Source organism: Alosa sapidissima, chromosome 24 (assembly GCF_018492685.1).
Source record: "Alosa sapidissima isolate fAloSap1 chromosome 24, fAloSap1.pri, whole genome shotgun sequence".
Taxonomy (NCBI): Eukaryota; Metazoa; Chordata; class Actinopteri; order Clupeiformes; family Clupeidae; genus Alosa; species Alosa sapidissima.
Window position 1 is genome coordinate 14,674,669 of NC_055980.1, and position 144,179 is coordinate 14,818,847.

Consider the following 144,179-nt stretch of genomic DNA (forward strand, 5'->3'; position numbering starts at 1 on the left):
TCATTTTCCAGTAATTTGATCCAAATGAAAATAATTACACAATTAGAATCAATTGTGACCAGGACAAAAGTTTCTTTATGTTAACAAACTCAAGAATAAAAAGACATCAAAGACCTGATTAGTCACAATTTGACAATCTCATGGTCTGGCTCTGAGAATGATAATTATAATCTCCAGCCATGGAAGAACATAGGCTACTTATTTCATCGCTTCCTGTGATTGCAGTATATAATTAGTATTTGATTGTACATGTGATAAGATTTAAGTTTATTTATATAGCGTGTTTTATGTGCACAGAGTGCAATCCAAAGCGATTGGTGGGTAATATCATGAAGGGGAAAAAATATTGGAAAGGTACCTGTGCACAATCTAGATCCTAAAAAAATATTTTAAAAAGGCAATAAATGTGAATTTTACTGAAACAAAACAAAAATCCCAATCGCTTCCTTATATGATGAGCTACTGGTGTCATTACAGCAAGTATCAGGGGCCAGTATTGATCAAAATGAATCCTATGCCAACAACACATCTTTCAGGGTGACTAGCCCTCATCATGTGACTGCTTCAATTTGGTAGACGTCATCAGACACTCTATTGTTGCATGGGCTTTGGAGGTTGGAACAAAAGACCAAAAGACCATTAACATCAGTCATTTGCGTCATCTTCAAATTGCAACAGTGATGACCTATAATATCTTTCCAACATCAGGAGAATAAATCCTAGCTGACATTTACAAAGGGATTGACTTTGGCATTCCAGTGCCTAGGTGTAAGAACACAGGCTGTGCTTCATACAGGACAGGGCTAATTATAATCACTCTCTAAAGATCACTGGGGGATTCACTCCATCCTGAATGGGTTTTGGATCTTGGATTGTATCTCTGGCATATCCACATGGATGAAGGAACCTCCTCTCCAACTAAACCTGACACTTGACAGCATTGTCTCATCCCGTTAAATCAGCAGAGCAAAAAACATAATCAAAAACTCACTCACTCTTCTCACCCAGGACATGAACACAGGACATTTCAGTTACTCCCAACAAGGCGCTACAAGTCTGTCAGAACCTGCACATCCAGATTCAGAGACAGATTTTCACCCACAGCCATCTCAACTCTAAACACTCACTTACAGAAATAGGACTTTATCATGATGAATGATTATCTTGTCTGTTTTGCACTGCATTTGCACTTTCCAGCAATTTGGATATTTTTTTAAATATCTATTTTTATACCCCCTTCATGCGACCTGTCCCATTATGTGTATGTGTCGTTATAGTTCTCTGTGAGACTATGACATGAGTGAGTGTATGAATGTATTCTATGCACCAGGAGTAGCATTTAAAATTTCGCCGTGACAATGTTTTCCAATGACAAAATTAAAGGATTCTGATTCTGATTCTTCTAAATAGTCTCATTAAAGCTTATGTTACCGCTCAACCACTGCATTCCTCCAAGGGTCGTTGCCCCTACACATTTTCTACCATTTTTATTTGTTGTCCCCTGTTGGTGGACGACGTACCACATGCCACCAGAGCAGGGGCATCCTAACCTAGAAATCTAGATGCACCCTAGCGGCAGCAAATTTAATTTGCAGGCAGGGTAGTCTAGCAACTCTCTGTTGGCTTGCGAGCTGGAAAAAAGATTACTCCAGAGAGAGTGCTTCTGGATTTTTACATTGAAAACGGTCCATCCTTTGGGGATGAATGAAGAACTGGCTCTTTCTTGCTTTCTATAACCTCTTAATGTATAATCATTCAAATGCTTTATAATAATTTTCATGTTATTTCTCATATGTATATCTGCACATTGTGATCTCTAGAAATGTATCTGTTTATTTATTTATTCATTAGGTAATGGGAACTACCCAGGTCCTCTTAATGGTGTTCCACCTTATGGTGAACGGGGAGCTCCTGAACTGACACGTCACCCTATATAACACCGGAAAACCTGCCACGCGCTTCCTACTGGAGACATTGAAAATGGACTAGGTCCGAAACGTCTGTTGCTCCAGTTTTAGCCTCTGACTTCTTTTGTAACTTTTCGGCTATAATACACATTTTTCCACACAAGCCTTGTGTGCGCCTCCTTGTTCCATTACCCTAAGCGAGCTGGAAAAAAGAAATTTCAATCAGGCCAATCACATTGTGTAAGAGTCGGCGACGGTTCCGCGTGAATTCCCTGCTACTTGAAAACAAAGAAGATGGATGCTGCTGCTGACGAACAGCGGTTGTTGAAATGCGACTCGAGTTAAGCTTTTTTTAAATTGGCAAAAGTTTGATCCACTAGACAACTAGCTTTGCTGGTGGGAAAATGCATGGGACTCATGAGTTGTATCGCGATCCTATTGCGTGCAGAGGAAATTTGACAGACAACCGTTTATCCCGTCTCTCGGATTGAGCAGTGCCAATGGACAGTTCCCAGACCCTACATCTTGATGTGGGTATGGCTCGTCAGGCTAAGGGTATCCCTCTCTATCTTCAAGAAGCTCATGGAGACCCAACTCTTCAGAGACTCCTTTGCAATGTAGCTTGAATGTTATTCCTCTTTTTGTAAGTTGCTTTGGATAAAAGCGTCTGCTAAATGAATCCATGTAAATGTTTTCAAAGGGCTTTAACATCATATGACCCCCTAACCAAAACTGTAAAGTTATATATTTTAGTACATACAGTCTTTCAAAAATAAAAACAGTCCTGATTATTGAATAAGACACCATATCTGCTACACTACCACTAGATATTGTCATTACAGACTATATGTCAGCACTGCTGAGGTTTAGCTTCAGTGAGGGAGGGCTCTGTGGCAGCACATTCCGCTGTGTGGATCTGCAGGACTTCAGCCTCTCCGATCCTCTCTGAAAGAAACACAATAAGCTCAGACTGAGCTGAATGACAAGACAAATACCGGTACGCTTTGTCTTATCGCAAAAACGAGGATGAACATTTTCAAACAACTAACTTTCTATAATTATGCCATTGGTACACATCCACACATGGAGCTTCAGGCTATTTATTACTGGTCTTAGTTGATTGTTTGTTATTCTAATTGCCATGAACTCTGAGACTATTAACATGCAGCACATGTTTAGGCTTCATGCTAAATCATAATAGCTTGTTGACTGAGGGAATAGCTATGGGATTTGTAAGCCGAGTTTGATTACACCTGCTGCTCATTAACGTAGTAATTACTGAACAACATGGTGCTCCTAAACAGGCATTTGTGAATGTATTCATTTGCAAGTAGGGAGAAAGCACATCCTTTTATGCATGTGAGTAGTAAGACCCAGTAATTACCTGGTGTGTCTTCTGCCAACTCCAGAGTCTTACACAAACTATCATAAACACAAATACACACACACACACACACACACACACACACACACACACACACACACACACACACAAAACAACATATCAAAAAACATCCTAATTAAACAATGAAATGTTCCTCGTTCCATCACATGTTTCTAGCTCGTCACAGCACATATTTCCAGTTATAACGATAATGGCAAAAAACAACTGTTTTAAGTATCACTCTAGCTAATATGAATGATGAGGCAGAAATTGCTTCAGCACTCAGTGTGAACATACTGGCTAAGCACCCCCTCTCCATCACTTCGTTTATTTCCCTTCTAAGTTCAAAGAATATATTCCCACAATGCCTCGTGCCCTTACTGCGCCCTTCTGCGCTGTGTTGGTTGGCGGCTCAGAGAAGGTGGACGTTGGGGAGGTAGAGACGATCTTGGCACGACGGCTCCACTCTGGCCTGGTATGTACGGTCGGCTAGGAAACGAGGCGTCGGCCATCGCCTGCTGCAGCAGACCCATCACCAGGTCTTTCTCTAAGAAGCACGAGAGATTAGTGTGATTTCATACATACACACATGCATGCACATCATTGTGCATAGACATATGCAAAGACACAGACATACATCTAAACATTAACATTAACACAGTGGATTAATTAAGTGGATAAATGCCAAAACAACTATTACAGATAGAAAGAGGTCAAATTAAGCTTAATAAACAAAATCAAGTCAAAATCAAATCAAAATCAAGTCTATATGTTCAGTAATAAGAAAATACTTGAATTTTGCAAAAAGTCCTCTTATTTTGTCAAAACTGAAAAAAAGCTATGCTACAGGACAGGTACAAGACAGCTAATTTTCTCCACCCTCTCCAAACTATAAACCTAGAATTATTTCAATGTGGTGCAGAGGTCCTGGGCAGTCAAAAGCTGGTGACAGTGATGGCCATATAACAGAGTGACTGATGGTACCGTTCGCACGTCCCTGTCACCTCACCTTGCTGTCTGGCGAACAGGAGCCACTGCTGCAGCAGGTGAAGGGAGTCCGTCTGCAGGATCTGACAGAGCAGCTCCAGGACCTGTCAGAGGGAAGAAGACATAAAGTGACACGTGTCATCCTCTACAGAACCCTCAACCCCCCCCCCCCCCCCTCTCTCACACACACACACACACACAAACACAGTAATCAGTACATCAGAGAAATTCACATCTGTCCGTAAAACCATACTCGGTGTATTCTGACACTGACACAGACACATGCACACACACACACACACACACTACAAAATTTGCCATCAGATGACATCTGCATCCCCTTGCAGCACGCATGTTGTTGTACCCACACCATCCGATCCCTTATGAAGCTCCTTTGGTCTATTTAAACCATGGTGGAAATGCTACCGCACACTCCAACCACTACTCTCTCTGCAGGAGTGCTATGACACCAGATTCAGAAAATCAATGGCCACCCGTGTCTCGACAATAGGCCTTTATCACGGCAGCCGAAGTAGGAAGTGAACAGCCCTGTTCCTGTGTGAGCACAGGTGTTTCTAATTAAGTGTCAGATTCGGCCACAGTTACTTCAACCAGAGGCCTCGTTAATGTTTTTAGGAACACCTGTGGTTTGCCTGCCAACAGGAAATTGAACAGCCCTGCTTCAGCTGCCCGTGGGCTGCCGTGATAAAGGCCTATTGGTGCGTTTTGCAAAATAACAGTGCCCGATCTATCTATGTCTTTCAAGAAGCTTGGAAAAAATTATATACTGGATGTCTTAACAAAAAGAAACAATTTCAACAACATCCCAATGAAGGAAGGTATCTGCTTGATTACCTTCAATGAAATGCTCAAGAAGGTTACTCTGTTGGTGGTGTTGTGTTTCTTTCTATTCTGGTTCTTTGGTTAGCCATTCAGGCTACTCGTAGTAATTTCCTGTGTATTAGCTGCATTGTGTATAAGCCGCAGGACAGTGTTTTATGCGAGTTAAAAGGCACAAAACCATATTTATACCATATTAACTGCCCCTGTGTATTAACCTCATAGCTGAAGAAATTTTGTAAAATCAATGTATAAACATCGCCTAATAGTTGGGAAATTATGGTAATGCATGTTGTGCCGTGAAGGAGAGCCTTTGCAGCTCCCAGGTCCAACATGAGGCACATTTTTAACGGCCACCAGATAAGTAGGTATTGTTATATTTCGCATCCTGTTGTTGTTGATAGGTTTTCGATTGGTCATTGTGGGAAATACCCTACCTTCAGGAATTTAACATATTTCTGTCTAAAAAATAAAGAAAAATCCGCACACTCAAGTCTTTGCAAACAAGTTTTTTTACTCTATGTGCAAGCTTTCGGTCAGATGACCTTCTTCAGGCAGAGTAAAACACATTTTGTCTGAAAATGTATTGAATACAAAATGTTCATGATGGTCGAACTATGCAAAGTACTGTGTGTCTATTAAAGATAAGTCTAGCCTCTGCTCAGTTCAACTTCACCTTGACTCCCATGCATCTCTGAGTCAGTACCCATATTTATGCAGACCTTTAACACTCTCCACAGTAAGGTTTAATATAATGTATCAGCATTTTACATTATCTTGATTATACGCTCACAGCCAGCATAATAGAGATCACAAACACAGTTTGCAGTTCCGGTCTTTGATTATAATTGTCTGAATCACGTTCGATGTCATCGTGAAACCAAATGCTACCCTTCACAGTGACTGCATTTAATTCTATATTACTGCGCCACAAATTGCTGCATCTCACTGCATTTCTTGGTGGAAGAATAATTATTTATGAATAAATCATAACATTTGTCATTGCTGTGCCTTTACTTGCGATAGGCGATGTCAAAAGGCATGGGATACATAGACTTCAGTACATATTCAATACTTCTGATTGCCACTTGTACACTCCACAATTATGCAAGATCCGATGCAAGTGAATTCAAACTCTGGTTCACTGACATATTATCAAACCCAAATGAGAGGGCCTAACCCAGCCTGCATTGCATTGCACCATCAGTACTGATTTACACGTTGGGCAACCGCCAGAACAGGTATCTAAAAATACACATTCTAAAACTGATAGTTCCGGTCCTTGATCGTGATTGGCCGAATCGCGTTCGATGCCGTTGTAAAATCCAGCACAAACATACACCTTGTCCGAATTCCGTAATATATTACTGCGATACCATAACTTGATACATAAGTTAAAGTAGCTGCGTCTCCACATTGCTTGGCAACCATTCAGATAGAGGAAATATATTTCTTGGCGGAAGAATGATTATCTATGAATAAATCGTTACATTTCTCGTTGCTTTGCCTTTACTTTATGAAACTTTGCCAGGAATTTATAGTTTTAGAAAAGCAATAAGTCACGAGTCCGTAGGTTACGCTGATTCTACAACACTGCTAGCAACACTGCTCCGCTAGCGCATTGTGCCTAACAACACCCCTTAGCTGTTGTAGAATCAGCGTCACCAACGACCTCTTGGGGCTTATTGCTTAATTATGATTGCCTGTTACCCACTGCAACCTCATCAGAAATGACAATTATGTAAGGGATAATGTATAGAACATTATTGGGAAAATAAGTCCCGACAGGGCGAACCGGACCCCGACATGCAGCGGAGGGGTCTTGTTCCGCCCCGAAGGGACTTATTTTCCCAATAATGACCGGCGTTCTATACATTATCCCGCTTATTACACGGTTACTTGCCAAACCGAAACAATAAACTCCCCACAATATGACTCTTTAGCCTACATAGCCTAGGCTATAGCCTATTTGTTACCGTTTCATCGTGGCTTGTGCAGAGAAACAAATAGTTTGCAACAGCACACGCTGAACTTGAATCAAACATTCTTTAGAACACAGCTGATCAACCGTCCACTTTCACTTTTGAATGAAGTTCCAGTCTTTGCGTAGTGATATGAAAGATGTGAAATAGAAGCACAAAACCCATTTTCCTTGACAGCGGTCTGTTATTGAGAATTAGCAGAATACCGAACGTTGGGAAAGCCCATTCAAGTGAATGGAGCATTCTTCAGCATTATGAAGAGCCGTGTAATAAATTTCATTACTGTGCAGATTTGTAAATGTATTAGAAGCTCACCACTGTTGTTTGGTACACTCTCTCCATGTGTATATGTGTGTGTGTGTGTGTGTGTGTGTGTGTGTGTGTTACCATGAGCTCCTGGTCCTGGAAAGGCTGCATAGGTGCAGGAGCACAAGTGGAGGTCCTCCGGTGGAGGGAAGTGGTGGTGCTGTAGCGGCCCATGGACCGGGTGGGAGGGGGGAGGATGCGGCCCGTCTGGGCTGAGTACTGGGTCTTTCTCCCGCTCGCTGTCCTGTCTGCCCGCTGCTGCTGTGGGACACACACACACACACACACACACACACACAAAGGTGGGCTACACTGGGCATGCAACTGGTGTCATTTTTTCAAACGTGCGTGCTGCTATCACGTCTTGTGTGCAGCCAGTTCCAACGATTTTAGTGGAAGGTAAATGTTGCTCTATGAATGGAGCACGTAAAGTGTAGCCTGGCTGTGAGAGTGGTGTAACTGTCTGGCCCCTGATGGCTGCTGCTGTGGGGATACTTCAAAGAACCCCAACACAACTAACATGCACTTACCATGCACTTACCATGCACTTACCTTTCTACCCTCCTCTACCTCCTTCTTCTTCTACCGATATCTCCTTCAACTACACTTTCACTAAAAGTACACTTTGCAGCTATTGTTAGTGACTGTAGAGCGACCCCTAGAGTCCTGATATACTTATATTTCACTCTTGGCTTGTTGGCTTGGCTTGTTCCCCCTGTACACAATGAATTGCTTTCGTTGTGGAGGCAAAGGATTAACAGGCAAAAACTATTTCCAAAGTGCTATATCTACTGACAAGGTACTGTTTCACAATTTTCGTGAGTTGTCTTCGGGTCGACTATTCTTGAAGTTGCGTGGCTGGTTCTCTCGTTAGCGACTCGCTATGGCTATGCTGTATGGCTATGCAAGGTGAACGATTCCCCTATTACAAGTTTGTTTACCATCAAATTGGCTTCATAAAGGTTAAATGTAAATTGATACAAAGACACATGCCGCACACACACGGGCAGAGGCATGCGTGGAAACCTATATACTATATGCAGATGCACTCAGGCAAACACACATTTATAAATTAAGACATTATTATATCAAGACCACACTAAGGCACACACAGACACACATATTTCATGTAGCAAAAAAGTGCACATTTGTGTATGCCAGCACTTATGGACACACACACTGACACACAAACACACACACACACACACACACGCACACACACACGCAAAGTATCACCCACTCTGAGCATCACACACACACAACTCTATCCACCTACTTCTCTTCTGTCCTGGGCCTGGGTGGACATGCTGACTTTGGCTGTGATATCCTTCAGCTCCTCCTTCCAGGCGTCCGATAGAAGCGCTTTAAGAGAAACAACAGCATCTCCTGGGTTATGTTAGGGCTGCACGATTTGTGGAAAATATCTAATTGTGATTTTTCTGACAGATATTGCGATTGCTATTTGTGATATATCAATGAATTGATTCAGTTCAATATTCCATATGTCTCTTTAATTTGTGCCATCCCTGATTGGTGAGCATGCCCGGTGCACAAGAAGCACAGCACCCCTGACCAACTGTAAAGCTCACCAATCAGAATTTCTGTGCCCCTCACGCACTACACACACCCACCAACCATTCGTTCATATTGTGATTACAATTACGATTGTGATTGGGATAATTGTGCAGCCCTAGGTTACATTAGGTGGTCACACTCCTCTTCCTCTCCATACTAAAAACAAATGACGTTACTTTAAACACCTCAGCAGAGGAGCACATATCTTGCTTTTTTGTGGTTATAAACACACCACACACACACACCACTTCCATCACACACACACACACACACACACACACACACATACACCACTGTTACATAACATGTATACACAAACACACATCACACATCAAAAAGCCACCACTTCACCTGCTCCTGCCTTTGAGCCAAGCTGCTGGAGGTGGAAACCAAAGTGGTGCATTGGCAGGGGCCCCCTGTGCGACGTTTTTACCCGGCCAGCGATGAGGGGATGGGGGCAGAGAGGACTGTTAACGTACCAGTCATCATTCACCATGCACACTGGGTTGCCATTCAGGCCTGTATGGACATTGCAACAGAAAAAAGGTAAGGGGGAAAGAAGCACAGAAGGGTTTACCTTTCCACCTTTATACCAGTGCAATTCTGTCCCAGCCAGCTATGAAACCCCTGGTGGGTACAGTCTGTGAATTCGCTGATCAAAAGCTTACCCTCTTTCGCTCGGTGGACACACTGGCATCCTGCTGGTACCAGGAAGCAATGCCTCTCATTTTTGTGGGAAAAAAACAGGGAAAATAAGTAGCTAGGGGCATTTTAAACACAGCGGGGAAGTTCTGATCACCGAGGACATACTCGCTAAAGAGATTTTTTAAAGACATTTTTTTTAATGCAACGATTTAAAATGAATGCGCTGGAATATGATGGGAGTGTGAGGAAATAATGTATTTCATGCACCAGCTGCTAAAGCAATAATGTGCCACTGATACTTTAGAACGCTCTTGACTAAATTACACTCTTTCTAAATGTCAAACTTTTATAACTGTGATATGTGTTCGTGTAGTAAGGCCTTGAGTCTGTTTAGCTGGAAAGATAATTGTATTGCCAGTGTTGGCAGCCTTACAAAGACTAAAGCATTTTATGAACGTCAAAAAAGTGATTAATGCAATTAATTATTCTTGGTAATATGTAAACCTGTTTTTTTTTCTGGTGAGGATTTTGCTATTCACAAGGATTTCATATTTGAATACAATAGGAGGGGTAAGGAGGGGAAATCGTGGCCTACTGGTTAGGGCTTCGGGCTTGGAACCGGAGGGTTGCCAGTTCAATCCCCGACCAGTGGGAACAGCTGAAGTGCCCTTGAGCAAGGCACATAACCCCTCACTGCTCCCCGAGTGCCACTGTAGCAAGGCAGCTCACTGCTCCGGGTTACTGTGTGTTTTCTTTGTGTGTTCACTAATTCACGGATGGGATAAATGCAGAGACCAAATTCCTTGTATACGCAAGTATACTTGGCCTAGAAATCTGATTTACATTTACATGGATCCTCAAAAGACTGGGGAAGACTTGAGATCTTCAAAAAGCTTCTCAACAAAACTCATCTATTTACCTTGTATCTAACAAAGTCTTACAGAGAGTTTTGTTTATGTTATTATTCTGTTACATTTTATTTACTCTCTTACTAATATTTCTATTTTATTTCTAGGCTATAGGTAATGTCCCAGAGCAGTAAGCCTTTTATTGTCAGTATGCATTTTGGGTAACCAAAAGTCCTATGGGGAGTTTCCATAGGGCATTTTACAAAATGCATGAGCATACAGTACCTTGACAAATAATGGTCTAAAGTACTCATATTTCATTCTATATTGATTTGGTAGTGGGTCTCAGTTGTGTTTCCAAGACAAAATAAATGACCATGAGGGCAGAATGTGGTCATTTCCAGGGATTTACAAAACAGGCTAAAAACTATCATTATACCCTTTGCCACTCTCTGACAGTTCATCACACAGTCAATCTATTGGTACCAAAATAATCTACAAGGCCTCTGCTTTCAAAAGAGGTTAAGCACAAGTCAAAGTATGTGGAAATAGGGCCATTGTTAGTAGGCAGTGTGCAATTTCAAGCAAAAACTCAAAATAGGGGGGTAAGTGTAAATATTTATTGTCATTGTAAGTGCACACAAACTTTAAAAACGCAATTATGTACAACACCAAAGCACTCATGTGACAGGCTTACTGGAAATGGCAATCACAGCCCTCTGGGCAGATTATATATGCACTCGGGAGTGTAGTGGAGGGTGCTCCGGCTGCACCATCGGTAGCCTACTTACGCAACTGCCTAACTGGGGGGGCCCCTGTCATTGCCGGGCCCTTAGAATCCTAATCCATCCCCCCACACCCCCGCGCGAGTGTGCGCGCAGACACACACACACACACTGCCCAATTATTTATCATTTGTAGGATTTGTAAGTGTAGCCAGAGACTTTCTAATGAGGAGAAGCACTGAAAAAATCCTCCATAGAAATGCATGGCCGTTGTCTACACATATCCCACCCCTTCCTCGGCTAAACGTCAACACCAAGGACTTTGGTGTAGCATTTAGCACTGGTGTTCAGTGTTTCCCTCTTTATTTCTTTTGGTGAGTTTTTATGGCTTTATTTGTACCGACTGAAATGCATAGCGGTGGCACCTCTCACCTGAAATGTGTGTGACTCGCTGTGGATGGGGGTTGTGGCGTGAGAAGAACGAGTGATGGCTCAGCGCACCAAACCGAGCACTGCTTCTGCCGTCCGTCTTACAGATGTTCCTGCATGTCTGAAGTGGGTTCTGATCCGACAGGTCCTCAGCTTTCCTCTTATTTAAGATGGCCTCCTGGGTTTTCAGAGCAGATAGGTCCGGGCATGTTGAAGCTGGAGTGCCACTCTCTCCTGAGTCCATCTGTTAAACGGACAATAAAGGCAAACTTTTAAACGATGTGACCTTAAATTATAGCTTCACACTCACTCTCGCCATATGGTGTTTCTGCGTCAAGACAGATTAACCTCTGTATTTAGATGGACTATGACAGATTTAAAATACAAGATAAAGCCTTTACAAATACTTAAACATGGCTGATGAGCAATGGAGTCAGAATTAATTGTGATTCCTCACCTCTGTTGAAAGCTTGAAGCTTGCACCACAAGAATTCTGCTACTGTAAGTCGCCTATAAGCACCTGAAAGCCCAGTGTTTCTCCATGTTGCTAGGCTGCATGTTCTCAACCTAGGGGGGATGTGCTAATGCATTCAGTCCGCAAAATAATTCAGCCCTTACTAGAAACTACAATTCTCTTCCTTGGGTCCTGTCCCTGACAGGGTTTCCTGAGGCTAATATGTGTTACTGGACCCGTTTTACTATTTCCCTATTTCTCTACATTTAAAGCTGTGGGACTCAATTTCCGAGAATCCTCTAATTTAGTTTTCTAGCAGTTAATTGCACTATATATATTTTCTTTCTATGATTAAACCAATCTCTAATTCATGTTGTTCATGGTGGTTGGCTGTAGATCAATAGGACATTAGATTATTTTTTTAGGTAAAAATAATAGTTTTCGCTGGAGGGAGGAAGCTCGAATGTGGGAGGAAGTGAAGCAGCAGCCACGTTTCTACTCGGTAGGAGAACTAATGTTTGGAGACTGGAAACTGTGATGTTCGGCCCAAATATTGTATACAGTTAATACCTCTAAAAGCAAGTTTGCTGTTTATGCATGGTAGTCCAACAAGTTCGGTTTTATATCGAAGTTAAGACTGTTTCTCTTCGACCAACGGCAACAGCGTGGTCTCCATCAGTTCTGAGGCTAACTTGAAGCTGGGGCTAGCTTCTAGTTAAGTAGCTGACTTGCTGTGTGCCTGGACTGTGGTTCGCCAGAGACTACCGTTCCCGTGTGTGTGTGTGTGTGTGTGTGTGTGTGTGAGGGAAGCAACGGACAGAGGACAAGTGAAGCTGAGGTAGCCTGCTCAACCAGCTATACCAAACGCTTGCCGGTGAAGCACCCGATTTGGTTCCCCATGTTTCCCCTCTAGGTCTTTACACGGAAGCTCTATCGTAACTGCCCCTATTTCCACCGGTCCCGTATTTCCACCGTCTTGCGTGTATGTGTCACTTAATATCCATTTCTATACAAACCAAGACAGCGGACTCCTATAGAAACGCAACCAACCACAGCATAGGTGTATCTAAATTAGCTATGTACCAAAAATGACATTTTACCGTGACTCGAGGAGCTGTAAACAGTGTTGTAAGGCTGCGTGTACACAACCGCTTGGAGCTCCAGTGGAATTTTAATTTCACGACGAGAATTTTCGGTCTAACCGTCCATGTGCCGTTGAAACGGTGTAAATAGGCGACCCATCAGGCCAGCACTATAACTCCGAGCGTGGTAAACAAAATCGGATATTTCAGGCAGTAAATGCTCCCGTTAAGAACCAAACCAGATTTTGTTCAAATCTACACAACTATGGCTACTGAAAAATGTAAGGTTCATTTAGTAAATGTTATTTTGAAGTGTTAAAAAACATCGTTGTTTTAGAATTTCTGAACAAAAGTGGTGATAATTGGGGGTGTTACGATAGTCGGTTACCGTAGCTGAAAACACGGAAAACGCAATACAGAACTGTGAATACGCACGGTAACCTAGCAACAACGCAAGAACTTCAAAACAGTGGCGTAAAAGAAACAGGAATTCCGGGGGAACCAAATCGGGTGCTTCACCGGGACATCGTTCTACTCATAGACATAATATACATGTATACATGTATATTATGTCTATGGTTCTACTGGCCAGCGTGTGAGGTCACGCCATTTTGCAGCAGTTCGAGGTTGCGTGAGTACCAAAGTGAAGCCAAGGAAAGATAGCGACATGGGACTGTGTAAAAGCAGCCTGCGTTAATCGTTTCTTTACTAACATGGATTACTGACATTCCTTGGATTACATTATGTGCACCAACGTGACGACTGGGCCCCAACGTTAGTTTCAAATCCAAGCGCTTGGTTCAGTTTCATATGGTACCATTTTAACTAATAGGCCCACTTGAACTTTCATATGGTCACTTGTTGTGTAACAGACACATATTGGGAAACACGAATTGTCAGTGATAGTATTATGGTGTATTTCATGTAGCCATTGTTCAGAGTAAAAGTTGAATTAGTGTAAACTAACTGGTATTGCATTGAGGGCAAATTAATATTGAATTGAATTACCATTATACATTAAGCTTACTATTTAGAAGTGTACTGTAGGAAAGGCTACAATATAATTCATTAAAGGTGCCATGTGTAAGAATTGAGGTAAACATATCCCAAAAAATGAGCTACACACATCAAAAGAATGAGAAGAAATAAGGGCGATGATGTAATTAAACAAATGACAAGGTATAGTGCTGCAGAGATATCAACCTGAATTAGCATGCTAAATTACTAGCCACAGCCCGACAGGTGCATACTCTTTGGTTCAAGTATGCCCACAAGCCGTGCGAGTTATTCGTGTATTGCAGTTTGGCTGGCGATTATGTTGCCCGCATACCGCCTCCCATGGCAGAAACTGGTATTATGACACCTGTCGGGCTGTGGCTAAATTTGGCATGCTAATACCTCAATTCTTACACATGGCACCTTTTAAAACTTAATTGAAAGTTAGTGATTGAACTTTTAAAAAGGGTTTACACTTCTTGCCATATTGAAGGAATATATTTTGTGTTTCTTTATTTTCTTATTTCATATTAAACTGAATTCAAAAAGTTAAAAGATAAAGGGTACAATAAATGTTTTATGTTTCAAGTCTCCTTACATGGTTGCATAGTATTTAATTTAGGATAAGCCATACAGGTAGAAGTAACTTTAATCACTTTACATTTCTGAGGATTTACACATTTATACCAGGGCACTGGTAAAGTAATTCTTCAGTGGAGGCACCGCAACAGTTAATTATTCTATTGACACTAACAGATTACCTTGCTATTACTCAGGTATAATACTTACCTTTTCTACTAGTGTTACTATTCCCTAACTTAAATGGTAGACGGTAAGTCCAGCAAATTGTGAACCTAGGATCCTGTTTTATGTTTAGTCTGTTTATGAATGTGACTCCAGTGTATGTTGAGACCTAGGGGAGAAAAAGGGGTTACATAATGAATGACTGTTAAACAGGGAGGTGAAGAATCAAACACATTCACTAGATGGCCTAAAATGACTTTATTATTATTCTCTACAATCAACAATTATATGTGCTAACCAACCCCAATCCATGCCTTGAATTAATATAACAGAGTGAACATGCTGGTAAAGAACATGTGGCATGTAAAAACGGGTGCAATTTAGTAGGATAGCCTGAAACATTTTAAAATTGATTGATCAATTAAAGCAACAGCATATTTTTTGCACTTTTGGACACCAGACTCCAGGAGCGTCAAGACCTACAGTAGAGCAGCACTGGTGCACAAGCCCCATGGGTCCAGGGCATGCTCCCCAAGAAGAAAATGTTGTATATTTTAATGTTTAAATACATCAATCTGGTGTACTTTGAAAAGAAATACAGAGGTCAGACTGACAGAATTTCAGAATTTTAACCCTTAGAACCCTACCTTTTTACTCTTTCTACCGATTTATTCTGGTCATTGTAAGTGCCACACACACATATTATATATTGTTTTTTTCAGCAGAGTCTAGGCTATTCAGATCTGCCATAATTTCATGTATTAGTAATAGCATTGATTTTATTTTGATTTTTAAAGAATTAAAATACAAAAAGCGTATTATAAAAAGTCTTATATTTTGACATGTATCTCACCACAGCAAGCTCATAGCTCTACGTGCATTTCCTGTGTGTGTAGGGCAGACTGTCCTGAATCAGGCAATATAATTGCCATGTTGGAGGGATACTCTGGGGCTGAGCAATTTACAGAAATGTGTGGTGTGTGATTTACAGAAATATGTGCCATTTTTTATTTAGTGATGAAAAATTACCTTCCTGCGCTCCATATCTGTGACACGAACTGATCTGACCTGACTTGACCCGAGTTTGCGTGTTAGCCTGTGTGTGGCTATGGTGTAGGCACTCATAATGATTCTCAACTTATTACTGCATTGCCATGAACAAGGTAAAGGCAAAAAGGTGTTTCTTTGTTGAACAAATTGGGATGCAATGTGATCCTTGAATTGGATGCCATGCAGGAATTTGCTAGGATCTCAAAACCGGATTATGAACATGCTTTGCCATAGAGAAACACACGATAGCGTTGGATTATAAACATGCTTTGCCACAAAAACAGACAAAAATGTAGTCCAGCTATATGAAGTTATTATTTTGCCGTCACTTCGTTTGTTTTATAACCCAGAAGGATGTAATATCCTTGGTACCAATGTCCTTGGTACCATCTTTCATTTGATATGCTTGCCATATCTATGCGATCACGGGTTCGCGAGTAATTCAAACAAGAGTAATGGGTGCGCAGGTGAATGCAGAGAAATATAGACTGTTAATATGATGCAATTTGATTTAATTTCATGATTTTTTTTTTGTTGTCATACTTGATCGTACAGACAAGTGTGTAGTCTCGCTGGAAAGCCCCACTTCTGCTCTGTCACGCAATAAAGGTTTCATCTCGCTGCGATGAACGGTTCCGGAGCAATGTAACAGAGAAGAGAGGGTGTGTATTTTGACGCACTTTGCGTCAATCGGGTTCTAAGGGTTAACCATGCACACACAGGTGGAATATAGTCATGAATATGATGATACTGCAATAAGTTCACAACCAAAAAGCATATTTGCTGAGTTTCACAAGAAATGGTAAAACATTGAGTTATATTGAGTTATATCTTCCTTTTTCAGGACAGTCTGGGCTACCCATTTCTGGGAAAGTATGATGGGATAAATATTTGTCTTATGTAATATAGATAGATAGATGACATAAGACATTTGGTCACAGGAGACGTTTGGTCACAGGAAATTCATGTGTCTTATGTCATTATGTCATATATGTCAGTGTGTGTGTGTAAGTGAGATTGTCTGGAATCTGGCAATATAGGTCCATGATGGTGGGATACTCTGAGAGTAATGAGTGTGTAGAGATGTGTGGGCAGAATGGTTCTCGTGAACCATTAAGCGCACGTTTTATTAAATTGCCCGCTCAATTTACAACAATTAAAAGAGCACAATTTAGTAAAATGAGCGCACTATTTAGAAATTGATATTCTAAGTGGACGTGGCCAGGCTACATATGAAGGTGTTTAGATGTCGTATAAACAACCCATTCCTCCCACTGCCCAACCAATTAGTTTTGTGCTCAGGGCGGATCTTCAGATTCATCCTGGCTCAGGACTTTTCAAGCGCAATGACGGTAAAATAGACTTGCACCAATCACAGGCAGAAATGCGTCAAAAGGGATATTTAACACTTTATGTCATTTGCCGTTTAAGAGCATGTCGGCAACTCGGGTCTCACTCACTGGAGGCATTCACTGGTATCCTCTAGTACTCACGGTGTGGTGCGGTCACTAAGTTCTAACGTGCACGAACTGATGTGGCTTTTTTCAGGACGGCTGAATGCGCACTGGAGATTTGTCAACTAACTCAGAGTCGCACGGTGTTTATATTCGGACACTCGCTACAGTCCCCTTGTCAAAATGTAAGCTGCTGTGTTTTTTCCCCTTGATATATACACATTTGCTGGTTGCAGGCAAGGATGCCATCGTCTACTGTAATGCCAACTATTACCCCAGAGGCACTGAAAGAGCTACTAAAGTACTACAATCTATCTCGACAGGAGTTTATAGAGACGTACAACATAAAGCCTCTTGTTTACATCCCCGAGTTACCCTCAGGAGCGAAGACGACATTTGTCATCATGTATGCTGTGATTTTTGTGTTAGCACTCATCGGAAATAGTTTGGTCGTTTACATTGTTGTTCGAAAACGCACGATGTTAACAGCAACAAACATTTTTATTTGCTCCCTGGCGGTGAGCGACCTCCTCATCACTTTCTTTTGCATCCCTTTTACCTTATTACAAAACATATCCTCAGAGTGGCTTGGAGGTGAGTAGCCTATTATTTAATGCACTTCCTATGTGACAAACTGGTGACTGAATGCCGTCTGTATGAAAGAAATGTTCTGATGTCAATAAATGACAACAAATGAAATGTTTTTTAAACGAATTGATGACATCTGGTGCGTAATAGTGATTTGGAGATGCACTTTGTGGTGGGTTACACGTGGTAAACCAAGAAACACCTGGCCGCTTGGTTAGGTCTCAAATGCATATTTTACGCAACAACATTTCTGCTACAAAGTTAGTCATAGGATATTGCTATTTCAGATGCTAGTCTATTTCGTAACAGCGCTGTAATAACAAACTCTTAATTGCTGCTTGGAAGTCCCACGCCAATTTGTCTTCGGGACAGTAAACAAATCACCGAGGATGTGAGCTAATGGGTAATGAATAACGGAGATAAGTGTTAAGGAGATAAATGATTACGTTTGCATATTCCCCCTCCCCACAATAGGTGTTTTAGTGTGCAAGACTGTCCCATTTGTCCAGACAACAGCAATCGTAACAGGCATCTTGACAATGACTTGTATTGCCTTGGAGAGATATCAGGGAATAGTCTACCCATTGAAAATGAGGAGACAGTACACTCTGAAAAGAGCCTACAAAATGCTAGGTAGGTTGGTTTTTCTGGTGTAATCTTTGCCACTTAATCTAAAATAAATTGTTATGTATGTCATGTGAAATGAATTGTCATGACATGATCACAATCTACTGTCTGCATTTACTATTTCCATTGACTGTAACTATAGCTGCAAGCTACTGTTTGTGTTGCTCCTAATAAATGGCAATCAGACTCCAATCAGCTAGCTTGCATAATATTCTCAGAGCCAAAGCTGATACATTACTTGGCTCTTCACAAGTAACATTTGCCAGTGGCAGAACCTGACTATCTATTCTCTGCTGTTGTTTTGCAGGGCTGGTTTGGATAGCCTCTGTGATCGTGGGTTCCCCCATGCTGTTTGTGCAACAGCTTGAGGTGACAGCATCTCATCTGAATAGAATATGAAATGGTGTGGAAAAATATTTAGGTGCAGAGTTTGGTATTGGATTAAGGCAAAAACTCTTGATCTGTCAACAATGTGTTTAATTGGTTTTATGTAAAATGCAGACACCAATAGGTATGTTGCCTTTGTTTAATGACAAACTCTTTGCCACTCTCTCCACCAATGCATAAAAGTTATTTTCAGACTTTTCTTTTAAAAGTACTCAATAGCATATATTTTTCTGGATACCATTAATAAACACACAAGCAAACAAACAAACAAAAACATGGGCAAACATGAAATAAACATTATAAATAATGCTAAGATAAGATGAGGACAAAATTACTAGTCTAAATTCTCTCTGAATTGTAACAATGCTTTAGGTTGGTTGCTTTTGAAAGGCTCAAAATTGTGTGCACTCCTGTTATGCTCTTGTGAAAGATAACAGAATAGTCACTTGTCCCTGCAAGAGCTTGTCAGCTATTGTATTGTAGTTATTGCATATTGTAGCTCTTTTATTGGAAATACTGTCCACTGGCTTTAGAAAATGCGTCATGCGTGAAAGAGCTATTCATCATACCGACAACACAAGGTCCTGTGTAATTATGTCCATATTTCACTATACCAAAGCCTTCACCTTTGGCCTAAAAGACCACCACATCCTCACAATTAATTTAAAATTTAAAAAAGGCAGCCTGAAGACCCCTCAGCGGCAGGAATTTCTATGAATACAGAATTAGGTCTTTCTGAGATGCTAAATCGTCTTCATTGGTGCCAATTCTATCTTCTGCTTCGGTCATTCGGCCTGTCAGTGCCTTGAGTTCACCCTGCACTCCCTGGATAGCGCTCATTAATCCATCAAACCTTGACGTGAAATTCTCCTTCATTGAGTGAATAGCATCAAGAATTTGATCAGAACTAGCAGCATCGTCATCTGACTTTGCTAGCAGCCTTTGGTTTCGACGTCATATTAGTAGTTTCTGTACTTTAAGTGACAAATAGTAACTGTTGCTTAATTTAAAGAAGCTGACTGATAGCTGTTACATTAAATCCATATGGGAACTCTCTGCCACACGTGTGCCTAGCAGTGCGCCATAACCGGAAGTCAGAATTAGGTCTTTCATTCTACTCACATGTCACATGACAGATTGTGAAATGAAGATAAACACATCAATCACAGAGGATCAGCTTTGAAAATGTCATTACATGTCATTAGTCTCACAAGACAAGAGAAGGACTTGTGTTTTTCCCACCTGTATGGCTAATGAAAAACATCCTGCTCTCAGACTAGTACAAAGTTATTTGAAATAAATCTTCTTTGGCCCACCGGCTGCTATCACAGTAACAAAGCCAAAACAGTATGCTTACACTGTTCCATATTCAGACATGACATGCACCTGCATTGTACCACATCAGGTCAGCCCAATCAGTCTAATGCTAGTCAATCCAGACTACATAACAGACAAACAAAAAAGGAAAAAATAAACAAATGTAAATCAGAGTGATAAATATTCAGCTGTATTGAACAACTGAACAACCTCGTTGGTGGAACACACTGCCAGTTCCTACAAGGGCAGGGACATCCTTTTCCACTTTCAAAAAACTCCTGAAGACCCAGCTCTTTTGAGAACATCTACTCTCATAGCAACACTTACAACAAGTCTTACTGATCCTAGCACTCACCAGCCGTTTTAAACTGACAAGTAACTGTTAAAAACAGCACTCACCGACGCACTTATTCTTGCTGTATTCTAATGTTTTTTTTTAAACTGTCCTAAAATTGTGAGAATTGTTCTAAAACTTACTGTTTACCATGTTGTTAGTCGCTTTGGTTAAAAAGCGTCAGCCAAATGTAATGTAATGTAATGTAATGTAATGTAACTGGTTTGGTCCCCCTCTCATGCAAGGTGAAGTACGACTTTCTGTACGACCAGCATCACGTGTGCTGCCAGGAGCAGTGGCGATCCCTGAGGCACCGGCAGGTCTACTCCACCTTCATCATGGTGGCGCTGTTCCTGCTGCCCCTGGCGGCCATGCTGTTCCTCTACACGCGCATCAGCATCGAGCTGTGGGTCCGCAAACGCGTGGGCGACTCATCGGTCCTCAGCACCATGAACCACCGAGAGGTGAACAAGATCTCAAGGTGAGTCAGGTGCCATTTGAAAGGTAGAACTTACAGTGAAAACACAGGCAGACATTTATTAATCATTTTCCTTGTCTCTATGTGACCAGATTGTAACATCATCATAATAATGAGACATTCACCGACTTTCTCGAGTATACAGTTTTCTATGTGAATTCCCATTAAAATTTACTTAATACCCTGTGCACTGACACTGGCGCTAAAGGGGAATCCAGTCCATTGAAAATTGATGGGAAGGAGTCTTAACCAAGTATACATTTGTGAAGAATTGGGACAGACAAAAAAAAACCTTTATGTGCAATTTACATTACACAACTTGCAGCAACAACTCAAAACTGAGATTAATGGGACCAAATGGGAGACTGGCTTTTGTTCCAAACCATGGATGGTTTTTGGGCAGGAAGGCTGCACCTGTCATTTGGATACACTTCCACAAGTTATTAGTGACCAGACAAGATGTTTATTCTTAGTCATACATCCTAACTGCTCTAACTTACCCTATGAGGTGGCTTTGTACTGTCTACGCAGTACTCGTTATTGGACCACAGAGTGTCGAGTAGCATTACCCTATGACAGGGGTCCCCAAATAGTTTGGCCTAAGGGCCAAATTATGTCAAGCATGCCAAACCAAAGGCCAACCACTCATTTGGTTCTTGCGGGCCGGATGTGGCTTGCGGGCCGCCATTTGGGGAACCCTGTCGTATGAGATGGCATTCTACTGTCTAGGAAGTGCTCCCCGTTGTACCACAGAGTGTCAACTAGCATACTGGCTAGGGATGTAACGGTATGAAAATGTAACCTCAGGGTTATAGTGACCAAAATTATCACGGTTTTCGGTATTATCACAGTATTTCTAAAAGTGTGTTCAATATGTTCAAAAAGCACTGATAGGCCTACACAAGCTGAAATAGTTTCAAAAAGTGTCCTGTTCACTTTTTTCTTCATGTTTAATTGGCTATGTGCTTATAGCTTAACTTACCCTACCATAACTTGGAGTTTGATATTTCTGTTATTTGGATGCAATGAGTGAGACCAAAGTAAGCGTTCAAAATAAAACTTTAGGCTACTGTATTCTCCTGATAACGTGAGTGGAATGGATTTAATGTGGACGTGAACATAAAAAGAAGCAGAGTAGCTACATGATACAGTTCACATTTTGCGGTGAAAATGTTCCGCCTTTTAGAATCAGGTGTAGCCTAATCCGAATTGTAGTTAAAACCATCAATTAGACAACAGAATCAGTAGGGTACCAGTTTTGTTCCATTGTACCAGGCCTACTGTATGTCAAAAGCAAGCTCGGATGAAGCTGGGAAGGATACACACAGTTTCCACACCACGGTAATCAACAGTGATAATCATGATGTTTGAAATGAAAACGGTCACAACCCGTCGACATTGCATTACACTGAACTGACAGCAAAAGGATATGTGTGCCTCCAGTAAACTAAACTAATAAGCCTGACATTGTTATGCATAGCCTACACTTGAAAGGTGACCTCTAGAGAGATGTTTTTTTTCGCCCACCTATCTAGGGTTATGTCATGCTTTTTGAAATCTTGCCTCAAAACTACAAGCCACACACACAACTATATAATAATAATAATAATAATGATAATAATAATGATAATAATAATAATAATAATAATAATAATGAAACCTTTCCAGTGGCTGTTTTTTGTGTGAAACAATCTGAGCCTTCATATTTATGTTATGCATTAAAAATTGTTTTTCTCCCTTTTGTTTTGTTCAGAAAGAAGAAGAGGGCTGTCAAAATGATGATCACCATTGTGCTGCTTTTTACAATCTGTTGGGCTCCTTTTCACACAGTGCACATGCTCTTTGAATACAGTAAGTGCGACCCAGTCTCTGGAACGAGGCTCTTCTTTTTAGCTAATGGAGATTATGATTATGATTAATTTACAAAGTACAAAAATGCATCATCATTATTATAAGACCGCCCCGTCCTAAAATTTAGCATTTAAATTCAACCATGAAATTACCTTACTTTTCCTTTCACACTACAGTGCAGGCCTTTTGTAGTCTTTCAAATAATTTTACCAGTCTCACAGTTAGTCATACCAAAAACTGCAGGTTTAATTGAACCACAACCCAGCAAATGCATTTTACTGGTAGACTACACTTGTTAATATAACCACGTTGAGGTACATCCACTAAACTAGGTGTTGCTTACCATACCCCGTGTTTGCTTGTGCAGTCTAATGAAATAACTGTTCAGACAGAGATCAGTCATGGTGCATTTGAAAGAGTGTCTGTGATAGCTGGTGATTTACTCTGATACAAACTGCTCTCAAATGATGGTAGATGGTAGAAGGAGCCTTTGTAGACAGCCCAGGCTCCGCAAACGGCAACAAGAACAAACTCGTGAAACCTGCACCATGAAACATAACAAAGAGTGTTCCAGCCAAAAAACAGCGAGATGCGCTTTTAGGAGAGTTTCAATTGCACAGGAGGGAGGGGGAGGGAGTTGCGAGCTAGCTTTCTGTTTTTTTGAACGTTAACAGAAGTGACGTTACCCAACATCGCTTATAACGCCTTTAAGGCATGAGAAGAAAGACTAAGTTAGGACCTAATGACTTGCCCAGGCTATGTAGCTTATTCAGGACATAAAATGAACAGTTTTCTCACAGATGCTGAAGGCATGAGAAGAAAGACTAAGGAAGGACCTAATGTATGCAATTTTTCATCACTCATGCGTTTTCATCCTACCTCTAGATGACCTGGAGAAACACTACGATGAGGTCACTGTCAACATGATCATCGCGGTGGTGCAAGCCATCGGCTTCTTCAACTCCTTCAACAACCCCATCATCTACGCCTTCATGAACGAGAACTTCAAGAAGAGCTGCCTATCCACACTCTCCACGTGTCTTCTCAAGCCAAACCACCACCAGGGCGGTGCCATTGACCGACCCATCCACAGTGTGCAGTTCAGCAAGCCCCTCAGATGGGGGCCGTTCCAGAGCAACAGCGTGGGCAACGCCAACTCTCAGCAGCACCTGGCCGACAACGGGGGCACGTCGTCGTCCAACCCCGACGCGTTCTCTGCCTTCCCCGAGGTCAAGATCTCTGGCATCACCTCGCAGTTACCCGCCAACAGCTCTCATACAAAATGAAACACAGGCGTGCAGTTGTCTCAAGCTTGGCAATGAAGAGCCTTGGTGTTAAGGCTGGGGGACACGTTTATGAATCTAACTCTAGCTTGGCTGAAACTCCAAGGGAACTCCAAACAGAAGTGTTTACTGCATCGTATTAATGAGACAGGTTACATCGTGAGGAACCTGAACATGAGTTTGTCTTGCTTCACTGTTGCGGAAATGTGTGAAGATCAAGGTCATGTAGTCAGTCCCAAAGGAGCACTTGTGTTTATTGTCGGTCACTATGAAGATAAGTGTCTGCTGTAGGCTACTAGTAAATGCAGCTGCAGCCAAGTACAGATCTCTTGAGACTAGATGGTGTTTTCTTGGACATAAGGGTTGGTATAATTGTGGGGGCATGGTAACATATCCTCCTGAGAACCAATCCATAGACCTATGTCCTCTGTAGTGGACATAAGTTCTAGAAGCATACCCCTTCACCCCTTTGAGCTATTCTATCAATTCCTGTGGTCTTTTAAAGAGGACATCCTGGGCTTTCTAATGATATATCATGTGATTGGCTGGGTTGCTGGAAACCTCCTCTTCCTGGTTCTCAAAAATGGTTGACATCAAAACAAGCACATTTTATGAAAGGAGAGATAAGTCAAATAGTGTCTTCTTATTAAGCATTCATTATGATGGCAATATATGGTCTTGTTAATGAAAATGTCAGGAATCATATGATTCATTTTGAAAGAAGTTAAGTTATTTACATTTTTAAATAATAGTGACTTTATGAATGTCCATTATAATGGACACCAGGACCAAAATATTTTTATTTTTTGGGAAATTTAGAAGATCATTTGTATAGGATGAATGAGGGAGGGGGGGGGGGGGGGGGGGGGGGTCAGATTTGGAGCTCTCAGGTGATGAGTGAGTGAAACAGAGATGAGGACTATGAACCTGTGCCTCAAGAAGATAGCGAGGAAGAGTAAGACTAAAAAATGAATTATCGCAGATGAAAGAAAAACATGAAAATGAAATGAACAATCCAGAAAAAAGAAATACAACTGTCCAAAAAGGCAAATAAAGTAGTCTAGAAGGATAAATAACATTTTCCCTTATATTACCCTTAATTTAATACCACTAAAATTGGTCCTTGTCAATTTTAATTTGTCAATTTTTGTCTATTTTCATGGCTACCTTTTCATAGTAAAACGGTCCTTTTGTCCACCATAGAGGACATGCTATAAAATTTCAAATACAAATAAATTAAAAAAAATAAAAATTGTAAGATGTTTTTTTAATCCTAAATAGAAAGGAAATCACAACAAAAAAAAAGAAATTGTTGGACACTTTTTTTTCTTGGTTCCCAGGAGGCTATGGAACTGTGAGGTGAGTTCTTGTTCTTTGTGTTCAAGAACTGTGTAAAACAAGTCTCAGCCCTTAATTTTAGCTCCAAGAGTGACTGAAGATTTGGATAATCCTGCCGGTTGCTTCAAGAATGTCAACATGCCATTTTGGACAAAAGTGGTATCAGCTACAGAACAAAATGGTCAAAGGGCACTACAGAAAAATAGAATGTAAACAAATCTCCAGATTCTCTCATTGGTCTGAGGTAATGTCGAGTGAACATCTGAACTCCTCTTAAAGGTTGTGGAGGCCTGTCTATACAACCACAGTTTGTTTTAAGCTGCCATTGTGAAACACAAGTGTAATGACCTTCTTGTGTGGCCTCAAGCTGTGAAATACAACTGCTCAGGTTGCCAAAAACTCTTAGAGATCACCATGCCATCTCCGCTTTAGAGCATTCTTTGAGTGATGTTGGATTTTCAGAGATAAAGCAGTTCCCAGTTGGAACTAATCCTGTTTTTGCCTCATTAAAAATGTTATGTTTTGTTGTTATGTGATGCTCTATGGTTGCATACTCATTTTGCTCTAATTGCAAATAGATCTAAAAATTATGTCTACCCAGAGGGTTTATTTTTGTATAGCTGAAAGTACCCAAGTAGATATTTGTTCATGTGTTGTTTGTTTTGATGTGCATGGTGACATTTGTATTTGCTCTCCTTTTGACCTCTTTGGTAGCAAGGTCACAAGTTCTGTAAACAATAGCAAATTATACAAGAACGACAAGCAATTAAGATCGTATCAGTTCTTTAACATGCCATGTCTTCTGCATTGTATTTGCAGACATTACAGCACTAGAATGCAAATGTGACTAGCACTGATGTTTATTGTTGTGTTGCTTAACTCCTGGGGGGTATTCCAGAAAGCAGGTTTACTGGCTTAACTGGGTATGTTAACCCAGAGTTAGCGGTAAACCTGGGATTTCAGTTCCAGAAAGCTCAAAAATGATCAGGCTATGTAAGTAACTATGGTAACACAGGCTCTGAACTGAACTGGGTATGTAAACCCAGAGTAAACGGTAAACCTGGGATTTCAGTTCCAGAAAGCTCAAAAATGATCAGGCTATATAAGTAACTATGGTAACATAGGCTCTGAACTTAACCTGGTAGGGGGTAGGTTTTGTTCAGGTTATGTTCAATTATGTTCGGTTATTTCAGTGCATGTTCAATCAGGCCGCTTTTTTTCCACTTGTCACACAATGGCGTTTCATTTTGACGAAGGTCCGATTGACAAAGAAGCACAAAATCATGTAATATTCATCCGTGCAATTTACCGTGAGAGGGCGATAAGACCACGACATCACATGAAAGCCTATCCATTCTTTTCCAAACGACTGTTTCAAGAGCGCTAGAGTTTTTCAGCTGAATCCTAAATATAGGCTACTTGAAAAGCATTCTCCATCCCTACATTACGCATGGTGGATTAGAATAAAATACATCTTTAATGTAGCCTACACCAGTGGACATTTGTGTTTGGCTTATCAGACAGATCGACAACATCTCAGACACATTAGATATAATTAATTTGGTTAAGAATGCTGATGGCATTTGGCAAGGGCGTAGGTTTGGTCTGAGCTTTCGTACCCACTGACACCCCCCCCCCCCCCCCAAAAAAAAAACAAACAAAAACAAAACTCTTTAACTCTTTCACCAGCCACTATAGATGTATAAAATGATTAAAATGTGCTACTGTCCAACTTGATCTAACTATACTGTGTAGCCTACATAATCTGTTTTTTTTTTTTTAATATACAGATATGTAGGCTATATTTAACATTCAACATTTATTTTCTATTTGATCTGTTATGAAATCATGCATTGACCCATTTAAGCATAGCTCAGTTTTAAGAAACTTAAATACATGCATGCTTAGCATTTTGTGAAAAGAAATCATTAAGGCTACATTGACAGTGACTCTTAACCGTGAGCTGCCTGTATATTCTCTGATTCTAATATTTACAGATATCTAGGCGATGTAAGCACAGCTCAGTTTTAAGAAATGCTTAAAGCCGAAAGACCATGTTGAATTTTGCTACAATTTATTTCAAAACCGGATTACTCTGGAACAGCTAACTATACACGGGAATGCATTACACCTTTGTGTTCGGTAAGGTCTGCTGTTTATTCTGATATATGGTTTGTCATGTGTTGCGTGAAGAGTGTAGGCTATTCCACCGAGACGAATGGATGTAGAGATGGGCGCAGAGAATAATTATTCAATCTCTTGAAGTTATTTTTCTCGCGAACTGTTTATCACAGCAAATAGTGGCTAGCTAGCACCGTTTAAAAGCTAAGAAAAGGCACCGTGGTAAAGTTGTTTTTATATTGGACGTTGGATATTCGACACATTCGAAAAATCTATTAGCACTGACTATGAGGGTCGAGTGTGTGACAAACCAACTTTAATGTGTTTGAACAAGGCCTGCCTATATTACACAAAGCTTCTTTTGTCCAAAAACCCATGTTTTGATTTTATGAAAATTTTATGCTGATAAAAGATTTCAATCGGCTTCACCTTTTGACTTATCCATACTAAAACACATCTCCTGAACTCGGCTTTCTGCCCTTTCTAGTACACAAAGCTCCTTTTTCCCTAAAACCTACTCTTTGATTTTATACAGTTTTTAATGTTAAATGTTTCAAATCTATTATGCGGCTTGCCCTTTTGACCTACCCATGTCAAAACTCATCTGGTGAACTCGGATTACTGCTCTATATAGTACACAAAGCTTCTTTTTCTCAAAAACCCATTCTTTGATTTTTATTATTATTATTTTTTTAAAATGCTTTAAATGCTTTAAATCTATTATGCGGCTTGACCTTTTCACCTACCCATGTCAAAACACATCTGTTGCACTCAGCTAACTGCCCTTCATAGTGCACAAAGCTTCTTTTTTCTAAAAACTCACTCTTTGATTTTATATTAATATTTTACTATTCAAAAATGCTATAAATCTATTATGCAGCTTGACCTTTTGACCTACCCAAGTCAAAACGCATCTATTGCACTCAGGTACCTGCCCTACATAGTACACAAAGCTTATTTTTTTCAAAAAAAAAAAATTCTTTGATTTTATATACATTTTTTACTATTCAAAAATGCTATAAATCTATTATGCGACTTCCACTTTCGACCTACCCATGTTAAAACGCATCTGTTGTACTCAGCTAATTTCCCTTCATAGTACACAAAGCTTCTTTCTTCCAAAAACTCACTCTTTGATTTTATATGAATATTTTACTATTCAAAAATGCTATAAATCTGTTATGCGGCTTGACCTTTTGACCTACCCATGTCAAAACACATCTATTGCACTCAGGTAACTGCCCTACATATTACACAAAGCTTTTTTTTTTTTTAAAACTCATTCTTTGATTTTATATTATTTTTTTACTATTCAAAACTTCTATAAATCTACTATGCGGCTTGACCTTTTGACCTACCCATGTCAAAACACATCTGTTGTACTCAGCTAATTTCCCTTCATAGTACACAAAGCTTCTTTCTTCCAAAAACTCACTCTTTGATTTTATATTAATATTTTACTATTCAAAAATTCTATAAATCTATTATGCGGCTTGACCTTTTGGCCTACCCAAGTCAAAATGCATCTATTGCACTCAGGTAACTGCCCTACATAGTACACAAAGCTTTTTTTTTTTTTTTCAAAAACTCATTCTTTGATTTTATATTAATTTTTTACTATTTAAAAATGCTATAAATCTATTTTGCGACTTTCACTTTCAACCTACCCATGTTAAAACACATCTGTTACACTCAGCTAACTGCTCTTCATAATACACAAAGCTTCTTTTTTCCAAAAACTCCTTCTTTGATTTTATATCATCTTTTTACTGTAAAAAATGCTATACATTTATTATGTGCCTTCCCCTTTTGACCCACCCATCTCAAAACACATCTGCTGCACTCAGGTAACTGCCCTTCATAGTGCACAAAGCATCTTTTTTCCAAAAACTCACTCTTTGATTTTACATTAATTTTTTTATTATTAAAAATGCTATAAATCTATTATGCGACTTCCCCTTTCGACCTACTCGTTAAAAAACATCTATTGCACTCAGGTAACTGCTCTACATAGTACAGAAAGCTTATTTTTTTAAAAACTCATTCTTTGATCTTATATACATTTTTTAATATTCAAAAATGCTATAAATCTATTATGCGACTTCCACTTTCGACCTAGCCATGTTAAAACACATCTCTTGCACTCAGCTAACTGTCCTTCATAGAACACAAAGCTTCTTAGTTGTGCTTAGTTGTGTTTTTATATTATATACTTTAATTACTCTTCTGCTGTTAAAGAATGTGTTTGTCTTGTATGTATGCTGCTGAGACCTTGAATTTCCCCTGGGGATCAATAAAGTATCTATCTACCTATCTATCTTTTTTCCAAAAACTCCCTCTTTGATTTTATATAATTGTTTTACTGTAAAAAAATGTATATAAAATCAAAGAGGGAGTTTTTGAAAAAAAGAAGCTTTGTGTACTATGTAGGGCAGTTAGATGAGTGCAGCAGATGTGTTTTGAGATGGGTGGGTCAAAAGGGGAAGGCACATAATAAATGTATAACATTTTTTATAGTAAAAAATGTATATAAAATCAAAGAGGGAGTTTTGGAAAAAATAAGCTTTGTGTACTATGAAGGGCAGTTAGTTGAGTGTAACAGATGTGTTTTAACATGGGTAGGTCGAAAGTGGAAGTCGCATAATAGATTTATAGCATTTTTGAATAGTAAAATATTAATATAAAATCAAAGAATGAGTTTTTGAAAAACAGAAGCTTTGTGTACTATGTAGGGCAGTTAGCTGAGTGCAACAGATGTGTTTTAACAAGGGTAGGTCAAAAGGTCAAGCCGCATTATAGATTTAAAGCATTTAAAGCATTTTTTTACATTAAAAAATATTTATAAAATCAAAGAATGGGTTTTGGGGAAAAATAAGCTTTGTGTACTATATAGAGCAGTAATCCAAGTTCACCAGATGTGTTTTGACATGGGTAGGTCAAAAAGGTAAGCCGCATAATAGATTTGAAATATTTAACATTAAAAATTGTATAAAATCAAAGAGCAGGTTTTAAGGAAAAAGAAGCTTTGTGTCCTAGAAAGGGCAGTATGCCGAGTTCAGAAGATGTGTTTTAGTATGGGTAAGTCAAAAGGTGAAGCCGCATAATAGATTGAAATCTTTTATCAGCATAAAAAATTCATAAAATCAAAACATGGGTTTTTGGACAAAAGAAGCTTTGTGTAATATAGGCAGACCTTGTTTAAACACATTAAAGTTGGTTTGACACAAACTCGACCATCGTAGTCAGTGCTAAATAGATTTTTCGAATGTGTCGAATATCCAACGTCCAATATAAAACCAACTTTACCACGGTAGAAAAGGCTCTTTCATGTGGCACGTGTGATGAGTAGCCTACTTCTCGAGGAGTTCAACAGAGAAGAATGGGTGAATTTGGACGCACTTCATATGCCGAAGTGAAGCTGAAGCGCTGCGCAGGAGACTGCGGCTCACTGGTAGTTATTATAGGTAACTTCCAATCAGCGCGATTTACCCTTACAGGCTACTGCACATTACAAGATCTGTACGAGATGATCCGCAGCACTGAAGTGAGAAATGATTTAACTCTGTGTAGGGCATGTGAGCGCTTTCCCCCCCATTTCAACCTGAATATTGGTGGGGACATTGCAGTCGTAATTTGACATTGGTGTGGACACGTCCTTCGGTCCCCATGCAAATCTACGCCCATGGCATTTGGGATAAAATATTTTTTTAATAGGCTACACACGCTCTCCGACTGGGAGTTTTTATAGTGTTGGAGACGCAGAGCATATCGGCAAGCTGTCAGTCAGTGCGTAAAGTTTGCCTTGCGCTAAAGCAGTTCCTGCGCAACTTCATTCGTTTTCCTGGACACAAACCCACGAGGATCATTAAAGTGTAGTTTCACCAACTGGCAGGTCAGCATCACTTATAACATTTTCCAAATGTGCACCGAAATGTGTCCAATAGGCATGCCTTCTGACATTCACCCTTCCGATGATGGAGCGCAAAAGTTTAACGTGGCCCACAGCTGCAGAACCCGTGTTAAAATAGAAAATTACATTTGGGATTCTCAAAGAATTCTATGGCCCGCTCAATCTGTGACAAGGTAGGCTAGTTTAAGAAACCATCATTCAAAGCAGTCAATAGGGCTACACCTGATGTCCAGTGAATTATTTAATTGTGCTTTTGACATTAAATAGGCTATCTTAAACATACGCATTTACACGGTCAGTTAGGCCAGGGGTTCCCAAACTTTTCCACGACAAGGCCCCCCAAATACCACTAGGTTCTGGCCAAGGACCCCCTTGATGTTTTATTAATTAAACCCATTGACAATACTACGCAAATGTAAAAATACATTAAGCTAATCCTAATAATTATTTTAGCCACAACCACATTGCGATGGAGCATACAGTGTGTAAAAATGTTATTTGGGGCTTTCTGCTATATGAGAGCCATCACTCTACTATTATTCCCAGTCATTATCATGGGAAATATGTTCAGATATGCGTCACATTATTATAATGGCATTGTATAACAACCCTCATAGTGTATTTTAAATGTTTCAAATGTATTTATTTCTTGCTTTTATTTTTCCCTCCAACTTGCTGAGGCCCTCCTGGCATCCCCTCGCGGCCCCCGAGGGGGCCCCGGCCCCCACTTTGAAAAGCACTGAGTTAGGCTATTCTCTGCCAAGCAAGGTCTCGGACGCAGGCGCTTAAGTGTTACTCTTTTTTTTTGTTATTACAGTTCTCTCCTCCTCGTAAGCCTCGACTAAAATACGGTGCTCTTCCTTTCGCCGGTTTCACTCATGGTTTCGACTCTCAATAGATGATGCCTTTATAAGTTCGCCGTGAACGCGCACAACTCTAGGTTATCTAACACAGGGTTGATTGAACTAACTGGTAACCGGTGTTTTGGAACCGACAGCTCGGGTTTAGTCGCCACAGGTTCAGACAACCCAGAGGTTAAGTTTTATCTCAGTGTTTGTTAAACCTCCTTTCTGGAATACCCCTCTGATGCAGAAGACAACTTATATTGCATAATGAATATTGTGGTTAAAGTGTTAAATAATTTGTTGCCTCATTTTGTAACCGTGGTTAAAAACAAATAAAATAAGTTTGATGTTTTACCTCTTGTATCAGTTAGTATAACTAGATGTACCGCATAGTGGTACAAAATATGACCGCCGCTCAGTCCCGTACATCCGTTCCGCGAAAATAAATCACACTTCAATTTGTCTCCATATTTTACTCCATCCCCCACTCTTGAAACTTTTGTGTATGCTTGTTTGGCTGAGTGTGTGTGTGCGGCTGCACAGAAAGTAGCCTACAGGGGTCCGTTGCACAAAAGCAGAATTAAGACATCCGGGATAAGTTACTGAGCTGCGCTCAATGAATCCAAAACAAGAGCGTACAGGCTTAATTGGTTGCACAACGAGCAAGCCAGGATGAGCAGACACGGATTCACCAAGCCAGGTGAAACCTATCCTGGATAAGTGCGCGCTCATGGCTCCCTCAAATAGACCCCGCCACCGATTCACTGATTCACCATGGCAACTAGAGGGGCTTCATTGCTTCTTCTACGGTGTGAAGTAGGTAGCGATAGCCTTTTCACCACAGCAACAAACAGCAACACCTCTGTTTAGGAGAATATTGCAACTAGTGCCACGACCACCACGCGCAAAATGGTTAGGCACTCCCGTGACGTCACATTGTCGCATGACAGGTCGGGAATGGTGAGTATGTAAAAGTTATTTAATGATCACAAACGTTTAAATAATGACAGTGGGTCTAGGTATATGTGATAACAATGTGTAGTGGGCAGTGGAATAACTATTGGTTTCCGTTTGTGGTGACTGCTGACTGAGATAAGGGATGAGATTAAATAGATCCTGGAACTTAGCCTGGTCTGGAGCAGGCTAGCTCCACAGAATAAATCACCATGGTAACTTATACCATAACATATCCTGCTGCCCCCATCCCGCTTTTGTGCAACTGGATCACGGATAAATTGAGCCAGGATAACCAAGATATCCCGGCTTAATCCCTTATCCTAGTTTTGTGCAATAGGCCCCTGGTGCTGAAAAGGTGAATAGATTGTAGAATAGCCAAAGAAGATGTAGCATTGTTATAAAACCTTTAAAATCTCTAAACAATCACAAGTAGGGCAGTTCATCACAGTTCATCCATTGCAACTGGATTGATGAAAGGTCACTTACACCTGTAGGCTACATTGTATTTGGGAAAAGCAAAAGGTATCAGCATAATGTTATTTATTTATTTATTTATTTATTTATAAACAAAAACATATCCGTCAGTTCCATGCCGTTTTCAACAGCTATCAAAAACAAAGGTCATTTTTGGATGGATTTTTTGTGAATGTTTCTTCTTCTACATAAGATTTTAGTCATCTTTAGTTGTAATAATGTAATACATGTAATACTTTATTGTCAATGCACAAATTAAGTAACAGTAGTCTGAAACGTTATTGTTAATGCACAAAAAGTAACAGTAGTCTGAAATGAAATGCTGTTTTACATCTAACCAGTGGTGCAAATGACTGACATGTCCAAATGGGCCTTGATGAAATGCGTCGCTAGACTGTTCACATTTTAACGGGCCAAAGTTGAAGAGCTGTTGTCCGTTATTGTTTGTGCAAATATAAGCTGATTCATGTTCCCTTACATTGTGTAACTGAGGTCCATGGCTAGTCTGGCTTACACCAGACCAAGCTCAATCTTTTAAGAAATCAAAAAATAAATAGCGGGCAGATCAGGCTGGGTTCACCCAGCCTAGTCCATAGGCACCCGATATTGTTAAATTTTTCGATTGAGATTTCCACGCTCTGGCTATTCTAAATGCAAAAATGCATCAGGGAGTTATGACAAAACTGTAACTAACAAACTAGATCCTAATAGAAAGCTGTTAGCTTTCCTAAGCTACAGGTAGGCTTATAAGGTAGGCCTATTTACAACATAAATTGTCAATAGGCTATGCTGGCGACACAAATAAAATCTCCTTTGGAAACCAATGGCTTACGCCTTACAGTAGCCTATCAAGCGGACTTAAACTGCCATATCGTGGCGAAAACTTGTAATAAAATTCACGCAGCTCCATGAGTCAAGGAAAGCGCGAATGAAGTAGCCACTTCTAAATGGGACCCACTACACAGTAGCTTAAGGTGTGTTGCTAAAGCAGCCATAATGAAATGAAGGTGTCCTTGTTTGGATACTTAACAAACACGTGCTTTTTCATTTTACAGACTACAACTTCCAAGCTGGAATCAAAGCACATCGATTCCCCTCTCACACCCTGCACGCACTTAAAACAAAATAAACAGGCATCTCAGTCTCACGCATGTACAGGCAAAACTGTATCAGACCAGTGTAATGTTGGTAAATCTTCCATTGCACAGAATGATTTTTGTAGCACGTGCAACAAATGACAGTCGAAAGATACAATTACAGTGCTGCTATCAATTTGCTTGGTAGGCTATAACCGCATTTATAGTTTTCTACAAATGCAATCAATCAAATTGGCCTCCATCACTCAACCAACGCTAACGGTAACATTACCTAGGTCCTTATTGATATTATAAGATTAACTTACTTGCAGTAAAAACCAAGCATGTCCGATAAACATCCTCAGATTTATTTCGGCTTCAAGAAGAAATGGGAATTACACTTCATGTGAACATCATCCTATTCTTATTAGACGTTCTCTGCGGTAAACTACAGTCCTTGTAGGAAGCGTCCATTGTTTTTCCAACCCACTTTTAACTTCCAACAAAATTACATCTCACTGCAACGATGCGCCATCTAGTGGACAAACGACTACTTATCGCCAATACTGGAAATGCAGCCATGATGATGAATATTTATTTTGGCTTTCTTTTAATCCTACTAAATTTGTAATTATGTATCGGTTGTTCTAATACCGATAGTATGTGGGTGCCTGTGTGTGTGTGCATGTGTATTTGTGTGCACCGCCATCTACAGGCCAATGAGTGTACAGTCACTAAATGTACACATAACCTAATTTTTTTTAGACCCCCCATGGATGAAATTCTACGAAACTTGGCATACCCCCAGAAAATGCCAGGTCAATCATATACATAAAATTTGGTGCAGTTCTGAACATCTTAACTGAAGATAGGGGCGATTAAAGCAGAATAATATTGCATTTTCATTTTTTTACCAGGGGGGTGCAAATCACAAATGAGTGATTATGGGCCAGATTGATGTGGGCCCTTGAGACCAACATACCATAAAATATTCTTCATCCTCAGTGCCACGGTTCAGGTAGTTATTTAGGAAAAACTGTTTTTTTTGCGGTTCGGGGGGCCCAGCACGGGGGGGGGGGGGGGGAGTGGCCCCCGGGGACGAAACAAAAATTTTCTGTAAAAGTCTAGTGGGGCTACATACCCACCAAATTTCATGTGCCCCGGTGGTTCGGTGTCCCGGGGATCGTTGACCAAAAATTCAGGAAGTAGATGACGGGGGGGAAAAAAAAAAAAAAAAAAAAACTTTGACAATCCCTATATGACCGCTTCGCTAGCGGCGGTCATAATAATGGACACACAGCCAAGGCTCTTTGGATTTTATATCACATGTAAGCCAGCATGTGCAAAGTAGTGGTGGCCACCGTGCACCACACGTGCTATGGCTCAGTGCAGCTGCCAACCTTTATTGCGCCACCCAATCCTTTAAAAAATTATGGGTTCTAAGAGCACAGCCGTGCCTATGCTGTATTTTGTGTATTATTCATTGCACTGCTCAACTGAAAAGGCACTTGGTTAATGTGTTTTGAAGACTTCTGAGCACAAAGCACTAGTTTGTTTAGCTCAAAGCAGTAGCCACTGGGCAAGCCAGGTCCCATAATGTAAGCCAAAAACAAAGCTGTTTGAAGCAATGAGGTATGGGCTGATATTGTGACATTGCTATATTATTAAAACACTCCATTCGAATTAAGCCTGAGAAAATAATTAACGTTTGCCAAGGGGAAGGTAAACAGTGGTAAAATGGGGGGGATTTGTGGTGAATATTTATTTTTAATATATGGGGAAAGGATTATAGGTTTGTGAGCTGCGCCAATTGACTCTTTCAGTTTCATTATTCATTAGCTCCTTCTGTCTGAAGAAAATCAAGACACCTGGTTGTTTTTTCTTTCTTGGTTTGCTTGATAAATATTTAATCATATTCATAGCATATTCCATCAGTGGATTTGTTGAGTGGATGTATTCGCTATGATCAAATATATGATTATATATTTACAGCGTAAATTTTACGCACTGTGTTCAAATTCTAATCTAAATATACTAAGCTTGTGTTCAGCCTGCAATGGTATTGAAGTCAATAGGTGCACTATTAAGTTTGAAAGACACATTCCAAAGGAGATTGCTACATTCTGAACATGCACTGGTGACATGGAGCACTGCCCGTATTTTGAAATATACAGCTCAAAAAAATTAAGGGAACACTTCAATCATACACTGGATCGATACTCTGTTTGGTTCTGAACACAAGTAAAACTTTTAAGGGGAGTGTTTTATTTTGCAAGAACCGTCAGACATTCTATGAATGTAGTTTGAGAATGGAGAAAAGGGTGGAAAGTTTCAAAAAATGTGTTTTAACAATTGTGGAAAACTGTAAGTGTTCCCTTATTTTTTTAGCAGTGTAGATTAAATTAAAATGGCAAATTAAACATTCTGGCAGTAAACAAGGCTTGACTATTCTCAAATGTAAAATGTTGCTCCAGATAGACCTTCCTTTATTTACACTTCATTCACAAACATATATAGGCTATATAAATCAAGCTTTATACAGATGAAAAACAGAAAATAAAAAAAATAATTGACAAAAACTCAGGCTTTAGTCTTACATCTCTGCACATCAATATGAGATTGGCAGAGAAAGTAAGGCAAACTAACTCCAAAACCAGAGCTATTAACATGACTGCTTCATCCATTTTGCCTGGACGCAAACACCAATAGGAATATAAAAGACATTTAACTCATTTACCTGTTTTTTGCACTACTTAATAATCTATCTTAATAACTGAAAATGCTAACTCAACAAGCAGACACAGCAAGCTAGTTACTTTAAAAATAAAAGAAAAATGACACCAACCCAAAACATACTGCACAAGATTGTACAATAACTCAGGAAAGAAGGCACACTGAAAACAAACAAACAAATGAAATGTGTCAATGAAACAACTGCCAGCAAACAAAAAAGAGCAACTTAAGTCACTCGGTTTTGAGGTAAAATTCAGAAGAATCCAAGGTCTCCACTGAAAAAAAAGATGTTTGTAATGACAGCCTCCCACTTGAAGGAGAACTTCACAACAGTGAGTAAATCAAAGGCTGTCCAGATTCCTTCCCTGTGGAAAAGTCTTCTCATCAGTCAACATCTGGGATTGACAAGGGCAGCAAAAAAATAAAAAGAATCCCGGCAGCCCTGGTGGACTTGCTGCTTATATGTTCAATGACTGAACCCGTTAGATAGACCCATGTTAAGACTGGGGCCAGGTGTACTCCTCAGTCAGTGCCTTCCCTTTGAACGACTGCAAAATCAAACATATCCCTTCACATAGAGTCATACTTACAGTAACGCTGTTATTTCTTCAAGCCCAAACAGTATTCCGTCTCCCCCCAAACTCAATAGGCACAGACCATTTCTATAAATGGAAGATTGTCTCTTTATTGGCAAGGTCCCTCCAATAATACCCTAGAGTAAGAGTTAGGGTTAGGATTAGCGTTAGCCCTAGGTAATCAGGGGGATGTGGAACTCGGGGTTGTCGAAGAGCAGCGGTCTGCGAGGCGGATTGGGGTCTTTATCCGCTCGGTGGAGCAGCTTGAACAAGCCGGTTCCGATGTTCATCGGAATGCCCATGATGATGCACTCGGATACACCTACCGGAAACAACGGCAAATAACCAATGGATACCGTTTCTTAGTCTTAAATGGCCGTTATCATTTAACGTGGGCTTCTATAAATGGGCTTTTTACCGTATGTTTAAGCGTTATCCTTGCACCCACAACTATCAAATGGTTTGATTTGAAAAGATCTAGAAGAGGGGAGGTTGAATGGATTCTCACCACAAACAGAGTCCTTCTGGCCAAAGTAGGCAGCGTCGAACAGGTGATCGGCAGTCTTCTCAAAGGACGCCAGCATCAGAACGCTCTCCTTCATTTTAGCCAGACCGAAGCGGGTGATTCCCAAGATCTCTCCCTTAAATGGATAATAACAAAAATGGAAACACAGACACAGACACACACACAAAGACACACACACACACACACAAAGACACACACACACACAGACACTCAGCATGAACACTGAATCCAAGCCTGAAAATAATCTAAAAATGTAAATGCAAGCATTATTCTAATGAAAAAAAGCGTTAAGGTAAGGATTATGTTATATGTGGTTACAGATTAATTTCGTAAAAATAAAATGATTTTGGGGTAACAGCATTTCAATTTAGTCATATTTTATCGAGGTTAAAGCTACAAAGACAAAACAACTACCCAACACCCACACCCTAGGGCTGGGATAAACGATTATTTTTTAAACGGTTAATCTAGCGATTATTTTTTCGATGCATCGATTAATCTAACGATTCATTTTTTCAGTCCGATTCGATTTCGATTCGATTATCGATTATCTCCTCATTAACTGACTAATAGCAACTTATACATGTTTATTTACATATCTGAATGAATTAAACATGAATTCTTTAACATTGCAATATACGTTTATTGCTCTTAAGATTCCAAAATAAAAGACTATACAAGTGCAAAGTGATGCATTCTTAGTCAGAGGTAGCATTCAATAAAGTTCAGTAGTGTATAGGTCTAATTGAGTGCCTGTCACTTTAAAACGTTCGTGAGGAAATCCTTGCAATTAACATTAACACAGTTAAAAGGCTGCTGATGTGTGGATGCAATTCATAGTTAGTTCAAATAACGGTTCGTACTTCTCCTTGGGACAAGCACTTTTGAGTCTTGGAAAACACCTTTCCGTTTACATCGGGATTTTGCAAACATTCAGAGTCAATAAAATGAGCCCTGCATGAGTAACGAAATACAAGCAGCTGTAAGTAAGCATGCTAAACTTGACATCCAAACAGTATTCTAACGTTAGCTTTAAGATACTGCTTGATTGCATACTGTAACTTAACTTAGTTTAGTCTCCTCAATGTAGGCCCTACTATGTTGTGATAAGACCTTAGCAGAGTTTACTTTAACTTTAATGCAGTAGTTTTGAACAAATTTGCGCAGCATGGTCACGATGCTAAGCGGATTTAATAGCAATTTAGCCCACTGTGTTCTATGCAGTGCTTCTATGTGGCAACAACAATCCTTCAACAATCGTGAATATTTTGTTAAATGCACATGCAGCGGAGCTCGTTACGAGAGAGAGCGGGCGGGGCGAGGAAAGGCTGCGTGAGTAAAAATAAGTGCAGCTCAATGAAATTATTTTATCTTATCTTTAATTTAACATCAATGTGTGCTGGCCGGTTTTGATTTTGTGGCGCCCAGCCACAGATTAGTCAACGTATGGAAAACACTGAAGGTGTAAAATTAAAAATATTAAGCAGCACACGTTATGCTTGACGAATCGACGCGTCGACATATTTTTTTTGCGTCGACGTCATCGATTACATCAACGCTTTGTCCCAGCCCTACCACATACACACCCACACACACACACACCTTATATGACATGAGGTCAGCAAGCAGCATGACGTGCCGGCGGTCGATGCTCATGCCGTGGTTGGTCATAGTATACTGGATCTCGTTGATGATGGTGGTGCGGGCAGCTTCTATACCAAGTGTCTTCTCAACCTGTAGCAAAAGACAGACAAGGCGAGATCAAACATGACCTTCCTTACTCAGGAAGCACCACCCTTTTGAAATCAATCTGTTGCGTAAGCACTATACAGTCTTCTGAGGTCCACACTTGAGACTGGACACAACAAGCTGGGGGTCACTCACTTCGTAAGTGTTGTTGGAGGTCGTCCGACTGCCGTTGACGCCGTGGGTTGCCATGACACTGCGGAGGTTGTCTCCCTCCACAAGCAGCTTGAATTTCTGCTTGCCGCTCTGATCGTCGATGTGGATGACTGCACGGGCCACCTCAGGGATGCCCTGCACCACCACCTAACACAGCAGGAGGCCGCAGAAGGGGTGGACACACACACACACGCACACACACACACACACACTAATGAAGACCCTCCCTGTGGGGACTAACCTACTATGAATATTACCACAGGTAGCTCAAATACAGACTCATAGAATACATGAAACACAGAGTCACACTCTAAATTAGGGCTGCATAATTAATCAATTTCTAATTGAAATCGCAATTAATTAATCATACAACTCACAACTCTGTCCCAATGGTTAATCTTGTCACAGATATGGCTCAACTTAAAGCAAAATTTGGAATATTGAATTGAAGCTTGACTTTCAAAAATTATATTGCAAATCAAATCGCGCATGCAATCTGACAGAAAAATCACAATTAGATATTTTTCCCAATCCAATTCATGAATTTCACACAATCATAATTTTAAACTTTTTCTGAAATAGCATAAACACACACATCTCTGACTGCTGTGCCTTTATTCTGACAATCAACTGATATCAGCAGGATTGGTGGCGTTTCCCTGAGATTTGATGTCGACCTTATTGGCCGCTGAGCTTGGGACCCACACAGACTAACCCACCGCTGAGTAGATACTCACATCACAGCCCTCTTTTCCTAACTCTCACAAAAAAACAAAAACAAATTTGCCTCTCTCTTGGAGGTTCAAAAAATGTAAAGTTCAAGTGCACATTTGCATCCGTGCTTAATCCTTCAGGCAGCTTTTTAAAGTCCAGCCAAACGCCTGATCACCACACACACACACACACCAAGAGGTTTATTTTCCCTTTGATCGTCGCTTTGCATTCCCACACCCCTGAGGTGACTAGATAGTGCAGCGACTACCTCCTGAAGACAAACACATGCACAAAATGGGTGTCATCCCCCCTTGAGTGGTTTTAATCAGTCGAGCTCTGTGGTGTCGTACCTTGGGCAAGTCCTCCTTGAGCGACTGCAGCACGTAGTACATGGAGCTCTTGCTGTTCTCACGTGGCGACACACACACCACCGCCTCGCCGTGCACCGCGATATCGCCGGGCTTCACGCGCAGCTTGGACATGCAGATGGAGTAGCGCACTGTCTCGGCGTTGACCTTGGGGTGGGGCGGGGCAGAAGAGGACAGGAAGAGATGGAGTGTGTGTGTGTGTGTGTGTGTGTGTGTGTGTGTGTGTGTGTGTGTGTGTGTGTGTGTGTGATTTTACACCCAGAGAGAAAAAGAGATAAGGAAGAAAAAAGAGAGAGAGACAGAGGGAGGGATGGAGAGAAGGAGGGAGAGAGAGGGGGGTGGGGGGGATGTAGAAGCAAGTTGGGGAATAAAGGAATAAAGGCAGGAAGAGACAGAATGTCAATGATTCAGAAGGAGAGAAAATATGATACACATAGAACTGCACTGGAATGAGAAGAGTCACCCAACAGAGTAGAGCTGGATTTACAAATGCAATTCTACAAAGTCAACAAAATCAAAGAAGCCAAGAGAGAGACAGAAGGAGAGGGAAAAGGGCTCACCTCCAGGCGCAGAAGTCGAATCCTCTCTAGTGAGAGCTTCACCAAGATGAAAGTGTCATCTGGAAGAAACACCTCCTCGATGTACTCCGAGATCTGACACAGGTGGGAACACAGGTGTTAGGGGAACGGCAAAACTGGCATAGCGAAATGGATGCAGACATCTCGGGGCCTGCCAAGAATGGGAAATCTCTGCTTCGCTCAAAACAACTCTAGCTATGCAGGAATAAACTGTCAATATCTTAAATAGTTGTGAAGGTAGTTTAACTAGGGGTCTAGTTTACTCTAGTCTACTTTATTTAATACACGGTACTGAAGGTAGGCTTATTTTATGTTTAGCCTTCGCCTGTGATTACTTGATTTGTGATTTCTTGGAGGATAACATGGCTGTTGCTGTGTTACTGAATTTGATGCTCCAGGATTTGCTGTCACTTAATTTGATTCACTGGACTGGAGAAGAGTCCAGTGTGGGCCGGACTAACGCATTTTGAGCCTTTTGCCGAGTGACCTCAGACCTAAGAGCTCCCTTCCACTATTTTGGCATGTAACTTAATTAAGTCAACTGATTCAGGTTATTCCAAGCTTCTCTATCCGCAGTCAGGGATTTTGTCAGGAAGTAGCGTTTGTATTTATGCGACCTTCTCAGAGTAAACGGTAACACTAAAACAAGGGGCTACATTGAGATTTTTGGAGGAAAAGATCTGCCCCAATAGGCAGCATTGGACCATTAAAGCACACAATGATCCAAAACATACAGCCAAATAAGGCAAGAAATGGTTAACCGAGAATAATATCAACATTTTAGAGTGGCAGAGCCAGAGTCCAGACCTCAATCTATCAAAGAAGTGAGCACAAGGCCAAAGTGATGGCAAATAATCGTTCCTGACTCAAAACCCGGATTGCTGTTAAAAAGGTGCAGTCTAGAATCATTGTGGAGACATGATGAGGCTTGGTAGGTATTATAAGACCCATTTTGAGAGCCGTGAATGCAAATCAATATGTTTCCATTGATTATTTAAAAAGGGTATTAATCATATTGGACATGCCATTTCATAAAAATGTAAAAAAAAAAAGATTCATTTTTTTTTTTTTTTATTCCATGTTTGTCGCACATTATCTTGCAACCTTTTGGCATGTGACTGTCATTTTTAGTCAGAACAAACATATTGATAAAGAGAAAAATCAACATTAAATCAATGTGTGGTTTGATAGTCTCTTGAACAATGTGTTTGCTCGACCGTTTTATTGTGAGCCCTGTATGTGTTTAGCTTGGTTTCTTGATGGCTAGCTCGCTAGCTAGAGGGGGTTTAGCGTAGCAGTCACTTGCTACCGAAGCTGCAGGGGGAGCCATGTCGGGAAAAATGCGAGCCCAAATCAGGCGAAAACCCAGAAACAGCGAAGGAATAACCAGACTTGCATAGGGCTTCTTTAACTAATAGTTTCCATGGGAACCCTGCTTTTTGTTGAAACTTTGCTGTTGTATTTTGTGGTATTATAACCAGTTTACACTTCAACAACGAAAAAATAATAATGAAGACTGAATGCTGTGCAGTGGTCACAATAAAAAAAATGACCACTGATGATACACCAGACTTTGAACTATGTATGCACCAGATCTAGGCACCTCAGCCTTTGTCGGACTAAACAAAAACATAGTGGACAATGTGAGGTGAAATAAGTAGGCCGCTTCATGCTCCATATGTATTACTTTACCTCGCCCAGCAGCGTTTTCTCGATGCGGCCTTTAACCAGTCGAGCGAAGTCTGCGTCATCCTCCACATCTAAGTGAGCGGTGATAATCGGTGTGCTGTTGTTGGATGAATGGGGTGGAGCAGGGAAGGGGTCAACAGAAAACACACACACGCACACATCAGAGGTGTCCATGTAAACATGGCTGATCTAGTTCACGTGGGCTTCAGTTTGACGTCAGCAGGCACCAGGCGGTAGCTAATTCTGGTCCTCGAGGGGGTTGATCACAGGAGACCAAATGAATGGTGTGTGGACAGGGTCAGACTGGATCATTAGGTCATCTGACTGGGCCAGGTCGATAGCCTGACGAGCCAGACCCACATTAAAATGTAGGGTCTGGGCACTCACCGTTCGCAGTGCTCAGTCCGAGGGGCGGGATAATCAGTTGTCTTTCAAATTCCCTCTGCACGCAATAGGACAGCGGCAGCGCTATGAGTCCCATGCGTTTCCCACCAGCGGAGCTAGTTGGCTAGTTCAAACGTTTGCCAACTTAATAAAAGCTTAACTCGTGTCACACTGTTCGCCAACAGCAACATCCATCTTATTTGTTTTCAAGTAGCAGGGAATTCAAGCCAAACCGTTGCAACTCTGCCATCAATCATTATGTTAAGCCCACCTAACGACTCTATACACGATTTCATTGGCCTGATTGAGTTTCGATTTCTGGAGCTCACAAGCCAACGGAGAGTTGCTAGACTAGCCCTGGCAGCAAATGTAATTTGCTGCCGCTATGGGGTGCGTCTAGATTTCTAGGCTACCAGGTCGATGGAGTGGGGGGGTAAGCAGCTCAACACACCGCAATGTCCCTGTAATACTTGAATGCAGCCAATCAGCTACTGTGTTGAGACAGGAAAGACCTATACAGTATGCAAAGTAGGCCATTTTGTGTGTGTGTTTTTGTTTGTGTGTGCAAGTTTGGCCTACAAGACACTCAGGTACAGTACACAAACACTGCCATAAATATTGCAATATCCAATACTGAAACGATACCACAGCAAAGACCTGAAACATCAGGAGAAGTGATGGAATAAGGGACCTTCTGTCACCTGACCAGTCTGTTTCTGCCCTGCTTTTCAGCACTGACCCAATTATAATATTATTATTATTATTATTATTATTATTATTGGCCTAATAGATATTTATTAACAAGGAATGCTGTTCTCACCTACATTGAATACACTGATCATGCACAGCCTGATGCGAGTTTCTTTGTAGTGAGCAGCACCCACCTGATATTCTTGGAGGCGTTGATGATCTCTTTGTAGTGAGCAGCACCCACCTGATATTCTTGGAGGCGTTGATGATCTCTTTGATGCGCGGTACACCCAGCGTGATGTTCATGGAGGCCACACCGGCGAAATGGAAGGTCTTGAGGGTCATCTGTGTGCCCGGCTCCCCGATGCTCTGTGCACAGAGGGCGCCCACGGCCGAGCCCGGCTCCATCTGAGCCCTGTCGAGGGCACGGACCACCACGGGTTACCGAGAGGTCAGAGAGGTCATAGAGGTTGGGTTTTTGACCCCCCCCCCCCCCCCTCCACACACACGCAAATACAAATACACAAAAGGCCAGGCAAAGACACTCACAAACAAACATATACATGTGCACAAAAAAAAAAAAAAAAAAAAAAAAACACCACACACAAATGTAGCCCAAAGTTCACAGAGAGAGTGATGGCTAATTCTCTAGGTCAACTGATGCAGTGACAGCCCAAGCTACATAAGGGAAGATCACTGGTTTGTTATTCATGTCACACACATACAGTACGAGCAAAAATCGCTCATCTGTATGCAAACCTGCAAGTCTCTTCAGATAAAACTGTCTGCCACGTGGCCAAATCTAAATGTCTACAGCCAAGGTTGGAAACCTATGGTAAGTGAGCCAGATATGGCTCTTTTGTTGACTGCCAGCGGCAGAGATTTCTTATTGCTATTGGCAAAAATAGGCAATACTATTGGGTCAATCCGAAGTAAAATGGCAACGGCTGTTTCTGAATGATAACCCCATTCAGATAATTGAATGAGTTTAACCCCAGTCAAGACCAAAATTAATTAAGCAATAAGACCCGAGGCCGTAGGTTACACTGATTCACTGAATGGTTGCCAAGCAACGTCGAGACGCAGCTACTTTAACTTTTGTATCAAGTTATGGGAGCGCAGTAATATAGAACGAAATGCGGTCTGGGTGTATGTTTATGCTGGATTTTGCAACGGCATCAAACGGGATTCAGCCAATCACAATCAAGGACCGGAACTATCAGTTTTAGAAATAGACAATAGTCAGCTCACAGCTAAATAGGTTCCTTACTACAGGAAAGTAGGCTACAGGTGAGACACACAAAAACGTGACTCAAAAGACAAAATAAATGACGGCGACATTCGATGCTCGCACGCACGCACGCATGCACACACACACACACAGAAATAAATCTGCATGACTTGCCTCATATACTTGTCCCTGCATGTCTCCAGAAACTTCTCCAGCTGAGTGGGAGTGATCCTGTCTAGCTGATAGAGGACCTTTGGCTGGAGATCCACAAAACACACACAAACACCCACACACACCCAGAGACACATACACATACACACACAGAGACAGACACATACACACCCACACACACACAGAGAGACACACACACACATTAATTGGCCTGCCTTAAGGATGAAGCTTAATGTTGCATGGCTCGGGCCGTTTGGCATTCAATTACCTCAGTGGTGCCGTTGTCATTGATGCCATATTTGTCACGGGTCTTCTTGATTTTCTCAGAGACACTCTTAATAAATTTCTTTATTTCCTGGTAAAGGGAAAAGAAGTGTCTTGTTAGCCGCTTCAGCTAGACAGTGACCACAACGACTTCATTAATGATTTTCCACTTAAAGTATGCATTCCGTTTAGCATCCAAGCTCTTAATCATGACAGTTTCAAAAACACCAGCATGTTTAAAACTGTGAGTAAGGCAGACACAGATAGAGAGTGACACATTTCAGCACACAAGAAATGTCTGACACCTTAAGAGAAAACTCTGTTTGTGTGGCTTTTCCACAGGCCATTCAAAATCATCCATCGACTTTGCCAGCAAACTGATTCAACACAGCACTTGCACTAAAACTGATGGGTGTAAGACATGATTAAGACCAAAGACTTGACATGTGTTAAAAAATAATGCATTTCACTTCTGTAGACAGGGAGATAAAAAATACATCGCAAAGACATGTGAACTACTCCAAAAGATGCATTTCCCTGAAGAATTTTAAGCGCCACCTCAACAAGAAACTTGTGTCAGTACCATCCACTCACTTGGAACAGCCAATGTAAACGGACAGAAAAGTCAGCTTTATTTGTTGCTTATTTATCATCGTTATTTTTTCACAGGCAAACAGTTCCCACAAACAGGCAAAATGTCTCCCTTATTTATTGCTTATTTATCATCGTTATTTATTCACAGGCAAACAGTTCCCACAAACAGGCAAAAAGTCTCCCTTATTTATTGCTTATTTATCATCGTTATTTATTCACAGGCAAACAGGCAAAATGTCTCCCAAAATGTTCCAACCAGTATCACACTCACACAAACACAAATCCACATACATACAAACACACACATGCTTGAAGTACTGTACCTCAAGGTACTTTCGACTTCCAGTATCAGTTAATGCCTTCAAACAGGAGAGATGCAATAAACTCAGTAATGACTTATTATATAGCTTTCCCCTTAAGGGACATCAGGAAAATTGAAGGGCAAAAGTCAACAGTGCCTGTAGCTCAGAGGAAAATCTTTTTCTCTTCAATAAATGTTATTCATTTTCTTTTTTTACTCCAATAAATCTTCTAAATCTGTCCTTGCAGGTGGGGACAGACTAAGGAAGTGCATAAGGACTTCATTCACCACTTGAATACAAGTTTTTCTCTTTTCTTTTTCTCTTCAATAAATGTTTCTCCCTTTTCTTTTTCTTTCTTCATCTCAAAATTTAAAACCAAAATAAAAATCTCACTGCCTTACAGCAATGCAGGTGCTGTTCAGAAATGGTGCGCCAATGTATGTTCAGATAAAGTGATATGTGAAAAATAGAACCAACATGACCTCAATTTCACTACAGTGACCTCAAGTAATGGCAAGTCAAGACAGACAGAAGGTGAGGTTGCACTCAGATGACCCTAGATGGAAGAAAGAGGATGAACACTTAAGGAAGTCCATCAAAATCTTGTGCTTGAGGAAGAAAAGATCTTTTTTTTATAGTATACACGTCACAATAGTTAATTACATCTTTTATAAAATGGACATAGAATTATCTGACTGCACTGCTAGAAGATGTCAACCCTCACTGTGGCAAAGAGAGCAGTGGTGTGTGTACTGTAAGTGTAATGTGTGTGTAATGTGTGTTGTCTGTCTGTGTGTGTGTGTGTGTGTGTGTGTGTGTGTGTGTGTGTGGCTTGTGTGTGTGTACTCACATCGAGGAAGGTATCCCGGCAGCACATGAAATCGCTCTTCTTCATGATGGACTCGGCGGTTAGCACCAGCTCGTTTCTGCTCAAGGCTGGCTCGCTTGGGCAGGTGTACACACACTGGACAGACCAGAGAGCAGGACAAACTCAATATGGGCTCAACAGTAGCAACAACCACAACAACCCACCACAACAACAACAACAACAACCAAACAAATCAACAGGCAAATATCCTTCCACTACTGCTTGTGTATATTATCTGCATTGTGTATAAGCCGCAGGACCGTGTTTAATGAAAAAACTATTATGTATTAACTGCAGACGTGTATTAACCAAAGTGCAACCGCAATAGCCCAATAAATCAGAATCAGATTGTGCTTTAATCATAAAGAAGGATGAAGAGCAGAAGTGCATCCCCATATAAGTAGATCCCGCACCGTGCATTAACCTCATAACTGAAGACATTTTGCAAAATCAATGTATAAACCTTTGTTAATAATCGCTAAATGGCAGATCTGCAAACATGGAGCTCTTTACCTATTTCTCTGCAGGCTAGAATTACTATACTGAAAATGAACCTTCTACCTCGTTTTAATTTCTTATTTTTTATGCTGCCCATTCAACCGCCTCCTAAATACTTTGATAATGCACACTCACAACTCTCTAAGTTTATCTGGGCAGGCAAACGGGCTAGGATCCGTCTGACCACTCTACAACGGCCCAAAGAGGAGGGTGGTTTGGCTGTCCCCAATTTAAAACTTTACTTCCTTGCTTTTCAGATCAGATCAGTACAGGTCTGGATGGACCAAGAGTCTCAGGTCCCATGGCGATCAATAGAAGCTGGCTTAATATATCCCCACCTACTCACCGATATACCTTTTATGCAGACAGGATGGAAAACTGCACTGAGATTTGGTACGATCATTTCCACTACTTTGAGAGCTTAGCACAATGCTGAAAGGATATTAGGAGGCCCATACAAATTTACTTTGTCCTTTCCTTTAAGGAACAACCCTTGTTTGTTGTCAGGTGGCCAACCTTTTACTTCCTCCACCTGGGCATCAAAAGGCATTCATAAACTTAGTGATATTTGCAACAATGGCACGCTGCGCACATTCCAAGGCATTCAAGCTCTTTATGAATTACCAGGCTTTTCCTATTTTCTATATCTCCAGCTGAGGTCAGCGATGCGGGTGTATGGAGTACCCTGCCATTCATTAAGTCCTCATCCCCTGTCCACTCATGTTGACATAACTCGGTGAAAACAAAGGTATGGACAACCGAAGTGAATTAAAAAGTGACACTTAATATTCGTCCATTTAGCTGGGTCATTTTTAGTTGTATCATAGTTGTATGTTGACGATGGGGACTGACAGTTACACTACACAACAGTAGGAATGGTTCATTATGACCTGAGTGAAGTGATTAGTGCTGCAAATGCAATAGTCTGGAAACAATTTCTCCATACCCTTGTTTCTTTTTTCCATACTTATCCAGACCTGGAAATTACTAAAATCAAATTCCATACTTTTCCAGGTTTTCCATACTGCGTAGAAACCCTGTATATAACCTTCTATGTCAATATGGGAAAGGGAGCTGAGATTGATGGGTGTCCAGCCCGACTGGGAAAATGTATGGACTAACCTACCACTGACATCAAAATGTTTAGCACATCATTTAATCCACTATAAGGTAATCCACAGAGCCTATGCAACACCTTACAGATGTTTTAAAATGAATCTCTCTCAGAGCCCACACTGCACTCTATGCCAAAATTCCACAGGCACCTTTCTTCACATGTTTTGGGATTGTCCCACCATAGCTAAATTCTGGAAGAATGTTATTCATATGCTGTCTAAATTCCTTGATACTAATCTTGTACTAGATCCTTGTCTCTGTTTATTGAATGATGATTCTTGACTTGAGCTCCCTTTACAGGAAAAGTGTATGGCATTTGCAGGTTTTACTGCTGCCAAAAAAAATCAATCCTTCAGTTGTGGTTTAAACCAGATACAAACCTCAAATGCTACTGGACTAATTCTTTGCTTAATATTGCAGCATTAGAAGAGACTACTGCTAGACTGAATAAAGCTAGCTTATCCACAGTAAATGCATGGAAGGGACTCTACCTATCTATTAAAAACACTCGGTGCAATTGAAAATATTGCTTTATTAATATGATGTATTTGCTTGCTTTTTGTCTATTGCTTGATCTGCCCTTTTGGTTATTTTATGTATTTTTTTTCCTCCTTTTTGTTATTTTATGTATGTTGTGTTTACTGTTCGTACCATTTTTGCAGAAAATGTGAATAAAAAAACATAGTCACAAAATAGTCGCTAAATGGCGGTAGCTGATGGCTGAGTGCTTTGAAGTGGTCCACTTGCAGACACGGGGGGTTGGGGAGGTTCCTATTGTATGTGCCTGAGCGTTTTCCTAGTGAAAGGCTAGGTAATGAGTGCCTGACCAATACCACAATAAAAGCCCATTTGGATTTCTTTTCTTGGAAAACAGTCAGAAGAACTGTGTGATGTACTGACACAGAGTTACAGGGGCTAGAATATTGTTTTTTTTCTTTCTGCCGGGTAACAAGCATCTCTGAACTCACCACATTTCAGCTCTCTAGGTCACTTGATATGACTTAGAAACACAACTGAGACCTAGCACAAGCTGTGTCCAAAAGTAGATAAATATATGAAAATAATGAAATAATGAAAATATGAGTACTTTAGACCAGAATTTGCCAAGGTATGCTCATGCAAATACCTTATGGAAACTCCCCATAGGACTTTTGGTTATCCAAAATGCATACTGACAATCAAATGCTTACTGTCTATGAACCCCTTTGTGTAGAAGCATAATCTTGGTCTCAAATGAAAGGTAACACTTTGAAGTTTCATGCTTGCATTTACATTGTACTTCAGGGGTTCTGATATGGAATGACTACACTAAATATAGAATAATTACACAAAAATATAAATCTTTGGAATTTCTATTTCAATTCAATTGGTGTATATAAGATGGACTATACATCTGCACAACTAATATTGGATAACATAACATGATTATTAAATTTCTATGGATTCCTGTGAATATTTCAAGACCCAATATGCTATATCTAGCATATTGCTAAGGATATACACTGCAGCTAGAAGGTAGCACCAAAGGCACAGGAGGGCATTTTTGATTAAATTTAAGTGAGACAGTTAGATTAATCTGACAATGTAAAGCACTACACATATTTTACATGAAAAAGATTGTCATATATTGACTCCCAAGAGTCCAAGCTTTCAAATTATGTATAATATGACTATGCTACATAACATTCTGATGTATAAAAATGATTTAGAATGTTGGGGGGTGTTGGGGTGTTGTAACATAACAACACAGCTTAATATTCCCTCTGATTGATTTAAGTTTCTAAAAGAAGGTTAATGTCTACTGCATACCTGTCAACATTTAACTTTCCAAAAACGGGAGATTTTTTTTCGTTGGGGGGGGGGGGGGGGTGTGTGGACACTGCATTTCGGTCATTGCTTTTACCTTACGCATGCCAGTTATGTATAAGTATAAGTATAGTATCTATACTTATTTGATCCCGTGAGGGAAATTTGGTCTCTGCATTTAACCCATTCGGTGAATTAGTGAAACACAAACAGCACACAGTGTACACACAGTGAGGTGAAGCACACACTAATCCCAGCGCAGTGAGCTGCCTGCTACAACGGCGGCGCTCGGGGAGCAGTGAGGGGTTAGGTGCCTTGCTCAAGGGCACTTCAGCTGCAGCCCACTGGTCGGGGCTCGAACCGGCAACCCTCCGGTTACAAGTCCAGAGTGCTAACCAGTGGGCCACGGCTGGTGTATCCACCAGCTGCCTGCCTGCAGCCTACTTCCAAAATTCCAAAGCTGCTTGCCGTCAGATTTGGTTCCGAGGGCACAAGTTCAGTGTATCAACAACACTCAATAACAGTTTATGTGATGTGTTAATCAATTAAATTCCCAACAATTTCACAACAGCTAGTTCTGGAGTAGGCCATTCAACTAGCCCGCTTGCTTACGACGAGACTCCGGCTGCGCAGTCGGCACCCGCTTCCTTATTTGGGTTGCCAGGTTTTAGCCTATGACAAAACGGTTGAAATTGAAACTAAGTGATCGTGTATGTGTAGGGTGTATTTCATACACAATCTGGCAACCTGAATGGATCAATGATTTTAAAATGAAGTTTGATGGCCATGTAAATTAGGGGAGTTTTCCAGGAGAAATAACAAAACGGGAGGGTGCTGGGAGTAGAGTTGCAAAAGGGGCGGAAAATTTCCGGTAAATTTCCGGAAACTTTCCATGGGAAGTTAAGCTGGGGAATTTTGGAAATATTCCAAATTGGAAACTTTCATGGAATTAAAGGAAATTAATGGGAATTTACGGGAATTAACTGGGAATTTTTGGTAATTCCTACTGTTTCATATACAGACATTAACATTTTGTTTCGTAATAAGCAATATGATTTGTTTGCTCATATTTTCGCTTAGCTTAGCATACAAAGCTAGCTACCATGCTAGCGGGAATCCCATTCTCTGCCTATGGTTTACTAGCGTGCTAAGCTAGCAACACTGAAACCACTAAACTTAGTATAATTAATCTTAGTAACTACCAGTCTTTGCTGTCATCCTTTTCATCCACTGTTACACTTGCAAAAAAGGCATTCTATCAAAGCAAGATTGAGAGCGCCACTGACAGTAGAAAACTTTTTTCTACTTTCAAATCTCTTCTCAATCCTCCACCACCACCATCAACTACTTCACTGTCAGCAAATGACTTTGCAACATTTTTCACTGAAAAAGTTGCTAAAATAAGTGCTCAGTTTGATGCTCCTATAAGGAGGGCTTTGCCTTGTGTTAGTATGACCGCATCATTTGACTCTTTCTCTCCTCTTGATGAGGAAGCAGTCTCTCAATTGCTTCAGCGATGTCGTCCAACAACATGCCCATTAGATCCTGTCCCGTCCACTCTTCTACAGTCTCTCTCACCCGCTGTTCTACCAGCAGTCACACATGTATTTAATGCTTCACTCAGTTCTAGAATAGTTCCTTATTCTTTTAAACAGGCTAGGGTTACACCTCTGCTAAAGAAAAGTACACTTAATCCAACTGAGGTGAAGAACTACAGACCTGTCTCCCTTCTTCCTTTCTTGTCAAAGGTTTTGGAGAAAGTGGTCTTCAAGCAAGTTTGTGACTTTCTTCATCAGAATAATCTACTAGACCCTATGCAGTCTGGTTTCAAGAGTGGTCATTCTACTGAAACTGCTCTTCTGTCTGTGACTGAAGCATTGAGAGTAGCTAAGTCCTCTGCTCAGTCATCAGTATTAATTCTACTAGATTTATCTGCAGCCTTTGATACTGTTAACCATGACATTCTCCTATCTATACTATCTGAACTGGGAATTTCTGGAAAAGCTCTTGACTGGTTTGAATCTTACCTTAAAGGGCGTTCTTTCAACGTGTCTTGGCAGGGACAGGTATCTAAGTCTCATGACCTCACCACAGGTGTGCCTCAGGGATCAGTATTAGGACCCTTGCTTTTCTCTATTTACACCACTTCCTTAGGTGATACCATTCGCTCCCATGGATTTGACTATCACTGTTATGCAGACGACACTCAACTTTACCTGTCTTTCCCACCTGATGACTCTAGTGTTTCCCACCGGATTTCTGCATGCCTTAAGGATATTTCAGCCTGGATGAAAGATCGGCACCTTCAGCTTAATCTCTCAAAAACAGAGTTTTTGGTGTTTCCAGCTAAAACAGCTATTCCCCAACAGATTAACATCCAGCTTGACTCAACTTCACTGACCCCAACTAGATCGGCACGAAACTTGGCCGTTGTAATTGATGGCCGACTTAACTTCTCTGAGCATATAGCTTCTATTGCAAAATCATGTCGGTTTATGCTTTACAACATTAGGAAGATCAGACCTTATCTGACACAAGATTCCACACAACTTCTTGTTCAGACCATGGTCATCTCTAAGCTGGACTATTGTAATTCACTATTAGCTGGCTTACCCGCTTGTGTAACAAGATCATTACAGCTGATTCAAAATGCTGGAGCACGCCTGGTCTTCAATCAGCCAAAGAGGACACATGTAACTCCTCTCCTAGTTACTCTCCATTGGCTCCCTATAGTAGCCAGAATTAAATTTAAATCTCTCACTTTGGCCTATAGGACACTAACTAGATCTGCTCCTAGTTATTTTAATTCAATAATCAAGCCTTACATCCCCAACCGCCCACTGCGGTCTTCTGGTGAGCGTATGTTGTGTCGACCAGTCATGAAAACTGGGTCTAATTCCAGACTCTTTTCTTCAGTGGTTCCATGTTGGTGGAATGACCTGCCCAGTGCTCTCCGTTCCTGTGGTAGTTTTGGGTCGTTTAAGAGGGGTCTAAAGACATTCCTATTCAACATATACTTAGTTGTTTAAGCGCTTATGTGTTATGGTTTATATAATGTTGTTTTATTTTAATTGGGCTGTTAATTAATTTGACATTATTGTTTATTATTGATATTCTCCTTAATGTAGTCTTAGCATGTCATTGTTTTTATATTATTGATTGAATTTACATTATTGTTTTATTATTGCCTTTCCCCTTTTTTACATTGCTTTTTATTAGGCTATTGCTTGAATTGATATTATTGTGTACTACAACTATTCTCCTTACTATATTTGACCTACATTTTAATCTGTTCCCTGTTCATTTTTAAATATTATTATGTTGTTTTGTATTTATGTGTCGCTTTGGACAAAGGCGTCTGCAAGAGATATGCTTTGGGAAACCACAGTAGTGAGCAAGTTGTGACATACAGGTGTATGCATAGAGCTCCTCCCATGTAATTTCCATGTCATTAGAAAGTAAATGAAAATAGTCTTCAAAACCCTATTAGCAGTAGAAACAGCAATAATGTCATAACTACTAGAACTGCAGAGGCATTTTGACCCTTAAAGTTTAAATTCTATATCTAGCCAGCAGGACTATTTTCGTGTTTTTTTTTTTTAATAATCAAAATGACCTGTTATGGCAGTTCTAATGTTAGAGAGCGGATGTGCAAAAGAAAGACTATGAAACAAGCAATGCTTGGTACAACACTGACTGCTAAAAGCACATTTGGGAACAAAGCAGGCAAAGACAAACAGTGACCTAATAAAATTGGCCACAACCTTTGGGATATAATGGGACTGACTGTCAAATCTAATTCTTCAGTGGCCAATTTTGAGCATTTCATCTGAGCCCTGGAGGAAGATCGCGGTGTCCTTCCTGTGTTCATCCCACAACAGTAGAAGTTGTAAACAATTCTGTCTTTGTCTTGTTCGGTAATGTAGTTGATGATGTGATGAAAACATGATGTATGTAACTTGACGTGACGTACCCTGATGTTGTCCAGGACTCTCTTAAACTCCAGTGGCTCGTCCTTGCCCTCCATGGCAGCAGGATCGAGGCCGTCGCCACCGTAGATGAACTGGATGATGTCACCCGTGGAGCTTCGCACCGTCAGGTCGTACTGGGAACAGAGGTCCTCCAGGGACTTCACCAGACGCCTCTTAAGATGCCATATCCAGGTATAACATGATTAGATACGCTCAAACAATCTCACGACAAAACAGACAATACTAATGTATAACAGGGTTGATTTATTTAATCAGTTCAGTGTTGTGATGTGATAACAAGAACTGATGTTTTACTGTTGATTTGACTATTGATGTTGCTTGTTACTTTAGGAGGGTTTCCTTTTTTTTAAGACAGCAAAACATCAAATGTAAAACACAGCACTAACTTATCAGACCATCATCATGATGTTAGTCACGCTCGTCAAGATTCTTAATCAATTAGAAAGTTTGAGGGCCCAAGTAATCCTTTTGAAACATTGCTCATCATTTCATCATAAGATGGTCATTGAATTACAGTGCAGTTTAATACTGACAGGGAGACTACACCGGGCATGTAACTGAAGTGTTCTGTTCGCGGATGTACTGCAACAATTAGCTTCCACTATAATCAATGGAACTGGCTACACCAGACATGATAGTATCGCGTACGTTCAAAAAAATCGTCTAATCAGTCGTCTAATATTATTTTTACGCTACATGAATGGAGCGCCTCATCTGCGGACCCGGTGTACCCCGGGTGTGAGGCCCAAGCATGACTGACACTGATGGTCAGCAAACTGATTGTCAGCACATGTCAGCCTGATCAGATGGCTAAATCCACTTTTGTTATGAAATAGCCAACATGTCAAACATCAATTACGTATCACGGTCCTTCATATCTCTTTTCAAGCCTTCATGATTCATTAAAATCTGGGATATTTTTTACTCTTGCCATATTCCCCTATTCCCCTGACATTCCCCCTCAGCATTCTAGCTGGTAACTCAGTTCTATTTAAAAACATTCAAACAGTCTACTCACAAAAACATTCTTATTGATGTCTTGCATCACTTGCCATACTTTCACAAGTTCAGTCCATACTTAATTAAAGTTAGTCAGCTTGACAGAATATGCAAGATGCCATACAGCACTCACACACCAAATCTTTGTATCTAGACTTACAGATTCACCTCACAAACATTTCCACCTGTCCCCACAGGATGATCACACAGACTGGGAATTTCAATGGCATTGTAATGTTATGAAACATCAAAGCTTAGGCCCTTCCCTATCCCTGTAAGGCCTGTAATAATAACTGGAGGTACAGCACAGCAAGGTAAGAGCACAGGAGCCTTTGAAAGTAGACAGTGAAATGACACTAAACTCTTGGGACATTTCAATCTCCTTGTGTGACTGTACACAAAGCCAAAACCAAACCCATAGAGACTGATTAGGAATCTTTGTGTGGTCGGGTAGAGGGGCTTAACAGCATTAATAATAAAAGAAAAAAACTCTGCTCCTGCCTGTTTTTTTTTTTCCGTTGTTACACAACTCAACTGAGAAGTGACATGAGCTCAATTTTCCCTTGTTGCAGTGTCAAAAAAGTCATCTCTATTATTGCAGTGAGTTCGATTTAATTGCCTCCCATGATAACATCACCATGCTGGCAGCTAAATGTTCGGAGCAGAAAGTGGCGTGAAGTCTCTCTTCCAGTTAGATCTGCAGTTTTTCTTTCTTTCTTTCTTTCTTTCTTTCTTTTTTTTAATTTTTGCTCAACGGATTCACTTTGGGCCTCCGACCAGGACACTTGGGCCTGGAAAATTGTGTGTGCAGATAAAAACACAGAGATTAGCCCCCCCCCCCCCCCCCCCCCGCAAACTCAGATCCTGCAGTTATGTCGCATAACTGCAAACAGAACCCAACAGCTACGTGCGTCTGTGGATAACGGCATAATCAGAGTTGAACGGTTAGATAGATGGAATTGAGACTGAGGGTCTGTTTGAGTCGGGTCTGTTTGAGACGTGTGAAAGTGTGTGTGTGTGTGTGTGTGTGTGTGTGTGTGTGTGTGTTGCACCTGCATGTATCCAGTCTCGGCCGTCTTCACAGCGGTGTCCACCAGACCCTCTCTGCCGGCCATTGTGTGGAAGAAGAACTCGGTGGGGGTAAGCCCGGAGTAGAAACTGTCCTCAACAAAGCCCTTGGCAGCAGGGAGCTGCAAAGGAGCACACACTGATCAAGCTCTCCTGTCCAGCCATCTCCAGCTGATACACTAATACACTCAAGTACCGTAAATAGACAACCAGCATGGTTCTCCACCAAATTATTTCATATTTTCTTCTGCTCAGTTTGACTTCCGGCACCCTTGGCGAATGTCTTTGGAGATACTGGATGTGTGAATGTCCCTCGGAATAATTAAGCATCTACCTTTTCTTTCTTTCTTTCTTTCTTTCTTCCTTTCTTTCAAAAGGGCCTTGCAAAATTATACGAAATAAGAAGGACATTGTTGTGTTTCTAGGGATAACCCACAACTAAATACGACTTCTTTATTATGTGTTTGTATGAGTGTGTATGTTCATAAATGTGTGTGTCTGTGTGTGTCTTTAGGCAGAAAGGCAGGCAGATAATCAACACGTCAACGAGTTAATCCTGGAACGTGAGAGGTTAGCTACAGGTGGTGAATGAGGAACAAACCAATTACATCAGCCAGAATCTCAGTGACCTACATTTACAAACACACACGACCTTAGTTGAACTTACACTTGGAAAGATATCCAGTTAATACAAATTAGACCTTGCTGTGACCGATTCATGGCTCAGTGCTGTAATGACATTATTTGTTCTGAAGGGAAGTCCGAGTAGCTGGATAGGAGTCGATTCTTGCTCCATTCACATCCAAGTATCATCCATGACCTGGTCATTAGCCACAACCAGCCCACTTATTGACTGAGGAGTCAGTGAGAAGAGCATAATCAGAGAGCCTTGTGGAACCCATTAACCTCCACTGAAGTGGTCTCACTCACTGACGTGACCAGAGAAATGGGTCAGTATTTCACTGCCCTACTTCCTGCATGGAATTAGGTCACATCCCAAACTCTATGCTCTCAATGCTAAGGTCTAAATCTGCGTCAAGGAAATGAATGAACATGCAATGATCCTCTTTGACAGTGATAATATGACTAGAAGACTAGAAGAAAATAGACAAGGGAACTGGTACGTTGTCGCTTTTGCCCAATTACAGAGGCATTACGTCATCTTCCTGGTGAAGACATAATGTGGCATTCGAGCCATATTTCAAGCAATAGTAATAAACATAACAAGCCACTGGTTCACCTATTAATCTATTTAGAGTATACAGCATCAACACTGAATATGCCAGTGGCAGTGACATATTTTTGTGTTTTGTGTAAAATCACACAAAGTTGCTTTTGAAAGATCACAAAGATATTCACCAATTCACAAATATCCAATAGCAGGCAGTGCTTCCTTTGGGTGTTCACTACGCACTGATGACGTCTTAGGCTGAAACGTGTGTGTTAACGGACATGGTCCAATAAAAAGCATTATGAGAAAAAGTCTCGCACCCAAAGTCGTTGTGTTTTTGAGAGTTGAGTGCACCTGCTTTGAGAGTTGAGTGCAATAGCAGTGAGTGGCCATAAAATGATGATTGTGTGTGTGTGTGTGTGTGTGTGTGTGTGTGTGTGTGTATGTATGTATGTGTGTATGTGTGTGTTTGGTGTTTACCTTTGAGTGCTTGTCAAAGTGAGGCAACGAGCGGTTCTCGAAGCCATCAGGCACACGGGAGCCACTGATGGCTTGCTGACCGACACAGGCGATCATCTGAGAGATATTGATGAAAGACCCTGACCAGACAGAAAAAAAAAAAGTTAGAAAGAAAAGGTCAGCTACCTCTCCAATACACAGCATAGACTCTAATATTCTGTTTAATACATGCAAAGGCACGATCACCAACCCTCTGAGTCAGGAAAGACTGCTGACCTACCTACTTACTCATATAATGTTGTCAGGACCCTGTCAGACCTGCACCAAACCCCGCCCCTGTTCTGTAAATATTTCCATCTTCCAGCACACCTGGCTGTAGCCGTGCAGGTGTGCACAGGTGTGCTGTCGATTGGTCCTAATGAGCCAGACGTTAAAACGGCCCGCTCTCAGGATGCAGACGGGCTCCCTCTCCTCTCGGCCGTCGTTATAGTGCTTATGTTATGTTGTCGAACACTTGTACTCATACCCCTAGACACTATGCACTACATTTTAGTTTTTAGCTTCCACATACTGACTTCTCTATAATTATTTAATAAATATACTTTATTGTTACTCTTGCGTGGACCTCCCTTTATGTTTCACATGCTTGAGCCAGCATGTGTGACAATATATGAAGGTCCCTGTGATATTTCAGTGGGCTTTGGTGGCATATGACTTGTCATGGAGATGGCAAAACGGCAAACAGAACAAGACTTTTTTTAAATGAGGTTTAAAAAAAAAAAAAAAAGCCTGTGTGCCAAGGTTCTCACTTCACGCTTGTATGCCACAGGAGTGGATATACTTCACAACAACTGGGTGAATTGGGGTGCTTGTGATCATTACAGGGTATGTGTCTTGGTGTGTTTAACCGCCATGCAGGTTGCGGATCACAAGAGAAAGACAGAGAGAGAGAGGGAGAGGGAGAGGGAGAGAGAGAGCACCACAGGTGTATGTGTGCATGCATGCATGTGTGTAGATTTGTGTGTGTGTGTGTCTGTGTATTTACCTTTGGAGCCGCACAGGGCCATGATGAGAGGACTGTTGCTTTTGTCCAGCTCTCTGAGACAGGCGCTACCAGCGTGATCTCTGATGACGGACAGCTCTCTCAGAATCAGGGCCTGCCATAAACACAAACAACAACAAGGTCACGCACACACAAACATACATACAGTACATATGTCACAAATATCAATAAACACTTACTCAGCAAAAACTTTAGACATGATTTTGACACCTGGTTTTCACCATCATAGCCAAAGCCAGACCCTGACTCGCTACATTGTCTTTGACACAAAGACTCAGTGGAGCTTTGCAGTCTCCTCACTTGAGGCACAAGTCACAATATCAAAGCTTTCATCTGAACTTCTATAAGGTGCTCAAAGAGAGACTTCATCTCAACTTGATCAGCAGTTACCGTATTTTCCGGACTATAAGTCACACTTTTTTTCATAGTTTGGCTGGTCCTGCGACTCAGGTGCAACATATATACATATATATACACACACACATATATATATATATATATATATATATATATATATTTTTTTTATATATATATTTTTTCCCCCCTCTTCATGACACATTTTTTGACTGGTGCGACTTATACTCCTCTTCATGACACATTTTTTGACTGGTGCGACTTATACTCCGGTGCGATTTATAGTCCGGAAAATACGGGTATATGGATAAAATGACAGAATAAGGAAAAAACATCACATGCCCTCATTTGAACCATTAACTGTCTATTAGTAACCACCCTTGATCTCCTGTTAGTGGCGCCAGCTCCAGTTATTTTTCTGCAGAATTTGGAGTGCAGCTCATTGGCCCTCTCCCTCAAATATGATTCCACTGGAACAACTCCATTTCCATAAAAATGATTGCAGTGACTGTGGAGATGAGGTGGGACAAAACTTTGTGTGATAAGCTATCGACACACTGCCAACAAATATGATTTTTTACAAAAATATTCAATAACACAATTAATATTCTAAATGGACTCATCCACCAATGTACCCTACCAGAGTCACTACTTCATTCCTAACAATAAGATATGAATTTCAAAAAGTAACTGCCATGTTATTTCTTGAGTGACATATGTAAGGGATAATGGACGACACGCCGTTATACTATACAAAGTTAATACACGTTCTAGATGGTCAAGCGGCCCGATGCGAAGCGGAGGAAAAAGAAAAGTGTATTAACTTTGTATAGTCGAACGGCGTGAAGTCCATTATCCCGCTAATTCCACTGTTGCTCTCTAAAACTGTCTTGTTTTTTTCTATTTTTTTCTATTTTCCATACTATTTTCTATATTTCCGCCACATATCAACTAATTTCTCAACTTGCAGGACAAACTGCCGTTACTAGTTCTATGGTCAAAGGCCAGTCGTTAGTTCCATCTCTCCCGTTGTCAAACAGGCATATCTCAGGATTCTGATTAACCTTAGCTTTGAAACATCTCTATTTTACTTAGCCTACATGTCATCCAACTAGCTAAAATCAACCTCCGTCATATGCTATAATGTTGCTATGTTCTGAACGTCTATTGTACAGCTTGGATGCAACGTGACAGTTTATTTAAACTTAACAAGTTCGGCAAATTAATATAAAAGTGTGATACGGCCAACAAATTGGATCTACTTCATAGGTGTGCAAATAACATACGGTTAATACACGCTCTAAATTACGCAGGACAATGGGAAATTCAACCAAGCAGTGGAATAAAAGGCACTAAGCTCTATACTCTCTACCCTTTACACTCTATACCCTTTGTACACGGTTTCAAATCCCTTGTAAAATGTAGTGACTAAATACATAATTCCAACTTTTTTCTTCTTTCTCACCCTCCTTCATTAAACACAGATATCACACTGTATCTAGCATTGCATAATTGCTGAATCGTGATACTTTGCACATGGTAATGATAGGATCATGACAGTTTTGATTTGTGAGTTACTCTGCAATTCCCACCCCTACTGTGGACTCGGCAGATAATACATCCAAGCAGCCAAAACAGAAAGTATTTTTAGTAAGTGTATTACGACACTAAGATGGAGAACCCAGTCAGCAGTATAAAACCTATAATAAGCTAGTCTTGCTAATCAAGCTAATGTATGTAACATATGCCCTTGTCTGCAATTACTTTCTCACAAAACATGATTGTAGACAACATTTCAGCTCTTTTTGCTTTGCTGTGATTGCATCAATTAAGCTGCTTGTAGTGTGGTGTGGTGTAGTGTGGGTGTAGTGTGGTGTAGTGTGGTGTGGTGGGGTGGGGTGGTGTGGGTGTGGTGTAGTGTGGTTGTGGGTGTTGTGTAGTGTGGGTGGGGTATGGTGTGGTGTGGGTGGGGTATGGTGTGGTGTGGGTGGGGTAGGGTGGGGTATGGTGTGGTGTGGGTGGGGTATGGTGTGTGGGTATGTTTTGGTGTGGTGGTGTGGATGTGGTGGTGTGTGTGGGTGTGGTGTGGTGTGGTGTGGTGGTGTAGTGTAAAGTAGTGTGGTGTGGGTGTGGGTGAGGTGCAGTGTGGTGTGGATGTGTAATAGAGTGATGTCGCCACTGTACCTCCAGCGTTTCCTCAGGTGTGCACCCTGGCTGTGGCTGGAGCTTGCCGGTGTTCAGGGCCTCGATATACTCCTTACAGTTCTTGTAGCCGGCGTCCAGTAGTTCCTGCTTGGCATTCAGCAGCCCCTGACCTGGAGTCACATCACCTATGCCGATGGAGAAGCCCCTGTTGGCTGGGGAGAAAAAGGTACGAACACAAAGTTATTATTAATAATTAATTAACTGTTAGTTCAACAAATGTTCCTCTCTGTGCCCTGAATTAAGTCCATAATTGTTTTTATGTGGCAACAAACAGGAGAAAAACATTCAGTGTTTTCTTTTTTTGTTTAAGTTTTAAAGTATTAACATAGTCATCTATGTCCAGTCTTAGTAGATATGTCTTTATGTCTTAGCATCCATAGTAAGGCTGAATGATTCAGGGAAAATATCTAATTGCGATATTTCTGACAGTTATTGCTATTTGGCTTAAAATATAATTTTTTAAAAATCAAGCTTCTGTTCAGTATTCACTACATAATACATTTAAAATTGACTCAGAAATATTACTGAATGACATTTTGCTGTACACTCATTGCATTGCTGCCTACGGGGCTTTTAAAAAAAGATACAAGTTTACAAGTTTTGTGTTGCTTCAGGAAGTAGCAAAATACTCCCAACTGATCAGAATCGTGACCAGCACAACTAACTGCAGCCTTTGCCATTAGCCCTCAACTTGAAATTTCGATTGAAAAAAATCGATTCGTCTTCCAGCCCTAATCCACACACCAGCCCATCGCCTCAAACCCTGAGACTGTCCACCAACACCACCTCCACTCCGCTGCTCCCCCCCCCCCCCCCCCCGCTGACACTCACACAGGTAGACGGGGGCGAGGCGGGCCAGTCGGGACATGGCGTTGGCCGCCTCCATCTGGCCCCAGTCGCGTAGCAGGATGTAGAAGATGTTGTTCTTGGAGCCGGAGCCCAGCGTGCCTTTGTCCAAGCTGCCACACATCAGCTCACTGTTCTGGATCACCACAACTGATGGAGGGATAGGGAAGGAGGGAAGGAGGGAGGGAGGGAGAGGGAGAGAGAGAGAGGGAGAGAGAGAGGGAGAGAGATTGAAAGACAGAAGACAGAGGGAAGAGAGAGACAGAGGACACAAGAGATGGAGAAAGATGCAGAGAGACAGAAATAGTGAGAGAACGTACAGAAATTAGGCACCAAAGGAAGACATAGTCAATAACTCTTCACTCCACTAAGGTGTTCTGTTAGCTAGCAGAAGTGGACTCATATGAACCCATTTAATATCAAACAGTCGTAAAAAATGTATGACCCCCCACATATACTGTATCCCTCACAGCGGTTTACATTATGAGAGCTCATTCTTGACTTATATGTTTGGATGGTGCATTGGAGTTGTGTTCAGTGGTGTGTTCTGCGGTACGTGGCTTACAAGAGTCATTGGAGCACAGGTCTTCTCCTTTGCCGCTGTACTGTTTGCCTTTGGTGCGCAGGTTGGCCTTGACTGGACAGGTTGCACTTGGTTTCAGGATCAAGCTGAAGATCTGCTTCCCCGTCCACAGATTGATCGGCTGGAGACATCACATGGCAATTTAGAGGGTATTATGGGATGTGAAAACAAATGTAAACAAACATGGATCAAATCCATGTGATGTAATGTAGTCCGAAATTTAACACTGATCAAGACCAAACTTATCAAATACGACAATCAATACTCTACAACAAATTTAAATGTAATTATCCAACAGTTATCAACATTAAAACTAATTAAATGCCATCACAACCAATTACATTGATCAGTCCTGATCAAACGCTAACACATTAAGATCAGAAAAAAACAGATCAACTCATGTTCTGTTCTAATTGAGTCATTATAATTTAATAGTGTATGCAATTGAATAGCCAAGTACAGAATAACACTCATTGTGTATAGAATAATGGAACAGTATTAAACTGACAGAGAAAAAATTGTCCTAAATCAATGCCCAATCCTGAGTGGCTACCTTCATGATGGCAGGGCGAGGCAGGGATATTTTGACCTTCTCATCTTTGCCAACGAGGATGGAGGCCACGATCTGGCAGGCTTTGGACCGGTCAAAGAAGGTGTCCTTCAGAGTCAGCAAGTAAGCTCCTGTGGGGACAAACAAACACGGACATGCTATTTAAACAAAGACACGCTACTTTAAACATGTTTAAATGTCTTTACTTACAAACAAACACTGGTTACACTTGCAGTCTTTACATAGTTCAAACAAAAAAAAACAAACGACTGATGTTTCAACACTTCTGTGTCTTCATCAGAGTCGAAGAAGTTTGGGACTGACACAGACACAGAAGAGTTGAAGTAAAGGCCGAAAGTTTAATCGATGTGCTGCAATCTGTTTTCTTTATTTTAACAGCCAGCCATCCCACAGCTGTGAAGCACCTGATATTGCAGTTTCAACTGGATGATGCATGGAGTATCCTATTTCAACAACATGGATCTACATCAGGGTAGTTATTCCTGACTTTAACCATTATCTGTCTTTCTGTCAGTCTGTCTGTGTATATGCCAACTGTGTGTATGTCTATCTGTGTTTGTGATGCTGGCTTTAAACCCTATTTGATTTTGTCTGAAATAGGTGTTATTGATAAAAAGAGTGCCATGTCTGCTAAGGACATTAGTCTCCTATATTTGAAAAAAGGCCTGAGTCAGACCTTATACTCAATATTCACAGAAAAATGAATCAGCGTTTTAAGCCACTAGCATCTGCTCCATAATGGGTTGAATAGTTGAATTCGGGGTTGGATCTTGAGGTATACTTCAAATTATTTAGGTGGTTCTGCATAATATCTGAGGTCTTGGACTTATTCCCAGGACATGAATGCGAGAGACCACCTCATAAATACCCACAGAACTGGGGGATGGATTCTTCAGGAAAAACATCTGAGAGGACAAACTCTCCTGGGAATACCAACCACGACAAGCTGAAAAAGCCTAACAAAGCTCCAGTGCTCCCCTTTCTGGTGGACAAAGTAAACACATGCTCAATAGGAAGGCAGTGAAGTTGGGTTGGAATAGCACAGTATTTCTCTGATACAGACTGGGTAAAGTTTAAAGCAAGGACCCCTATTATTCAAGTTTCAAAACCCTGTAGTGCTGCTTAGCAATACAATTATTTATAATACTTTAAAACATTGTATTTATGTATTATTATGCAATATGTTGTTTGTGTCAGATTTCAAGCATTGGCTATTTCAGTTTGGAACAATGTCTGTTTGAGTTTGTGTATGAAGTACTTGGAACAAGAAAAATAGGAAACAACTCAGTCACACTGTCTGACAGGCCTCATATGACACCAAATCAAAGGGCTTGTCAAAGTCGTACTGATGCAGTTTCATGAATCGTCTTCATCACTGCTCAGAAGCAGGAACAAAACCGAAGAACAGAAACTTTGACAAAAGCTTGAATTTCACAAATGATCATGTAAGAAAAACAGGCAATGCTGTTATATATAGTACATGCTAAGTGAAAAGATAAGCCCATGGTCAGTCTATCTATATATATATATATATATATATATATATATATATATATATATATATATAGATCAGCTTGTTATTGATGGATATCCAGTGACACTAATATATAAAGGCATTAGTGAACATAAAGAACAAGTTGATTTAATATTGGTGTTTCATTACAGACAATAGTTCCCCCACTCAGTATAAAGAAGGTCTACTTTAGCAAAGCAAGCTTTAGTGGAATCCTGCTGTTGCATAGATGGTCAAGCAAGCAAGCGAGATGCGTTTAGTCGTCCTTGTGGTAGCATAACGCCATGGTACATACACTACTGGCTTTTAACAGGAATGAGAGATGGCTCTCTTATTGGTTTAATGCAGTGTTTCTCAAACTTTTTCAGACCAAGGACTACTTAACAAATAAAAAAAAGCCTCAAGGACCACCTATCTTAAAAAAAAAGTAGACCTACAACAGTATATTACACAATAGACCTACTCACTGAATAACCTTGCTTATTTGCACTGGTGTCTTTGCACCTAGCTTATTGTGTCAGAGAATGCATATGATTTAAACTGGCATAGCTTACATAGGCAGTGTTGCAGAACTGTTTGGATACAAGTTGATTTCAAGTTGGTTCAATATTGCAAACAACTCATCTAGCCTATATTTTACCACGTCTGCTCGCGGACCACCAGTGGTCTCCGGACCACACTTTGAGAAACACTGGTTTAATGGATGTTACGCCCAAAACACAGCCATGCTTAAAGAACTGTAAGAACAGCCCTTTTGAAACATGGCGTCTGATCACTTCTTCAGCCCTCAAACTAGCAAAAGAGCACTGGACACGCCCTAAAATTATATATATATATATATATATATATATACCAACCAGCATGAAGATGAAATCATTGACCAACGTTAAGACATTCAAGGATTCAACAAAAACCCTGTTCTATATTCGGAGCAGAAATGTACACAAGTTGGAATTTATATTCAGATCTGTGTCAAAAAAAACTCAGATAATTCAAGGATAATATATAAAAAAGCGAGGTGCTCTCGCCACTGAACATAATCACTGGCTCCGGGTGAATAAATTGCAGTCACCTCATCTGTATTCAAATCTCTTTCAATAATGTCTGAGATTTCGAGGCTAAATATAAAAAATGCGTGCTGCTCTCGACACTGAACATAATAACCGGCTTGTCCTCTTGTCTCCTCTGAATTAATCTCATTTCCACATGGATACACCTCCGCTTACCAATCAAAGTCCAGAATACTTTTTATAAAGAATATTTAACTGTGGTGAGGATATGCTATGACCGTTGTGTAAACTGTAGACAGAGTGTGAAACTGAAACAGTTTTCTCTGCTCCTCTGCTCCAGCTCTCATTCATTCAGTGTTGGATAATGTGTTGATAGGGCAAATATGAATTTGCTTTCAATATTACGATTTAAAGGGACAGCTCAGTTCATAGTAACTGCACCTGAGTAAGTTTAAGCTAATAGACTTATTGCATTGAAAACTACTGCAATAATTGATAGATAGATAGATAGATAGATAGATAGATAGATAGATACTTTATTGATCCCCAAGGGGAAATTCAAGATGGGACTTCCACCACACACAGGCTCACTCTAGTCTCTAGTGCACAAAATTAAGAAAAGCACTGACTGTGTTTCACCCACGCCTCTGCTGAGATCAAGAATTACTGCATGTGGCGAGTGTTCATTTTTGTCTGTGCTGGCGCTCGAACCCCAGGACAAAAAGCAGGTCTGTCTGATTGGCTGTCATGACCCGCTGGCCGGAAACAAAGTTTACCTGTTAGAAAGTCCTGAATGGCTGCAATCAACGGCTCCCCGTTTCTTGGTGTGACCAGATTGGCTTTTGTCTGCGAGAGCAAAGGGAAAGTAGGGGGGATAGACTGTTGAATGTGAGGTCTGACTGTGGCTCTAATTGGCTGTGACTACTACATACTACTGTGAACAAAACCAGTCATTTTATAAGTGGTTTTCCTTTCAAATTTGTTGGACAAAAATGTTTTATTCATTATGTGCTACTGAAGAAATATATGCAATTTTAGGTGTATTAATAGTCATCATATGATTTGTGATACATCAATGGGATAAGGCATTCATTTTGATTTTGTCAGCAAGGCCTGTTTAGGCCAATCAAAGTTGGATGTCAAAGTTGGTGCAGAAACTTAGTCTGCTTAAATACTAGCATAAGTCCTCATACGCATCAGACTGTCACAGGAGAGGCAATTAGATGAGTAAACAGACACTGGCACGACACCGCAGTTCTGAAACTCACCCCCATGAGCACCAGGGCCTCAGCCTTGGCCTCCTCCGTCTGGGGAAGATGGAGGTTCATCTCATCGCCGTCAAAGTCGGCGTTGTAGGGGGTGCACACACACTCATTAAAGCGGAACGTCCTGTGAGGCTTCACGCACGCCTGGGGTACAAGTTCAGACAGAAAGTGAGAGACAAAACATGACCGAGGCGGCTATACGGGAAATACATTTTCGGTATATGTTTCTAAGAAAGGGGAGTCTACTAGCGGACAGAGAACAGACAACTAAGGCCAGACACGTAGGCAACGGGTCTTTTGAAAAGGCTCAAGGGGGACCGGTTTCAAAGCATGGCTCAGTAATTATAGTTAGAGCAACAATGTCCTTGACGAATAGCATTGACATTCAGTGCCGAGATAGGACTCATAGCCGGGTTCACTCACGATGTGAGCCATGATGCTGAGCTTGTGCAGAGAGGGCTGTCGGTTGAAGAGCACAATGTCACCGTCGATCATGTGCCTCTCGACCACGTCGCCAAACTTCAGCTCCTGGGCCATCTTCTCACGGTTACCGTATCTCAAGAACCTGGCGAGGGGAGAGCATAGCAAAAGAATATCGTGTTAATATTGAAGCAACCCTTAAAAAGAAACCAAAAAGATTCTCCAAAACGGAAACCCAACCAACCATCAAGTTGAATTCCAGACACCAGAACTTTACCTCACAATGGAAAAGTGTCTTAAAGTGGTTGTTTATAGGTTCTATGGCTAGAGATAGAGATAGAGATAGATACTTTTTTCAGCCCAAGGGAAATTTTAGAACTAAGATTTTGTTAACATGTACTTGCTAGGCATTGTTAAGAAGCTACTAGAGTTGATGTCCTATGTATAGCTTATCTGTGGGCATCTCAGGTTTGTTCCAAACAATGTTGCGTTGTATCTGTGTAAAATGACTATCAAATAGACTATCTGTGATAAAATATCTATCAAAGGATATTACAACGCCTAATGGAACCAGAAGGCTTAAGCCTGATGAACAGCCTTGGGATCGTTTTCAGCAGGGAAAGGCCAATGGACTCAAGAGCCCAAGGTCCATACTGAAAGTGACACTGACAGCATGGCCTGTTCATCTACCTCTTCATCTGGTTGTGTCTCTGTTGGATGAAGTTGGCCCCAGGGTGCACTTCTGGTCCATTCTTCACCAGCTTTCTCATCAGCTCAATGTTGGCTTTGTTCACCTAGGATGGACAATGTTGAGAATGATGAGAGTGCAAGCATTAAAGGTTCAATGGAAGGTTAGAGGATTGAAGCAAACAGCCCTGCAGGGCATGTGTTCTTCTAATCATCACTAATGCCTTAACATTACAGGCTCAACTAAAGAGCAGAGTAATACAACCATGTCTGATTAATGCATCTGTCCTGCTGTAAAGTGTCTGTGCATAGCTTGCAGACAGGAAAAAACACATAAATGTACTGCATAAAGGTCTCAAAGGACTTCCATACAGTACCCTCCAGAATTATTGGCACCTCTGCTAAAGTTGACTAAAAACTGGTATAAAAAATAATCTGTTTGTGATTTATTGTAATCTCACAATGAAAAAAAATTGGAAAAATCTGACCTTGAAGGGAAGCCAATTTATTTTGAGAAAAAGGAATCTCTCATAAATAAATACATATTTTTAATGAAAACACATTGCTCACAATTATTGGTACCAAGAAATATATTCATTATATATATATATATATATATATATTATTTCTTCTATCAGAATGGTTGCCAAGTAACATCAAGTTGTGGTAGCGCAGTAATATAGAATGAAATGCGCTCAAGGTGTATGTTTGCAACGTTTCCTTTACGTTGATTTTGGGATAGCAGCCCGCCACGGCAAAATTAATGCTGCCACGGAATCAGGGCCGTAGCACAATGTTGTTGCGGTTGCGTTTTAAATGATCCTGCCGACGTATCCTCCCCCACTGTGAGCCGCTCACATTGCAATTTAACAATAAGTAGAACTTGTTAGGTTATTAGGGCCCGTCCAGTTTCACTCTACAGTACATGTGTTGATGTAGCGTAGTTTATTGTAAAAACATTAACTTTCTTACAAGTGCCCACCACTGGCTGGTGCTCATAGCATCACAGTTTAACAAAACAGCAATGCTAATCAGAGGTACCTGTCTAGTTTTATTCCATAAATATATTGTTTTTATAGACGTTAGTGGCATGCGGTATCAAGAGCTTCCATTTACTGTGCCATAGGCTACTGCAGTGAAGTAGTCTATGTCTGTCAACATCGCAAAAACTATCGGTACAATATTCACACAACTTGGTGGAAAGGTATAGCACAGGCTAAGGAAAACCGATTATTTTTGGAGCTGATCCGACTCAAAGGTACTGTAACTTCAAAGTATTTCTCATATAGTAGCATATTAGCTCGCAATGACAGCGAAAGTGAAACTTGGAGGAGTGGAAGTCCGCCGAGAGACATTAGATGCGCACTCAATCGCGATTTGATGCAGGTAATTACTTTTTAAAAAATATCGACTGGTAGGTTAGTAACGAAAGTAAATGGGATAATAGTAATTTTGCATATGTGGCGACGGTACAAAAAAGTTTAATATGAAGTTGTGAACTTGAGCCTACATTTATTGTGAATGAATTACAGACTATAACCAAAGAAAGTAATAGAGATGATTTACACCAAATAAAGGCTGTGGTTGTGTTTGGACCTGCCTGCCCCCACTGCTAAAAAAAATCTAGAGGAAACACTGGTTTGTGCTGGATTTTATAACGGCATCGAACGCAATTCAGAGAGAAAAAATGTATTTCAGAGAAACATTATAAGAACCTCTTTTTTCTGTTAAGGATACCATCAAATTTGGCTATTTGGCCAGTGTACATGGTTATACAGTATTACTGGATGCTGGATGCATTGATAAATAATTATACTGTTGGGTGTTAAATGCTTTAGGCATTGAAAATTGTGTGACATGGTCTTTGTGGCAGGTAGATTTTTCACCTTCTCTGGGTAGGTCAAAATCTTGGCGACATGGATGGGAACAGCCACTTCATCAATCCGCAGGTTGGGGTCAGGAGAGATGACTGTTCTGCCGGAGAAATCCACTCGCTTTCCTGACAAGTTTCCACGGAAACGCCCTAATACACGCATGAACACACACACACACACACACACACACACACACACAGGTACAAACAGTCTTTAGCGTTTCAAGAGCACACATCACTTCACATTTACAACAGGATGAGGAGACTTGTCTATCCATGAACCAACTGGATGGATCTTGAATCCCTGTCACTGGCAATATTAGAACCATAAACATCACATGATTCAGTACTCCAATAGACACTTAGCTGTTGTGCCTCTACTGCCACTGTAATAATCCATTGTAGCCTCATTGACCCAATGATGATCACACTTCAATCATGTTTTTCCCCAAACAACTTCAAGGAGCTCTGTGGAATTCTGCAAACTCTGAGTTGTCTTGAACGCCGACACATGGCCTTCTTTTACCGATTTGCATGGTATTTAATGCCGCAGCTCATATGGTATGGTTTGCATGCTAAGTTGCATGGTAAGTTTGTATTCAAAGGGACCTACTGTATGGGCAGCACAGAGCGCAGGCACTTTTGGCATTATGTCAACTCAAAACGGTTGTCACATCTTGTTGCCATTTTATTTTTTTCATGTTTTAAACTTTAAACTCCACATTGCACCTTTAATGACAGTCAGCGTGTTGAAGTACATTTATTCATGAAGTTAACATTTTCATTGTGCTCATCTGTATTTGACGATGTGCTGTCACTGACCTTGTTTGCCCTTGAGTCTCTGCACGAAGCCCCTGGTCCACTTCTTGGGTGCCATGTTGAGGGGGATGCCCGAGAGCTCACTGTTGATGTACAGGGCACACTGCAGCTGGAGGAAGTCCCAATCCTCCATGATCATCTGGGTCTTCGCACCAGTCATGCGATGCTGCAAAAAATAACACAGAACTTTTAGATGTCCTCTTCTCCATCTGTTCTATATTCACTACCGTAATTTCCCAACTATTAGTTGCAGTTTATACATTGATTTTGCCAAATTCCTTCAGCTATGAGGTTAATAAACGGGGGCAGTTAATATATATATTTTTTTTTTACTTGCATAAAACATTTTCCTGCAGTTTATACACAGTGTGGCTAATACATAGGAAATTACTGTAGCCATTTACAGTTACATAACAATGGTTGACTTTTCATCTAAGGCCATGGGAATGAAAGCTGTAGATTTGCGTCAGACATTCTTCAAAAGACATGCTGCGTTTCATTAGTCATCATCCATTATTATATTCATCCGACTCCAAGCCATAACAGAGAAAAATCAGGACAGCAGCAGCATAAAGACAGATAGTGTTGGCTGATTCATGACAGCTTATTATGTTGCAAAAACGGTAGGACACATTAAGCAAAGGCTGTTTGATGATTAAAACTTTGCATTGTTTTGTGACTAAAAGTACGTAAATAATGACATTTCTCCATATAATTAAATGTGAGGGATTTGGGGGGTATGCGGGCGGTGTACACAAATCTACAACGCACACTACCATGGCTTAAAGCAATGCACACCAAGAATGCACCAAGTACCTGCACATTATACACCAAGTAACAGTAGGTTACAGAGAAGTCACGGAAAGTAAGTTTGACAATCCTCACCTTCATTTTTTCACCAAATGCAAAAGCTACAGTACATACCGTAATTTCCCAACTATTAGCTGTGGCTTCTACATTGATTTTGCAAAATTTCTTCAGCTATGAAGTTAATACACGGGGCAGTTAATATGGTATTAATATGGTTTCGTTTTTTTAACTTGCATAAAACACTGTCCTGCGGCTTATACACAATGCAGCTAATACACCGGAAATTACTGTAGCAGTACATAGAGCAAAATATTTCTTTGCTGTCTACTTATCACAACTAGGCCTTATAGCCCAAAACATCAATAAGAGGTAAATACTGTAAGTTAAGGTAAAGGTTTAAACTGTGGTCATTCAGGCACAGTCGAAATGATTCTCCCTTTTGAAGGGGACACAAAGTGGGCAAAACTCACACTTGCAATCTACAACAGACCCTTAGGTCAGAAGGAAAGTGGGTACCTTCTTGATGACGTCGTTGAGGAAGATAATCTCTGTGAGCTTCATGGTGAGGTCGTCCTCGTTGGTGCCAGACTTGAGGTCGCTGACCACCGAGGGCCGGATGCAGAGCGGCGGCACCAGCAGCCGGGTCAGTATGAGGTCGGCCGGCTTCCCCGACTCTGGGTTCATTAGCAGCAGCGGCACGTCCTCTGCCGGAATCCTCCGGAACAGATTCTGGACCACCAGTGGGTTCAGGTTCTCCTGCAACCCAAAACAAATAGACACACCGGAATGGCAACACGTCAAACATATGCTGGACATGTAGGCCAAGAGAAAAATGTGGCATAAGTCATTCTTTACTACAAAAATCTCATGACCAGTTATTTAGGCTAAATGCATACAGTAGTTCCCCCGAGAATGCTCATACTTGAACACATTATGCCAAGTTGCCAACACACTGAATGCCACGCTAGCCAGCACAAGTCTGAGATCATGCCTATCTGGCAACTTCATGGGCCAAGAAAGGAAAAGGTTATCAACCTGTCATCAGCCATTTGTGTTTATACTCTTTAATCTAGCCAGTTCACTATTCTAATGCATTGCAGGTTAAACAAAAATGTTCCCCAATCTGCTTAAAAAGAAACAAGAGATCAAAATGCATTACTCAGAATACTCACTTGAGCACGTGTTAGTAGAGCCTCCACTTCCTTGTTATGCTCGATGGCAATGTCGAAGGACTGCAGAAATTCTGATACTATGGGGTCCACCACCTTCTTAGTGGTCTTGTATTTCTCATGAAGAATCTTCAGCAGACCACACTTCTTCACCGAACCTACCACAAATAAAAGGGAGTTAAGCATTGATAACAGAACAGAAGAGAGGCCAACAACAATGGTCATTGCTGATTTTAAGACAGTGCTATTTATTTCATTCCAAACACAAGATGTCTATGCTTACGCTGGGCTGGCAGGACAGACGTCAGGGCTCCAGAATAACTTTTTGCACTGGTGCGCCTGACGTTTTTATTTAGGTGCACAAGCACAAAATGTAGGTGCACCCAAATTTTTTCATCGCAAAACCCTTTAACGCCACAATTTCAAGGTCACCCTTTTTTTTCGCTCTCCATATACTTTCCGTATCTGAGCTGTTGTTAGAGCATGTACCGGGAATGACCGTACTGATTTGATTTGGGGGCCCCCACCACCTTGACCCCATCAGTAATATTGAATATTGTGTGATCATTCATCATCAGTGGCGATCCTAGACTCTGCTCAACCCTCACTGAATCACTTAAACTAGCAGCCATGTCTCGCTACTCATCACATGACAGCTGCAGGTTAAAATCTGTGTGTGTGTGTGAGGAGAAAAGACACATAGGCTACGGGGAGCACCGACTGTGATTCTTAAAAGTATCGATACTATTAAAAATATTGTGACGTTCTCTAATTTCATGGTATTGCGATACTTTTGTAGTATTAGTGCACCATGCAGCACTAGTCAAAGGAGAACAAACACTTAGTTTGTGGAGAGACAGCAGATTTGGTCCAAATTGGTCGCACTCTCGAGACCTGGATGTTCAAGAAAAGTTTCATTTATCTAACATGTTACATGGCTGTATGAGTAAATTTGTACAGATTCCACTAAATTAAATAAGTCAGAGCAAATGCCACTGTGATGTCAAATTGGTGAGCCAAGGTTAAGGGAAAGGCATCTTCACCATATGGAGGATAAAAATGTGTCTTAATTCCCTCTTGACTATGAGCTGCACTTGATGAAAACCAAACCACATAGTTGTATATGTTCACTGAAGATGTCATACAACTATTCTGATGAGCTAGATAAAACGGCAAAAGCGTTATAGTCTGAAGTTGATGACAGCTGGATTGAGTGAGTGTCCCTACAAAATACCGGCTTGTGGACTAATGAGCTAACTATGGCAAGAGTATTCTGTGCCATTTTTGAATTCATATCAATTGTCCATGCGTTTGTTTTCACCGAGTTGTCCCAAACGGGAAGTCTCCACAATCCCCCATTAATTGTTCTGCACAGGTGTGTTTAGAACTATAGCAGTACCATTGAATGCATTGCAGTTCAGACAGACCGTCCTCTTCCTGCACTTGTCCGAGATTTTCTTCTTCAGGCCGCGTTTCTGAAGGTAGACCAGACCAGGCCTTCTGAGGTTGTCCATGAACTGGAGCTTTTCCTCTTTGGACAGCATGATATGGGAACACGTTTTACAGATCATCTGTGAACAAAAGACCAGTTTGGATCTTAAATTGTGACAAAACCCTTGCTAAAGTTGTGCAGAATATTCATACAGTTTAATATTCACAAATAACTTTGTGAAGCCCAGCTTATTGATTTATTGTTTTGATTTTATGCCATGAAGACAAAACAATTTGTATTGTGAAAAACTAGTGACTACGGTATACAACAAATCCCTAAATATTAATGCAATCGTGCTAATTTGGATGTTTGGATAGTGCCAAATCAATGCATTCTTAGTACTGCCTTTGTCTTTGCCAACTTGCCATGACAGCTTTCAAATAATCAATACGGATTCCCAGAGTGAACATTAAAAAGCAAAACAACTGACCTGCAAGATTCCTATGATGGCTTTGAAGTATCCAACATGAAAGCAGGGTAGCTCCAGGTCTAAGTATCCGTAGTGACCCAGACAGTCTGCCAAGTTCTTTCCACACGTTTCACATGGTCGGTCCTTTTCACTCGTGCCCTGGAATAGATGAAGACAAGACAAATATTCCGTAATTGCCAATCAATCAATTGTAATATGTGCACACGCAAGCAAAGATTCACCAACAAATGCTTATGTGGCAAGAGGGTTTGGCAGTTACCATGCGATGATCCAGGACTCCATAGGCGAGTGGTGTGTGACTGGTGTCCTGACTGTACAAGTTCTTGCTGACCACTTGAATATGAGCCTGCTGCCGCATCTGTTCCGCAGATTTCATCCCAAAACAGATGTGGCTTCTGTATACAGTGGGAAAGAAGACTTGTTAACGTCCAACATAGATCAACAGCACAGCACTTCAGTTCAGACAGAAATGGACCAGCAGGACATCTCTAATCACCCGAGATGTGCCTAGTTGGGCTGTCACATTTCAAATGAGCGATTAACAATAACATGATGCTTTAAACACGGTTTCATGTTTTACAGGACAATTTAACAGAACGTTTTATTAGATGTATGGATTAACTGTGGATCACATAACGTTTACAGTCCAACGTGCTAGCTTGAGAGTTAGCCAGGGTGGTAAATGCTTTGAGTAGTGATAAATGCTTTAAGCAAACAAAAAATAATCCTTGAAATGGGTCTGGGAATACGTCACGTTTAATGCTGCCAAGAATGTAAAAGATTCTGACTTTTGGATGATCAGAAGCTGAAAGCTAAGTTAGTTCCAGTAAGACAGGCAACAACACTGGCCGGCTAATCTTTCAGCTAGGCTAACCTGGATACTTACATTTTTTTGGCCACATCCGTCTCTCTAAATTGTTCCTTCACCATGATGCCTCCTAATTCCCTACCCAAAGACAGTGAATATAAATTATATTACGTTAAATATCTATTTTTCACAACAGTCACTCCTCATAGCTGAACTTCAACACGTTGAAGTTACAGTGAACATGCAAGCAGTGTGCAACCATTTATATTCACACTCTGCAATGCATGCCGAAAACACACTCATGCGCCACATGACCTGACAGATGAAAACCAAGACAACACGTTGGAAGAAATATTTTGAGCGAGGTAAGTTCGCTGCCATCTCTTGGTTGGGAGTTTAGCTTCAGATGACATTGTATCCTTTTTTGCCAGTAGAGGACGCTGTCTGCCTTGTAGTTGCGTGGAAAATGAGCCTCTGATCATATGGTAGTGGTTAGGCTACAGAACATGGTGATTGACAGCGGCTGAAACTGAGATAATTTTCTATATTTAAATGAACAGTGCATTTTCTTGGGTAGGCTAATATGGATTCATATGTAAAGATATACAAAGGATGCATAGCATAGGTAAATAACAATTACAACAGTCAATAATAATAGGGACTAAATATGTGCACAAATTATTTCTGGATATGTGGAGTTATAGACATGCTCCTGTAAAATTACAATAAACGAATCATTGTATGGCTTCATTATCTAACTGGCCTGTGGAAGGTCTCACTTGAGATATTGTAACTTTCAGTGGACCTGTAGAAATTCACAGAACCCTGGGAGTTTATTTTTAAATGATGAAATATATAGGCCTACTTTGTCATGAAAATCAATCAAAATAGCATCTACTCACAAAGGTGTAAAATTCTCTCTCAAACAACATAGCCCAACATACTATATGAAAGACCCGTGTCCTTTACCTATTTGGCCTGTGGTGAACATTTCCACCCTCATGATGACATTGCAACTTAACCAATCCACCAGCTAGTGGCGCTGTCTGCTCATATTACCCTTGTTATCCCTGCAGTGACAGAGCTCATGAGGTTGCTACAATGTCAACCTTCTCTGTTACTGCCACCACATCACCACTGCTTTTCGAGAGGGGAATTTATACTGATGCAATTTGCTGAAAAAACTGGAAAGGATGGAGCAGAAGGGGGGAGGAGGAGTGGGAAAAACAGACGAAAGGGTCTGTGGTCAAAATAATTATCCATGGTGTCTCTGTAGCAACACTCTGTGAGAGAGGCTGTCAATAAAATATTGAACCACATGCCGCATTTCTATTGGGCTTCTGAGAAAGAGAGGGATGTGTGTGTGTGTGTGTGTGTGTGTGTGTGTGTATGTGTGTGTGTGTGTGTGTGTGTGACAGAGAGTGTGTGTGAGGGGGAGTGGTCTGGAATGATTTAGGAAGAATATTGTGTGTGTTATGTGTATACTGGCACATAAATACATGCATGCATATAAACATAAACACATGAACACACACACACACACACATACACACACACACACACACACACACACTCTGTACATACATACACATCTTGAGACCACCCATACCCACGTGGACACACCCACATCCCCACATATACCAACACAAACACAACCATTCAGAGAGTTGTGCATGTAAATGTGTGTGTGTGTGTGTGTGTGTGTGTGTGTGTTCAGCGAGTGTGCCGCCTGAGGACTGGGAGGCCCATCATTGCCCGCAGTCATTTAACTTGTCAAAACAGCGGGGCAGGCTGTCTCCTCACATTTGGAGCCGCTTTGCATTATTACTGGAAACGAGGGAGAGAGGGGATCAAATCAAACGACGAGACGAAGAGCCAAGTCCAGCGGGAGGCATTTGGACTGATGGATTATGATTCTCTCTCTCTCTCTCTCTCTCTCTCTCTCTCTCTCTCTCTCTCTCTCTCTCTCTCTCTCTCTCTCTTTCTCTCTCTCTCTCTCTCTCTCTGTCTCTCTCCAAACTGGCAGGCTTGCAATAAGATATGTGTGTGTGTGTGTGTTTCTGTATCTCTGTGAGTGTGTGTGTATGCATGCATGTGTTTTTGCACATGTGAGTGTGTATCGCTGTCAATGTGTGTGTGTGTCTGTGTGTGCATGCATGCATATGTGTGTGTGTGTGTGTGTGTGTGTGTGTGTGTGTGTGTGTGTGTGTGTGTGCATGTGTATGTGTGCATGTGTTTGTTTGCCATCCATATTTGTGCAGCACCCTACTGTGCCACAGAGCGTTTGGCTGGCTTTGTTAGCGCTCTCTCTTATTAAGGGCTGCATCTCCACAAGCATCTCAAGGCACCAATCCTCAGATGCATCACTGAACCTGAGGAGGAGATAAGGACAATCTATCTCCCCCCACATATCCTGTGTTAGTGGTGGTGGGGGCCCTCGTGGCTTCCTGTAGCCTGACATCTCTCCACCTGCTACTGTGCAGCTGGATGGAGACTAGCGCTTAGCGCCGCACTCAAGGACACTCAAGTTTGACCACTTTCGGGACTTCCTGTAGGCCATTTTCAGTGCTCACGGCTCGAGAGGGAGATTGCCGTGCCATTAACGGCAGAGTAGGGTTTCCTGTGCCGTGCCTGTTATTTTGTGTGGTTAGCCATTTTTTCCTCAGGGTCCTCTATTTTTCAACCCCTTTTTGTAGTTTATATACCCATAGAGAGAGCGGCAATCTGAGTTCCTCAAAGTTCAACAAATTTAATTTGTGTTTACTTACAGTCGCAATGTACTGTGAAAAATTGCGGCGTAGTAAACACAAACCACGGGTCATTAAAAACAATGACTTCCTAATCCTTCCGAGAGGAACCAGTGTGGTGAACACACAAAGGAGGGGGAAAAAGGGAGGGAGAATACTGGCTTTCTTCCTCCACTGACTGTCTTCGGCGAAAAAGCAAAATAAATCATTGAAGCTCCGGCGAAGACTAATGGTGGCGTCCAGGCTCTTCGGTCGCGTCCGACTCCGCGCTTCATTATCATCGCCGGTGCTTTTCGCGCCAGAGCAGCACACACACATACACACACACACACACACACACACACACACACACACACACACGCCAAGGTCCTCGGTAGAGGAGTCCACTGGCAGAAATTTGCATAGACACACCACTGAATCAACCCCCCCCCCCTCACACACACACACCCACACACACACACACACACACACACACACACATACACACACGCCACCACTACGCTCCCTCCCAACCACCCTGCCCTCCAACGAAAGACTGTGAAAATGGAGCAATTAAAATGCATGGCTTTGCCTCCCCCTCTGGATGCCTGGGCGCCAGCCGCTGCCTTAGAAGCATCTGCAGCCTGACTGAAGCTGCCGAGCCTTATTGAAATGGAGAAGGGGATGCCTTGTTCATCTAAAACCTTTTGTCTGTTCCCCCACACTCTGCCCAACTCCCTTTCTCTCACACACTCTTTCTCCCTCTCCATCCCTTTCTTTCTCTCTCTCTCTCTGTCTCTCTCTCTGTCTCTCTGTCTATCTCCTTCTCTCCCTCCCTATCTCCCTTTCTCCCTCTACATTCACTCTCTTCCTTTTCCTCTTTCTCTCTCTCTCTCTCTCTCTCTCTCTCTCTCCTTCTCCCTCTTTCTCTCTGTCTCCCTTTTTCAGCTTGTCTGAGAGGAGGCGGGCGGCACGGTGGAACACACCTGCTGGTCCACTCGGCGCTGCACTGTAAATCCTGACCTGTTGTTCTTTTTGAAACAGGTTTGTGTTTTAATGAGCTATTGGTTTCTCAGCTCGATTCACAGCAGGGCGAGGCAGTGAATCCACTTTTGATGTGTGTGTGTGTGTGTCTCTCTCTCTCTCTCTCTCTCTCTTTCTCTCTGTGTATGTGTGTGTTTTTCTGTGGCTGTTTTGTGTGTGTTTTGTTCAAGAGGAAAAGAAAAACCTCCTCTTTACTGATGTGCAGAGAAGTCTACCCAAGACAACCACTATTACAAAAAGGAAAAGGAAAAATAGGGAGGAGGTGTTTCACAGCAGAACAACAAAATAAAACCTTGGCTGGGCATCTGTTACCAAAAGGTTCGGGCAAAACTTAATTTATCTCTTTGTTCCTTTCTTCAGCTGGGCTGTTCTGTTAAACGGAGAACCTCTGAGGAAGCATCAGCCTCATCCAGGGTTGATGAGCTGCGACGCCTCCTCGAGGAGCAGGTGAGGCAGCCCATGGATTGCCCTTCAGTGTCTCTCGCTCCCTCTGTCTCTCTGGTCGTGGTGGGAGGTGGCTGACACACCGAGATGAGCTTCCAAATCATGAACTCGGTAACAGATGGCGCTCAAAAATGAGCCCCAACTCAACAGCATGGATGTCTTCTCCCAGGAGCCTCTCTCTCTTTCCTCTCTCTCTTTCTCTCTCTCTCTCTCTCTCTCTCTCTTTCCTCTCTATTTCTCTCTCTCTCTCACTCTATCTTTTTCTCTCTCTTCTCTCTCCCTTTATCTCTATCTCTCTCCCTCTCTTTTTCTCTCCCTATCTCTTTCTTTCTCTCTCTCTCTCTCTTTCTCACTCAGTCTCTCTTGCTCAGTCTCTCTACCTCTCTCTGTTTATGTATGTCATTCACATTCATTGGTACATAATTCACAATCCTCATCTGAAATAATTAGCCCCACTGGAGTGCTGCTGAGGCCAAGCATCTGTATTTGACTGTAAGGCCAGCAGACAGGCATGGACACCGATCTGGGGAAGGGGTGGGATGATCATGGATAGAGGAGAGGGGTGGGCGGGCTGCTTTCACCAGTCACCAGGGTCCCTCAGCAGGCAACCAGGCAGCACACAGCCAGCGGACAGTCCAGATGGCAGATCCAGCCCCCCCAGTAGACACACACACACACACACACAGACACACACACACAGACACACACACACACACACACACTCCAGGGGCAGGGAAAAGCATCCTGGTGATCTGGAAATGAAGAGGAATTCATTAGACCCATCAACATTATTTATGTCATTGCTCACTTACATACAGTACATACTCTCCTTGCGTATTGCTTGTGTTTGGTGCCACACAGGGGCCAGTGGTTGAAATGTGGAGGTGGGCAAGATTCCCCAAAGAATATGGAGGGAAAAGCTCTGTAGAGTAATTAATGACGTCTTTAAGTATGTTTGTGTTTGTGTTTCTAAGCGTATGTGTATGTGTATGCTTGCTTGCGTAGATGTGTGCATGTGTATTTGTGTGTCTACTGTATGTGTTTGTGCGTATATAAGTATAAGTATAAGTATATATACTCTTTTGATCCCGTGAGGGAAATTTGGTCTCTGCATTTATCCCAATCCGTGAATTAGTGAAACACACACAGCACACAGTGTACACACAGTGAGGTGAAGCACACACTAATCCCGGCGCAGTGAGCTGCCTGCATCAACAGCGGCGCTCGGGGAGCAGTGAGGGGTTAGATGCCTTGCTCAAGGGAACTTCAGCCGTGCCTACTGGTCGGGGTTCAAACCGGCAACCCTCCGGGTTACAGGTCCGAAGTGCTAACCAGTAGGCCACGGCTGCCCCCATATAGAGGTGTGTGAGTTTGTGCGTAAGTGCAGAGATGTGTGACGTGTGTGCGTGCGTGCGTGCGTGCGTGCGTGCGTGCATGCGTGTGTGTGTGTGTGTGTGTGTGTGTGTGTGTGTGTCGGGCCTCCCTGGGAAGTGGCCCCCCTGGGGACCGGTCTGCGTCACGTCACACAAGGGAGCTACTGTGAGCCTGTCACACAGCTCTGCCCTGCTGGTGCCACTGCCACTACCGCTGCTGCCACACATCGGGGGGAACCGGATAAACATGGTGAGTGTGTGTGTGTGTGTGTGTGTGTGTGTGTAGGTGTGCATGGGTGTGTGCACACGTGTATTTGTGTGCAACATGTGTGTGTGTGTCTGTTTGTGTGAGCAGTGTGGGGTCTGTTGAAAATGTGTGAAAGGAGGAATCGTAAAGGGGGCTTTGATTTCACACACCAAATGAATGGGGATGCTCTCTGCTTCTTGAGGTTAATGGGTGATTCATTTCACGATGATATTACGCGCTGTAATTTGATCAGGGCAAGCTGCTCTCACTTTGCACACTTCCCTCCATCAGCAGGTCAGCTGGACATTTTATAGGCTGGAAAGCTGAACACAAACTGTGGTGGCAACCGCTGTCCAAGATTTGTCATGGTGACGAAATTCCACTGAATTCTGAATTCTGAATTCTGAATTCTGAATAGACTCATCTGTAACTTTCACATACACAGGATGTCACATAGAACCTCCTACAGCTTGCATTTATTTCAAAATAACAGCTTCATCCATACTGTAGCATCCACACACAGGATTTACGTAATAACCTTCAACACCTTTACCTGAATTCACAGCAACAGCCTCATCCGTACCATCCACACACACACACAGAATATTACATAGGACCTCCTGGAAATCTCATTTATTTCACAATAACGACTTCATCCATGACATCCACACACAGGATTTACGTAAGCTATCACCTCCAACACCTACTGAATTCAACAGTAACGGCCTCATCCATAACGTCCACACAAAAGGATGTTACATGGACCAGCTCCCATTTATTTCACAGTAACAGATTCATCCATAACATCCACAAAACAGAATGTCAAACGAAACCTCCGATTCCTCTCATTTCCCAGCGCTCCTTCGTGTTAGCGCCCTTCCATGTGAAAGGCTATAGACCAACACAACCGTCTGATTGAAGATGGATCAGCTTGTATGCAGTGGAAGGCTGTTAGATTGTGCACCTCCCTTGGTGGAGTTATTTTCTGTGACACGGTCAATACCACCCAAAGCTATTGACCTGACATATCGACATGCCGGGGCCACTAGCTGCTATGAAGCATCTGGCCGCGGAGTATCGAGCCGAGTGCAGAGACTGAGGTGAGGGAATAAATGAACACGAGGAGGGGAAATGGATAACGCGCCAAAGGCTAAAAAACATACACTGCAGCAAAGCAAACCTGAGGTGGTTAAGTGGTGTGTGTGTGTGTGTGTGTGTGTGTGTGTGTGTGTGTGTGTGTGTGTGTGTGTGTGTGTGTGTGTGTGTGTGTGTGTTTGTGTATTTGTGCAAAAAGGAGTGTGTATCTGTGTCTACAAATCACAACGTGAGCATCAACCTCTAATGCCATTAATTAGAATGAGTGGAGCGTAACACAATAACTGATGCTCAGACATTAACTCTTTAACAAGTAAATTAAGCTTTATTTTCCACATGTCATTTCTAAGCTGCAGTCTGGGGAAGCACAACTGGTGACCCCCCCTCGCTAAAATCTCATCATCTCAGTGGAATTCAACATCCAGTGTTCCTCCCCAGCCTCTTTTTTTTTTTTTTTGTTATTTCAGTCCTCTAGAGACACTCTGTGGCAGATTGAGGGCGATCTGGGATTCCAGAATGCAGCCGGATGCGTACCGTCACTGGTCAGGATGTGGGCCATCACAGGAGGGGATGAGGGCTGCCTATGGGCTGGATGTGTGCCGGATGTGGGCCATCACAAGGCCGGATGAGGGCTGCCTCTGGGCTTGATGTGTGCCGGATGTGGGCAATCACAAGGCCGGATGAGGGCCATCACAGGAGTGCAGGTGGGCCATCACAAGGCCGGATGAGGGCCATCACAGGGCCAGATGAGGTTCTCCTGCCCTTATCCGGCCCAGAGGCAGCTCTCCTTATCTGAGATATGTTAAATGGGGTTCTCCGTGACTCCCAGTGTGCACGACACTCACGCCCCCCACCCAGCCCCTAAGATTCCCCAGGGAAGGAGAACGGGCAGACTGTGTGTCAAAACAATTCAGCCTGACTGAAGGCAGCCAGAGGAACAGACCATTTCTGGTGTCTCAGTGGTGTTCAGGTAAATTGAATACTGTCTCTTTTTAGAGGGGGATGTGTTGTGGTATATATAGGCTATTGGCAAATGACTGAAGTGGCAATTTTCACAGCCTTTCTCTCTATTTACAGAGATGCAGTATACAGTCCTGTTGTATACCACCCTATAACAATAAAAATAAATAGGAAAATGAAATAAAAACATGTATTGAAATGGTATAGGAATGCCAATCTATATTTTAAATTATTGATATGGTTTTATATGGTTGAAAATCTCTGCCATGAAATGATCTCAATACTCCACACTCCTTGGAACAATCAACCTCAGCACAACAGAAATTTACACAACGTGATATGTGATGTGTCCTTCGTGTGTGGACATATTCTAATTTTGTGCAAGGCAAAAACCTTGGCTTTGTAAAAAAAACATCCTAAAATAAGAATCGAATAACAAATCTGACAATACAAAATTGCATCCACTGAAATTCTTCAGTAGAACCCATGTGTTTGTTGTGTTTTTTTTTTTTTCTATATCTAATCTATTTCTAATCTATATCCAGCCATCTTGATACGTCTATGGCGATGCGATAGCGTGAACAAGGCCCCTGGCTGCCCTGCAGGCTGGTGCCGTTACAGCCGTTGGTTAGGGAGGTGAGCGCCGATGAGAGGAGACAGCCTGAACCGCCACTGCCACTCTTCTCATCGCCAGCTATCACCCTGCAGGAAAAGATGGGACTAAATGGATATTCAACCGCCTGCATATCTTATACGTGTCTGTGCGTAATATGCTTGTAATTTTGTGTGTTTGGTGGGTATTCCTGTATACGTGTGTGTGTGTGTGTGTGTGTGTGTGTGTGTGTGTGTGTGTGTGTGTGTGTGTGTTGTGTGTGTGTGTGTGTGTGTACGTGCATATGCATGTGTGTTTATCTTATTAAGACACACATTAGGATTTCAGTGGTTGTAGTGCATACGTGTGTGTGTGTGTGTGTGTGTGTGTGTGTGCTCATGTCTATCTCTCTGTTTGATTCAGGGTGTGTGGATTTTTAATCACCACAATCTGAGCATGTGCAAGTGTAAGACATTGTGAATATGTTTACTGATTTGAATTTTACTGTCAAAAACAATACACTTACTGACACAACGACAGGAGAATGCTAACAAATGAAGCGCCATCGGGACACTTCTCACAAGCCAGCCTCCACCAGAACAGACAAGACAAAGGCACCTGAACGGCTTTAATTTACCCCACAGAACAGCTCAAATCACCCAGCTCTCTCAGGCAGCCTTTATAACCAGACACTCCAGTCACATGGTATTCCTGGCACTTTCACGGAAAGAAATATCAAGCCTGCCATTATTTATCCAAATCTCTTCCCATCTCACTGTAGGGTTGCTGTGTTGTTTTCCTCTTGTAGGGGGAGTGCACAGCAGAGGGTGTTGGAGGAGATCTTCACAGTTTCTGGATGTCGGAGCCCACTGTTCAAGTTGTCAAGCTGAATGATTAACTGTCAGGGGAGTGCTTTGGTTTTTCTACATTTTAGCAAGAAAACAGGGAAAGAAGGAAGGTGTTGTTTTTTTTCCGGCTAAGGTAGTAAACAAACAAACAAACAAATAAATACAGCAAAGATGTGTGTGCTCTGCAGATTTGGTGTTTGTTTAAACAGAAACACTGATATTTGGAAATTTCAACACATTTTTTTTCCATCAATTTCTGTCTAATTGTCACTCTTTTGTTGCTGATGCACAGAATATTTCCTTGTTTAGATTTGTTAGAAACCACAGAATAAGCATTAATTGGAGACCATGAATATTTCAAACCATCTAAATTCCTTCACTGGACGTCAAAATGTCTCTGTGTGTGTGTATATGTGTGTGTCATGGCAAAGCACTTTCCAAGTCTTTCCAGTGTCATGTAAGATGTTCTCTGAGACGTACTGTGGTTTTATGAAAAGGCGTAAGTGGTCGTATTTCTCCAACACGCGTGACAGGATGTGTTGATTGGCTGACAGCTTGCTGACACCACGGTACTGATAGTGTCATTCACAGGCCCTCTGAGAATGTAGTGCCTCGGCAGGTGTAGGCAGAAAAGCACCTTGGCTTAAAAAGAAGCATTTCCTTTTTTCTTTCCCTCCTTTTTTATTCCTTTCTTTTTTGGCTCATTGACCTTGAAAATGTCTGTCTGACTCTGCCAATGACCATTTCAAAGAACTCGAGGGCGTGTTGGTATTTTAAGTATTTTGAGTGCTCGGCTGAAGGACCTCTAATGACCACAGAAGAGTCTCCCCTACTGCTGTGGCAATACAATAAAGGATAACCTCCTTTAAATGAAATAATAAATAATACAGAGTGTATTGAGAGTGGCTTAAGGATGAGTGATGTAAGTGGTTCTGGAGCTGATGCTTGATCCCTGTATGGATCAATTGACCATGGGAGATGCACAGTGTCTCAGGTGCTGTTTATACCTGGGGAGGCCCTTGTGACAGGGCCAATGTCATCTGATCGCCATCTGTTGTGTAAGGGATTCAAGGATAACAAGGCATTTGACCATGACAAGATCATGTCCCATTCAGAGATACACTTAATTTCTGCATTTTTGTTTTGGTTTGATACAATGGGATTTATGAAATCAGACGACATGTGTACAATGTAAAACTAAAATAAAATTATAATTAAAATTAGGACGGAATAAAATGTCTTTACTATTAACTGAATTGTAATTAGTATTAAATCATATCTATAGGCATACATATATATAAAATTCATCAATTTCATTTTTTCAATTACATTTTATTTTCCTGTTTTCCATAGCTTATGTCAGTGGATAACTCTGGTTAACATCAGACATAAAGACCTCTTCCTCCTCCTCTCTACCCCTGCAATGAATAACATTTGCATGCACATGACACTACCGACCCCCCTGCAAATGGACAGCCTTTCCCTGGAGAATGTCACCACGGCCATCTGTTTTGATGCCTGTGTGGCATCGCAGTGGTGGTCGTCAGCCGTCTGACGCTGATGCTGGAGAGTGTGTGTGATGACAAACACCGCTGCTGTGTCGCGGGATGACCCGAGAGAGTTTCCCCCGACGGCGAGGTGAGAGAGTGTCATCCGCTGTTTGATATCGTGAAAACACAACTCGTATTCCTATCACAATTCCAGTCATGTGTGGATGTTATGACAACAGGCAGTAATGAGACCTTTGAATAGCAACTCTAACACCACATGTGTTTACTGTGGCATGGAAAGAAAGAGTTAACTGCTTTATAAAGACTATATGCTATGGAGACTGCTGGGAGGAAAAACAACCCAGCTGTCTGTGATTGTTTTCTTGCTCTGGTGAGGGTCAACAGTTGGACTTAATATAATCAACTGTTTGTTTGATGTGTTTGCTTTGTGTGTTTAAAATATGTTCCATAATTTCCTTTATGCTGAGGAATTGGATCACGGTAATAGCTAATTATTATAACTAATAATTACGTGGAAGGTCATGGGCATGTTATTACATGTGTAATTACCATATTATATTGTTCCCAAATAGTGCTGCTTATCTGATCTTACTGGGTTTGTTTTGAGGCCAGCTGTTATGCAATCCAATCTGGTCCAATCTGGTTGCAGTGTGTTAGAAAGTATTTGTACAAAAAAGGCCTATTACATCCAAATACACCCAAATGATGGATATAATCTAAAAGCATTTTGCTGTGGTACTACATTTAACATTCTGGACAAATGAGATGTTCTGGCTCTTTCGAGATAGCTGTCAAGAAGACCTGAAACATGAGTTTTCTATGCAACTTCAGTATATAACTGGAGGTAACAGACAAAAAATATGGATGGGATACGGATGGGATATATTTGTGTCTGTGTTGCTAGATGGCTTTGTCCCTCTAACTGCTTTTATAGTTGCTTTTCCGGGAGGTTCGTGTATTCTTCCTCTTTTTTGGGGTTACATGTGTCGCCACAGGAGATTTTTTATTGGAGGTCAGGGCACAGCACAAAATGCATTTGAAGCATTCCAGCCGAACACCAACAACATGGTTCGCTCACCACTGACCTCGTCATCTTCCTCGCTGCCTCATTAATAAATTATCTCCGATCAGTGAAGACATAGCCTGAGCTCATAAATACTACAATGGCTGGATATTCCACTCAAGTCTAGTGGTTTCTTGCCAAATTAAATTCTTTGGACCTCTGTCAGCTCTTGTGGTTTTTATGTGATCCTACCCTCCGAATCAACAAATCAAGACAAGGTAACCTACACTACAAGAAGAAAGTGACTCCACATCCAACATCATTCTTACACTAATAGTATATAAACCTAATATTATTTATTAACTTGTAATGAAATTAGCAAAATGCCTAATTAACATAGTGAGGTATGGCTTTGAATAAACACAAACACATGTCCATACATATTTAGCATTTCTATGAGTTTATAACATGGAAATTCAAATATTTAATTGAATTAATTAGCATCAATTAAGAGACAATTACTCCTTCATGAATATATGGCCTGGACTATCTGTTTCCTTATAGACCACACCAGCATATCCTATAGCAGAATACTCTTGAGCATCAATCTGCAAACAGATGCACACTGGAGGCAATTCAAAAAACATATTTATGTATACAAATATAGAGAGATTTCCTGTTTGCATCGAACTCACACAAGCATGACAATGGTTTTCAGCCTGTCATAAATAATTCATGTGTCTCAGGACTGAACCCATTAAAGAGCTACACACGCACACGCGCGGGCACACACGCACGCACACATACACACCTACACACACACTCATGCATACACACACATGCCTTCTCTTTTCTTTCTTTTTTCTCTCTCTCTTTCTCACATGTTCTCTCTCTCTCTCTCTCTCTCACACACACACACACACACACACACACACACACACACACACACACACACACACACACACAAACTGCCAGAGCCACAAACTTTCCCCTCCATGCAAGGACTTGAAAAGGACAACATGCACACTTAATGGATTTTGCAATTCCTACAACTCATCCCCACCAACCCCCACCCCCACCCACCCTGCCTGTGGGAGTTTGCTTATTTCAGCAGAGCATCCGCCATTTGCATTTTGATGGCAAACAACTGGGATATTTGTCAAGTACATCAGGAGCCGGTGCCTGAATAAATAAATAAAAACAAGAGGCCTCTGAATGCGTCTCACCCCTCACCTCATCATCGCTACCCAATTAAAACTCCATTTGAATTCCTTGCACAGTAGCCAAGCTGAGCTATATGGTCAAAAAGAACAAACCAATATGCTTGCAGGCTGACCTCACCTCACACAGTTCAGGTAAATGACCCATAATCATATCAGAGACAAGAATGTCAAGGTTAGCCAGATCTGTGCAAGCCAAGGCTAACGGATTAGCATTTATCATCTCACTGCACAAACTGGAAAAAAACAGTAAGGAAAATACTGTAATTACAAAAAAAAATCTCTTATTTAATTCCATTCGTGTCACAAAAAATAGAACATTTGTGATGTGATCTGGAAAAATCCTTCACATGGTACAATTTTACCAACTTATGATTTTGATACCATCCTAGCAACATCCAAGATTTTGGAAGGGTGATGTCCAGGATTTTGCTAGGGGACAGTGTCCAGAATGTTGCTAGGATGGTATCAGGATCTTAAGTTGGTAAAAAAAGATTTTTGAGTGCACCATGTGAAGGGTTTTCCTAAATCATTTAGTCCTATTTGTGTCAACCACCCTTGGAATAGATCCGCAGTTTGTGTCAATGGATTTTGTCAGCGGGTCACTTGTCCACACAGTGAAGGTTGTTGTGACCTTCATCTAAGAATTGACAAGTTCTGGTGGAGAAAAAGCTGTCGCTGTCACTGTTGACATGGCCTCTGCTTTCCTGATGCTCTGCAGGAGCCCCACATGGATAGCCCCTCAATATCTACCCCACCACACACACACACACACACACACACATATACACACACACACACACATGCACACACAGATACACACATGTCACACACACACACACACACACACACACACGCACACACACACGCACACACACACGCACACACATTTCTCCTTATCGGAGCTGTGGTAAGTCAGTTGTTGAGAATGCAGGGAGCATTGTCTGCTTAGATGTTGGATGGGCTGGCAGCAAAAGGTGACATGTGGTGACTAATGTGGTCGGATGTGAGTGCTGCTCCCACAGTCCTCTGGGCAGCAGCTGTGCGCCTAACGCACAAATGAGACGAGCGAGGGAGAAGGGGAGGGAGGGAGAGAGAGAGAGAGAGGAGATAGGGAGAGGGAGGGAGGGAGAGAGGAGAAGATGGGGAGAGGGAGAGGGAGGGAGAGAGGAGAAGATGGGGAAAGGGAGAGGGAGGGAGGGAGAGAGAAGGAGATAGGGAGAGGGAGGGAGAAGGGGAGAGGAGATGGGGAGAGGGAGGGAGGAGATGGGGAAAAGGGAGAGGGAGGGAGAGAGAAGGAGATAGGGAGAGGGAGGGAGGGAGGGAGGGAGAGAGGAGAAGATGGGGAAAGGGAGAGAAAAGGAGAGAGAATGAGATGGGGAAAGGGAGAGGGAGGGAGAGAGAGAGAAGGAGATAGGGAGAGGGAGAGAGAGGGAGAGAGGAGATGGGGAGAGGGAGGGAGGAGATGGGGAAAAGGGAGAGGGAGGGAGGGAGAGAGGGAGAGAGAAGGAGATGGGGAGAGGGAGGGAGGGAGAGAGAGGGATAAGGGGATGGACAGGGGGTGGGAGGGAAGGAAGGAGAGAGACAGAGTGAGGGTGAGAGAGGGAGAGAGAAGAAGAGGAAGGGAGAAAGAGAGAGAGCGGTGAAGAGAGAGAGAGGTAGCTGGAGAGAAAGAAGAGGATGGGCAAGGAGGGACAGAGGGAGGGTGAGTGAGGGAGAGGATGGGGGAGAGAGGGAAGAAGGGATAGAGGGATTGAAAGAAGGAGATGAAGAGGGAGAAAAAAGGGGTAGGGGAGAATGGGAGAGATGGAAGGAAAGAGAGAGGGGTATAGCCAGGGAGGGAGGGGGAGAGAGGGAGTGTATCAAAAAGAAGAAAAAGGAACAGAGGACAAGGAGGGAGGGACAGTAAAGGAGAGAGAGAGGAAAGAAGGAGAAGGTGAAAGAAGGGAGAGAAAAAAGAGGGGGCAGGCAAGACACGTGGGGGGAAAGGCAGTGCATGTATGTGTATGGATGTATGTATGTACTGTATGTTTGAATGTGAGTTTGTATGTGTGCAAGCAATGAAGAGATGTGTTTCTAACTGTAATAGACTATTATTACAGTATACAGACTACCAGTACAAGTACTGTGTGTATGTAGTGTGGGTAATTTGAGCAAGAGTGTTTGCATTTGCATTTGTCTGTGTGCTAGTGTGTGTGTGTGTGTGTGTGTGTGTTTGTATCTGTGTGTTTATGGTAGTGTTGTGTTTGTGCTTCCACTGAGAGAGAATAGAGGAAGAGGGATAGAGAGAAAGGGAGTGAACAAGAGAGAGAGAGAGATTGAGAAAGATATTAAAAAAGAGAGAGAGAGAGAGAGGGAGAGAGAGAGAGATCGAGAGAGAGAGAGGGAGAGAGAGAGAGATCGAGAGAGAGAGAGGGAGAGAGAGAGAGCAAGTGCTGTCTGGCCGTGGCGGGGGGCAGCTGGAGGGGAGTGGGAGGCTCCTGGCAGGCCGGCCGGCTGGTCAGGAGAAAATCAATGACTTTCTGTCTGATTTGGGAGGAGGTGGAACACGGCCCCGGCAACCCTGATCTCCAAGCCGCCACCGCTAACAGCCAACAAAGAGACCACACAGACCTCAGAGCAGCCAATTACACACTCTCACATCCACAGGGAGGTGCGAGCGTGCGTGTGTGTGTGGGGGGGGGGGGGGGGGGGGGGTGTAACGTGTGCACAGCAACGGACTGATCCCAAAGCCCCATGGAGGTTACTTTAGTTCTTATTGGGGACTGTATATAGAGGGCCTCATAAAACCACCAAGGCAGAGCATGAGAACTCCTTCAGCCTCTGGCATTGCATCTGTGTGTGTGCTTGTGTGTAGGTGTGTGTGTGTGTGTGTGTGTGTTTGTATGTCAATGACAGAGGGGGAAGGAGGAAGACAGGGCATTGGTGTTTTTGTGTGTGTGTGTGTGTGTGTGTGTGTGTGTGTGTCTGTTTGTGTGTGTGTATCCCTGTATGCATGTGTGTGTGTGTGTATCCCTGTATGCATGTGTGTCTGTGTGCATCCCTATGTGCATGTGTGTGTGTGTGTGTGTGTGTTTGAACAGGAGTGTGTGTGTGTGTGTTTGTGTGTGAAGGAATGTTAATGAAACACATTCCTCAAAGCCTCTCATGGAGACTGGTTCAGACTTTGGGAAAGGAAGGGGGAGGAGAGCCTTTCACGTTCCTCCCCCTACAAGACCCCTTGACACGAGTTTGCCCACATCCACTGACTGGTCTGCCCCTCCAGAGTCTTTGCAGAAAGGATGAACAAATTGGGTCACATGCAATAAGCACGCATGTCTATAAAAGATCAGGGCTATATACTGCTCCCGTTACCACAATATGCTGCATTCAGTGTTTGCACTAAGCACTTTTGGGATAACCTTTCTTGTCAGCTTGGTTTAAGCAATGGGATGCACTATCCTAAATTGTTTTCTTTTTTTTTGTGCCGTGTATCACACACAGGCCCCTAAGGTTTGTGTCATGACGAAATGCTGAAGCTGCAGGAACCAGAAAAAAATTCTGTGTGCTCCTCTGCCCCTGGAAGGACCTTTCTAGAACTTTCCAGATGCTTCAGATCAAAAGGCATTCGGGGAGGAGGAGGGGGGATTGGGGGGGTGGGTGGAGAAACCGTGTGTTCGACTGAGACGAGCCTCTCGCTGTCCTCCGTCACCCCTCTGTGCTCTTCACTGGTCGCGGCCCTTTTTGAAGACCGATCCGAGTTGACAGGACCGGAGCCCATTCACTTTAACACACACAGCTCCACACTGCTGCAAGGCCACTGAACTTCCTCCTCCTCTTCCTCTTCCACAGTGGCTCTAGTGCTTCGCCTGACATTCGAGGGGGTAGGTAAAAATGGAGCTATCCACCGGCATCAGCTCAGTACAGACCCTTGGCTGCATTAAGCAGAACTATACTCAGCAGATTCACCCTTTAGCCAAGAGGAAGGTTTTAAAAATAGGAAACAGTATGTCTTAGCAGTTAGACAAAACCATTTGTCACAAATAAAGTGATGGTGTTCTGCTGACTGCTCCACAATATAACCTGCTGTACAGTTTCCCACTCTTAACACAGAGGGCCAGATGTACTAACGCTTTTGCGCCCATTTCAGGCGTATTTGTTTCGCAATGTGCGTTTAAAATCGCAATGATGTAAAAGCGCAAACTGCCTGTCGCGGGAGCTGAAAGTGGCAGATTGCGATTGTCATGTCATGCATATGCATTCATGGGAGGATCCAGGGGAAAGTGGGAGTTTAGCGTAAAAAGATAGGAGGGGAAGAGTGAAGAGCGCCTAGTTATGTATTCCATGGTATGTACAAAGACTGCTCCTGAAAGCGCATGTCTATTCTGCGCGTAAATACTTCCGCCTTGTAAAAGCAGGTGGTAATCCAAATTGCAGTTCAATGCGTCAATAAGAGAACCTTTCAAAGACAACAGAATCGCTATTTAGAGCACCAGTTTTTGTGGTGAAAGTATTTGTACTACCAAAAGCAACCTTAACTTTCGTTGGCCTTTCGAATGTCTTACTTTCACTTTCACGTCATTCACTTAAACTTTCCTACTTGCTAGATTTGACCAATCTTCCATAGCCTACGTGCACAAGTAGTTTGAGTAGAACTACTGATCTTCATTATCTCCCTGCTTGTTTACATCTTATCATGTATGGTATTATTTCATGATCGCTAAACGTTTGATTCTTTTTAATGTTGTCATCAGTTAACTTCATTCAACTGCGCTTGTATGTAGGCGCTGCCATTCGGTTGTGGACGTTCGTAAATTGCGTTTATGGGTGGAGAAAGGCAGAGAAAGGCGCAGTTTACACTAAGGATTAGGAACGATTGATAAATACGACGGAAACTTGGGTCTGACAGTGTTCGCAATCTGCGGTGTGTCCATGGCACTGATAACGCTACATTCACAAATGTACGTACATCTGGCCCAGAGTATATAGTAGAAATGAGAACATTAAGTGACTAATTAGCTTATTCGTTTGGCATGTATACAGCACCGACAGCATTTCGTTTCTGTTACAGTTTTTCTCGATTGCTTTTACCTGCTTAAGTAAACTAGAACCCACTTGGTCTTCATGACTACTTTCTTTGCACAGCAGAAGTCATCTCTTGCGAATGTGTTCACACATTTTCATTGGGTTCACACATTTCTTACACTCTTTTGCAAAACAGTTAACACAGGTGTCATTCAAAAGCCCCAAACTCTATTGGTTTTCCCATGCTAAACAAAAGGAAAACATCTTTTCACAGGTGGTATAGATTCCTTGCATAAGTCTGAATCTCTGATACACCTGTGTGAAAGTCCTTTGCACAATTCTTCAATCAGCAATCATTCATTATACATAAGAGATGTCTGTTCTGTGTTGCTATTTGCAAGTATGGATCTAATGCACATTTAGACAAAGTACTATTTGGTGGAGAAAACAGTACAAAAGGGGGTTAACTGTAGGTCTATTTCGATGAAAAATGACAAGTTGTAGTTCAATGAAATTTACTGTATCTTGCTAGGTATTTACTGTATGTCTTACATGTCAATGGCAGTTACATCTTGGGAGAAATTAATATTTTTTTTTTTATTTAGTACATTTTGTCTTTTCAGTTTTTTTCTGATAGGCCTACCAGAAAAGTGAGAAAGTAATGGAACAGACATAGCAAAAATGCTCATTTTGAGAACTAGATTTTGCATTTTGTTGTCCAGTGTGTAATGATTGATTAAAGAGTGTTTTTTAATTGGCAACAAGTTGTAGTGTTTGAAGGCAAGATTTGCTTTTGCTGCATGTTTTAAGTGTTTTGAGAGAGTAACAGCCTTTTGCAAGCAAAATGTGTCATTTTGTCCAGAGTGCTTTTGTTCAGACACGGGTGTTAACTGTTTTGAGAGTGTGATTTCAGAGTTGACACAGGTATCAAAACGATTGAGAAAAACTGTAAATGTAAAACATAAACATTTACACTTGTTGATCATTATGATTGTACGGAGATGTCATCATAAAAATAGTTTTTATATCAAGATTAAGGTTGATATTTAATTAAATCAATTAAATAAAAATGAGAGCACAATTTCATATAACAAGCGCACAAATTAGTAAAACGAGCATATACATACATTCTCTCAATATAAAAAAAATCTTTCATTGACACCTCCTGGGCTTTGTAAGATTGTGATTACAAAGATAATAACTGTAACTCTAATGCTAATTAGGTTTAGCACTTTCTCATGCTTTGCCATTAGAAAGAATGTAGAGGCTGAAAAAAACATATTGAATCATGTACATGATAATATTATACAATGTAATGTAAGGTAACTTGGATATCAGCTTTGAATGGGCTACTTGCTCTGATTTCCAATACAACACACAACCAGCCCTTGGAGTAAATTAGTTGTGGCTTAATTGATTGTAGTCATAACTTTAACTAGATGTTTAGTGGGTATCGTGTGTGAAATTGGATATAGCTCTATAAAACACAACAGAATAACTCAGAGGCATGATGCAACTAAGGATATTTAAAAGCAGAAAGGCGCAAGTACCCCATGGTTGTCTCTTACAGTGGCTATAAGCAGAAGTGTGCAAAAAATATAGAGATGTTCTGAGTTAAGAGCCTCACAGCCGCCTCTGTAGAGGAGCTCCTCTCTCACAGGCAGTTGTCTCCCAGCTCAAAGGGGGCCACAACGAGTGCCTCCTGGGGCAACTCGACCCTGCTTTTGCCTTTCCCTCCACCCGCTCTGGTCCTCCAGAGGCCATGGTACTCTCCCCGCAACCCATCCATGATTTAAGGCCGGCAGTGGGGGTGTGATCCTGACCCGGCGTAGCTGTGTATACGCACTGGCTCCCGTCCGTGGTTAACATACTCCAGACGCTAGCTACCCTGGGCACACGATGGGGTTCTGAAGGAGTCTGTTTGTGTTTTTATGTGCGGACATGAATAGCGAGCTTGTTCGGCACCTTTGTGTGTGTGTTTTTGAAACGCCCGTGTTTTGGTGATGGTATTGCATGCTGTGCACGCAATCTGCCTGGGTCGTTAAGGGATGTGGGAGCGCTGTGTGATGTTTATGTTGCCATGTTTTCACCTTCCTTCCTTCTCAAAAACCTTTCTCTGATGTTCCGACATGTCTGGGAAAACTGGGATATTTGGCTAGAAAATAAATGGAAGCCTACAGGCTTAGTCTTGTTTTCTATGTTTTCTTTCTTCTTCATCTGCACACTGTTGTGAGTGTCTACATTAAAACATTGAAATCATGATGACGGGAACTCTGTTTCCATCATTAGTCATGAATCACTGAGGAGATGTTCTGTCGAGAGTGCTGAGACATTTGCTGAAAAAAAGAAGCCCTCTTCCCAATTAGAAACGAATTCATTATGTCTGCGAAAAGAAAAGCTAAATTATCTTTTTTACTCATTAGATATTATTAGTCATGCAGTTAAAGTCTTGCCCGTGAGCAAATGTCTGATTGGTACGGTTTGCTGGGATTTGTGGAGTCAGTCGGCTGTAAAATAACAAAGACAACTTTACTGAATTTAATGTGATAAGGAATGTTCTCAGAAACAGCACAAGAGATTTAGGGGTCACAGATTTGCTCAGTAAAAGAACTTAACACCCAGGCTATTTGCATTAATTAGCTGTATTTCCAAGATTTTCATCCCAGGAAAAGATGTTTTATGTGAAAAATGTTCACAGTTTGGTATATGCGCAGTCAGGCAGTTGCTTAGATCGTTAACAGCCTAGTGTAGTCATGCAGGAACAAGAAAGGAATTGAAAAAATATTAAAACACAGCAGTTGTGGAGGAAGTGCACCCTGTGGTTTTCACTGTCCACGAAAGCCCATCTGATTTAAATGTTAATTTTTGCTGTCTAATTAAAAGAGCGGAGAGCTTCTTTCCCCTTCCTTTTCCTCACCTTCATGCGCATGTGTCTGTTTGACCCTGAGGCAAAGCATCACACATAGACTGACAATTGACACCCGACTCACAGTAAGCGCCGGCGAAACCTTTGCCATTTGCACAGCCCAGGATCTAATCAGCTCATTTCCTCACCAAATGCTATTGCGACCGGCAGGTTCATATCCTGCCTTAGCGAGTGACCCTACATTTCTGCAGTCTTATATAACCCCCTGACACATTCCCTCAAGAAACACGTAAAAGATGGGTTTTAGCACACCACGTTGATTGAACGGCTTTCTAAACAGGATGTCAAAACATGGGTCTCTCTCTAATGACCGCACAAGGGTAGGCAGTGTATGTAAGCTATCAGAAGTGAACGTGTCTTAAGTGTACTTGAATGAAGGGAAACCCATTAGCATCTGCCTATTCTGCATTAATTCTGCTGATCTCAGAGGAAAGAGACCTCCATTACTGTCAAAGTGAACTAATCTATGCAAATTAGGCCCTCCAATTAATGCATAATGCTGTTGATTAACACATGCTTGACATTTCCGCAGTCATCCACAACGACAGGCTTGTGTGGCTGAACTATCGACTTGCCTTAAGTGTGATTATTTTGCAGGCCTATTCTAGTTTATGGAGTGCTGTGTGTTGTATGTTGCTGTTGATGATGCTTTTGAGAGGTGGGGCAACACAGACTCACCTAATGATACATTGACCATTATTCAATCATCCACAAAATTTGTGGTGCACTGGTTTGGCATTGCCAAGCACTGCTGTTTTGGCATTAAATAGCAAAGATTCTTTGATGTACAGTATGTTAGCACTAGTCAACCTTAGTCAACTATTGTGACCTTCATCCACATGTAAACCAGCATATTGAGCTGTTTCATTCATGGTCAAGTGGTCCTTCTCATAGCACTTGTATAAACGTGATGTTATAAACAACAGTTTGATGCATCAGTGGGTGATGTCATGAATTCAGCATACAACACACATTCATATTCAGGAGAGACCTTTAAATTTAATCAAGGGCGTCGGAATCATTTATGATATGGATGGGCTGAATTGTTAGCATAGCAAAAACATCATGCTTTGATTTGAGGCAAAGCATTTTAGACAGTGGATTATAAAAAAATAAAAAAATATGGATTGGATAAATATGTAGAAGCAAGAAATTCAACTTTAAAATAGCAAAAAAGTACACTGAATCTGTAAAACGTGGAAGATTTCTAACTCGATTTTTTTTCTAGCATATACATTTCCTATAAAGAATGGAATGCTGGAGTAGGTTGAAGTCTTATATAAATGAACACTTCCCTCAGATGATGTCGGACTACACCCTCTTTCCAAGATGCCCTGAAGTTAAGAACTCATAATTACAAAGATCCATGGGCTTGGTTGAACTCCATTTCAGAGGACCTATGAAAATATAATGAGAGGTAATAGGATCAGACTAAATGCAGAGCAATATCATAATATCATACTAATTGCTAACATCAGTGCTACTGAACCTGCAAGTTTGCGGTGCCAGAAATGTCAAGGTCTTGGCCATAATTCCTTGGAAGTGCTGATAAAGAAATTCAAACCTTCATTTTGCTGTGAAGTAGTTTGGGATAAAAGCACCTGAGGAATTATTAAATCTAATGGTCATTTAGAATATCTGACACGATCTAAACGCGATCAGGTAAATATAAAATATTTACAGATGTTGATAGGTGTCTGTTTCACAAGGAAAGGCTCAATAGATGTTACTCCTTTGTACAGCATAATTGATAGCAGTTATACTTTGATTTATTTGTCCGGGAATTGCACCGCCATCGAAATATGCATCCACGTGTCTTCACTTATCATAGAATATGTGTTGTTTTCTGATCCTGTAACCACAGACATGACATGTGTGACTTCTGTGTGTGTGTGTGTGTGTGTGCGCGTGTGTATGAAATAGAGGAGCCTGCTGAGCCCCAGGTGCTGTGCTGAGTTACTGACCACACACATGATGTGCCCACAGGGAAGCCATGCCCCCACTCTCTCTCTCTCTCTCTCTCTCTCTCACACACACACACACACACACACACACACACACACACACACACACACACCACCCTCCGCTACCCCCCACACCGCCAGCAGAACATCCAACCCTCGCAGAATTAATCACCTCTCTCTCTCTCTCTGTCTTTCTCTCTCTCTTTCTCCTTTTACCTCTCTCTTTTTTCTCTCTCTCTTTCGTCCTTTCTCCTCTCTTGATCTCTTTTTCCCTGTGCATTACTCTCTCTCTCTCTTTCTTCCCCTCATTCTCTGACAATCGACCTTTCTCTCCTCTCAATCCATCTCTTTCTCAAACCTGCTCTCCCTCCTTCTCCCCTCCCCTAACCCACCCCCTCTCATTCTCTCTCTTTCTCTTTCCCTCCTTTTCTCACTCAGTCTCTACCCCTCTCTCTCTCTCTTTCTTTCCCTCTCACACTCTCTCTTTCAATCCCTCTCTCTCTCCCCATTACACTCTCTCTTCCTATCCCTCTCTCTCTTTCCATCCCTCTCTCTCTCCCTCCCTCGCTCTCTTTTTCTTGCAAGCCCCATTTCACAGATAAGTCCCCATTTGCATGAGGTGGCGTGTGAAAAGAGTGGGGGGTGGGGGGGACGCTATGCTGTGGTGGTGGTGGTGTGGTGGGGGTGTAGAGTGGGGGTGGTGTGGCGGTGCAGAGCGAGCCGTATGGAAATGCCTTGGCACAGGCCAGGCCGCGTGCCGTGGGTGCCGTGCAACAGATCTGTGTAAACACAGAGGGACTGGGCAGCACTGAGGGCCAACACTCGTACTCGTACTCGTACACACACACACACACACACACACACACACACAGCTTACAGTGTACATACACAGAACACTTACACACAAGTGTGTGTACACTGTACAATGTGTGACTGAACACTTACACTTACACACAAGTGTGGACACACAGACGCACACACGCATGCATGCACACTCACTCACGTACACACACACATACACTCACAAACACACATTTTAAACATTTATTTATGCCCACATGAAGAAAATGGTACAGGGACACAAATATTAAGGATACACACACACACGCACACATGCACATGCACATGCACACACACACACACACACACACACACATGCACATGCACATGCACACACACACACACACACATGCACATGCACATGCACATGCACATGCACACACACACACACACACACACACACACACACACACACACACACACACACATATTTATACTCAATCATACTCACACTCACATACTCGCATGTACCTTTCGCAGTGTCAACACAGGAACGGAAGGGGGTGGGTGGGTGGGGGGGGTGCCCGTGTATCCGCGCGCTGTGCAAACGGTTCCTGATGTAATATGACTTGAACACGTGTTAATATGAATTATTTGTCTGCACAAGCGTAATGAAGGAGGTCGCCATGGCAGCCCCTCCACGCAGGCATCAGGCTGTGAGCGCGTCGATCGGAGGTTAGCTGTCCACTGAGGGGTGGTGAGGGCTGATAAATTGATACGTGATGCCACTTGGCTTGAGTGATGGTGGACGGTAATGCCAAAGGGTTGGATCCATTTGCACTGAAATGGAGAGGAGGGGCGTGTGTGAGATTTTCTTTGCTTGTGTGAAGTAGCTTGTGTTTGTGTGTGGTTTTTGTGTTCTGTATTTGTGCTTGTGTGTGTGTGTGTGTGTGTGTGTGTGTGTGTGTGTGTGTGTGTGTACATGTGAGAGCAAAAGAGAGGGAATGCGAGAAAATGAAAACATGAGCAATGGAGAGAGGAAATGAAAAAGTATGTGAGACAGAGTGAGAAAGAGAAAGAGAGAGAGAGAAAAGACAAGAATACAGAGAGAGAACATGAGAGAAAGACAGAGAGAAATAGACAGAGAGAGAGAAACAGAGTGTGCGAGAGAGAGAGTAAAGGGAGATAGACAGAGAGCATGCGAGAGAGAGAGATAGAGAAAGAGAGAGAGTGTGTGTGTGTGTGTGTGTGTAAGAGATCGTGGTGTGAGACCTGCTGCCAGGAATTCGGCGAGGACAGCTCAGTTTCCTGAGGCCACTCCGGCGCAGCTGGACAGCATTTCCCGGCGAAATCAGAGAGTCCTGGAGGTGTTTCCGCCAACACTGCGGCCCGCTCGGCCTATCCAAACACAGCATGGAATTCACTTAATCCTGTTGACTCACCAGTGTTTCAGGTTACCTTATATAACAAACTCACTCAGTGACCACGGCCCAACACAATGCGTGCATGTCAGTCAATCAAACCCCGGAAAACGTCAAGTTAACACAATAAGACAACAATGACCAACATAGATTTTGGGGGGTTACTGGAAAAGAAGTTTTAGCGTGCTTGCACTCAGATGTAATAAAAGTGATTTATGCTTTTGAGACATTTTGAATTGTGGCAGTGTTTTTGTGGTTTTGCAGAATTGTGGTAATGAATGATGACTTCAATAAAACAAGTAAAATGCTCTGTATTTTCTAAAAGTAAAATTTTTATAATGCAATTTTATTGACATGTGTGTTTGAAGCCAGTGTTGCCACAGTTACCTTGAAAAAGTAATCTGATTACTGATTACTCCTTTAAAAAGTAACTTAGTTACTTTACTGATTACTTGATTTTAAAAGTAACTAAGTTAGATTACAAGTTAATTTCAGCAGCTGCCGACAACATCCCCACCGCCTCAACATAAAAATGATAACCGGTTTTGCCAATACTCACTATAAGTGCATTTTAACAGTAATGCCAACAATGTATAGCAGACATCCCAACCTAACCTACTTAGATACTGAAATGCAGATGTTTGTTCAATAATGTCTAGTCAGTACACCAAATAAGGAAGGCCTATTGACAAGCCTATTGATAGACATTGTGATAGTAAAATATGTAGATTTTGGTAGTTTGGCCTTTTCATGTAGCCTTGGCAACTAGCTATCTAGTATAGGCCTGAGTAATATGCAAATGAAATTACACTTGTTAAACTCACCTCAAAGCCTTTTGCAATCATTTAACCCATCGTGAGCAATGCTAAAGTCACTGTTACAAACAGTGCAGTGTGCAAGACTATTATGTTTTACTTTTATGAGACAATTGGGTACACTTTTGTGTAGTCTGATGTGAAATGGGTCTTAAATGTTCCTTTTTGAGGGGCAAAAAATGACTCTGCCATGACACTCCTGTTCCTAGATACACTAACTGAACTGATTAATTAAGTTCGGGAGAAAAGAGATATAAGCCCACGTACACTGAAAACTGATTGGTTGATTTAGCAAAACATACCAGGATGCTCTCTGTCTTGGATACACTTGCAGGCACACACGCATCACTCCTCTCTCTCTCCCTCTCCGTTGTATGCACGTTAAACTCAGATGCACACGCGATTTGAAGTCCGGTCTGGCTTGCATGCTCTTGTTCGCTTTAGGTTCCGGGAGATTTTATGTAGGCATAAACAGAATAACTGAAATACACCTTTTAATGCATCTCTGCGTCTCCAAAGTAACATACCTTTAATCATTTCATCTTTAACATATTTCTGAGCAACAACAGCCTTCTTGTGTTTCGACTTGACAAACATGAAGACTTAAAAACCAAATGCCACCGTGTCTCACTACGCCCACCAGAAACAACCACTGGCACTGCGGCAGATTAATCCCACCACTCGAGTTCTCTCTCTCTCTCTCTCTCTCACCCTCTCTCTCTCTCTGTTTCTATCTCGTTTCCTTTCTCTCCTTTGGCCGACTCTGCACATTTCTCGGGTTATGGAGGAAGGCTTCCTCCTTATCTATTACAAGCAGGTGTCTAGGAGGAAAGGGGAGGGACACTGGGGTGGGTGATGGGGGCGGGGGGGGGGGGGGGGGGGGTGCTGCAGGGATGACCAGTGGAGCAGGGGCTGATAAGGACGGTACCGGGCTCCAGGAGGACCACAGACAGATGCACGCATGGAAACGTGTTAAACCTCTGTCCCCTCACCCCTGGTGTGAGTGTGTCTTTCTCGCTCTGTCTCTCTGTGTGTGTGTGTGTGTGTGTGTATGTGTGTGTCTTTTGGAGGGATGAAGGAATGGAGATGTCATTTGGAGATAAGACAGGACGTCCAAGTCTCGCCCCCAGATTGACGCGTTATCTGTAGAGTGAGAATGCACATGGTGTGCCAGAATGGACTCCTCTGTATGTGCATCCCACATGGCCTTCCGTGCTATCGGGGGTTTAGCTCTACTGCGTGTCAGTGAAGCTGAATGAAGCAGCCACCCCCCCCACCACCATCACCCCCCCCCCCCCCCACACACACACACACCTCCCAAGTCAGATTCCGATCTCTGGCTGCCCAGATTCTGTGCCCATGCGTTATACCACATGGACAGTCACTCAGACTATCACTACCATCTACCATCTCACAGCTATAGCTATAGTGTCTCATGGAAGGCAGTGCGCTGTGCAAAGCACATCTAAACAAACAGACAACACTATGCTCTGCAAACATGATACAGAAAAGTGTCCTTGATAATAAAGAGTTCCACGGGAACAGTAAACTTATATAAAAGAAACATGGTCTGACAGGATAGGAATGGAAAAAGTTCAAAATCTTCCTCTCTGTGAATTTATCTTGACTTCCAACCAAATAAAGCACACTGACTGATAGCCATTATTGACTATTGAAGAAGATTTTTCACCACAAAGAAGATACATTGAGGTTTCATTAGTAAGTTTTAGATTTTAAAAAGTGTGCTAACTCCCTCAGCCAACAGATGGCAATGGTTGATTCGTTTCAAAATTCACTATGTCGATTTTTGGGGTCACAGTCTGGTCTCTGAGCATACCCGGGCTGATGATTCTGTTTAATTAGGTTCTATGGCACTGCCAGGCCATGGACTTCTCCCCGTTTGTCCTCTTGTCGTATGATAATCGCTGTACCAGTGTTTAACACAATAATTCACAAGTGGGACTGCATTGTAACATTATGGTAAACAAGGCAGACACGCACAGAATCCTTTTGTTTCCTTGTTGTTGTATTTTCTTTCCCTCTATTTTTGGAATCAAGAAGGCTTGGGCTTTCCTCCAGTGTGATTGCTAAATTCTGTGGTTAAGATGTATTTATGAGTTGCAATTTATGAGCATTTATAGTTCTGATTCCGTGCAATGGGGTATAAACATACACTGTGAGTGTCAAAATGACATCCCTCACAAGACCAGAGGTTATCTTTGGGTTCTTGTGGTTTTGTCATTTATACAGAGACATAAGCTGGCTATAAGAGAATGTAATCAGTTGGCTGCAATGCTTTTATACATGCTTGTCAGCGACATCCTGTTGTAACCGATTGTGCCTGATAAAGCTAAACGACAAAACCTTTTGACAAAAGGCAAACATCCCAAGCCAAGACTGCAGTACATAGCCTGCCCTTCATTACATGAGTAATGTCACTTGGCATACCTGTCTTGGGACGGGTTAGCTATTATAATATTGTAACATTATTACACCGGCGGGTCATTCTTCTGACATTGCTCTCTGCTGGTATTACTGTCCTGGGGTCCAGTTCAGAACGAGTGCATCAGAGAGAGAGAGAGAGAGAGAGAGAATGAGAGCTAGGAGGCCTGAAAGGAGTGATTTATTAAAGTGTGAGGCAGTCTCGTGTGTGGGAAGAGACCCAAGTGCTATCTTTACCTCCACCTCTCCCCTCTTTTTTCTCTCGCTCCACCTCTCCTACTCTCCCTCTCTCTCTTTCTGTCTTTTCACCACACTCTCTCCCCCTCCCTCTGTTTGTCCCCACTCTCTCTCTCTCTCTCTCTCTTGCTATTTCTCTATAGCTTTTTCTTCCTCTCCACCTCTACCTTCTCTCTCTTTCAGTCTCCACTCTCCACTCTCTCTCATTCCTTCTCTCCTTTGCTCTCTCTCTCTCTCTCTCTCTCTCTCTCTCTCTCTCTCTCTCTCTCTCTTTCTCTCTTTCCCTCTCTTCTCTATTTCTGGAAACACTGCGGATGTGGCAGCAGCCGAGCTCCAGTGAGAAGCCAGTGGGATTTCTCCTGAATCAGACAGGCATGTGCCAAGACGGCCCAAAGCACCAACGCCAGCCTGTGCTGGACTGGGCTGGACTCTCAGAGTGGAGGGGGGTCAGAGGGTTGGTGTGTGGACGGGGGCTGTATAGCTCAAGGTGTCTGCAGTGCAAGAGGCAACCGAGGCAGTCTGTGTGTGTTTGTGTGTGTGTCTCACCTTGTGGCATAGTAGCAGGCCTTGTGTTGGGGCCCCATTCTGCCTTTGTCATGGTTGTGTGTGTGTGTGTGTGTGTGTATGTGTGTGTGTGTGTGTTTGTGTGTGTGTGTGTGTGTGTGTGTGCGCGCGCAAGCCTGTGTCTGTCTGTTTTCCTCCCTGCTCCGGGAAAGTACGGGACTTGTGAGACAAATTGCCAGGTGGCATTAGCACAACAGTGAAGGATGGGAGAGCACACAGGCAGGCAAACAGGCAGCCCATTACAACCGCCACTTAGCAACAGACACATCTATTACATCAGGAGCTCAGCGCTCCAGGTGAGAGTCACACAGCTACACCCCCCCCCCCCCCACCCACCCACCCACCCCCGCCACTCCAAGTGCTCCAAGGAAGGTGAAGTACACAACGAAATACACAGCATTAACAATGCAACTCTTCCAAAAGAAAGCACTTCAAAATGGAAAAGAAAGAAGAAAACACACAACAAGGCTTTGGTCCACCAGGACTGTTGTCTGCGAATTGCCCAGGGTTTTGTTGCTAAGTGACTCCTGGCAGGAACAAAAAAGAAAAAAAAAAGCAGAGCATAAATAAATGGCTCCCTTTGGAAGCAAACCCGCGGACCTCGAAGGCGACGCAAGGTTCGTTATTAATCGAATTAGCATGTTGTTAGCACTGAGACTAATTTCGCCCCCCTCTTCATTGTTAGTCACTGCATCACCCTCACTGCCGACTGTGTACCTGCCAGGGAAGAGTCGCTAAGCGCCGGCCCGGTTGGGCTGATTGATGATGCGGTTTATGCAGGAGGCCATCTGATACAGTGCGGCTCCGATTCCTATAGGATTCTTTGTCCGACTCGACTGCTGCAGCTGCTATTTCTTTCCTGCTGTTTTTTTCATCTCTCCATTCCTCCTCTCCTCCTCCTCCTCCCTCCTACCCACCTACAGGTCTATCCCCGGGGTCGAACGGGACACAGCGATGACTGACACGTCAGCCCTGAGACAATAGGGCGCCGAGGCATAATTCTCACACTTTCAAATCACACTAATTACTTCGGTTCAGAATCCTTCTTGTTGTCATGGCAATTGCCTTTTGGGGGTTTGATGCTATTAATGCACAAATGACTGTATGCCAGTGTGTGTGTGTGACAAACGTGTGATTCTGACTGCTCGCTATATAAGCATTTGAACAATGCCTCCCTCTGTCAGGGGGGAAATTAGCGTTTTATTGAAGCAGTCATATCTAAATACACATCAGCAATGTTTAGACATACAGTAGGCCAACGTGACAGGACCACGGTGTTGAAAAGGTGATTGGACATTTGTGGAAGACCAAATGGGGTCCCCTGCACAGTATGTGGACACAATATAGTAGTGATGTGCTGATTCCTGCAATAGACCCTATTCTATAAATAGTCCAACTATTTGCATTGTTTTTACCTTGAGATGCAGTCACCACCAGTAAGAATGTGTGAACTTAGAGTGAGCATTAAATCTTTAATATACTCAGAACTCCACTGTAAATGCTGAGTGTTTGAAGGCAGCTGGATTGTGTTTGATTGTGTGCATACAGCTATGATATGGACTACTGTAAGACCTACAGTCACTGTGCTCCCAACACTTTATTTCTAATTGAGCATGGACGATGCATGGATGATAATATATTATAGATAATAATGTGATGATGGTAATGAAAGATGAGCAGCCTTGGTGTCCTTGATTATTCTTCTTTCTTGCCAAAGTGTTAGACCATACAGTCCCCCAGCCATCATCAGGTATGTGTGTGTGTGTGTGTGTGTGTGTGTGTGTGTGTGTATTAGTGAGAGAGAGAGAGAGAGCGAGAGAGAGAGAGAGAGAGAGAGAGAGAGAGTTAAGAGGTCGAGTGCATGTGCTCCCATATCACAGAAGAGGTCTTTAAGAGGAGACCACTCTGGTCCATCCGCCCTGGCCTAGAGGACGTAATGGATGTCCTCCTCAGGTTCAAGGAGAGGTCAGGGAAATATGAGGGACAGCATATGTCAAACAACACATAAAGGAGCAGAGAAGTGGGCTCATAAAACCGCCCCTCATGGCCCCCGTCTGACACCGCGCTCCTGGAAATGACCCTCCGGTGGAGCGCTTGATCATTCTTATGGAACATCCACATAACACCTTCACCACAACGACGGCCCTGATACCCTGGCTCACCCAATGCCTTTCAACTCATTAGATCCACAGTGTATACGTGTGTGTGTATGTGTGTGTGTGTGTGTGTGTGTGTGTGTATGTGTGTATGTGTGTATGTGTGTGTGTGTGTGTGTGTGTGTGTTTGGTGGGGGTGGGTCGGGTTGTGTTTATGTGTGTGTGCGTTTATGTGTTTAAGTTATACACGTGGGCCCTGTACTGTATGTGTGCATGTGTGTGTACATTAGTGTCTGTGTGTGTAGGTTAGACTATGTGGAGATGCATATGCATCATGTTTATGCACCATGTTTACACATTATGGTCATGTATGTGCAGCATGTGTGTATGATTGTATGTCCACGTCCTGTGCATGCATGTGCGGACATACAGTGCCCTTAGGTTGTCCTTTTCCGCCACTGCGTGACCGAGTCCGTTCGTGCGCGCTGTTCTAAAACCGTGACCCCTTTTTCCCGCCGCAGGCTCGTCTGCTCCCTCTCATAACCCAGCGCTGGTAATTGTTTCTGACGTTAATTTACAGACTAGCTCAGCCTCTCCATTAAAGTTTGCCCTATCCCTGAGTCTCTCTCTAAACCGCTGCAGAGGCTTTATTATTCTGCTCTGCTGTCGCAACGGCCATTAGACGCCCGGCAGCCTTCGCCCATTCGCCTTAGCGCCACCATAAAGACAAAGCCCATCGAGATAAGTCACCGGTGCTCGACACGCGGTTTCATTTTCAAACCTGTAAATCGATGTCAATAGTCTTATTATCACCGCAAGACGTGTAACTCCGCCGCCACCCCCTCCACCCTTTTTTTTTCCCCTTCACCCGCTAACCCATGATTACACACCAAAGGGCAACATGTCTTTGGGACGGCTGAACAGCCAGAACAACAAGCCAAGGCTGGAGCTCTAACAGGCCTAACGGCCCCAGAGAATGGATCACGCGTCGGAAAGGGAATCAATCCTGGTTCATTTGTTCAAGGATAGTCTGGAGTGTGTTTGACTTGCTATAAGACTTGTCTGCTTCAGTGGTAGGAAGCTGGGGCTTTTACATGGTGTGACATGGTGGATGTTCGTAGAAGTCATTTGAAGTGATTGGAGAAGACTTACCGGTCTTCTATTCTTAAATTTACTGGATACTAATCATCTTTTGTATTTAAAGGTGAATCCACAATGATAAGATTGTCAGTTGTCAAATTCAATAGTCGAAGTTGCTCCTCACAGCTCTCAGAAGCTGAGGGTGAATATAGAATATGAAATTTCCCATTTTCCCATGGGCATTTCCCATTCTGCATCAACATTAGACCACTTCTAAGTTCACTCATTGTGAAGGGTTCATTTAAACTAGATTTTGCTTAGGGGTAAATGGAAGGAATATCTAAACCTGAAAAAGTGATTGGACTGTCTTCTCATTATTTGAGCTCCAAGAGAAATATAATGAAACATTAAAGTCCCTAAATTGATTGTTGATTATTTTAGGGTTAATAGTTTCTCCATCCGTGTATTGATGTGCAGTGATGTATATGCAGTGATGAAGAAGATTGTCGAATTTGGTGAGCGAGCTGTTTACTTGGTTTATTTCCAAACTCATAATAACCATGTTCTTAACAGGGAATGTACCTCCTCAGAGGCCCTGAAAAGATCTGCGTCAGGCAAGTCTACGTCCTTTATTTCTTTTTATTTTTAATTATATATGTTTATTCTATTCTATTCTATTGAAGGAATCATTTATATAGAGGTTATACAGGATAACAGTACAAGAGTTTTCCCTCAGGGTTTTCTGAAAAATTTTAGCAACACTGTGTTCTGATAGATCCCTGGAGAGAGAGAGATACTCTCTTCAGCTGTAAATCTTTTTCTGGTCGGGAGAATAAGATATTACTTCTCCTCACAGGTAGGCTTTGCATATCTCCTAGATTGTTGCCGCAGATACATCTGATTTAAAAATGGTGGATCTGAAAAGATCAATACGGCTGCTAAATGTACTGATAAAGTTAGGATCAGAAAGTAGGAACGAATTAAAGTGCCATGGGGGATCGGGGCAGGGATCTACTAGGAAGGGAGATGTCAATAACTACAAATGTCATCTTCAAGGATGACAAGCAATATTGTGTATTGTGTATTGTGTGTGTGTTGTGTATTGTGTAAATATTGACATCGTAATTCTAGTTAAAATGTGATATCACAATACAAACTCATGTGTGGTATTTTACTTTATTTTTTGTTCACAATAGTCTCATATTTCATGCCACAGAAGAACAGATCTTGTGCTCTGTCAAAGAAAGATTACAAACCTCTGGTATATTTCATTTCCACACAGCTCTTTTCCTCTCTTGCAACATAAATAATAATAAAAAAAGATACTTTCACTTTCCAAAATATATTACTGGCATGGATGAGTGTTGGCACTTTTATGATAACCATGATTGAATTGAACCCTGTGTCTTGGGCAGTTATGTGTATGCCTGTGTGGAGAGGATCTTCCCATCAAACTGAGGGCAGAAAGTAACTTCTCAGTCTGCCATTTGGACACCAACCTCAGTCACTGCTTCCTCATCCTTAAATACTTAGCTTTGAATGTAAATCTAGTATGTAGCAGCTGAAGCAATGCGTTGAATGCTAGAATTGTTTATGGCTTGGTCCAAGCTACTGTACTGTTTCCCCCTGACTGTGCAAACATCAGGATGTTTTGACTGCACACATTCAATGGACAGCTTGGGGCCCATGAGGAGAAATTTGCTGAAATTGACAAAATATACATATTTTTATACATACAAATATACATATAATATAACTGCAGATTATACCTTTAAGGTTTATCACTTTAACAGGTCCCTCTCTCCAAGGATGCTTCCCTGGGCGTTCCTACTCCGACACCTGTCAGCATGCTCACCGTGCACATGGAGTAAGCGATGACGTATATTTCACACACTCACACACACACACACACACACCTATCACGTCTGTTCCCCCTCATTGGCATCAATGACATGCTGATCTCTGTTACCAGTTTTAGCCGCAGCAGAGGTTAAATGATCAGCGGTGCAGAGAAAGGCGCATGACTGTGTGCCCTATGTTACCACATAAAGATATTTGGACTGATCCACACAGGCGTACTGCTGGGGATGCACTGGCTGTAGTTTTATTGAAGTATTGATAGATTGGAAAAGTTCAAATGCAATTCCTATTATGCAATGCTTATTAGTGTTTGCAATGTCAGAGAAATCATTCTCCATATTATAAGTCTGTTTGAGAATGAGTTTGAAGTCATTATTCTAGGATAAAAGAACTGTTACTGCATTCTGTTGCTTCAAACTATAGGGTTCGACGGTTCACACAGGCTATCCAACAATCGTGTAATAATGATAAAAAGGTGTTTAGGAAGACCCATGAAGAGATATGAAATAACGTTTTTACATTTAACATTATTACACTCAAAAGGTTATCTAGCAGATATTTACAGATTGTTCTGAACAATGTTGCCTGAGGCAACCCTTCATTTGGTGGATGAGTGAGTGCAGGATATCTTTCCATAACATAGATCTTTAAGATATGGCCTAAACATTTGAATAACATTTGAATGCATTGTAAAAATAGAAGGTCAATGAGCTTTTCCATGACATGGGACTTTGAATGTGAATGATTTAAACAGGAAAGCTTGTGCAACATTAAAACAGTTTACTTAATTTGTAGATAGCGTGTTTAACTTTATGGGGTGTGCAGGTAAGTGTGGGCCATGTGTCATCTCAGTTAACCACTTGTTGGTTAAATAATCTAACACAAGTATTTATGGCCTTGCTCTACCATTAACTCTCTACAAACAGATGTAGGCTATGAGATGGAATAGACTAAAGCCATTGTGGAACACTATTTACTTGGTGTATGTGTAGGTCTACATCACAGCTTGCAACTGACCTGTAAACAAACAGGATAAACTGATGTAAACAGATGGCTATGAGAGAAAATATTTATGCCTCTCCTTTGCAGAAATTCTGAGCTAATGTGGAACACTGTGGAGTGGACGGACTGGCAATAAGGGAACGATTAATTGTGATGCTGGCGGCAATTGACTCCCTTGTTAAATGCACCTGCTGTGAAACCAGGGGCTCGATAGCAATTTCCACAAATAAACCAAACTACACAGTGAGACACATTCACTGAGAGATAGAGAGGGGTGGTAAGGCTCCAACTTCTGTGTTTGTAGCATGAGATGTGTTTAACAAGGGAAGGCAAGGTTACAGCTTGACAGGGTTATATTTCAGTTCAAAGACACACATGAGATTAATACAGAAAAAGGCTTCTTGCTCAGAAATGACAGCGGAAGGGGGGAAAGCGCCTGGAGATAGACTTTGATGGACACAGCAGTCAATCTGTGCAGTTCTTAGGAGTGAGCATAACCCCTGGTCTTTTGTAGCCTGGCACAGACAGATTCCTCCAGAAGCAGAGGGGGGAGAGTGTAAGATCTTAATGGAAGCACTAAATCTTCTGGAAATTGCCACAGCTGCCGGTTCCTTTCTGCACAAAAATGTGACATTTCCTTGGGTCCACTTGGAATTAGTGTGCTCATTTATTTGTTTTTCAATGATCAATTGCAAAACAAATAAATAAATAAGCAAACACAGCATGCATAAGGTGTTTATTGACATGGGATATTTAAAAAACAAACAAAAAACTTGAATGAAAAGTGGTGTACACTCCAGTTATCCCACCTTTTATTATTATTTTTTTGTTGTTGTTGTTAAAAATATTAGGCTTCATTTATTCATGAACGCATTAAAGTACTCTTTATGTTGAGTAATTTCCCCTTGCTGTTGCTCAAAGTGTCACCTATTGCCACAGAAAAGAGCAGCTCCAGGCACCAGGCCTGTAACCCCCCCCCCCCCCCCCCCTGCCCTCAACCCCTACCCCATCCCCTGCTCCTGACCTGGGTAGCCTTCAAATGGCAGGAAATCCATATCCGGTGCAGAGGAAGAGGCTCCATTAGATAATATGAAATCTATCTTTATTTCCAAACTCTGTCTATTGGTGGTAGCGGATCAATGCTGAGGCATCTGTTGAACTGCTTACAATAACAATAAATTGATGGGCTGCAAACGGAGCAGTGAGGGTAATGCACTAACAACACGACACAACAGGCTCCTCTTGAGGAGTATCGACATGGCATGGCGCATTCATTTATTACACTGCCAGCTAATTGGCTTCAAATCAGATGAGGTTGAAGTGTATCAGTAAACACACCGTCACCATGTTGTTGTTAAGTTTTTTTTCTCGCAATAGGGTTGCTACACCCATAATGCAATGCAAAGTCCAGTGGCACTGGCCCACAGGATTGACAGAATGTGCCTGGAGGAAGTTTATGTGTCGTTTGCATTTTATCGGTAGGGCTACTGCTTCCTGTCTTTGTGTGTCACACTGGGATATACAATCTAATCAGATTTCTTTTTAAAGATTCGAGTTTGACCTCCTTTTTTGTTTTATGTAAGCTCTGTTTTTGAGGATAGGAACATGCTGTGAGCAAAACAAACCGTGGACTTGAAATGAAATATAAACTACTGCAAGTTAATATAGATTGTGACAGGATACGAGTGCACAATTACAGTGGCTCCATTACAAAGCATCACTGTTGAAAATAATCACAAATGAGTGCTTAACTCCTTGTTGACCTTTATCCCTAACTGAAGATGTCTTGTGTGTTTTTGCACATCAGTATCATATTGCACAAGTCTGATTAGAGAGTCTTAGTGTGACATTTGCTGCCTTGCTGTTTAAGTACTGATCTATTTGGCAGTGTTTGTGCCAGGCGTTTTTGTCTGGTGTTTAATGCTGGGACTTCATGCCAGACAAGAAGCTTGTTTGTTGTTGGCTAATAGAAGTAGACTATAGGCCTTTATCATGGCAGCTGAAGTAGGAAGTGAACAGCCCTGTTCCAGTGTGAGCACAGGTGTTTCTAATTAAGTGTCAGATTTGGCCACAGTTACTTCAACCAGAGGCCTCGTTAATGTTTTTAGGAACACCTGTGGTTTGCCTGCCAACAGGAAAGTGAACAGCCCTGCTTCAGCTGCCCGTGGGCTGCCGTGATAAAGGCCTATAGGTGCCCTCCATGGGGCTCCCATGCTGTTGCGCTGCATAGAAACTTCCCCAAGACCTGCTCACATAGGACACCCACCCACCACACACAATCTGGTGCGTGTAATCAGTTGAAGTCTAATTTATGTTGATGATATGTCATGTAAAGAACAGATAAGCACACCTGTTGATCCCACCTGCCACTCAGGATGTGGACAATGTGTTCTGAGTTCCAGCATGGAACACCCTGTAGAATATGAGAATAGTTCTACAACACAACATGGCCTATGACTATAGAGCAAATGATATCAGTTCCAACTGGACTGTTGGTGGAATTTGTATGCCTTTAAGTTTTAGGTAGCTAGCTCGCTAAATCTATCTCCTTGCTGCTTTAACAACTGACTGTTGGCAGTCGATAATTTATCATAGTGGAGTAGTTGAGACAAGTTTGAGTCAATTAAGTCAAGTGGTTTGACCTTAATCTGTGATAATCAAGAAACATATGTGTCGGACATTTAATCCACCGCGTCTAATTCTGAGTGTCTACTGCTTATTTTATCCACCACTACCACCACTTATGTAATTTCCTACTTGTGGAGTTAATCACCGACATTAAAATAAAGACGTTCTAAACTAAACAATAACAAAAGAATTAATAGGGGTTTTACACCAGCACTGCAGGGTCTCATAATAGTTGTAAAATGCAGGAATAGCATAATGCCACGCAACACTCATACTAAGCTGTTCTCCCTGTTGATGAGATAGAGGAACTCAAGTGGATGGGGGAGAGAGAGAGAGACACTTACTGTTGTTTGAAATTGACTGATACAGTAAGCCACTCTGGTCTCTCAGTATATGGGCCAAAAGGACCAGAGGTGGGACAAATGTAAACATGGGGATGAAGTCTGTAACTGGACCATGTGATATCTCATTGACAAAATGTGATGGGAGGTGAGGGAGGATAGCCTGGGGAATGAAATATGCATTTGGTCACTAGAGCAAAAACATATCAGGTTCCATGTGCTCTGGACAAACAGGCCCGTGGTGTGAGTAGGACATAACTCAGCAGAGAGACAGTTGGACTACTACCTCTTTCTCTCTTGTGTCCATCTTTCAGTCTTTTTCACTCTGTCTCTCTCTCCATCCTCTCTGGTTATATACATAATAATCTTATGTCATTAGAGTCTCTTAGAGTCTCACATGCACGTAACCACACACCACTTATTCTCTGTCACAGTTGCATTTCCTTCACCTCGCACTATCTTCTTCTCTCTCTGCCACGCACACAGACACACACGCACACACACACACACATGCACACACACGCACGCACGCACGCACACACACGCACGCACACACACACAATTTCAAGACAGTACTTGTTGAAGACATGTAGAAATGCCAGGTGAATGTTTTTTTCCTCTCTCTATATTTCAATCACACAATTCGACATCTCACCGAGGATATCCATGACAAAGGCAGCCTTCTCTGACCCCGCCACTCTCTTGACATTTAGCAGTCTGATAGGTTCACACTCCTTCAGACACCCAGAGCACCGCCACCGCACAAATGCCAAGCAGAAGTGTGTGTGTGTGTGTGTGTGTGTGTGAGAGAGAGAGAGAATGAGTGAATATTACTGATGGGGTTTTGCTGGCAGTAAAACAGCACTGGTATCCTTCTAAGAAACACCACTGGGCAATTTGTTGTTCAATTTAATTAAGTCCTGTAATGTCTTCCTTTTAATTAAACTCTACCTAGCGTTTTACAGTTGGAAATTGTTTTGCCGGGCACCCCTTCACAGAGGACTGTGCCAACCACCAAAATCATACTTTACTATTACGGTAATTGACTTCCTCTCAGCCCGCCGGTTATGGAAGAATAATGGTGGTGGAAATAGCTAGTTAACCTTGTGTCAGGTAATACAGAGACTGGGAGAGAGACAGAGAGAGAGAGGGAGAGAGAGAGAGAGGAAGGGAGAGAGAGAGGGCGCTAAGAGTTGTTCCCAGAGAAATTGCTGTGTGTTGGCTTTGAGTTACACAAAAGAGAGATTCCAGGGAGGGGAATTGGTAAATGATTGTATTAAGTGAATCACCCGCTGTGAACCGTGGTTGCGAGAGTTAGACAAGCCGCATTTGAAGTGGAGCGCTCATTTGCGGATGAATCACAACAATGCAAATCGTACATGAAAACAGCCAGCAGATCACTGAGAGAGAAAGAGATTTAGAACGATAGATAGGTAGAGAGAGAGCTAGAGATAACAGCACTGCTGTTTAACTCCAAGGGCTCCTTTTTTCACCATACTGACAAACACTCCAATTTAAAGATTTAGAATGTTTACTTAAAGTGTTAGCCATTTGTATATATTTTTTATTTTTTTCCCCATTTAGCAGTATTTGAAGAGTTCAGATGCAAAACCCTCTAAATCCGTCTGACCACTTTTCTTTTAAATGAGCATTTAAATTCAGGCTCCTATAGGTTTTTGCCTATAAATCGATATTTCAGACCAGGAAGAGAGTGGTATTTAGTGGGTTTAGAAGTTAAATTATTTGATTAGCGTATACTATGTGTGGAGAGCATCCCCTCACCATCTTTATCTCATTTTTGACATAGGTGGCATTTAGAGGCTTTTGCATCTGAACCCTTCTATACTTAAAATGGAAAAAGGCGGGTAACAAAGAACTTGTAAAAAGATTTTTATTTTTCAATAAACTTAAAATGTAACACATTAGATCCTTCATTTTCTTGTTGAGCGAAGAGGAAAACACATTCCACCCCCCTCCTCTTTTTCTCTCTCCATTTCTCCCCTCCTCCCTCTCTCTCTTCTCTCTCTCTCTCTCTCTCTCTTTCTCTCTTGCCTAAGGCAAGAGTTGGCTGTAAGAGCTCTTCCTTCTTTCTGAGCACACACGCTGCACTACCTGCCCCAGCGTTCTCCAAAGCTGAGCGGCGTGGGGTGGAGACAGAGACCTGGTGCTTTGGCTGTCCTGGGTGACATGAAAACCGCTGAAAAAAAAGACACACACACACACATAATAAACTCGCAAAGGGGCAGATCATCCACAGGCTCCCACCATTAACTACCATCAAACACAGCACACTGACAGGCAGCAGCAGCATGGGCTTTCTGCAGCCTCGTCTCTCCGACTGCCGTGTACTTCAACTCCCATGGTTTGTCATCCCTGACTTCCTCATCTTCTTGTCTCTCTCTCCTTTCTGTTTTGATTCTTTCTGCCATCATTTTCAGCCTCTCCTTCACAATGTGTCTCTTTCCCTCCTTTCTCTCTCTCCATTTTTTCACTCACTTGTTCTTTTCCACTCTTTTTAGTCTTCTTCTCTTGGTCCCTTTCTTTTCATTTCCTCTCTCTCTCTCTCTTTCTTTCTTTCACTGTATTCTAGTGCTCTAAGGAGAATCAATGGTGCTTTAATTGATTTCCCTCAAGCCGTGTTGTCAAACGCTGCACCCGCACCTTTTTCTGTCAGTTGATCCCTGTGCTCTCTCTCCTCCATCCTCGAGTCTCTCCATACCTCCACTCTCCCTCCATCCCTCCTCGAGTCTCTCCATTCCTCCACTCTCTCTCCTCTCTGGAGGTGGCTTGCTCTAGTTTATTTTCTGTTATCCCTGGATAATAGCACATTTTCTGCTGTGAGCCCATGGCTCAGAGTTGTTGTGTACTTAGTGCTTACCACCTTAATAAACAGCCACACACACACACACACACACACACACACACACACACACACACACACACACACTCACAAAAGTCACCTGTGGTTTGACTCAAGCCGCCAAGTTTCATGAGTTTTGTGCTTTTATCCAGCTCTTTAAGCTTAAGACTAATCACGGATTTATGTTGACATTGAGATTACGCAGGGGCACCATATCTCTTCATTACAGTAATGTGTCTGCTTAAGATTTAAAATAGCAACTTTAAAGCCATAAACATATATGAAGGGAAACACAGAAGAATATGAGAATGTACTGGCTTTGACAGGGATGCAAATAATTGAGCTCTGAGCATGTGAATGCTTGTATGCTTACTTATGTTTTTGGAATTGTAATTAAATTGTAATTAATTGTATCTCACTTGTTGCTTTACAGGTTATGTAATTTGTTTCACACATATGATATCTTTGATATTCTTGATTAATGAATACTATTTACTATTTTTTAAGTAGTGACACTAAAACTCAACCTTCTTTCTGTCCTCCAAACATTGAGGCCAGGGTTGACCCTACCCCCCTACCCCCCTACACACACACACACACACACTCACCCACCCCCTGAGGGTGCCCCTCGGCTTCCTCTACCCCTACATACAACCTTGAATTTATAAACTCTGATCTTAGGGAGTGTGCGCTTTCGTCTTTACTGTGCGACGCGCTACTGGATGGCAGCCAGTGAAGAAGTTTCACAGGATGTGGGCTGGCCTCCAGAGTGCGCGTCTGTCTTGCTCACAGGCCAGGTGGGATCTGTAAATGATAACACAGACATATCTCCCCCCGCTCCACACTTCAATGGACAAGCTCAAGCATACGGAGAAGCGGTTTTTTGAAGGGGGAGGAAAGATGCTTGAGGCTGTTTTTACAAAATAGCTGTTGGTTGGGGAAAGTGTTGTTTGTTATGCTTATATAACAGAGTATACAGATAAATAGGAAAGACTTATATTTCAGTATGTGTGTGTGTGGGGGGGCACAAATTACTGTGATATTGCATCTGCAGCTTGTACATACAAGTAGTCAGATGTGACATATTATAAAATAATTTGTTTGGTATGCCAGCTATCATCTATATACACCTGATCACAAATTGACCTGTCTGATGAAATCACAGAGAAATCAAATTTAAAAATGGCATGTAGCATCACCTCCTCACCAATACCTTCCCACCCCCATGAAAAAGATCCGTGCCTTTTGACATCAATCTAATTCCCCCACTGAAAGGATTCATTTCTTTGCACCTGTTTGTATAATATTATACATGAACTCAGTCAAGCTGAAGTTGCTCCATCTAGACCCCATCCATCTTTGTGGCAGCCATCTGGCTTCGATGTGTTTGTGTGTGTGTGTGTGTGTGTGTGTTTGTGTGTGTGAGTGTGTGTGTGTGTGTGTGTGTGTGTGTGGGGGGGGGGGGGGGTGTTGGGCAGTAGCAGGAGGTGTGGAACCATGGGCACTCTTATGGACTGCACCCAGCCGGGTCCTCTTACAGAATGCCAACCCCCCCCCCCCAAACACACACAAACATACACACACACACGCACACACACACGCACATATATTCACACACACACTGGAGGTAATGAAATGGCTGTTGCATTGATGGCTGCAGCTCTGTGCCAAACATGGTCTGTACGCGTCAGAGACCAGGAGCAGAGGAGCTGCGGTAGCAAGCAGCCTGCGCTTGTCACAGAAAATTAACTTACATTTAATGTTTGTTCCCTCACAGACAGACAGAAGGGAATTCCCTCAGTTTTTTATTTATTTTTTAATTCCATTTGGTCAAGGAGAGAAGGGGGGGGGGGGGAATTCCCAGCTTGAAAAATCAACACTACAATCCAGCAAATTGGTGTGATTACTGTATTAAGCCGAGGGTCACACTTAACACACAGGGGTTTTCACACTGTACATTATCACCACATAAAACCCTTTTCACTTCATGGATTTAGAAAAGCAACAATTTCACGACTGCTGTGACCATGAGCGGCACTCACAGAGTTTGGCCAGAGTCTGAATGATAAGTAAGATGCATAAACCAGACATGCATTCACACTATGCTATGAAACAACCCACTGCATTAGTGTTCAACGCCTTGGGAAACAAGGAACACAAACAAGACCACTGACTGTGACTATAAACCATGGCAGAGGAAGATATATATTTAGGAAAAAATATTTACACACGCACACACACACACACACACACACACACCACATGCAAGCATTTAGGGGCCGAGGTAAAATAGCTTGTGTGATTTTATCGTAAGCACTGAGTTCTGGGCTAGTGTCCAGCAGAGAATTACTGCAGTAGATAATGCTTGTCATAATGTCTTCAGAAAAACCTACATCCACATCCCCATGCTTAGCTAATGTTTGGCCATTTGTCAATAAAAAGGCGCCTTTTTTTCTAGGTTGGAGTTTGAGGGATTGTGCAGAGTGGTGACAGTAGGAATAAAACAAAAAATCGTTTTGGAGTGAAACAACAAATAATTGTGGTGACTGAACTGAATAATGAAGAAGGACCAATTTGTTCTCCATACAATCTCTGATACAGTGTACTGTGACACCATAAAATCTATCATACAATTTGGTTTCATTATTGCATCATCATGATATTATATTACTGTTCAGGTGAAAGACATTTTATTTAATTACACTAATCAGGTTAATGGACACACATAATACTAATAATACAAAAAAAGTGTTTCCACCACCCAATGTTTCATAACGTTTCATAACGTGTCCATCTCACATCGTCCTAGCAAAATGGCCTGGGCTACATCTTGTGTATTTGCATACATTTCAAGATAGCAGGTCTGCCTGGCTGGCCAGATAAGTAGGAACAGGCAGAAATCAATGCTGCCTGTCACCTTTTAGCACGACAAATGGTGCCTATTGTTCGCTCTGTCCCCCTCCTCCTCCCTCAACTTAGACAAGCAGGGAGTAGACACCCAGACAGGCTGAAAGGGCCAGCCAGGCCAGTGCAATGCTAATCGGACCAAAGCTGGCCAGATGACACCATCGACTAAAAATAAGAGCTCCCCCACACTCTCTCACACGCTAATTTCAAATGCGCAGATTTGTAGTAAGCCAACCAACCAAATAACATACAACTAAATAATGCCTTAAAGAACGGGGAAATAAGTTTGAAATGTCTTTCATTTGAAAGCATTAAAGCCCCGCGAGGTCTTGTTAAACAGCCGTATCAAGACCAGAGGACTCTGTGGTGAGGGATCTAAGGACACGCGTTGATGGACAGGGAGCGAAGTGTGGAGTTGTGCTTCGGCTGCACTCGGAACAGTCAGAGTTCCTTGACGTCACCTTAGAGGCCAGCCTGTGTGCTGCCGATGCCGCCGCCGCCGCCGCTCTCTCAAACATGTCTTTGTTATTCAGAGCTTTCCACAGGAGAGCGGCAAGCTGTAAAACATGGAGCACTTCACAATTCCTGAAGAGGCACGTAACGCCACTATCCATGTCAAATGCACAAAACAAATAATTGAAAATATTGAATAATTTAATTAGACGCAAATTAGGAGATTAGTTCTGCGCTCACATGGACGGCGGCAAATGACCATCAACAATACAGGCAACAAGATAGTAATAAATAAAAATTAGCGCACAAATATTCCAATAAAAGGTTTAATAAAACATTTCCCCCAGATAAATCATAGTCTACACAACCGAGTCGTTTACATATTTGTTTGATTTTCGGTCTTCCCGTTTGAATCCTCCCTCTACATAAGCCATTAATTATCCCTTAATAAAGATTATCTTACGCTAGTAATTAATGCAAGCTACATTAATTACGCCTGAACATAATACGCCTAGCCTACACATCATGTGCGATAATGGAACAACTATTGTTGAAGATCACCACACCAGTCCATTCCGGTTTGGTCCAATGGCTTTCCAAGGAGCACTCCGGGACGTATTTTCATACCAACCACCAAGCATGGCCCTTTGGTAATAGAATAGCCAATGTAATTTGACACTTCAACTTACTGTGCTCTCTTCTAGTTGACTCAGTTACTCACCCACTGACGTTAAGTCCATTCTTAGAGCTTGTGACGAGGGAAAAAAGGAAGATATTTAAAAACAAGAGGCAAACAACACGGAGGATTTTTTCCGCTTTCGCCGCCCGGGGTGAAATCTGTAAGTAAGTTCCATATTTGTTTCCGTGTTGTCGTTCACACCTCTTGCCTCGGATGGTTTTGTGTTTAGATGGATGGAATTGATTCCCAACGATAGTGTTATCACTTCAAGAAGCGTTTATAAAGCTCGACCACGCTAATAAGGAAGGGGTTATTGTGATGTGTCCGCGGCCGCTTGAGACTGTCGGAAATCTCAATCGGGGTGTACGTTTCGCCAGTAACAGACACGGCATTGCTGTTCAGCGCGTTTGATCTGTATTGTGCAGATTTTTAGGTTGTTGAGGTATACTGTTGATATGATCAATCAAGAAGTTGAAGGATTATGGTAGCATACGAGCATATTACGCAGAGATAACGTTGGGGTTTACATTTAAGACGCATGGTTTGTGCTGGAAGTGCAACAATTTAACCATGCCGTCTTTATTCCATTCATAAATTTAAGCGCAACGGATCGGTAAATACATTTGTCCTGTGTAGCCAAAGAGTAGACTACACGCATTTTAAACTCAACACATGTTGTGCTTTTTTACACTTTTCGCTATGCTTAAGTTGCGTGTGTTTTAATTAATCTAGCCTTCTAGGTTTCTCTAGGCTATTCATTTAAGCGGGTAACTTTCATATGTGGTTTCACGCTGGCGAATAGACCTGGTGTGGACCATGTTGGCTGTAGTAGGCTATGTGTGTGTAGTGTATTTGGTTATAGCAACTGACGGGTTTGTCTCCAGATTTTTTTCCTGTCTGAATCCAGTTGGGACTATGGGCCTCTTGCAAAGACTCGGTTCCCTTTCATAGCTGTACATCTGTCCAGGAAGCCAAAGAACAGCCAAGTGGAAAAAAAATCTGCCAGACTGACTGAACACTCTGCGCTGCTGCTCGGCTTTTTAACCATTGTCACAGAGAGAGAGGAAGGGAGGTGGGGTGTCTCCTGTAAAGCCATGCTCAGCTGCTGTTTTGGGAGGCGCGAGATATTTGCATTTTAGAAACTGCTGATAAAGAAATCACAATTCTCGTGAGATCCTGGTACTCTTTCCGTCTTTTTGAAGTGGCTCCCGGTGCTGCGCGATGTAGGCTGAAGTGTAGCATGTCTTTTTCTCTGGCTAGAGGGTCCACTATGTTCTCTCCTTGTTATTGTAATGATGTAACCGAGTACTAATGCTCTGCAACATCATCAAAGCTGCACGGAGTATGAGACAGCAATCTGTCCTCCCTCTATGAAAACATAGGTGCTGCTGGTCAGTGCTCTCTCTCACTCAGCCCCCCCCCCCCCCAACACACACACACACACATTGACATAAGCATGGGTTTGCATATGTGTGTGCTTAACACAACACATCTTGGCGACATACTCGTTTCTCATTTGGTTTCAAGTGTGCTAAATATTTCTTAGGGCAAAAGAGGTCCTGGTATGTTTAATATTTCAGAGAGAGAGAGAGAGAGAGAGAGAGAGAGAGAGAGAGAGTTGGTGTTAGCGGGTGAGTTAACTTTCCTCCTTCTTTCCCTCCCCTCTCCTTCACTGTGGGGGCCCCCAGGTTGCGACTCGGAATTAGCATTGGGTGGAGGACTGGAGATGGGGGGGGGCAGCAGCACTGCACTGCACTGACCCTTCTCCTATTCAGCTTGGGGATGTTGAAACACCAGTCGTCAAACAAAAGACACATTGAAACGGAGATCTGCGATTCCAGCACGTGCGACAGGGGACTCAAGTAGACCCATTTATTAACTGGGCTCCCCCCCACCCCCAAAACGCGCCAGTGAAGCACACGTTGTTATGGAAGGCAAAAGAAGTATTTATAAACCAGTGTCATTACATAAATGCGCTTTGTGGACATCCTTACCCCCGTCTATGACGATAGAGTGAGTCTGATGTTAGTGTGTCCTCGTGAGATCACAAGACACTGGTTGAATGTTTTTTTCCCTTTCCCTCTGTTGTGTTCTATAAAACAAGACTTATAATTAACAGCTTCACACTTCTGTAAAAAAAATGTAATTTTACTACTCAACTACTACGCAACTTTCCACAATGCTCCTAGTTGGCTTTGCGGGGGCTGTGCGCCCAACGTGTATTTAAGTGCTATTTAAGTGTCCTAACCGCTGTTGGGTGCTGAGTGGACTGGTTGAAAATACCCGTCTGTGCCTCCTCACCTCTTCCTGTTGTGTTTGTCTCTCTCTCTCTATCTGATGGAGTGATTCAGTCATGCCATCACCTCAGTGCTCTGTGCGAGCCTCATTCATCTCACACTTTTTTTTCTCTCTTTTTCGGGAGGATGAGGTGATGAATGTTTAAGTCATCCCCAGACTGTGGTGTTTGTGTGTTTGTCATGCTGGCCACACTGCTGCAGACCTCTCTCTTTCTCCTTCTCTTTCTTTCTCTCTTTCTTTCTTTCTCTCTCTCTCTCGTTCTGTGTCGGTCTCCCACTCCATTCTCTGACGCTCTTGTTGAGGTGAGTGTATGGGAGCTGAAAATTGCCCTGCCACATGGGAAATGATTCAAGCTGGAGATCAGAGAGAACACACACACACACACACACACACAGACACACACACAGAGAGAAAGAGAGAGACCGGAGGAGTTATTACCTTTTCCCATCTAGATGCATGGAGATAGACCCACACCCTCTTATTGTCACCCAGGGTGGTCAGGTGTGCATCAAGTGACTTCACATCTCTCACAGATCAGGCTCCCACGGCGTGTCTATAAAATCACATTCCTCCACACACCACCACACCATTTCAGAGCGACCCCTTTTTGCAATAAGGTTTATACATTTAATAATCCATCAATAAAGGCAATATAAATTACCTTGCTGAAATGATGATCGCATAAAAGTGGTTTAACAAGACACTTTCTCTCCCATGCATTTCCTGCTGTGACCCGGGGCCTCTTTGCGGTGCTACAGCGGCACATGGCCATAAATCTCCCCCATGCTCACAGGCCTCACGCTCATCAATTGCAAATGGGGTCTAAAGTGGCCAGTAAATTGTGCATTTAGCCTCTGCTGTTGCTTGTAATGTGATTGGTGGTAGTGGGTTGGGTGGGGTGGAGTGGGGGATCTTTGTTAGAAGCATGGGACAGAGTGTGTCCATGTTTGCAGTGATCTTTCTTTCTCTCTCGCTCTCACTCACACACACACACACACACACACACACACACACACACACACACACACTCTACACAAGTGTGCTATGAGGAAAGAGGGACGCATAGGAAGTGGCGTGTTTGCCAATGCTAAAGTTTTAGATGGTTATCAGTGCATATGTGTGTATCAGGACATTCAAGCTCCTCTTATTTTTTTAGAGAAAGAGAAAGAGAAAGAGAAAGAGAGAGAGAGAGAGAGAGATTGTAAAAAAGTGTGAATGAATGCCCTGGGATAACTTATTCTCACATTGAGCACTCAGCAGATTCCTCTTCCGCTCTCCCCTGTGACAAGGCAAAGATCCCTGAGTTCTTAACCGCACTGTTAATTGCCTCTCATTGCTCAGATAAATCAGCGGCGAGTATGATTAATCGATTAGTGGAAGAGTCGCCCCGGCGATCCCAAGCAGTGCTATATCCACCCGTTAATGACATAACAATGCATGGGCTGGTTAAGATTGCGTCCCATAACCTTGGCTTTGACAAAGAACCAGTCACTCTGCTGAAGAGATCTCGTTCCCCAGCCTTCCTCCTCTTCTGTGGAGTATTGTCGGTCTTCCGGCTCACAGTGAGGGCTGTGAAGGGGGCCGGGGAATGTACCCCCAGACTGCCCAGCACCTGTGCTCCCCCCCCCCTTTTTTGGGAGGGGGGGCGGCTACTGTGGCCCCCCAATCCCAACCCGGGTCGTTTCACGGTGGAGGGTGGAGGTGGATGGGTGTGTGGGAGAACATAGATCATGTCTGTCACTTTCCTGGCTGGTCCGCGTTAGGAACCCGATCTGTGACTCGGGGAAGAGAGAGCGCCTGATTTAATTGTTCTCATGGTAGTTGTGTTTGTCTCGTGGCAGCGGAGATCAGAAGGCGAGAGAGAAAGAGAGAAAGAGAAAGAGAGAGAAAAAAACATTAACATTGAGTCTGACTATGAGGTACGGAGAATGTCAGGGAACAGTGAGAAATGGAGAGCAAGAGAGAGGGAGACAGAGAGGGGCAGACAGGGTAAGAGAGAGGAAGAGAAAAAAAATGAGTGTGCGTCTGTGAGACAAAGAAAGCAAGAGAGACAGAAAAGAAAGAGACAGAGAGGAAAAAGAGAGAGTGAGCGACCCATGCGAGAAAGCGAAAAGAGAGAATGTGAGGGAGAGAGAGAGACAGAGAGAGATAGAGCAAGACGGAGGGAAAAATAACGAGGGGGTGGCCAAGGCTGGCGCCAGACCACAGAGTATTTAATCATATTATAGCGTGCAACCTCTCCCTCTCTCTTTCTCCCTCTTTCTCTCTCTCTCTCTCTCTTTCTCTGGCTGGGCCGGAGCTGTGGGTGTAACAGGGGTGGAAGCCATGGCTTCAGGCCGCTAATCTGCACCCTAGCCGGAGCAGGTAAGAGAGTCGGTCTTCAGGCTGGCCCCGCAACAGCAACAAGGACAAATACTCCCGAGCTCCGCTGCCTGGAAAATATTTTGTGTGAAGTGGGATGCCTTTTTTGTTTTGGTGTAGAAAAATCTTTTGTGAGCCAAAAAACACCAGACATCTGTTATTGTTTTTTGCCCCCATCTTGGTGTGTCAGGACAAGAAAGTAGTAAAATCCCGAGCGCTGTTATTTGATGTTCTTTCTGGCAGATTTTGGACAGTGTGTGCCTGTGTGTATTTGTGCAAGTCTTTGTCTGTGAATTTGTGAGTTGTTTTTGTGTGTATGTGTATTGCACTACACAGACACACACACAAACACACACAAACACATCCACACACTGGTACTTACTTGATGAAGCTGAGCAGGAGTGGTAACATACGAAAAGGGGGAAAAAAGACCTTTTTTGTGTGTATCCACTGAGCAGAGCTTACGGAAACACCCATGTCCCATTGTAAGGAAAGCCCATCGTGGATATTAGTGCCGGATTTAAACGTCTTTTCCCCGTAATCCCACTGTTGACTCCGAGCTAAGCATGAAGTTTGTTATTCTAGCTCTTTTTGGGAGCACCACTCACGCCTAATCTCTGTTAATCTAATATCCCCCTTTTGTAAGAGATTGTGAATGACCTGGGTGTGTGGAAACACTCTAACCCTAGTCCCACACCAAACAAACTGGAGAGGGTAGCTTCCCCCCCCCATTTCGTCCTCTTCTACCTCTTCCTCCTCTTCTTCTTTTTCTTTCTGTACATGCCATTTCTCCTTTTCTTTTTCTTCTTCTACCTCTTCTATCTTTTCATCCTCTTCATCATCTTCTTCCTCCTCCTCTTCATCCGTGTTACTTGCTAGAGTATGAGTGAGCGGTCGAGGCAGGGAGGGAGAACGCGATTGACCCCCATCGCCGGGCTTGTTAGTGCTGAACAATGGGGGCCGATGTTGGCTGTTTATGTTGCCGCGGCGAGGCTAACTCGCGCGGTCACCGGGACACTTCAGTATTGCTGGCACATCATTAACGTGTCCAAATATTTTCACTGGCTCGCTGCCCAGACTTGAAATAAGCAATATAATATTGAACTAACCCTTGTTGATTAAAATCCCATTTATGATGCAACAGGAACGGGAAGGTAGTGTTCTATCTGAAAGTGTGTCTGTTTACATTTACTGTATGTTTGGAGATTGGTATCTGGTGTTGAAGAATTTGTAGGAAGTTGCATCTTTAAAGATGTTGAAACATGAAATTTCAAGTGTATAGCATTTTTAATAGGTTTGTGAAATGAGCACTGTATCATGTACCATACTTTAAGGTTAGAGAATAGCATTGGACAGAACATGTGTGATTTTGCATTAGACTGGTCAAAAATTTAAGTCAGTTTTGGAGAAATGGTCATTAAAATGGTGTGGAAACTGCCAGTAACTTGTAAGATTCCAGAATCACATCACATTTTTTATAAGTGAAATTATGTCATGTTTGTTTAGTTGAATTTCACTCATTGCTAGTTTCATTTCCATGTTGCTTCATCCAACCTTTACCCCGTAATCAGCCACACGCCACTGTGGTTTTCCTGCAAACTCAAACCTTTTGCAGTCCAACTTCCTCTCCATAGGGGCCAACAGAAGACATTTAGTGACAGTCAGTGGCATGGCTTGTATGTGTGAACACAAACCAGATGACAGTGGCACAGTTAGAGCCGCACCTCAGCACCAGTTTCACTCTTTGTGCTTTCTCTTAAGTGCTTTCTGTGCTGGCGAAGCCGCCATTGGGGCTCAGCAGTCTCGGGCTCATGCATGTTTGATTTGACACCCGGTGAAAAACATACGAGGAGGATGTCACAATGCGTCGTTCCCAGTGCCTGAAGTAAGTGGCCAGCCCCTGAATCGTAAATAACATTCAGCCAGCCCTGAATATGCCGCCGTTATAAATTAAACACGAGCGGCATATTTAGGTGATTTCAGTCGTCCTTCGGCAAATCTGAGGTGTTGACTTTGATGCTTTTTTACCCAATGCCACCTTGCAGGGGATACTTACATCTGGGGAATATTTTAGCATGAGGTAATTGGACAACCACTGGAGGTGAGTTATTGATCTGCAAAAGCACCTGCCGTGTGTGTGTGTGTGTGTGTGAGAGACTAGATAGTTTTCTGTCTGTCACACTGTCTGTGGGTGAGATGGGTGATGTGCAGAAAGTGTTGCATGTGTCATGTGTGTTATCTGTGTGTATTTTGCTGCCCTCTTGGGCAGCAGTGGATCTTTATCTGGTGTGCTTCCTGTTTCGGAAGCTCTCACTCAAGAAGGCCTTTGTGTTCTGATAAAGTGACTATTTGAGATCTTGGTGCTCTCAACGCCAGAGTCAAAAGTTCAAGTCTTGACAGAGGCACATTTTTTTGGACTCAAATGAGACATTCTCTGGGCGCAAAGCCACCTGCTGAATAATTAAATGCTGAAACACTGATACAGACTGATGTCTACGGGCACATGTCTAGTGGTGACATTTTCTAAGAGCACCTCTCGCAACAAAAGGTTCTGACTGAGTTTGAAGGTTCACAGTCATCCCAAAACCTTGGGAAAACAGAGCAGAAAGTACTGACATTTATTTTAAATTAAAAAATGTCCAAAGCAAGAATGTTTTTTTTGAAAGAAATTCCACCCTCGTCTATGGTTGATTTTGGCACAATCAACCATCTAAAATTGATTCCTCTCCTCTGGAGTGTACAGTCGTGATGAGTGGACGAAGTCACACATGGCCTTGCAAGACCAGTGGTACATTGATACACGTGCTATGTCTTTTTAATAGTATATTTGTTGGGGTTTTATTGAGAAAAAAGAGCGAAGTGAGAGTGAGTGACAGGAGAGAGCGAATGGGTGGGATCGGGAAATGACCCAGGTTGAACTCAGTTCCTCATGCTTTGACCTCAGTGTGGTATGGATGCTGTAAACCCATTCATCCTTTGTTTATTATCTCTCTTTTCCCCACAATGTTGCACTCAATCGCTCCCTGTCTCTTTCTCTCCCTCTGTGATAATTTCTTCAATAAGTCTATGAAAGTCGGGGGAGCGAAAGAAGGGTAATCTGTTACCCCAGCAACCCCAGGCCTCGCCGACAAGCGAAAGGTGCGGTGTGCCAAAATCGCTCCTGTGGTGCTTGACTTCGACACGGCATCTTGAGCAAATGGCACTCTCCTCCTGATTTCATTTCATCCGTCACCGCGGACTCCATTCCGCTCTGCGTTGTGATATTCTCGCACCAACATCATATTATTTTATTTTTTTTTCTCCTCCCACCCCCGTTTCCCTGCATCCATCACGCCGTGCTGGTGGTGTCAGACAGACTCCATTTTCAAGAGGGCAGAAAACAAGTCTTTTCATGATGCTGCCATTGGTGTTTCGCACCGTAGATCTCTCATTCAGCCACACAAATGACTCCATACATCTATCAGGGTTTGAATTCCCTCAGTGCCCTTCTGCTGGTGACCTTTGAGTAAAGACGCTCCCAAAACGGACATCACTTTAACATTTGAACCCAGCCTCAAATGAGCGTCCAATGAATACAAACGTTCAGGACACACACACACACACACACACACAGACACACACACACACACACACACAGACACACACACACACAAACACACACACACACACACACGCACACAGCATATTTGAAAATAGGGGAGTTTCTGTCAACCTTTGGTACCAAGTGTTTCCCCTCTACACCGAGCACATTATGCAGCGGTTGTAGCGGCAGCAGCAGCAGCGGCGGCAGCAGCAGTAACTGTAGTGGCAGCTCAGGTGCAGGGCATGCATCAGCCCCCACCACCACTGTGCTGAGGTGACAGCTGCAGGCAAGAAATGAAGATGGTAATAGAAGTCTCAGTGCCAGATAGAGCGTAATAAATCAAAAGCAGCACACTGTGTGTGTGTGTTTGTGTGTGTATGGGTCAGTGTGTGTGAGTGCGTGTGTGTGTGTGCCCGCCAGTGTGCGCATGTGTATGTGTGTGTGGCCATGGTTTTTTTTTCTAGCTTTTATTCCTCGCTGTGTTATTGGGTCTTTGTGTAAAGCTGTGACCTGAGGTTGTGGCTTGGGGTGGGTTGGGGGGGGGGGGGGTGTGGAGGGGTGGGGTGGGGAGGCTTGTGGTCGGGACTCTGGACCGGGACACAGGGACGCAGTATTGCAGCGGCCAGCTCTGCTATTTTGGGCTGGAGGAGCCGTTTCCAGATGACTTTAAATAACCACTGTGTAAACATTGTCTGTTCACTTCCTTGCTCGCCATCCGGTGACTGTCCAACCCCCCCCCCCCCCCCCCCCCCCCCACTCTGTCCTGGCCAACCATCTCCTCCCCCATCCCCCATTGACCCCCTGATTTTTTTTTATTTTTATAAATGGCCACTACCTAATTTCAAAGGCAGTCTTTGGGGGAGCTCTGTCGCTTGCACCTGGACTTGACATTTGGCGTGGGGTGGAGTGGGGGGTTGGAGAGAGAGCTCGTGGTGGTATTTGTGAGGGGGTGGGGGGTTGAACAGGATATTCAGGGGTGGGCACAAACAAGAATGACAGCACCCACCCACCCTCCGTTTAGTGATCCTTTCCAACGTGTCACATGTAGGCAGCATCTGGTGTTTTTAGGCAGCATCTGTGTTTTCTGTATTGTAGGCTAGCAGTACGGTGAAGAGGGAGGTGGAGACTTGCAAGGCGAGGTCTGTTTCTTTAATCAGCCCAGTCTGGAGTATTCTCTGTGCAATACTGCATTAATTCATTGCTAAAGTACCAGACATATGGTCCTTTTGTCTTTCTCAGCAGATAAAAGACACATGCATTGTCTCACACAAGTTGCCCTTAAAAGAATAATATGAATCATGTAGGCTATTTTACAGTAAATGTTGTCACTTCTATTTTAAATTCACTCATGACACTTCAAGAGCTCTTTCTAAGAAACACAAATACTTGGCACAAAGCGCGATTAATTGTGTGTGGGTGCAGGTTGATTTAGGAGAATTGTAATCTCGCTTGTTTGCTGATAGAACGTAATATGGGGTCAGTGTTTCCCAGAGAATTGAATTCCATGTGGTGGTTGGTTTGCAGAATTAATTTAAATGCAACAGTTTTTGACAAATTAGCGGTTGGTGGGAGTGGTTATGATCCCGACCAGATTAAAGCACAATTTAGTACAACCTGGAAAATCATTGTGTGGTGGTCATTGTTGATATTGTGGTGGGCCGCCACAAATAAGTCAATGTATGGGAAACACTGGGGGTATTTTCACAGGTCTAGGATTTACCCATAATTTGGTTTATTAGTAAAAGGATTCTGTACCTTTTCTCTGAGTAAAAGCCAGGCAGGTTCTATTCATAAATACATGAAGGAATGGGTATTGTCTGTCCCTGTGGCAAATGGGCATTGTCACAGAAGGAAGAAACCGTCGTTTCGGGCCCTGTGTCGAATCCTTTGCCTTAAGTGGATGTGCAGCTAGTTGGGTTTCTTATGTCTTGCCGCGTGTCAAAGTCAAGCTCAGCTGCGAGCCAGATTGCTTCTTTTCTCATTCCACTCCCTACCAGCACATATTTTAGCTTAACGCTCGAGAACGCATACCTCCAAACACTCAACTGGCAATCAAGGCTCGTTTGCATGGAAAGAGGAGCATGTGGCCTCTGTGAGGGGGAAATGAGACGCTATTTTGGGGGACATCCCTGGTAAATGCGAGGTGTGTGGGCCGTGGAGCATGAGTCAGATGGGCATAGTGGCACTTGGGTTCTTTAGCAGAAAGCAAGCAGGAGTTCCACCAAGGGACTTGCAGGCATGTCACCGCAAGTCCTTGCCAGCAAGGTGCCGCTAACCTCCCACCCCCAACCTTTGCCTCGACTATGCAGTGCATCAAATCAACGTGGCAGACCACCATCCGAATGATCTCACCATTTTATCATTACGGGAGCGTTCATAATTGAAAAGCATGACTGGCTGCAACAAGATCCTCTCTCCCACTCGCGCTTAAAAAAACCATGTGCTTGGCAGCCAACTCGCTGGGCATCTGCCCTTGCAAGAGCTCCTGTATTAGCATGCAGTTAGCTGCTAGCTGCAGCTGGTGTCTTAGGAATTACCACACGCCATTGCCTTTGGGTCACGGTTCATCAGCCATGATGTCAAGCAAGGGTTGACCAGTGCCGGCTACACACAGACACTGAACAAAATAAAAGGAGCGAGGAAGAGAAAGAAAGGCAGCAGGCTAATGCACTAATGCAAGCTAAACCACAAGGCTAACAAGGCCCTGCCACTTTAAGTGCTAACAGACCCTGTAATCATTTATTTTGTGCTGTTCCACTGTGAGATGTCGGATCTTGATGAGCAAATTGAAAAAAAAAAAAAAGCGTATGGCTGCCGGCTGCTGAACATATCCTATTGTGTGGCTGTATAGAGGGACGGGGGTGGGTGGGCGGCGGGGTTGGTGTAAAGACACCACGTGAGCGGTAATTATATTTATGTTGGGCTCTTTTCAATCTGTCACAGTAAATCTGTTTGACTTGTCACTTTGTAAATCATTACAGAGGATTAGAGCCTTGTTACAGACTCAAAAGGACGAGGGAAGAAAAGAGCTACTTTTTTTGTCCTGGGATCTTTGTTTGTTTGATATTTTTTGACAGGCTCTCCATGAAGATATTAGGCAGCCATATTGACTAGTGATTTTTTTTTTTACCCCTCTTCAACCCCCTTCCCTTCGCTGTTTTTTGTTGTAAACACAAATTGGGAGGGAATAGGGTGATATTGTTGCCGCTCGCTTGGAGCAGGCTTCCTTGTGTCTCAGGCGGAGGCTTCAAAGGGCTTGGCAGCTTTCCAAGAGCAAAAGAATGCTTCAGATAATTTGCGTTGCAGTTGATTTTCTCAAACTCTCTCACCCTCTCTCTTGCTTTCCTTTTTCCCCCCTCTCAAATAATTGTTCAAGGATCAAAGTACCCAATGATTACAACTTGATTTCCGAGAGAATAATATAAGCAACTCCGATGCCAAGCTGTTGGTCTGGAAACAGGCGACTCGAGTCGAGTCGATTCTGTTCGACAATGGAACAACGTTACCACTGCAACTGCATGACTTTTTCTGCTATTTTCCAGATGTACCCTAATTTTCAAGTAGGGAAATCACAGGACTGCTCCTGTGTCATCAACTCTGGAATGGCTGCCTTCATATAACATCCCAACAGCAAAGCTCACCCTTCTTTTATAGATGTTTTGTAGCAGTAGTTGTAGTTATGTTGTAGTTATGACAATACATTCCCGTTACAGTAATTTGGTAAAGTTTATATGGCAGAGGGGGAGTCCTCTTGTTAGTTTATATGAGTGTCTAGATATGCAGCCTATTGCTGATTGCAGATTTTAGAGGCTTTGGATTGGTTCCTGATCGGATTTTGCTGCATTTGTTTTTTTTTGTCAGCGCTTTCTTGGCGTTTTACTGCTCAAGCAAATTTGTGTCAATAAGAAGCTGTTTATAATTTTCATTGCAGGCAGGTTTAGTGGAGCCTTGCGTGGTGTCTTAAATCATAGCAAAATGTGCTGTGTAATAATGTGACTCTTGTAATTCCTGATTTGCCTGCACAGCAGACTGTGTTGCACAAAAGGAAAACTGTTCGGACATGCTAGGGATAATAACAAGGTGCAAGCTTTTTGTTAATTCATTGAGCCCGAGGCTGTACATTTCTTAAAAAAAATGTATGCATCTCGATGATGAGCTGTTGAGAGAAAAAAAACAATAGCAACGAGAGAGAGTGCCAGTATTTACAAAACAAGCCCAGACACAATCAATGCAATTCTTCTTGTCTGGGGAGGTTCGTCTGAGTGTGTGTGTGTTTGTGTTGGGGAGGGGGTCTGTAGGATCATGCAGCACAGCTCCTAGGCAGACGCTTTGTTTATAAACTTCACAGGCAAAGTGGAACGCCCTCGGTTGAGTTTGCTAAGTCACCCAAGGGGCAGCGTACCTTCTGGTCCACCACGGGTTGCATTTGTTAAAGCCCATCTTCTCCGAAATGCCCGCAAGCGGTTTCTACCTGTTTTATTTTTTGTTTCTGTACAGAGAAGGGACGGTTTGGCCTTGTTCCCCATGTCCAGGGACAATGTTTCCCCCTTCATTTTTAATAACCTAATTTGCATTATGGATTTAATAACATACCGTGCGCGTGCGTGTATTTGTGTTTTATTATTTTGTTCTTCTGGGGGAAAACAACATGAATTATTTTGCCCATTACTCCGTCGCTTGCTGATGTGATTGTTTTGGTCGGTAAATAAGAGGGGTCCTCCGAGTGCAAAATTAATGAACGGAATGTATCAGTGGTGCTGGGTTAGTCACGGTAATGTGTGGCGTTTGCAGAGTTGAGGGGAGAATAGGGTCGGCCGCGGTAAATGCTTGCAAACGAACGCATCGGAGGTCGGCTTTCTCTCGGTAGCACACACCTTATTCATTACTCATTAGCTGAATTCTCTCACGAACCTCTGCTCACATTGCAATGGTAGCCCTGAGGAAATGTAAGTACTTTTCTAAACCAAACATCCCCCCGCCCCACCCCACCCCTCATTCTACAAATGTTACTGCAGTATATAACTTTTTAGGAACGTTAAACCTTGCACACACACATACACACACACACACACACACACACGGCACTCTCTTGAATGATTTGCAGGGGCCTGGTCTTTCTCAGACAATGAATGCGGCTTTTGTTAAGCTAAGCCCCGCTGGTTTAAAATGGGAATGGGGGGAATGAGGGAGAGAGTGAGAGTGAGAGAGTGAGTGAGAGAGAGTGGGCGAGAGAAGGAGAGCGAGAAATCTGCAAGAAGTTTCTCTGTTTCTCAATAGCTGGGAGGGGATCTGGCTTCACGGGTGAAGGGCTCCTTGCCTCCCATGAATATTTAATGCTTGCATTTTTTAACCAATGTCGTCTTCCTAAGAATTCATAAAAAAAAAGGAATCGGGCTGCGACCAGGCCTGGAGAAAGACGTGTTCTGTTCCTGTGGTGGTGAGGAAACCAAGGGCTGACGGTTGCGGGCGGTTGCCAGCAGAGCCCCCCCAAATCATTACGGCTCGGCCAAATGGTGAATCAAATATGTGGATTGTGTCAGAGTAATTTAATGCCGGGTACACATGAAATACGTGTCCCGGCCTGCTTTTCGCTGGGTAAGCAGCGTGTACAACAGCCGAGGCCCTTGAGTGTGGAAGTGTAGGTGAGAGAGAGAGAGAGAGGGAGAGAGAGAGAGAAAGAAGGAGAGAAAATGTGAGGGGGGTATACGGGGGCTAAATTGAAAATGCCTCATTCTGACACTTCTTCAATGCACTCAGCAAAATGGATTTGATACACTTAATCCGTTTGGCAAATTGACCAGAATCTGAGTGGCAATATCTTCTCAATGTACATCAATTTTGGCTAATGGAGTTCAAGGGATAAGAAAAAAAAATGAAGTGAGAATGTTTTGTAGGCAATGTGATTTTTTTTATTATTTTTTTTACTTCCTCCTACTTTTTTTCTGGCCACCATGTATTTCCCCTGACTGTATGAAGACGGTGAACAAGTCTGGATTTTACAAGAGCACTGCTGACATCACTTTCTTTCCCCTCCACACATCCCCCAAAATCCCCGGACTATGAATTTACCTGATGATTACTAATGCAGGATAGTTTACTGCTCCAGAGGGGGGTGGTGGAGTTAGAAAAGTACAAGCACATAGCATTTGCAGAACCAGAGGTAGTCCAGAGTCACACACCTAATTTGGCATTAAATCTCTATTGTTCAGTGAACTGCAAACTACTGCATTCATTTTTATTATGATCCGGGAGCGCCTGTTTGGGATCTCGCTGGATGAGAAATTGGGAGCTGGCTTGGATTTGTCAGATAAAGGCAGCTTGTGTAAGGTACCCACAACACTGATACTCTCTCTCCTCTCTCTCTCTGTGTTATTTTTTTTTTTTAGTATCCAAGGCACAGCTATAAGCTACTGGCACAGCATGTTTTACAACACTGACAGGCTTGGCTGATGTAAACACATAGCCCTGCAGTATTGAAAGGAGCGGTGAATAACATCAAGCAGTGCAGTGGCGGCAGGATACACACGTGGCATATGAGTCACAGGAAGAGAAAGCCACAGTGGATGAATGGGGGAGATTGATGCTTTTGTGTGTATCAAACCTGATGGGATGACAGCCCCTACTGACAGATAGTGATGGGTGGGGTGGATGGAGGGGGAAGGGAGAGGAGGGAGGAGTGTGTGTGTGTGTGTGTGTGTGTGTGTGTGTGTGTGTGCGTGTGTGTGCGCGTGTGCGCTGTTGAAATTTTTAAAGCCGCTCCTTTTTGCGTGGCTCTCGGGTTTTGATGCGCAGTGACAGGCACCGTGGAGAGCTCATCTCTATTTGATAACCTCGTGAGAGCAAAGCTTCCCCCGTTTGGATACAAATGGCGCTCTTAATGGGGTTGGGAGGCTATAGTGGGGAATATAGGGAGGAAGGGGGGGGGGGGGGGGGCTGGAGCCCACTAGGTCTCACACCATTGCAACGAAGTATTAAGAAGGATGTGCACTTGCATATCCAAACACTCCAGAAGGAAAATGGAGGTAGTGAGAGGGAAAAGGAGAATGAATGAGAGAGAGAGAGAGAGAGAGAGAGGATCTCATTTTAATCAGATGCAGGCCTGGTTGAGATAATTGACCCCGAATCAGCTTTAGCTGTCATCAGTCACATGGAATTAATGATGCAAATCTCATATTTCTGCACTTAGTTTTATTACGTTGGCTCCCTCATGCCACAGATATCTGCACTTGCCCTCCTAACATGCTTAAAACTCTCTCTTCCTCTCTCTCTCTTCCTCTCTCTCTCTTCCTCTCTCTCTCTTCCTCTCTCTCTCTTTTTCTTTCTTTGTCTTAATCTCTCTCTGGCTCACACTGACTATATGGGCTGATTTTAATAGTGCTCCCTCCTCTTTTTGTGTCTGCACAACTTACATTCTTAACTTTTCTTTCTTTCTGTTGTCCTTTCTTGTCTTTCTTTCTGTCCTTCTGTCTGCTCTCTCTTCATTCTGCGGGATGTTTTTAGTTTTTACTGCGCCCCTCCCTCCAAAGCCGCTGTACTGGTAAAAGACTGGTGAAAATATTGTCTCTCTCTCTCTCTCTCTAGCTAGCCAGTAGTCATCTTTCCTGGCAGGGGCCTCCCTCTGTATGGCGTCCAGTTTGGAGCCTTGCGGCGTCTGAAGGAGGCTTCGGCTAGACAAGTTTGTCTCCTGCTCACTGGTTCAACGGTCAGACTAAAAAGCACAGAGAAACAACAGTGGACCTCCTCGCCCTCCTCTTGCTGCAGTTATGGATTTCTCCATTGTCCAGAGCATGGCTGCGGAAGAAATCAAATAAACCAGTAATTGTGGTAGTGGTGGTAAGGCAGAGCCAACATGACTTTCACAGCTGAGAAGGATTTTTTTTTTAAGGGACTAATAGAGCATGGGCCATTGTGCAAATCTTTACTTATCCCTGCATGTGGTTCATGTTTATTAGAACTGCAATTACTATGTAATTGAGTGCTTTGTTTATTGGGTGTAGAGTAATGAGAGAGGAGATGAGTAGGGGATTGTTTTATACTGAGGGAATTTTGTTTCTTCTCGCATCCTTCCGTGAAAATGTCACGGCAGTTGTTGGAAAAGACCAGCCTTGGAAATGGTGGTGGTGTGTTGTTGTGTTGTTGAGGTCGTTGAGGTCGTTGTCATTGTGATGCGGGCTAATTCCAACCTGTGGACCAAGCTGTTTTGGCGTTTCCTCGGTCCAAAGTACATCACGCCACTGTGTTGGCACCTCTGCATGCTAATTGGCCTTGATTAGGTCCTGTCCCTTCAAGGAGCACCACTGCACAGAAAAAAAATAATAATAATAATATGAAGCGCAGGTGAAAGGTTCAAAGAGCACCTGTTGTCCCGTCGGCACGGCAACGGTAATGTGTTGACACAAACAGAGTTCCGGAAAGAGACCGCAGCAGCTAGGCCTCTCTTATCTGCTCTTCCAGAGCTGGGCATTCCAGGAGCGCGTGGACAAAAGACAGCATCTGGTGGCAGTCAGTACCTTAAGGCTTCTGTTCATGAGTACGCACACACGCAGACACACGCACACACACACACGCACACATACACGCACACACACACGCACATTCATACTCAGTACTTAACCAAACCAAGTAAGGTTTGTTTATTTAAGTCTATTCCAACAAGGAGGTGTGTGTGTGTGTGTGTGTGTGTGTGTGTGTAGCTCGGATGTAGAGGGGATGTAGATTTTGCCCTGAGCAGGTTTTCCTTGACTGGACATATTTCACCCTCGGGCAGAGAGGAGAGGAAAGGTGGAAAAAGCAGAGGGTTGAGCCAGAGCTACTGCGAGGACGCGTCGGTCTGTCAATATTGACTTTGTCCTCTCTGGCGCAGGGATTGCTCTGTGCATGGGAGGCTTCCACTGGTCACCTATCTTATCAGCTGCCTCTGTGGGATCTTTAAACACACACACACTCTTGGACATACACACACACACACACATACACACATAGACACAGAGCACAGATACACACACACATACAGCATAGATAGACACACACACAGTCCCACACCCAGCATAGATACACACACACACACACACACATTCACTGATACACAACCTGAAACTCTCTCAGATACACATAGACATACTGTATGCACGCACACTCAAAAGTGTACACACAAAACACACACATATCACAGAGAGTGTACACACAAAACACACACACACAGAGAGTGTAGGCGCACACACACACACAGAGTGTAGGCACACACACACAGAGAGCGTACGCACACACACACACAGAGAGTGTACGCATAAAACACATACACACACACACACACACACACACACACACACACACACACACACACACACACAGACACATATCAGGCGCAATGGTTGATTTTAGCGATATTTTTTCAGTGTGTTTGTGAGACACCTGGGCACTCTCATTTTGTGTGTGTGTGTGTGTGTATCTGTGTGTGTGTCTGTGTGTGTGTCTGTGTGTGTGTGAATTTTAAGATGTGACTCCACTGCATGGTAAATATTTGCCAGGCAAACATTTAGATTGGAGAGGCTGGACAAAGGCAGAGTTGCGAGATGGAAATGTTTATTTTTCTGTTGACGCTGATGTCAGCAGTCACGGTGCTGGCCCAATGAAGCACGTTTTCTTTTCTTCCTTGGGAGGAACAGCAGGGTTAGGTGGTTGTGTTATTCACACTCTCATGATTTGACCCCCTAATGTTTTCTAGAACTCTCTACCGCCGCCACAAAAAAAGGGGCACATCATCATTGTTTGATAATGGTATAACGGCTTGTCCTAACTGCATGCGAGTGTCCGATTGTCGCGTAGCATCGAGTGATCTCTGTACACTGAATCCATTACATATTCCGTTCTATTGTGCCATATAGTATTTCTTGTTCAAAATAGCAGAACAAGTCGAGGGACTGGAACAAAATAGAGATGAGGCATCCAACAACATTTTTGCTCAAAATGCCGAACCGCAGCGTGCTACACAGTACTGTGTTGCGTTGCATCCAGTTAAGACTTTCCAATTGAAAACAAAGTTATCAAACTGATTTTGTCGCTAATGCTTGCTTGCATTGCACACAGTTAGGAAGCACTATAAGACACATAGGCGGCATTATATTACTGTTTGGCTTTGCGTATTCGTAGAGTTATATGTGTTGTTACATTCTGTGGTTTGGTCTTCTGTGTGTTTGCGTATTAATGCTACATCGTGGTGATTGATGCCCTTGTGTTATGTGTGTGTGTGTGTGTGTGTGTGTGTGTGTGTGTGTGTGTGTATTGGTTGGTTTACATTGGTCTTTGGGTACCGAAAGCAGTGTGGGTCTTGTGCGGTCCTTGGAAAGGGTACGGACGAGAGAGCGGGTGTGTGGGTGCCAAAGGTGTGTGTAGAACATGCTGCGTTGTTCTCCGCCTCATTTACCCAGCGGCCCACCTGAATATTCATGAAGCGCCATCGCAGCCTCGCCCAACCTGAAAGATACAAAACACCAAATAGGTAAATAAATTAATCCAAAAATAAACAAATAAATAGAAGTTTTGGCAGCCAGCTCTTTGGCAGCTAGCTCAGAAGAGTATGGCTGGATTGATGAGGATATGGCACTCCCACAACACACACTCACACACACACACACACACACACACACACACACACATGCTGCCACTGTGCCTCTCTACAAGAAGTGTGGGTTTGAGCGCGCTCTTGAAAGGAAGCGGCAGATGCGCAGCGGTGCTGTCTTTTGTCACCGACACCTGTCCCTGGTTAGGCTCGCTGTGTGCGGAGGGGCTGTGTGCTCACTGATGAGAGAGAGAGACAGAGAGAGAGACAGAGAGAGAGACAGAGAGACAGAGAGAGAGAGAGAGATGGAGGGAGGAGATGTGAAGCAAGAGAGAAAAGAGGGAGTTGAAGTGGACCCTGAAGAAGACAAGTGAGCTTGAGTAGGCCAGAACAAGAGAGTTAGTGGGAGAAGACTGAGGTGAGAAGAAAAAGCAGCAGAATGAAAGAGAGGGAGAGAGAAAGAGAGAGAGAGAGAAAGAGAGAGAAAGAGAGCAGAACACAGGAGTCTGAGGCAGGCAGTGTAAAGGTAGATCAGGAAAGTGGAATCCCTGCTGTGACTAGCAGTCAAGGCTTTTTTATTTTTTAAAGAAAACATCTCCCCAACACCTCAGGGAAGCTCCGGAAGGTTCTCTCTCCTCCATTGGGATCTCCTGTAACCTCTGTCCTACCCCCTCCATGACTCAGCCTGGCGTCTACTGCCTTTGAAGGTTTCTTTTCTTTTTTTTTAAACCAGAGGTAGAACTGCCTTTCGGCTGTTTCTCCTCTTCTCTTCTCCCTTCAAAGCTGTTGAACAGAATCTGAAAAGTGCAGTTCAGCAGATAGCAGACTGGACAAAGTGGACAGTTACTGGAAGTGTAACTGACTGTCTGTATTCACCTTGTTAGCTCTTCATGATGTAAGTTTCAAGCTACTTGTGGTTTGCTATAAATGTCTATTGACCCATTCTGGGTTTGATGTCCGTGTAAGTGGAATTGGTGGTGGATTGAGTTATGTGGCACTGAGCTTTTGAGGAAGTTGTAGCTGGGATTTGAAAGTGAATTATGATGGTGGCCTGTGAAACCCTTAAAAAAAAAAAAGAGGATTTAGAAAAAAAAATTTTGACGTTGAATGTCGTTGGCTTGACATGTCCACAGTGGGACCCTTTAAACAGTGCTCCTCACAGACACCCTCCCCAACAAACACTACCCTGCTGTCATTTGGTCACACAAGTTAAACAGCCAAGCTTTGTCCATTCCAAAAAAAAAAAAGCAGTCTCTGCCACTACTGACCTCCAGAGTCGAACACATCTCTCCGTGATCATTTGGCACTCGGTCGTTTCTCTACGTCTATCTCCAACCTTCCATCCATCCATCCATCCTTCACTATCCCCCTCTCCCCTCCCCCTCCTTCTCTCCTTCTCTTGCTGTGCTGTTTGACCCCTGCGACTTCTCTAATGCTGCAGATGAATAATTTGCAGGTCTCTGACATGAGATCAGTGCTGATGGAGAAGATAGAAGAGGAGGAGGAGGAGGAGGAGGAGGGTGGTGGTGGTGGGGTGGGTGTAGTACAGGGTGGCTGAGGATATGGATGGCGGAAGGTGGAGGGGGTAGAGAGACTGGCTGTAGCTAAAGCCCCGGCCGTAGCCTCCTCGGCCTGGGCTGCGGAGCCTGGAAGCTCCCCCTGACGGTGTGTGTGGGGCGTGGTGCTCCAGCATCTGGCCCAGCTCTCTGATCCAATCAGATGGTCTCGCTAGGGGACGCGCCTCTCCTCATGCCTCGTCTCGTCTCACCCCCCCCCCCCTCTCTTGCTGAAGCCGGCTGATTAGTATTGATTGCCAGATGAATTGGCCTCTCGACTAGAAATTGAACAGAATAATCCCCGCATCCTTGTCTGACAAATCCATCGGCGGTGGGCGGAGTGGCAGCTTGAGGGGTGGGGGTGGTGGTGGTGGTGGTGCTGGGGAGGTGGAGGGGGTTATTGCTGATTCTATCGGGGGTTTGCCTTGTTGCTGTGGTGCAGTTAGACGCATGAGGGAGCTGAGAGCCCCCGCCCCCCAGGCACGACACACAGAGGATCTGCACTCCTCCGCTGTTCGCTGCTGTTCAAGAAAGATGTTCGGAACATCTGTGATGTGTTCATTGTGATGCAGTCAGAACACAGCGGTCTCCCCCACGTGTTCGCCCATCATCCTACTCACATAAATAAAAATGGCAAAGATGTATCACATTTGACACATTTGGATGTCATTTCATGTGACGTAATGTTTAGATATGGTCAAAGTGTAACACTTTATGAGACTGAGGTGGGGGGGTGGGGTGTTAGGGATTGACATGGCAGAAGATGCCGAGGGTGGTTGTTCCTCTCAGTCTTTGATGAGGGAGGAGGTTAGGGGGTTTGTGTGTGTGTCTGTCTGTCTGTCTGTCTGTGTCTCTGTGTCTGTGTCTCTGTGTCTGTGTCTCTGTGTCTGTGTCTCTGTGTCTGTGTCTCTGTGTGTGTGTGTGTGTGTGTGTGTGTGTGTGTGTGTGTGTGTGTGTGTGGCGGGGGAGGTGCTTCTTGCACCTGTGGTTTGTAAAAGAAACGGATCTTTCTCCCAGACAAATCCCGGAATTTGCCGGAGCTCTCTGAGGCCCCCCACAGTGCACCGATGCCATGGTTGGCTGTGTAGCTG

The 144,179-nt window shown here is 42.7% G+C and overlaps 4 protein-coding genes across 9 annotated transcripts in view; 2 read left to right on the forward strand and 2 right to left on the reverse strand.

The window, feature by feature from the left end:
* Nucleotides 1-2,376: 2,376 nt before the first annotated feature.
* On the reverse strand, nt 2,377-13,029 carry tbata (thymus, brain and testes associated). The gene is made up of 10 exons (XM_042083766.1): nt 12,653-13,029; nt 12,086-12,195; nt 11,632-11,872; nt 9,333-9,500; nt 8,683-8,768; nt 7,488-7,667; nt 4,301-4,382; nt 3,673-3,838; nt 3,292-3,329; nt 2,377-2,852 (listed from the first exon to the last, which is right to left on the reverse strand). Exons 3-10 carry the CDS (start codon nt 11,870-11,872, stop codon nt 2,758-2,760), a joined length of 1,056 nt encoding a protein of 351 aa, XP_041939700.1. The 5' UTR covers nt 12,086-12,195; nt 12,653-13,029; the 3' UTR covers nt 2,377-2,757.
* A 4,400-nt stretch (nt 13,030-17,429) lies between these two features.
* LOC121700647 (pyroglutamylated RF-amide peptide receptor) lies at nt 17,430-25,009 on the forward strand. The gene is made up of 6 exons (XM_042083765.1): nt 17,430-18,002; nt 18,471-18,629; nt 18,931-18,992; nt 20,907-21,142; nt 22,893-22,990; nt 23,876-25,009. The coding sequence occupies exons 1-6, from the start codon at nt 17,651-17,653 to the stop codon at nt 24,274-24,276; spliced, it is 1,308 nt and encodes a 435-aa protein (XP_041939699.1). The 5' UTR covers nt 17,430-17,650; the 3' UTR covers nt 24,277-25,009.
* A 12,438-nt stretch (nt 25,010-37,447) lies between these two features.
* Nucleotides 37,448-78,014, reverse strand: polr3a (polymerase (RNA) III (DNA directed) polypeptide A). 2 transcript variants are annotated; one of them, XM_042083337.1, is made up of 32 exons: nt 77,689-78,014; nt 77,062-77,197; nt 76,803-76,940; nt 76,280-76,451; nt 74,884-75,038; nt 74,228-74,467; nt 72,905-73,067; nt 72,096-72,232; nt 70,213-70,316; nt 69,526-69,667; nt 69,106-69,246; nt 68,614-68,683; nt 65,297-65,424; nt 64,726-64,864; nt 64,146-64,310; nt 63,294-63,466; nt 60,738-60,849; nt 59,714-59,832; nt 58,047-58,184; nt 55,977-56,147; nt 48,566-48,679; nt 47,737-47,772; nt 46,824-46,910; nt 46,559-46,641; nt 45,398-45,568; nt 44,083-44,176; nt 42,373-42,465; nt 41,795-41,959; nt 40,713-40,877; nt 40,431-40,562; nt 38,811-38,943; nt 37,448-38,624 (listed from the first exon to the last, which is right to left on the reverse strand). In XM_042083337.1, exons 1-32 carry the CDS (start codon nt 77,730-77,732, stop codon nt 38,476-38,478), a joined length of 4,209 nt encoding a protein of 1,402 aa, XP_041939271.1. In that variant the 5' UTR covers nt 77,733-78,014; the 3' UTR covers nt 37,448-38,475. The 2 variants fall into 2 exon arrangements, with proteins under 2 accessions (XP_041939271.1, XP_041939272.1); XM_042083338.1 differs by lacking the exon at nt 47,737-47,772 and having other exon boundaries at nt 77,689-78,013.
* Nucleotides 78,015-122,737: 44,723 nt separating this feature from the next.
* LOC121699765 (zinc finger MIZ domain-containing protein 1-like) overlaps nt 122,738-144,179 on the forward strand; it is a 146,572-nt gene continuing 125,130 nt past the window's right edge. For 4 of the 5 annotated variants that reach the window (XM_042082167.1, XM_042082171.1, XM_042082170.1 and 1 more), the window contains exon 1: nt 122,738-122,892. The gene's annotated coding sequence lies outside the window, so the exon portion shown is untranslated. Of the gene's footprint in view, nt 122,897-144,179 lie in introns of all 5 variants that reach the window. The other variant, XM_042082168.1, reaches the window with a different exon arrangement.

Coding starts and splice junctions, on each gene's coding strand:
- tbata (XM_042083766.1), bottom strand. CDS start 11,872: ATGGACTCAGGAGAGAGTGGCACTCCAGCTTCAACATGCCCGGACCTA. Junction 8,769..9,332: donor TGGCTCAAAGGCAGGAGCAG/GTGAAGTGGTGG, acceptor TTTCTCTTAAAG/CGCTTCTATCGGACGCCTGG. Junction 2,853..3,291: donor GTTGGCAGAAGACACACCAG/GTAATTACTGGG, acceptor TGTTTCTTTCAG/AGAGGATCGGAGAGGCTGAA.
- polr3a (XM_042083337.1), bottom strand. CDS start 77,732: ATGGTGAAGGAACAATTTAGAGAGACGGATGTGGCCAAAAAAAT. Junction 76,452..76,802: donor CCATCATAGGAATCTTGCAG/GTCAGTTGTTTT, acceptor TTTTGTTCACAG/ATGATCTGTAAAACGTGTTC. Junction 56,148..58,046: donor CCGAGACTGGATACATGCAG/GTGCAACACACA, acceptor TGGCATCTTAAG/AGGCGTCTGGTGAAGTCCCT.
- LOC121700647 (XM_042083765.1), top strand. CDS start 17,651: ATGCCATCGTCTACTGTAATGCCAACTATTACCCCAGAGGCACTGAAA. Junction 18,993..20,906: donor TGTTTGTGCAACAGCTTGAG/GTGACAGCATCT, acceptor CTCTCATGCAAG/GTGAAGTACGACTTTCTGTA. Junction 22,991..23,875: donor GCACATGCTCTTTGAATACA/GTAAGTGCGACC, acceptor TCCTACCTCTAG/ATGACCTGGAGAAACACTAC.